Raw genomic sequence first — 116640 nt, 5'->3', positions numbered from 1 at the left:
TCAGACTATCTTATTTTCACGTAAAAATTGTGACCGGTGAAAAATCACTAGTTTATTTATAGATAGACCAAGACTCTTATTCACAATTTTAACATTGTTTCCTTCCATCAAGGAAGACAACGGTTGGACATAACTTGAATTCAGTTGTGGGCCTACGAGAATCGTCTCCTATTTGAATTGGTATTCCTTCTTTAAGTAGGAGAAGAATTCCTTTTAATCACCAAATTGTTCTTGTTATGGGCCTAATTAGGAGCCACATGGGTTGTGCTTTTAGTATTAGGACGTGTTGTATGTAATGGATAAGTAGTTTATCTAAAAGTTCTAGTAGTGGGACATGTTGCATGTCACTAGTAAGTAGTTATCTTTCAGTTATCATTTATTCTCTTTTTCTCTAGCAAGTAACATGTGAGTAGTTACGTGGTAAGGGGTCAATTAGTTACTTGATAGAGTGGGTTATTAACTTATTGAGTAGTTAATTGAGTCAGCAGTTATGTTAGTAATAGGTTATCAGTTATTTGCTTTGTGTCTCATGTATTTAAGTCCAAGTATTTCCATGAATAGATATCGAAGTATTTGAATCCAAACTCGTGAAATTATAGACGTGTGCTAGAGGAAGACTTGGCCACTTGAAGTGCCAAATTGTTACTTTTATTGTCTTTTATCATTATGTCAATAGAAATCCCTTTATCAAATATACAGGCTCATAACAAGTGGTATCAGAATATCGAACTTGCGACAATGGTGAAAGGTACACAAGTTTCCCAAATAAACGAAGCAATGGGAATTATAACTCTCTTTAGGCTTAGACAGACATCAACTTTGGAAGAATATCGATCACAGTTTGAGCCACTATCCAACACGATCCTCAAGAGTTTCGCTTAAGAGTTTTGGGTGAATATGTTTGTCATTGGTCTTAAGGAAGAGATAAGAACTCTGGTTAAAATGCTAAAACCAACCCCACTATTAGCAACATTTGGGCTGGCCCAATTGCAAGAGGAGTACCTAAGAAGAAACCGGGTCTAAACAAATTGTGAGGAAAGCCAAGTAATTGTCCAAGTGCTTGAAGAACAAGAACAAGTTCAGCAACAAAAGGCAGTAGTTTAAGAGTCAAATTCAATTTTTGCAACCGGCGAACCTTATAAGGTCTATAACAAAGAAGTTGTCGATGAACTAGAGGACCTATTAGAGCAAAAACAACAATTTGTTCATGAGCACCTGAAACTTCGACCTTGCCTCCTTGCCGAGACGTCTACACAGCCGAAGGTGAGCAACCCCAGGATGGCACTTATGGTGGCGCAAGCCCACCCAGTCAATTTTGGAAACATCAACCAGGCAAGAATGACAAGGTCTTCAAACCCTTATGGGTTTAGCAACGTAGCAGTATGTTTGGGAAGTGCTGAATCAATCTCTCATTCAACACATTACTTGAAGTCACTGTAGATTTTTGGGCTCTTAAGGCACAAATGGCATTCTAAAACCATTTCCCTTGGAGCTTATGAGGAGGGGGAAGTGTGCCAAATCTGCTAGGAACCGGGCAACAGAGAAAAGTTCTTGCAGGCTGAAGGAGCAACTTCGGGGAAGACAAGGGAGACAATTACAAATTGGAGAGTCCAAGCTACGTAATATGGTAAGAGAAATGGGGTTGCCCACCCAATCACAATCTCCATCAGGAACATTAGAGCCATCGGTGACGACCTCTACTACTACAAAACTACCATCAAATCTTCCATTAACACTTTCACATCCACCTCTAACCCATGTTGCATAACCCTTCCTCCTGGCAAGTGCTTGACTATCATAATCTTCATGACAACCAGTGTCATTTTAGAGGTCTAAGAAGGCGCCCCATTCCTAGGCAGCACGAGAATGGAAGACTACCGAAGGGAGGCATGGGGATGGGATGTGGCGAATGGCGATGACGGAAAACGAGAGCAACATGGGAATCATTAGCAATGGAGTTGTGGATAACCCAAAGTTGGAGGTTATGGGTCATTGACCAAAAAATGGTGGTGAAGATACTGTGGGTTGGCACCAGAGCAGGCGAAGTTGCTATTGTGCGTTGGAGTTATGATTTGAAGTCCACTGAACTTTGGGTTGAAGCAAGTAATGTGATGGTCTTTAGTGTTAATGACTTGGTCTCCAGAATTGTGTTGAGCTTGGGCAAAGGCATCACAACTCCTCAACACTGTCAAAGTTGCTGGAATAGTTATGCGCTGGAATGATAAGCTGCAGTCCACTGAGTCACGAGTGATGGTCCTCAGTGTTGAGGAGTTGGTCTCTAGAATTGTGATTAGCTTAGGTAGAGGCATCACAAGTAGACGAGGCAAACTAAGGACAGCTTGCACCATCAAGGTAGCTGGAACTTTAATGGGCACTAAAGAGGATAACCACTCCCATTTTTCTATTCCTAAGAAAGAGATTGCACTCCTTATTTTGATTTTGATCATATTCTTTTCACCAAATTTCAAGATTTTTACGTTGATCATATATACTCCACTGAAAGTGGATGAACTGATAGGATCAATTCGTGCGTCTCTTGGAATGCTGAGGTTTGCCAATCTTGCACTACAAAAGGATTTAATTGAAAGTCTCAGTTTACAAACTTTGTGGGCAAGGCCTTCTAAAGAAAATGAGTATGTTATGGGCCTAACTAGGAGCCACATGGGTTGTGTTTCTGGTATTGGGATGTGTTGTATATAGTGGATAAGTAGTTATCTTATAGTTCTAGTTGTGGGACATGTTGTATGTAGTGAGTAAGTAGTTATCTTATAGTTATCCTTTATTCTCTCTTTCTCTAGCAAGTAACGTAGGAATAGTTATGTGTTAAAGGGTCAGTTAGTTAATTGATAGAGTGGGTCAATAACTTAGTGGGTAGTTAATTGAGTCAGCAGTTATGTTAGTAGTAGGCTGTCAGTTATTTGCTTTGTGTCTCATGTATTTAAGTCCAAGTATTTTTATGAATATATATCGAAGTATTTGAATCCAAACCTATGAGGTTATAGCCGTGTGCTAGAGGAGGACTTAGCCTCTTGAAGTGCCAAATTTTACTTTTATCATTATGTCAATAGAAATCCTTTCATCAAATATTCAGACTCATAACAATTTTCTCAATTGGGAACCAACTTTCATGCTTATGAAAGGATGTTTCACTTTTTCTTTTTTTCTTTTTTCTTTTTTTTTTAAGAATTGTGGTTTTGTCAATCGCTTGAAAGAGTAGAAGAAAAGAAGCTCTGCATGTTTTCTTCTTGGTTTTGAGAAATCAAAACAAGAGAGAAATTTGAGGGAGCCGTGTGTGCAATAGTGAGAGAGAAAAAGAGAGAAACGAAGCTGCCGCTTGTACCCAACAAAAGATAAGTTTGTATTCTTATCTTTTTCTTTTCTTTTCTTTTTTCCTTTGGGTAATAATCTCATTTATATGATAGTGAGATTTGGTTGTATTGGAGTTTTGAATTCTAAATGGTTTTCTATTCAGTAATTTGTATTCCATCCTTAATAATGAATTTCATCACTCATCTGCATATGGACGTACATCACATTGAGGGAACTACGTAAATCTTGGTATTATTGTGTGTGATTATCTTGTCTTATTTACCGTAATTGTAGTCTTTTGCATAATAACAACATTTCATCTTTAGTAGTTATCTGTATTTTAATTACTCAAAGTCTTAGTTTAATAAAAACTATTTTAATATAATATAATATATGATATATTTGACATGTGGGCCACCTCAAGTCTCCTTCTGGGAGATGTGTTCTAATACTATCTCACTTGGCTCACATTGTAACACCCTCCACAAACACATGGCAAATCTCTTTTACAAATCACTGGTTTCAAACATATGTGTGTGCGTGTGTGTGTATCTATATATCTTACTTTATACACAAATGTAGAAGATAGTGTTATGTTTTATAAAACACTTTTAAGGTATTAAAATGCTTGATTTAAGGGTATAGAAAATTTTAGGGTTTTCAAAACACTTCAGTTTTAGGTTTTACAGGCAATGTTCGAACATTCCATGCATCGTCCCCCAACGATGCCACGTCAAAACGTTTGAACGATACTTATTAGTAAGTACCGAAATTTTAAGAAGGGTTAAATACCTTTAAGGTCCCTGAGTTTTGACAACTTTATTTTTTAGTCCCTGAGTTTCAATTCGCATCACAGATGATACATCAATTTTGAGAAATGACTAAATTAATACCCCGGTTAACTTCTCCGTCCAAAAATTAACGGTCCGCCACGTGTCAACCTCAGAAGTTGACACGTGGCACTATATAAAAAAATAAAAAATAAAAAATCTTTAAAAATTAATTAAAAAATTTAAAAAAAAATTGAAAAAACTAAAAAAAAAAGGGGGTGGCTCACCATGGGGGTGGCCGAACCACCCCCATGTGGTGGTTCGGCCACCCCCTGGACAGAAAAAAAAAAAAAAAAAAAAAAAAAAAAAAAAAAAGATTGGGTTTAGGGTTTTGCCCTTGGGGGTGGCCGAACCACCCCCGTGGCCCTTGGGGGTGGTTCGGCCACCCCAAGGGCAAAACGGGAAAAATAAACCCTAAAAACAAATTTCCTGTTTTGCCCTTGGGGTGGCCGAACCACCCCCATGGGGCACGGGGGTGGTTCGGCCACCCCCAAGGGCAAAACCCTAAACCCAATTTTTTTTTTTTTTTTTTTCTGTCCAGGGGGTGGCCGAACCACCACATGGGGGTAGTTCGGCCACCCCAGACTGGCCGGCCACCTCCCTGGCCAAAATGGGGGTGGCCGACCACCCCCATGGTGGCCAAGGGGGTGGCTGAGCCACCCCCTTTTTTTTTAGCTTTTTCAATTTTTTTTTTTTAAATTTTTTAATTAATTTTTAAAGATTTTTTATTTTTTATTTTTTTATATAGTGCCACGTGTCAACTTCTGAGGTTGACACGTGGCGGACCGTTAATTTTTGGACGGAGAAGTTAACCGAGGTACTAATTTGGTCATTTCCCAAAATTGATGTATCATCTGTGATGCGAATTGAAACTCAGGGATTAAAAAATAAAGTTGTCAAAACTCAGGGACCTTAAAGGTATTTAACCCTTTTAAGAAAGTCATTCCAAGGTTGAAGAAAAACATTCTAATGGTCACATTGTTCATGTGGCTATAATACATCCAAACTTAGAGAAAACACGAGAGAGACCTTATAAAATGTTAAAGAAACCCTAGGATATTCATTTTGGCCCGCCCACAGCAACCCTAGAGAGAGAAAAGGAGGGAGAGAGAGAAAGAGAATGGTTTTTCCTTGAGATTTTGTGTCCTTAAGTCAAAAAGCTCTCGCCTTTGATGTATTAAAGCTTGATCTAGTATTGATTTATGTGTTATGTTCCATGTTAAAGCCTTGATTTTTGTAGTATTTTAAATACTTAATGTCTTTCCTTAATAAAATTAGAAAGTTAGGTCCTTTAAGTAGATATACTTGGCATTTTGCATGAAAGGTTAGGACTTTGGAGAATAGCTTTCATTTTGACTCTAGGTTAGTACTTAAACACTTACCTTTCAACACATCTAGAACATTTCTACGTTGATTAACATGAGGGGGGAGGGGGGTGAGGTGTGAGAAATGAGAAGAAAGTTGTGTTCTTAAGGGTTTTGAGGGGTAAGTTGTAACCTTGGTTGTTTTCAACGTTGGTTCATATGTTAGGATCACCTTAGGGGGTTATGGAACCTCTTGGAGTCAATAGAAAATGGTAGATTAGGTTTTGGTTGTGTAAAATTAGGGAAAAACACATTTTGGGACAAAAACGTTCGAACGGTGTCGAGCACAATTCCAATGGTACAGACCGTTCCAACGACTCTTAAGGAACTTTCAAACGTTTTTAGGACAAAATGTGTAAATCGAGTTTCTAAGCATATATTAGGGTTTTTGCTTAGGACCTTGGCTAATATTATAATATAAACAGAGTAAAGAGCTACTAACTTCGGAAAAAGCTAGTGTGTGGGATTTTAGCACTTAAGGAAAGTAATCGTGTAATACCCTTATGTTTGTACTTAGGAAATTTTGACAGAGGTTTTGAGCCTAAACTTAGGAACCAAGTCATTAGGCCTAGCAAGCTTAATAAAGATTCGATCAGCCCTCTAAAGAAGATCATGGAAAATACTTGATTTCATAAATTAAATTAAGGATTAATTTATAACATATGCCATATAGAACAATATGAAATAAAACCTTGTGATTTTAATGTAACATGACATCTCTTAATTATATGCATTAACTACATCTAATCATGTTTACTTATAGATGACCCTTATTAATTAAGTTGTCTTAGAATCACAAACCACCCCATGCATAAGACCACCTAGGTAAAAAGAAAAGTACGCTTTACATGGGATGGACCAGTTAATAGGAGCAATTTTTTTTCATTTAGAAGAGCAGGACTTCTTTTTGACTTCCCCAAAGTAGGGAAGCTTGTTCCTTGCCTTCAAATCCTTATATCACACGTCTATGCCTCTCCTTTTTCATCTCATCTCCTCTTGCATTTTCCTTACACTCTCAACTGCTTCAAGAGCTCATCCCACTCCCTCCTCATTAGAGAAGCCTTTAAGTTCTAGTGTAATTTTGCCTTAACTTTGTAAGTAACCCATCTTCTCATCTTTCAAGCTATCATTTATGTTATGCTTTAACTTGTATGTTATATTTTACTAGCTCATAACTCGCGCTATAACGCCCCCAAACCGCTAAGGGTTAGGTTCCTCCATTTTCGTACACCAAACTCCAAAGATTCGTAAGGTCTGCCAAATAACCTAGCTAATATGCTGAATTAAATAAATTAAATAAAGAAAATAATAACAATTTTAAAACTCAGAGTTTTAATAAATGCGGAAACGTTTATTTCGAAAAGAGTAATACTGTTTGATACCGTAAATGAAAATGCAAAGGAAAACTGGATTTATTGTGCGAGTGCACTTATTAAGGTAACAGAAAAATAATATCCTACTGCTAGCCTAGATCCCATCTTGGCCGCCTAGGTCTCTCTGTTCATAACCTAAAAACAAAACAAAAATAAGGGGTGAGCGAGAAATGTTCAGTAAGACAAATCTCAACCACAAAACGGTTGAGTTAACTTCATTTTCTTTAAAACAATTATTAAAATACACTTGAAATCTAAATTTCTAGAACACAATTCAAAATTCGACATTTTACTTAACACATAAAATACCCGTTAACAATTAAGACTTCTCATATATAAGGCCCATGTACACTATTACGCCCTATGTACTAGGGTTGCGCGGTCTACTGCGACCTCAGGCAGGTAAACTGTGGCCACAGGCCTGCCCCGTCAGCTAATTAATTAAAGTGTACTTAGCATGACATAGGGATGGATTACCGCAATCTCTAAGTCCTTCAGCTGTTGCATTTCCATCCAAGCAACGGTACCGAGCTTAAACTCTGCAAATCTCTGTGAATATATCTGGGGCCAAAATAATAGTCTCCTCCACACACGTGCCTCGTTTATAAAAATCTCATTCTCATAAATTATTCTTATTCTTTTGATAACTCTTGAGGCAACGTGTGGGAGGGTTTTTACTCTCATTTTCTCATTAATTTCAAAAAGCTGTAACTTCCCGTCTCAGGAACCAACTAAACAATTTACTAATAATTAGAAAATCCTTTATAACCAAAGCCTCTTTTAAAACAGTGATTTCAATATTAACATTTATACCGACAATTTTCATCTCAAAACTATTTTTTAAAACAGTCCTTCATGCATCAACATAATTTGAAATACAGAACAAGAACAATTAATTGCAAATATGCTTAAAAAAAAAAAAGAATATAGTAATATGACATAAAACAATTTGAGAAGGGGTAGAGGATCCCTTACATCTCTGATTGCAATAAGTCGCTGGACTATCTCAACCGCTAACTAGTCACCTGGTACCAGTTTAAATAAATTAACAAATTAATACCTTGTGCTAGTCGCTAGACTACACACTGACACCACTAGACTTCGTCTTGCTAACCTACTGAGAATGGATTTCCTAGGTACATTTAACAACATTACTCGAATCATATTTAAATCATTAAATGAGTACTAATTCATTTTCTTTTACTGATATATATAAAAAAAAAAAAAAATGCAGTTCAATAAAGGCAATTGTCATAAGAAATATTCTCTATTATAGCCATATAATTTGATAAATTCATGTATCACCAAACTTTGCATCTATTCAAAATAATTTATTAAAAAGGCCCCATAACTTTTAAAGCAATTAACAAGGACTTTTAAAACACTTGAATTAAACAAAAAATCGTATTTATTTTTCTGTGGAGCAGAATTAGAATAACTAGAATCAAATACAGTTGTGCCAAGGAGGGTTTATTATAGGGTCATTAGGGTGGAGGAGTAGAGGGAGAAAAATAATAGGAGTAATTTAGGATCTGTACCGACAATAAAAGGATAGAAAAGAAAGCCACCAATCAATAGTATATATATATATATATATATATATATATATTTCCTGGAATAGTGTTTTGTGTTTGATTACTCGACTTGACGACCAGTTGGGCAAAGAGACTAGATAGGTTAGGAACGTTTTAAACAGGGGGCTGTATTCTCAATGAATTGAAGTAGAAAAAAAAAATAAAGATTAAGATGTTAGGTGTTTAAAATAATATTTCTTGTGAATGAAAAGAGGTAAGAGACAAGGACAAAGGTGCTATGGTCCCACCATGTCCCCTAGCAAAGAAAAAGAAGAGAGGAGATAAAACAAATAGTTATAAAGAAAAGGGCTGTACGTTTTCATAATCAAGAAGAAGGTCAAAGTTCTACTTCATTGTTCTTTTGACATGAAATATAATAAAACACAAAAAAAAAAAAAAATGTAAAGCAATTAGATGAAGGACAATAGGACAAAATAACCTAAATCACTTAGCATGACAGTAAAGCCTACGATTCTACAGAAAGAGGAAGAACTAAAGCAGAAGAAAAATGTAAGAGACAGACGGTACCTTGTCTAAGGGTTGAAGGCTGTGCAAGTGTAAAGGGATGCGGCTAGAAGACAGTGAGGAAGAGAAATAAGGCGTCTGCTAAATTATTTATATGAATAGGGTTTCACTCTTTGGCGGCTAGGATTTTATGTATTAAAACTGATATTTTTAATGATAATAAAATTGAATAAAAATATAAAATCTGGTCCTCATATTTTAATATAAATATATAATATAAAAGTGGGACTTAAATTGATATAAATTTATTAAATTTAAAAGCAGGTGTTTTAATAAAATATAGAAACAATTATTTAATAACAAGGAGTAAAAATTTCATATGTAAAAAAAATCAGGTGTTTATTATTCCCGTCTAGTTATCCATTCTCATAGGTCGTAAAGACCATTCTACCCTCGAAAGGGGGTCAGGGTTATTACACGTGCTATGCTCGGGATTCTTCTTTATAATTTAATTTCAGAATTTAAACATATCATCATACTTTCTATTATAGGTTAAAAAATGCTTGTAAAAAAAAAATTATCACACATCTTTCAATAAAAATACAATAACGGTTAAGATCCTTAATTTTATTTTAACTCAAAAAAAAGTAAGACTTCTTAAAATATTTGTTCACATAGGTGTAGTTTATAACGAAAAGAAGTATTTAAAAAAAAATTAAAAAAAAGAAGCAAAAAGAAAATATAAATTCCAAATATTACAGCATAGGTGCTGTAATTTTTTTAATGGTCAAGATGGTGTTATAATTTTTTTTACAATACCTAAGCCAAATCCTACAAAATAAAACAAAATTTTTCACTCAACATTTATTGCAATCAAATAAATTCTCTTACATCACGTTCAATGCTTAATCAAATAATTTTTTTGCCTTATTTTGCTTTCAAAAGCAGAAAAACACTTAAAAAAAAAAAAACATTAAACATTCAAATACATTAACAAAATAAGACCCTTAATTTTATTTTAATCCATATAAATTAAAACATGTTTAAAATCTTTGTTATCATGTCAATAGTTTAAAATGAAAAGAAGTATAAAGAGAAAAAAAAAAAAAAAAAAAAAAAAGAAAAAAAAAAAGAAAAAGAAAAGGAAAGGCAAGAAGAAAACCTATAGATTATAATTATCAAAACATTAATAAAAAAAAAAAATAGCAGGAGTCTCTTATATTATTGGTGTGATACATATTACATTTTGATACAAATAAAAACCCATATAAGTTTAAACATTCTAAAAAAAATACATAGCAAATTAAACAAAATGGCTGAAAATCGAGTAAATTATACAAACAAAAACAAAAATATTCCGTAAAACATTCAAATGAACTGAAAAATAAGACACTTAGTTTTAGTTTAATTCATATAAATTAAAACATGTTAAAATCTTTGTACCCATATGAATAGTTTATAACGAAAAAGAAGTATAAAAAAAAAAAAAAAAAAATAGCAAGAAAACATGGTTTAATCTAATTACCAAAGCATTAATAAAAAATTAGAAAGAGTCTATGATATTGTTAGTGTGATACCTATTATATTTAATACAAATAAAATTCAAGTAATTATAAACATTTTAAAAAAATACTAAACAAACTAAACAAAATGTCTTTTTATGAATACAAAATAAAACAAAATATTTCATTACAATGCTTAATATCTCTTCGGTGTTTCAAAAGTATTTATATTCCTTTTATACACGACAATCAAATAAATTTTTGTCTTGTTTTGCTGTCACAAGCATAAAAACACTTTTAAAAAATGGCAAAAAATTGAGTAAATCATATAAACGAAAATAATAAAATTCCAGAAAACACAAGTCTTTATCTTAGTTTAATCCATGTACATTAAAACATGTTTAAATCTTTGTTCTCATAGGTATACATGGTTTAAAATGAATAGTATAAAGAAAAAAATATTAAGAAGAATACATAGTTTAATCTAAATATCAAAACATTAATACAAAATTAGTAGGAATCTTTGTGTGATACCTATTATATTTCAATACAAATAAAACACAAATAATTCTGAACATTAGGAAAAAAAAAAAATACAGAGAAAAATAAACATTTTTTATGAAAATTTATTCTCATAGGTAGACATGGTTGAAAACGAAAAATATATAAAAAATAAAAAAATAAAAAAAAAATAGCAGGAAAATATCTAGATTATAATTATAAAAATGCATAAAACACAAAGTCCTTCAAAAAAACAAAACAAAATAAAATTATGTACTTTAACACTTTGTTTTTTTCTTAAATATCGCAGCTAGATTCTCTTGATTTCACAATTCAAGATGTTTTAAACCCAAAATAGAGAGATATATAAATAACCAATCTAATAGAGTAATGTGACTTTTTAGCTTAGTTGCATGATTTTTTTTAAAATTAATGCATGCAATACATATATGGTCAATTATGGGTAATTAATTCAGTACGTTCTTAGTTTTAAATTTTGTCTTTCTATAATATTGTACATTAAAATTTTGAACTTAATAAAATCTCATATAAGGAAAATTTTTGAAATAAAATTTTAGGAAAAAAAAAATCTGACCACTTAGAATTAATGCATGTTTTTAAAATTTTAATTTTAATTTATTAAAAAAATCTCACAACTTAATGCGGCTATAATGACACTTAATGATATAATGCGGAAAAATCCTTATTTTGGTCTCATGAAGATTAACATCCATGATCTTTTTCATTAAAGTACAATAAATTTATTAAAATCATGGCAAAAACAGTTCAACCTTTAAAATTTACCGGTTTTTTAAGTTTAAAAAACCGGTTCAATATTTAAAAATTATGGGTTTACGCCACGTGTCATAATTCTCCATTGCACAAAAAACTTTTTATGAATATATAAATCACATAAAATTTTCCTATCAAAAGAACCATAATTTTAGTTTTAATTCATATAAATTAAAACATTTAAAATGTTCTCATATGTGTAGTTTAAAATGAAAAGAAATGTAAAGAAAAAAAAAATAGCAAGAGAAAAACTTGGATTTTAATTATCAAAGCTTTAATAGTAGGATAAATAGTAAAAATCTATGATATTATTAGCGTGATACGAACCTGTATATTATGTTTCAATAAAAATAAATTCCATATAACTTAGAACATTAAAAAAAAAAAAAAAAAAAAAAAAAAAAAGGCATTTCAAAATTAATGCTTAATTAACTCTTTAGTGTAAAGCATTTCTATTCTTTTTGTGCACAATAATCAAATAAAATTTTACATTTTTTGGCTTTCAAAAGGAGAATAACACTTTCAAAAAATAAGTGAAAATCGTATAAATCATATAAAAAAAAAAAAAAAATATCCCATAAAACATTCAAATGAATTAAAACATAAGACCCTGTTTTTATTTTAATTCATATAAATTAAAACATGTTAAAATCTTTGTTCCCATACGTATAGTTTATAATGAAAATAAGTATGAAGAAGAAAATTAGCAAGAAGAAAACCATGATTTTGATTATCAAAGCATAAAATAGAAAATTAGCAGGAATTTTTTTTATTGTCGATGTGCTACCTATTATTTTTCCATCCTATATAATTCTGAACATTCAACAAAGCAAATGAACGAAAAAAAAAAAAAAATAATCTCATAAACATTCAAATGAATAATTACTCAACCAAAAATTTGACAAAATAAATGGAAACATATTTAGATTTCAACTAAAATATAAAATACTAAAGAAACACATATCTCCACAAAAGAGTCTTACTTGTGTCATTAATTTAGAGAAGCATATAAAATATAGATAAAAAATGGAAACTGAAAAATACTAATATAATATAATAGGGACAATAATTTCTTATAAACTGGTTTGTAGGAAATTTTCTACAATTCACATTTAAAAAAGACACGTATCCTTTAAACATGTGAGAAGCACAAGTTTTTTTTACTAATGTTATTTCGTACATGCTATTTAAATAACATGTGTTTCTCACATGCCAAAAGACACATGTTAATTTTATATGTGAGTTGTAAGAAATTTCCTTCAAACCGATTTGTAGGAAACTTATGTCCATATAATAGTGTTATCTTTTTTGTATTACACAAAGTAATAAAAAACTACTCAATAAACATAATACGCTAAAAAATCATCATACCCCGAACAAAAAAAAAAAAACCATAGAAAACTCTCTCTCACCATCATTTTTTTGAATTTAGTGTAAAATTTACAAAAAATAAAATAAGCAATTTGAATGAAAAATAATATATTAATTACATAAAAAAAAAAAAAAAAAAAAAAAAAAAAAAAAGAGGAAACGAAATAAGAGAACCATAGAAAATATAGACAAAAAATGAAAAATAAAAAATTCTAATAGAATAAAATAGAGTTTTCTTTTCCATATACTTTTCCGGTTCATATGAAACCTTGAAAATCAGTATTGTCTATCAATTAAGCACGTTAACAATGTGTATTATACAGGGAAAAAAAAAATTCAGTGAACAATGTAAATTAAAAAATTGGCATACCTCGTACTCAAAACAACAATTAATGTAAACTTTCTCTCTCCATGGTTTCCTTGAATATTTCAATGTAAAATTTAGAAAAGGAAAAAGAAAAGAAAAAAAAGAATAAGCAATTTGAACAAAAAATAATATAAATTAGGAAATAGGGACAAAAAAAATGTAAAGAAATAACAAAATCAAAGAAAATGAAGTAAAAAAAAAAAATGTAAAATGATAACCACTAATATAATAGAAAATAGTGGTAATTACTTTTTTCCCCCATCAACTACCAGCCATTGTCAACATGGCCCCATGAACTGACACATCGACCAAAAGAGAGCATCCAACTATCAACTTTACATACTTTGCCCCCTTCCATCAGTTTAATTCGTAAAAAGACTTAAATACCCTAACTCAAATTCAAAAATGACATAAATGTCCTCAACTTTTTTAAACATATTAATTTTAATATTTTTTTTATTAATTACTGTTGTTCGACCAAAAGAGAGCATCCAACTATCAACTTTACATACTTTGCCCCCTTCCATCAGTTTAATTCGTAAAAAGACTTAAATACCCTAACTCAAATTCAAAAATGACATAAATGTCCTCAACTTTTTTAAACATATTAATTTTAATATTTTTTTTATTAATTACTGTTGAAGGGCATTTTGGCCTTTAAACCAAAATTAACACCCAAAAATGGAATATTCCGTCCAAGTTAACAGGATTTCCTGACGGAGGGGGGCAAAGTATGTAAAGTTGGTAGATGGATGCTCTCTGTTGGTCGAGGTGTCAGTTCATGGGGGCATGTTGACAATGACTGGTAGTTGATAGGAGGAAAATGTAATTACCCCTAGAAAATAACTATTTTTTTATATACTTTTTCCAGTTCCAAATAAATTTATAGGTATAGGAAGAAACTACAGTCATATAGATATTTTTTAATTCAACCATCATTCTTATATACAGCGTAAAAAAAACTACTTTTTCAACAAAAATAAAAAAATAATATAAATTATCAATGCAAAAATAAGGATAGAAAATCAAATCAGAAAAATAGAAGCACATAAAATAAATACAAACATATTATTTACAATTCTATTGAACATAGCTCCGACAAACTTGAAAGGCAAACTAAAAAAAGAAAAAGGCTATAGCAGTATTACAAACAAAAATGTTCCAACAATAGCAAAAACTTTGCTCTCTTTGCTTTAAGCATCACTCTCGAGTAATGTAAACAACATTGCAGTTTTGCAAAGCCACAAACCATTACTTCTCCATATATTTATTTGAGAAAGCGAAAGATATTGGAGTGACTTTTGACATTTCCCAAAGAAAAAAAACTAACGTTTGACTCTTTGAGGTTTAGTTTGTAACGGACATTTAGTGGGAGGGGAAGCGGTCTTGGAGTAAAAGATTTTACTTAAAGGAAGAGAGAGGGATAGAAATTAGTGAGAATTTAATGACAACAAAATTAAATGTTTCTATTCATTTTCTATTCAATGGAAGAGATTTGATTAGGAATATTTTATTTCATTTGAAATACATGGAGCAGTTCAATTATTTTACTTTTTTTTTTCTTTTTTTTTCTTTTTCCCAGTTTTACTTAAAGGAAGAGAAAGAGGTAGAAATTAGTGAGAATTTAATGACAAAAAAAACTTAGCGTTTCTATTCATTTTTTATTCAATATAAGAGAGTTAATTAGTCATATTAAATGCACCGTTTATTTTACTTGAAATACACAAACCGGTTTAGTTTTACTTAAATAACCAGTTTTTTAATCAAATGACCGGTTCAATGTTTAAAAAGTATGGATTCATGTCACGTGTCCTAATTCTAGGCCAACTCTAAGTTGGAACTCGGCTTTTATATATATATATATATATGTGATATGTTTCAATAAAAATAAAATCCATATAATTTTGAATATTAAAAAAAAAAAAAAAAAAGCATTTCAAATTTAATGCTTAATTAACTCTTTAGTGTTTTAAAAGCATTTATATTCTTTTTGTGCACAATAGTCAAATAAAATTTTGCCTTTTTTGACTTTCAAAAGCAGAATAATACTTACAAAAAATAAGTGAAAATCGTAAAAATCACATAAAAGAAAAACAAATATCACATAAAACATTTAAATGAATTAATAAATAAGACCCTTATTTTTAGTTTAATTCATATAAATTAAAACATGTTAAAATCTTTGTTCCCATAGGTGTAGTTTAGAATGAAAATAAGTATGAAGAAGAAAAATAGCAAGAAGAAAACCACGATTTTGATTATCAAAATATAAAATAGAAAATTAGCAAGAATTTTTTTTAATGTCGATGTGATACCTATTATATTTCAATCATATATAATACTGAACATTCGAAAAAGCAAATGAACAAAAAAAAAAAATCTCATAAACATTTAAATGAAGAATTGTTCAACCACAAATTTCACAAACAAAATGAAAACATATTTAGATTTCAACCAAAAATATAAAAATACCAAAGAGTCATACTTATATCATTAATTGAGAGAGAGAGGCTACTTATATCATTAATAGAGAGAGAGAGAGAGAGAGAGATTAAATAGATCGGTTCAATTTTATTTAAAAGACCGGTTCAATACTTAAAAAACCGGTTTAGTCACTAAAAAGTATGGGTTCATGCCACGTATTACTATTCTATGCCATTCTAAGGAAGAACTCGGCTTTTATATATATATATATATATATATATATATATGAATTGGGTATTTAAAACCATGTAATATCATGCTTCAACCTAGATGAGATATTTTGCCTATGTTATATAAATATTTGTTTAAACCATGAAAATGTGACTATACTATTTTATTTGGTAACTTAACCCGTATATTGTCAAAATTTCTTTTACACCATAAAAACACATGTTAAGAAGACCTTATAAAAGCATGTATTGTACCCAAACCTATGTACCTTATGTTTCATTTTCTTATACCACATTTACCTTATCTTAGATGACTAACAGTTTTGTAAATGACCAAACGGAGCCAGGAAATTCTTGGAGAGGGGGCCGAACTATATATATATATATAGTCTCTCTTTATGTGCGTTTGCTTGTAAAATAAATTAAAACAAGTTTTAAACTTAACTTATAACAGTTTTCTTAGCATTAACAAGCGAAAAAACAACGAATAATTAACCAAATCAAACCCATCAAATTAGAAGAAAAAAAATTCCAATAATCAAAGTAAGTTAGTATCTATTAAAAATTTTAATCTAGCCAAAATAGCAAACATATAAAAATATAAACTACTTGACAAATAAATTATGCACAATTAATAGGGCCAAAGAAAAATGAGTACCTTTCAATGAATCAACGTTATTTTGAACTTGAGGGATTTCTTAAAAACAAACTAAAGACAATAATGTGCAAGCTAAATGCTGCAAACTAATAAAAACAAATAATAAATTAGAAGAAGAAATGATGGAACAGAATTAAAAAAAAAAAAAAAAAAAAAAAAATCTTTCAAATTGTCTTCTAAATTGATTACTTATTTTAAAGACAAATATTAATTTAATAGAATAATTAAAAAAAAAAAATGTCCAATCTAATTTGGATGAGTTTTTTCCATTTAAAATCAAAGTGTTGCATTTTAATTAGTACTTTTGCTGAAAAAGACATACTAATTTTTTATTTTTTTTTAGTTTATTTATTTTGTAAGCTTCTTGAAAATTTTATCCAGACTGAATACTGAAAAGAAAAATTAAATAATAAAGACAAATATAAAAAAATTATATCAATCAAAACAAATATAACAATACATATTTGATTAGTTAGACAAATCAAAGACAAATATAAAAAATCCTATCAATAAAAACAAATATATCAAAACAAATATAAAAAATTCTCAACTCCATCTTCACTTCAGATCTTCTCGAAGGATCTCAATTTCAAAATCTCAAGATTTTCAACTCTCAAGGAAGACATCTAGACCCACCACTCCCACACTTGACAACCCTTAGCCTTTCATTTTTTTTTTTTTAAAAAAAAAAAAAAAGCTTTTCAGTCCTTATCTGCTTGAGATTGCAAGCACTCATAGCTTTCTTATTCAAGATTCTAGAGTTCTTTTCCTTTTTCTTCTCACTCGCAAACAGGAAATGATCGATATCCATTCTCTAGTCACTCAATCAGACTTTTCCTATTCTAATTTCTCTCTTCAACCGGTCTTCACGCCTCCCCTCCCTCTACGCAGTAACGCAGGTCTTAGTTCTCTCTTCAATCTTCATTGTCTTCACTCTTCAACCTCATGCATTCTCAAAGAAATCACAGAATCAAACACATACTACACCTTTTAGAAAAATTCCAAATTTCAAAACAAAATCATATTAGAGATTCAATGCCTACAGAGAATTAAGAGCAGATAACTGACGGTGATGAGTGTTGACTGCTGTTCGTGGTGGCCCCCAGTGGGTGGATCAGTGGATGGATAGCCGACAGTGGATGCACACTTGCACAGCCAGATCTCTCGTCTCTCGGTATTTATTGTATTTTTTTTTTCTTGGGGTTGAATGAGTAGATGAGATTAAGCCTTGGGGGCTGGGGCTTTGAGGGAAATTTTCACCAGTCTCGATCATAACATTACAAAATCTGGACCAAGAAATAAATCATCTCCATTTTATTTGAAATGAAGAGGATTTTGTTTCTTGGTTCAGGAAGTAATGCACCCTCGAGGTTTTATGTTTTAACTTGAAATTTCCTTTTATTTTTATTTATTTCTCTAGCTAAGCAATTTGAAGGCTTACTAAAAAGTCTAGCCCTTGCAACCTCTTTGCTATATATATAACAACAAAAAAGTGTCTCCAAATAGTAATATAGAGCTATAAGCATTAATTATAGTTAACGGACATGGTAAGAGATTGAGATTATGGAGCTTTCATGGAGAAGTTCATGCTCCAACCAAGCTCTTTAGCATATAATCTTCCGTTGAATGCCATCACATATGCCTTTAAAGACATGTGAGTCCTAACTTTAGTTCCATTTATTAGTCTTTCCTTGCACCATCACTCTTTTTTTTAATACCACATGGCCAGTGCATGAATTTTCAAGGAATTGTTCTTGGTTTTATCTGATTTTGTACTGAAACATAAGTTTAATTATATATTTTATTTATTCCCTTTTCAAGTATGTGCGCATGTGGAAGGTGTGTGTTTGTGTGTGCAAAATCATATTTGATGGCTTGATTTTAAATGTTTATCTTACATTGAAATAAAGCTTGGAAAAACTCAACTCTGTACCTGAAAAGTATGGTCGAATGAGGATTATATATTGGTGAGATTGGCACACTAGTTTAGACAATATTGCGAAAAATTGTTTCTAACTTTCAACCATTCAAACTGATCAAATTACTCAACCTTTTAGGGGTAAATGAATTATTTGTTTGAATTTGTTATATGTAGTTTTTGTATGTGGATGAATCCATACACCATATAAATATACAAAAACTCCATTGAATGTAATTAGATCAATATGTTTCTCATGAGTGAGATTTCACTTCATGTTTTCACTAATAAAGTTGGTCATCTTGAATGAAAATGAGCATTCATTCTCCCAAAATTACATGTCCATTTAATGAAAAGTATGTTCCAGATTATAATACAACCACAATGCCCATTTCATGTTTCTAAAAAATAGGACCATTAAAGAAATGACCGTTTGAAAAAAGCAACAGTTGAAAAATTATTTGCGTTAGAAAAATGGCCGTTTGAAAAAAAAAAATGGTTAAAAAATATGACCATTAGAAAAAATAAATCTCAAAATATTACAATCCTTAGAAAAGAAAGAATATTTAAATGATATAGAGATAGAATCTACAATCGGATATATGATACCTTTTAAAACCCATTAGCTAAAATAGATAAAATAGGTTTTGGTTAGCCATTTTGCATAGAAAAATGGCTAAATCATTGGGAGTGTTCTATTTTTCTATGTAAAATGGCTAACCAAAACTTACTTTTGCTATCTTAGTTAACCAATTTTCAAAACTCATCCAACGACTTATGTAAACTTATTCTCTATTTTATTAAAATAATAATAATTTTATTATTTTTTATTTATTTTAATTAAAAACCCATCTTCACCAAAAACACCAAGTAAAAATTCTACATGCCAACAGCAAAACACCAAATAAATCGTCCAAAACCAAATCAACCTACACCACTAAAATAGCAAGAATCCCCCAAATTGTTTTTTCTATGCACAAGAATCCCACAATTAAACAACCCAAATATATCACTCACAAATGTACCACATCCAACTTTCTTGAGAAAGTGACAAAAAATATGAATCCAAAAAGGAAAAATAAAAAAACCCAAAACTCCAAAACCATGAGATCATCGTATTGCAATCTAGCAACTACATCCATTCCAATCCCTAATCTTCGTATATCACTCACAAATATGGTCTCATCCAAGCTCACAAAGCAATGAACAAGGAGAAGAAAAAGACCCAATTGCTCTCAATAGCTTATGTGACGAGCCCCCCCCCCCCCCCTTTTTTTTTTGAAAACATACAAATGAGTCATCATGGTGGCATAAATACATGTTACTAAGCCAACTTATAGTACACATTCCTTAACATGTACCTGATATATCAAAGTTACATAATATATGCAACGGAATACAAAATCTAACTGCGGAGTCAACATCATAATCATAAACTGTCCCTTACATAAAAGAGCCAATTAATGTTTATTTGTTTAAGGCTTAAGCATAAGTTATGCATACAAAATAATTGCTACATTTACGTGTTACAAGTCACACTAGCCATATACAAACTATACAAAAATGGACCATCTAAGTTCGATACCCCTACAACTCAAACGACGTACTTAGTCGTAGTACCCCACATAATGTGTAACGGAGTCATTCTCTGCATCACCAGTACTTGTATCCAAAGAAGCTCTATCTATACGGTTGTGGTGATAGCCACATCCGTATAAGTGAAAGTGTGAGTTCACCGCCTCAATAAGAAGTGCCGAGGCCCAATAGTATAAAACTCCCTAAGTATACAATATACACAAACATAAATGCATGTAAGGTTCAACAGCGTTATTCAAAAATCATTAAGTTCACACAACAACACATTATCAGGTACAAGTCATGTTGTTCATCACACACTTATATATTATCACGGTTTCTACTAACAATATTCCACGCATACCATAAGCGATACTTCGAATTTTTACCAACTCTGTAGCTAGGGGCTACAACCCTAGGCTTACCACAACACCGCCCGTAAAGTTACTACCCGCAGGGCACACAACACATAAGTGCTAGAGCTACAACTCTAGGCTTACCTTTATCAACACCGCCCGTAAAGCTTCTACCCACAGGGCACACAACTCATAAGTGCTAGAGCTACAACTCTAGGTTTACCGTCATTTCTGCCCGGAAAACTACAACCCACAGGGCACACATCTCAGCCAAGAACTACAACCCTATGGCCTACCACTATGCCAGATACTACAACACTGGCTTATCATTTATCAACTAAAACACAATACCATGCACCAATTTAGTTTCATTTTTATTAATTGCACTAAATAGTACTTTGAATCGCTCAAAGGCTATGTCATAAATTACCCATAAAATTCTAGGGTTTCAAAACACATACGCATAATTTAAAATGTTAATATAATTGCAATGATATTAACCCATGTGTATTTACTTAGGGTTAATCACATAAAACACTACCTAAGTAATTATACCCAAAAGTTATGGTTAGAGAAATCTTACCCAAAGTTCACAAAACCAAAATCCGAGGTTTAGGTAATCTCAAGCAACCTCCTAGTAGCCAAATACCTAAAGAACAATATGATTAAACTCACATTTATGAAATTTTACCCAAAAATTCAAAAATATGAATTTAGCAATTTACCTTAAAATGACCGGTCAAAACGTAGATCCACATGCATAGATTACGTTTTCGAAATCGGATTTGAGTTTAGACTGATAGATTTTCGTGGATTGACGTTTTAGGGGTGAAAAACCGAGAGAGAGAGGGGGGAGGATTTCGAAGGAACCGAGAAGAAATTGGCATTCTGTCCATTTCTAAGAGCACTCACATTGGGTGATCTAAAACTCACTCTAAATCTATAATACATAACCTACTCACAAAAAACACTCTCCATCCGGTTATGCACACTGATGCTATTCTACATATGAGCTGCATTTGTGTACAGTGCAACGCTACCTGTAGCGTTGCACTGTTCACACATCCATCCTTTTGTTTATTGTATCTTTCGGCGCGAAACTGGAGGATGGGTGGCTTTTTTTTCTTTTTCATTTTCTGTTTCCCTCTACCTTTTCCTTTTCCTCTCCTCTCCTGCTGCTTCCTCTCGTCTGCGTCTCTGTCTCTCAAGGTCTGTTGCTTGTTTTTCTTTTTCATTTTCCTCTCCTCTCCCCTTTTCCCTCTACTTTTTCCTTTTCCTCTCCTCTCCCGCTGCTTTCTCTCATCTGCGTCTCTCTCTCAAGGTCTGCTCTTTCCCTCATCTTCTCTCTATCTCTCAAGCTCTTCTCTCTCTCTCTCTCTCTCTCTCTCTCTCTTTCACTCGATTTACGGTCTCTCTTCTCTATTTTCATCCAGGACTCGTGACGAAATCATTGAACAGAACTTAGTTCTTAGCCGCACAACCCATCCCCTTCCCGGCCCCTGCTTCCCATCGCACCAGAGAGAGAGAGAGGGAGAGAGAGGGAGAGAGAGAGAGCCAAGAGTCTGGGAAGAAGAAGAAGAAGAAGAAGAAGGTGAAAGAAATGGGTGTCTTCAAAAAAGCACATGGCTTAGAGAAACGACAAAGCTAGCTAGGTAAGATTCTTCCTTTTTCTTCCCTTGTGAGATTTTTGTTATGATGGATCCATCTTAATGTTAATTGATTTTAAATTTTAGTGGAATTTGGGTGTTGATTTCGTTGGATGCATATGCTGGTGGCCAAAATTTTAGAGGGGTTTTTTATTTGCTCTTTGATATTTGGATTGAGTTTGCTTGTTTTGATGGGTAAATGATTTGTTGGGTTTCTGTGATTTGTTCAAATAATAGAGATATGTGTGTTTGTGGAAGTGTTTGTTTAATTTTTTGGTTCTTAAAATTTCGGCTTTGTTCCAGAATTTTCCTCTGTTCATGCTTATTTAATCATTTCCTTCCATTTCCAAATTTCCACAGATGTATTTAACATGTTTGCAGTAGGTTGCTAATATTCTCCTTTGCCGTATGAGGTTAAGAGATTAAAACACCATTTTGATTATCATTTATAACTTTGAAGGGTAATAGATATAATGCAGGAAATACTAGGACAGCCAAGAGCTGCATTTTAAGCAATCCTTCTATACTTTAATGATATGCGGTCGCATGCAACCTGGTCATATAGGTGTCACTGCAGTATCAGCATTTGGGATAGACTAAAGATAATTTGTTGTTATATGCATTGCTCCATCCTACTTGTAATTGTCTCAATGGGATTGAAATCCCAGAAACTTGTAATTCATGGTGCATTCTGTGCCAGTACAATTTGTAATTAGTGTATCATGGATGTTCATTTAGACATTAATTATTAATTTATTGATTCTTCCCCATAGAACATCTGTTTAGTTGTGTAATTTTGTGGAATCATCTCTTTTTTCTTTTTTTCTTTTTCTTAACAGAATTACAATGACCATTTCATTATATTTTCGATTGGTTCTTTTTTATTTTTATCAGAGTAATCTAGACAGGGCTGTAGACTATCGTATTTCAAATTAAATGTGAAGTATCTATCTCTATATTTTGAAAGCCCTCTGCTGCATTGTGCTTTAATTCTTTAGTCTATCCTCTATATAAGTCATTGTATTCACTGTTTGATATGCTTGTGTGTATATATGTGTGTGTGTTTGCTCTTGTGTGGCATGCTTGTTAAGTTATAGATATTGAGTATCATCACAAGTACACTCCCTGACCATAAGTTCTACAATGGGTGCTTCAAAGTACAAGTTAGATACAGTACTTGTCTGTGTTGTCTCTGTTGGAGATGTATATTCATGTCCACTTGGGTTCCCCACATGCACTGCTAATCATAGCCATTTGTGCAGAACCTTAATGCAGATGATGATGTTAACCAACAAATGAGTTTCAAAATTAAGAAGAGGAGGTATTAATTTAGTTTGAATCATTTGTTTTGCCTTTGAGAGCCAGACCAATATCACAGTGCTGGGATGTGGAAATATAGTTGTTGACATTTTTGATTCTTTATATATTCAGTGATTTAAAATTTGAATGAGAAAGTTTGGCCAAAAAAGCACAAAAGAACTGGCTAAGTGTCAGTTGTAAGGTTTTCATGTTACTGGTTATATATATGCATTCTTTTTAACTTACTGGTTATATATATGTCATTTCATTACGTCACTTGTAATGATTGATTGCCCTTTTATTGCCTTGTATTGTATTTTTGAAGGATGGATTTGAATGATGATATATTCTTCGCCCCTCTCATACATGAAGAAGATTATTGTTAGGGATAAAATTAACCCTAGAGACACGTGGATTCAGAAACATCTCGGAGCTATGCCTCGGACATTTATTTCGGCCAGCAAAGAAAAGATTGCCTAGGTATAAATATATCTCGGAGGTATAACGACGTCTCGGTGCAAATACATCTCGGAGGCATAACGACATCTCGGTCTTAACACTCCAGGTTACGGTATATGGAACATCCCGAGATCTCCTAGTCTGAATGGAGCGAGCATATCTCAGATATTTGTGTCTCGGAGTAATAACGCCTCGGTATGATATCGAGTCGGTGTGATATCTATTGGATGTGTCAACATCTCGGAGTATAAACATCTCGGACTTACACAACCCAGTTATGGTACGGATATATCCCGAGATCTCCAGGTCGGAGCGAACACATCTCGGATATCATCACCTCGGAGGTTGGCTGAAATGTGCTACAGTCTTCTAAAAGGTGCCATGCGCCACACTCGTCTTAGAGTGCGATAAGGATAGAATCCCAGAAGATCAGGGATAAACTACAGATCCATGATTTATGGGATAAAATGGTTATTGACACGGAATCAAGTTTAAAGAAGTACAAACGCGATCAACTACGGACTTCACACTCCTACTCGAATTCCCTGAAGATATGGTTAAAGTTCAACCAGGCTAGGACTCAAACTCCTAATCCAACTAGGTGTCAAGAAGGTCCGGCCGATAAATAAAGACCGTCACACCAGGTATGAAATCACGAATTCTCTAAGCTCTTAAGATTAAGATTTAGAATACTCTGCAGAAAATTGATTTAGACTGACTTAGGCATCGGAGTGGGCGTGGTCGGCACCCCCGACGAGTTGTTTGTTCTTTTTGCAGGGTTGAGGTATTCGGTAGAAATCAGCAGCGAATCTTTAGGCGACACGTCACCATACCGGAAACTGTACCAACAGTTTGGCGCCGTCTGTGGGAACGATCAATTGTTCTTACGAAAAACAAATCCGCGATGGTGACGACAAGACGTTCCAAGTCGATCCAAAACGAAGTACCGCCTACCAGCCGAGACGATGCTCGTGGAGAAGCAGAATCTGCAGGACCAGAGGCCCGGATAACCCAACTGAGTCAACAGTTGGCCCAGGCGCAGAAGAATGTGGAGGATTTGCTGGCTCAGAATGCTGTGCTCCTAGCCGCACGAACTCCGCCGCCGTTCAATCGTGATGCAGTCGATGGGACAAACCTTGAGGGAAACCCCGAAGGGTCAGGAGAGAGGAACGGGCGGAACGAGAATCATGGAGAGAGGAACGGGCGGAACGAGAATCACGGAGAGCCCATCAATCCGGTTCCACCCACGGAGGCAGAAAGGAGGTTACAGAAGATGGTCCAGGATCTGGGCGCAAAATATGACATACTGTCAAAGACGATTGACCAGAAGCGTGATGGGAAGGAGTCCCTTGTTGACAACCTCTTCCAGCACAAGGAGTCCATATTCACCGAAGAAGTCTCCAACTGCGACTTACCTGGAAGATTCCAGGTACCTGACATTCCTGTCTTCTCAGGCAGTGAAGATCCAGTGGAGCACTTGGACAATTTCCGGTCCCATGTCTCCCTGTACAAGACACCAGATGCTGTGGCATGCCGAGCCTTTCCTCTCACCTTGTCAGGAAAGGCCCGAGACTGGCTCAGGAATCTCGCACCAAGGTCGATTGATTGCTTCGAGACCCTTGGAAGAAAATTCCTAGCCCAGTTTGTATCTTGGAGAGCTAGAAGAAAACCCCGAGGATACTTACTCTCTGTACAGCAGGGACCGAATGAGTCTCTAAAAGACTATCTGTGGAGGTTCAACCAGGAGAAGCTGGACACAGAGAGTGCACCAGACGACTTCATTTACGGTGCGATTTTTCAAGGTTTGAAAAAAGATGGACCTCTGATGGCAGAATTGGCGTTGAAACCGCCAAAAGATCTTCAAACCTTTATGATGAAGATGGACAGGTACATCAACCAGGAAGAAACGCTCCGAGCCCTCCTCAATAATTCCCAGCAACAACAATAGCCGTCCACCGAGAAGCCTAAGAAAAAGAAGAATCCTGAGCCCATACAGGATGCTGGACCAGCAGAGTATAAGAAGGCGAAGAAAAATTTCGGAGATTACAAGTGGACACCGTTGAACACCTCCATCACCGAGGTGCTCATGGAACTCAAGAAAGATCCGAATTACCAGAGACCAAGACCCATTCAAGGAAATCCCCCTCCGCACTTGGCTCACAAGTACTGTGCCTTCCACGATTCATGCGGTCATCTGACCGAGCAGTGTGTCTCGTTGAGGCAGTTGATCAAGAAATTCATTGAGAATGGGAAGCTAGTCCGATTCCTCGTCAATGAGAGGAATCAACAGGAGCGAGATCACTATCCGAGGCTTAGGAGGGAAGAGGATCGGGATAATAGAAGAAACTATCAACTGAGACAAGATGAAAGAAGAGAAAGAAGCCGAGAGCCAGCACCTCGGCTTCGGAGGGATGAAAGAAGAGAGAGAAGTAGAAGCAGGCCTCGGGGGGCGCAGCAAGGCAATCTCCCTATCATTCACACCATCTCAGGAGGATTCGGAGGAGGAGGTGAGTCCAACTCGGCTCGGAAAGCGTATGCCAGGTAGCTAGATGATTTCGAAGTTTACTCGGTCCAGAAGCCCCCAAAGTCTCGGAATATAACCCTCTGGTTATAGGTTTTTCTGATGATGATTATGCTGGAGTTTCGCTTCCGCACACAGACGCCCTTGTGGTCACCTTGACCATAGCAAATTATCAGACCCGGCGGATCCTCATTGACACTGGGAGCTCGGCTGATATTCTTTTTAAATCAGCTTTCGATCACATGGGTGTTCCATCAGAAAAGCTGGTTCCAGTCTCGTGCCAGCTACAGGGTTTTGCTGGAGAGAAGGTGTTGCCTCTCAGTTCTATCGATTTACCTGTGACAGCCGGGACTTATCCAAGGCAGAAAGTCATTATGGTGAAATTCCTAATAGTCGATAAGGTCTCGGCCTACAATGCCATTATAGGACGTACGGCTCTCAACGACTTCAAAGCGGTGACTTCAACACCACATCTCAGCATGAAGTTTCCAACAGAAGAAGGAGTTGGAGAGGTAAAAGGAGACCAGAAGGAAGCTAGGAGATGCTACAATCTGTCCTTGAAAGATACCCTGAGGCAGCACGGTCGGGGAGAGAAAACTAAGGAGGATGGAAAATAGCAATCACCGTTGGGGGAGCCTGTAGAAGCCTTGGAGGAGTTCGAGATAGGCGACTCGGGAAAGAAAGTTCATATAGGCTCACAACTCCCTCAACCCATGAAGGAAGATCTGGTGGCGTTCTTGAGGCGCAACAAAGATGTATTTGCCTGGAGCCATGAAGATATGCCGGGGATTGATCCCTCGGTTATTATCCATAAGCTGAATGTGGATCCAAATTATCGCCTTGTGAAGCAAAGAAGAAGAGCTTTTGCTGCCGAACGAAACATGGCTGTTGCTGAAGAAGTAGAGAAGTTGCTGAAAGCTGGATTCATCCGAGAGGTGGATTATCCCGAGTGGCTGGCCAATGTAGTGCTGGTGAAGAAGTCTAACGGGAAGTGGAGGATGTGCGTAGATTTCACCGACCTGAATAAAGCATGTCCGAAGGATAGCTTTCCCCTGCCTCAGATAGATTTATTGGTGGATTCGACGGCCGGACATGAGCTCTTAAGCTTCATGGATGCCTTCTCGGGGTACAATCAGATCTGCATGGAAGAAACAGACCAGGAGAAAACTGCTTTCATCACAGACCGAGGACTTTACTGCTATAAGATGATGCCCTTCGGGCTGAAGAATGCTGGAGCCACATATCAACGACTTGTGAACCGGATGTTTCAAAGTCAAATTGGCCGAAACGTTGAGGCATACGTAGATGACCTGCTGGTTAAAAGTGTTCGGGCAAACAGACACGTAGAAGACCTCCGAGAAACTTTTCGGACTATAAGAAAATACAACATGAAGCTCAACCCCGTGAAGTGTGCCTTCGGAGTTTCTTCAGGCAAGTTTCTGGGGTTTATGGTGTCACAAAGAGGCATTGAAGCTAATCCAGAGAAGGTCAGAGCTGTCCTCGAGATGGAGGCCCCGAGAACAACAAAACAACTCCAACGACTGACAGGAAGGATTGCGGCCTTCAACCGTTTCATATCACGGTCGACAGATAAGTGCCTTCCCTTCTTTAAAATTTTACGAAAAGCATTTATATGGAGTGAGGAGTGTGAGGAAGCTTTCAAAAAGTTGAAGGAATATCTAGCCAATCCACCACTGTTGAGCCGCCCAACCGAAGGGGAGATTCTTTATCTCTATCTGGCAGTCTCTCCCTCAGCAGTAAGCTCGGTGCTAGTCCGAGAAGATTCAGGGGTTCAGAGACCGGTTTACTTTACAAGTAAAGCACTGCATGGCGCGGAGGGGAGGTATCCTCGGATCGAGAAGTTGGCATTCGCTTTGATCATTTCAGCCAGAAGATTGAGGCTATACTTTCAGGCTCACGCTATCAGAGTTTTAACCGAGTATCCGATGAAGAAGGTGTTGCAAAAACCTGACCTCTCGGGAAGATTAGTCAACTGGGCGGTGGAACTCGGACAATTTGATATCGAGTTTCATCCTCGGACAGCTATCAAAGGACAGGTTCTAGCAGATTTCCTGGCAGAATTTAGCAACATTCCTGAAGCAGAAGAACTTCCTAAGGAGTCAACCTGGGTTGTGTTTGTAGATGGCTCTTCTACACAGAGCAGAAGCGGAGTAGGAGTTCTCCTCAGGAATCCCGAAGGGCAAGAGTTCGGTTTTGCTGTAAAACTGGACTTCGTTACGACGAACAATGAAGCTGAGTACGAAGCGGTGATAGTAGGTTTAGCATTATCCCGAGAGATGGGGGCAACTAATGTCGAAATCCGGAGTGACTCTCAGGTGGTCGTAGGCCAAATCCAAGGGCAATTCGAAGCACAAGAAGATAGAATGGCTAGGTATTTGGAAGAGGTACGGCGATTCCAATCCTATTTCGAAAGGTTCGCCATCACAAAAATACCTCGGGACGAAAACATCCGAGCCGATGAATTCTCAAAGATCGCGTCGGGAACAGAGGAAGAGATTGAAGCATCAAGAAGGCAAATTATTGTTCTGACCGAACCTTCGATAGCCCCGAGGACCAAGGTTATGGAAGTAGACTCAGCACCAGAGGAGCCAGAGTGGGCAAGGGACATTATCCAGTTCCTCAGACATGGGTTGCTGCCCGAAGATAAAGTTTCGGCTCGAAGGGTGAAGATACAAGCAGCACGGTTTTGCCTTCTCGGGGAGATACTGTACAAAAGAGGATATTCCGAACCCCTTCTCAAAAGCCTCTCCAAGGCCAAGTCGAATTATGTTCTCAGGGAAATTCATGAAGGTGTGTGCGGAGACCACTCAGGAGGAAGGATGCTAGCATAAAAAACCATCCGAGCGGGCTACTATTGGCCTACGATCAAGAAAGATTCAGCTCTTCTTGTCAAAACCTGTGACAAGTGCCAGAGATTCGCAAGAATCATGAAAGCAAGTCCCGAGAAGCTCACCCCCCTCACTTCTCCGTGGCCATTTGCGAAATGGGGAGTGGATATAGTTGGTCCAATGTCGATAGGAAAAGGTGGACGGAAGTTCTTGATTGTAGCTGTAGACTACTTTACTAAATGGGCGGAAGCAGAAGCATTAGCAGCTATAACTATGGCGAACGCCATAACTTTCCTCTGGAAGTCAGTGGTGTGCCGGTTTGGGATTCCTCATGCTTTCGTCACAGATAATGGGAAGCAGTTTGACTGTGAACCATTTCGGAAGTGGTGTTCAGAGCTCCGTATCCGAAACCATTATGCTTCGGTACAATACCCAAAGGCGAACGGTCAAGTAGAGGCGACGAACAAGACCCTGGTAAAGATCCTGAAGAAAAAGCTTGATAAGAAGAAAGGAGCATGGGTTGAATACATTCCAGAGGTGTTGTGGTCGTACCGAACCACCAGAAGAACTCCAACGGGCGAGACACCATTCTCACTTACGTATGGAACCAAGGCGGTAATACCTGTGGAAGTGGGATCTCCAAGCTTTCGTGTGGCTCACTACAATCCAAGACTCAACGACGAGAGTGCTAAAGTACACCTGGATCTGTTGCAGGAGAAAAGAGACGACGCTCATGTCACATGGGCGGCGTATCAGAATCGAACGGCTCGGTATTTTAACAAGCAGGTGGTGCCCAGAAAGTTCCAGCTCGGTGATTGGGTACTCAAGAAGGTGAGCTTAATGACGAAAGATCCAATGGAAGGCAAAATGGGACCCGTATGGGAAGGTCCCTACAAGGTAATAGGATGCCATCAGAAGGGAGCTTATCGCTTGATGACCGAAACAGGGAAGATACTTCCGAGATCATGGAATGCCGAGCACCTGAAAAAATATTTTATGTAATTTATTGTTTTCTTTTTCAGCTTTTTACAAACAATTTCATATTCAATAAAGAATGTCTACTTCCAGTATTTATTGACAATCGCAGAAATCCAAGAATCAATCCGATTCATACTTAGGAAAAGTCTCTCGGTTTGTCAACACCTAGAGCAGGAAAAGTCTCTTGGTTTGTCAACACCGAGAGCAGGAAAAGTCTCTCGGTCATTCAACACCGAGAGCAGGAAAAGTCTCTCGGTCATTCAACACCGAGAGCAAGAAAAGTCTCTCGGTCATTCAACACCGAGAGCAGGAAAAGTCTCTCGGTCATTCAACACCGAGAGCAGGAAAAGTCTCTCGGTCATTCAACACCGAGAGCAGGAAAAGTCTCTCGGTTTGTCAACACTGAGAGCAGGAAAAGTCTCTCGGTCATTCAACACTGAGAGCAGGAAAAGTCTCTCGGTCGTTCAACACCGAGAGCAGGAAAGTCTCTCGGTTTGTCAACACCGAGAGCAGGAAAAGTCTCTCGGTTTGTCAACACCGAGAGCAGGAAAAGTCTCTCGGTTTGTCAACACCGAGAGCAGGAAAAGTCTCTCGGTCATTCAACACCGAGAGCAGGAAAAGTCTCTCGGTCGTTCAACACCGAGAGCAGGAAAAGTCTCTCGGTTTGTCAACACCGAGAGCAGGAAAAGTCTCTCGGTCATTTAACACCGAGAGCAGGAAAAGTCTCTCGGTTTGTCAACACCGAGAGCAGGAAAAGTCTCTCGGTCAGTCAACACCGAGAGCAGGAAAAGTCTCTCGGTCATTCAACACCGAGAGCAGGAAAAGTCTCTCGGTTTGTCAACACCGAGAGCAGGAAAAGTCTCTCGGTCATTCAACACCGAGAGCAGGAAAAGTCTCTCGGTCGTTCAACACCGAGAGCAGGAAAAGTCTCTCGGTTTGTCAACACCGAGAGCAGGAAAAGTCTCTCGGTCGTTCAACACCGAGAGCAGGAAAAGTCTCTCGGTTTGTCAACACCGAGAGCAGGAAAAGTCTCTCGGTCATTCAACACCGAGAGCAAGAAAAGTCTCTCGGTCGTTCAACACCGAGAGCAGGAAAAGTCTTTCGGTTTGTCCAACACCGAGAGCAGGAAAAGTCTCTCGGCTAGTCCAACACCGAGAACAGAAAAAGATATTCTATTCCTCAGAGGATACGAAAAGACTACATAAAAGAAAAATGCCTAAGTAAAAGGCTTCTTCGAATGCCACGATCAGAAAAGAAAGAATTAAAAGGTAAAAGTTTCATTCAAAAGATTTCATATTCGAAGTTTTGTACAGGTTAAAAAAAAAAAAGAAAAAAGAAAAAAAGGAAAAGTTCAGGACAAGGCACAGCTTCTAGCTGGCAGGATCGTCAAGAGGATCTTCTCGGGGATCTGGCGCGTCAAGACCCCAATTCGGAACATCAGGCATGAAGTCCTTACCGAACTCCTCCATCTCCTGGATGGCTTCTTCAGGAAAACCCACAAGCATCGGTCCAACCGTCTTGGGGTCAAATTTATATTGGGGATTTGTCACCAAGGTTTGAAAATTTTCGAAACCCCAATGGCAACCCCGAGCCCAACTCTGATCCCGAAGATGTGGTGCATAGCTCAACTGCTTCAAATAACGCTTGAGCTTTGCCCGATCTACGTCATATCTAGCCCTGAGCCGAATTAAGAGACTCTTCGAGTGATCCTGGGCCTTGACAGCTTTATCTCTCTCGGCCGCAAGTCTTTCAACTTCATCTTTGAGCTTGTCCTTTTCGGCTTCGGCACTTAAAGCATTTTTGCACGCCTCGGAGCATTCGTTCTGCACGGCCGACAAACGGATAGACAATTGATCTGCGCGATCCAGCTCAGAAGAAAGACTTGCAACAGAACGCGTGTACCGATCATTGGCCTCCAGTACTTCGTTCCTCAAACGAGCATTGGCAGAACGTATCTCGGATATGATCGAGTCCCGAGAGGCGAGTTCCTCGTCCTTGGACTGAAGAAGAGACTTCAACGTCGCGACTTCGTTCTCTAAACCCGAGATACGAGCTTGCACTTCGGGGGCAGGAGTAGGCGGGGGCGCAGGACGATTCTCGTACTTCTGCCAGAGGGCGGTCATCTTCACAAGGAGCTACGTAGAGAAAAGTAAGCAAAGTCAGAAGCAAGATGCAAACAGAATGAAAAGGCCTAGCTCCAGAAACTTACTTGATAATGGGAGATAAGAATGCCTTGAGCAATCTTCTCGGGAGAAGACGCCCCTGCATTTCCCAGATACCCTTCGGGGATTAGGTTCTTTATAGCCTCCATCGGATGACCCAGAAGACCCCTGCCTAAAACTTCGAAACCGGCCGAGACCCTAGAGGAAGAGCTAGGACCCACATTAGGTACAGTCCCTACACTTGGAGCCGCTTCGGACCCATCAGATCTTAATCTAGACTCGCTCCTAGTGGAAGTCTCGGGAAGCACACCAGCTTCAGGAAGGACACTCTCGGAGTCGATCCGAGACTCCTCAGGCACTCCGAGATGGGGGGTCACTTCGGGTTGACCCGCATCTTGAGCTTCAGAAGCAGAGCACGGTGCCTCCTGATCAACCACTTCCCGAGAGGGGCTAGGCTCTTCGACATTGTCAGCCTCAGGTACTCCGGTATGAGTTCCAAGTTGCACAGACACTTGGGGGGTGGCAGGCCCTGTTTCAAGGTTTTCCTCGGGAAGTGGTGGTGTTTCTGGACATTCCGAAGAAGGAGTTCGGGGAATACCTTCAACTTCAAACTCCTCAACAAGAGGCTCAGCTCGGGAGGTGCCCACTTCTTCACCCATCTCTTCTAGAGATTCACCACTTGAAGCAATAGGCTCTTGGCGCACTTCCTCGGCATCAGAAGGTCTTATAACCGCCTTGCCCCACATCCGCTCGGCCTCCAAAAGCTTTTCAGCGATTCGGTCCTGGGCTGTGAACTTCCGCTTCCTGGCTGGATGCTTCACCCTGCGCGCGACGGGAATGTCTCGGGCCTCAGGTACATTCCCATCTCCTTCTCCAGACCTCTCGGGTTCCGGGGCGTCCGTTGTCGACTCGGGTTCCGGGGCATCCGTTGTCGAAGTCCCGAGAGGAGGTTCAGCAAAAGAAGTTTCCGCACATTGTTCACCCTGGAACGAGGCCTCAGAGCCAGACTCATCCCGTAGAACAAAGGACGGAGCAGGACTAACCTCGGGTGTAAGAGAAACCTCGGGAATGAAACCCCGAAAGCTTGCAGATCCCTCTTCAACGTTCGCTCCAGACGACGGAGCCGAAGGAGGAGTTCTCCTTGCACCCAAGGCAGCCAAAGGAATTTTCTGTTTCTTTTGCACAGGGACATCCCCGAGAACTTCTTCGGAATTTTTGAGCGACCTCTTCTTAGTAGCAGGCCTCGGAGATGGAGGGGCGTCATTCCTCTTCTTAATAGCTCCCCTCTTGGTAATGAGCTGTTTGTCTCTCGGGATGTCGTATCCGAGAAATTGCCTTAAATTCTCCTCAGTAACAAGACTGTCAAAATCGACTTCTTCAAACCTTTCGGCCTTGACCCTAGCAGCTGACCACCCACTTATCTCCTTGACATCCTCCAGTTCGGATACACTGAGTGAAGGGGGGTCGCTTCGGTCAGGTCGTAGCAATTGCCAAGTCCGAGGCATCATACGGTCTTCAGGAAGAAGAGTACCTTCGGGGCATTCCCACTCCCCGGAAACTCTGAAAAATTGCATCTCCCAGAATTTGTTGTTCGTTAGCCCACTCTTGAGCTTGATGAAGACAGACGGGTGACGAACACAGAGTTCAATCATCCCCTCTGAAGTCTGCCTCGGTCTGTAGATATTGAAAAATTGCTGGATTTTCATCTCCTTCTTCAACACAAGCCTCCAAAGGATGTAAGAGGTAAACAGATACCGCCAAGCATTGGGCATTATTTGACTGGGTGCGATCATTAGAAAAAGGACGAAGTCACGAGCAATCTCCGGAAACGGTAATCGGAGCCCGGCAAGAAACATTCTCTCATACAGGGTAACGTCGCCACCGTTGATGATCCGAGCTCCAGGCTTCTGATAGAACAACTTCACTGTTGGAGAAATTTCATAGTTTGAACGAAGGACACCCTCATGCTTCGCAAAGATGATGGTGTCGACCCTGCTCTCCAAAGGAGAAAGATCCACAGAGCCGTCGGACCTCTTTGTCCGAGCCCGAGATGAGGCGGCAGCAGTTGAGACAGTTTTCTTGGGAGCCATGGAAGAAAGAAGAAGGGTAGAAACAGAAAATACAGAGAAAGGAAAGTTTAACAATGGGGATCGAGAGAGAGAGTAGGTAAGTGACGAGGAATGAACAGTAAAATGTTCAAAACCTTAAATACCCCCTCCCCTACGTGTCTGAAATACCAAAAGGCGCTGTCGATTCAAAATCTTCGAAGGTGAAAAGGCGCGCCTTCCGTATTCCAGGATTAAATGCACTGCCTCGACAATACCGTTTCATGATGACAAAAGGGCGGCGGTACAGAGCTGACGTTGTCATTGGAAAAAGAAGCGGTAAGATTTAAATGTTTGAAATGTTGAAAAGACGCGCCCTTCACAGTAGCAAGTACAGAGTGGCAGACGAAGAATAATTCCCTTATTTCCCTTATCTCTGAAATCAGAGAATTAGGGGGGTAACTGTTAGGGATAAAATTAACCCTAGAGACACGTGGATTCAGAAACATCTCGGAGCTATGCCTCGGACATTTATTTCGGCCAGCAAAGAAAAGATTGCCTAGGTATAAATATATCTCGGAGGTATAACGACGTCTCGGTGCAAATACATCTCGGAGGCATAACGACATCTCGGTCTTAACACTCCAGGTTACGGTATATGGAACATCCCGAGATCTCCTAGTCTGAATGGAGCGAGCATATCTCGGATATTTGTGTCTCGGAGTAATAACGCCTCGGTATGATATCGAGTCGGTGTGATATCTCCTCGGGGTGATATCTATTGGATGTGTCAACATCTCGGAGTATAAACATCTCGGACTTACACAACCCCGTTATGGTACGGATATATCCCGAGATCTCCAGGTCGGAGCGAACACATCTCGGATATCATCACCTCGGAGGTTGGCTGAAATGTGCTACAGTCTTCTAAAAGGTGCCATGCGCCACACTCGTCTTAGAGTGCGATAAGGATAGAATCCCAGAAGATCAGGGATAAACTACAGATCCATGATTTATGGGATAAAATGGTTATTGACACGGAATCAAGTTTAAAGAAGTACAAACGCGATCAACTACGGACTTCACACTCCTACTCGAATTCCCTGAAGATATGGTTAAAGTTCAACCAGGCTAGGACTCAAACTCCTAATCCAACTAGGTGTCAAGAAGGTCCGGCCTATAAATAAAGACCGTCACACCAGGTATGAAATCACGAATTCTCTAAGCTCTTGAGATTAAGATTCAGAATACTCTGCAGAAAACTGATTTAGACTGACTTAGGCATCGGAGTAGGCGTGGTCGGCACCCCCGACGAGTTGTTTGTTCTTTTTGCAGGGTTGAGGTATTCGGTAGAAATCAGCAGCGAATCTTTAGGCGACACGACACCATACCGGAAACTGTACCAACAATTATGGTTACAATTCATATACGCCGACTTCTTTTCACGAGAACATTGATTCCCAAAACACTCAACTCCAACCTCAAACTGAATTCACTACTAAAAAAAGTTCACGGAAAGGAAACTTTGGTGTAGAAGAAGACAACATACTAGTATCAGCTTGGCTCACTACTAGTATGGATGCAATTCATGGTATTGATCAAAAAGCCTCAAGGTTTTGGATGAGGGTTCATGCAGAGTATGATGAACATAAGAAGTCTACATTTTTTGAACGTTCTGTGAACTCTTTAACGAATCGGTGGTCAACAATCCAAGTTGCTACCAACAAGTTTTGTGGATGCATAGCTCAAATTGAAGCAAGGCATCCAAGTGGAGTTACCGAACTAGACAAGGTATGAATGGATTTTTATACCTTAAAATCAATGAGCCAATTATTAATTAGTATGAATATTTTAATAATTGAATCTTTGTTAATTTCTTAGATTGAGGAAGCAAAGGTAATATATCACAGCATTCACGGTGGCTCATTTAATTTTGAACACTGTTGGAATATATTGAGATTTCATCCAAAATGGAAAAGAACTATGTCCGAAGGAGTTAAAAAAAAAGAAAAGAAAATCACTTGTACAAGAACCTTCTTATACTTCTGATTCAGTACATCTAGGGGACGACAATGGGTCTCCGTTAGTGGTTGTAAACTTGGAGAGGCCAATTGGTAACAAGGCCCAAAAAGAGAGAGAGAAGAGACGAAAGAGGCAAGACCATATGTCTGCGAATCTTGCGGAGGTAGTTAATGATATCAAGGAAGAGAAGAAAAAATCTCGTGATCAAAGAATTGAAGAACGACAAGAGTATATTCGTCTTACAAAAGAAAGGCTTGTGTTTGAGAAATCAAGAGAGGAAATGGAAAAAGAGACTAATCTTCTTAGTAAAAAAAGGCTTGAGATGGAGCAATCGAGAGAGGAAATAGAAAAAGAGGCTAATCTTATTAGTAAAAAAAGGCTTGATATGGAGCAATCGACAGAGGTAAGGGAACAAGAGGCTAATCTATTTCTTAAAAAAAAGCTTGAGATGGAGCAATCGAGAGAGGACCGGGAAATTATGAGTATGGATACAAGCAATATGTCTCCAATGAAAAAGGCATATTTTCGTTCACGTCAAATTGAAATCATTGAAAAATGTATGGTCATTCCCATTTGAGATTGATTAAATGTTTTTACATGTGTTTTATGTATTTTGTGGGTTGTGTTTTGTTGAAAGTCTATTTTGTGGACTAAATAGTTTGTGAACATGGTCCAATAGTTTGTTTGGTTAGTTAGTGAAAGATGTATTTTGTGGGGTGTATTTTGTTGAAAGTATATTTTGTGAACCAAGTAGTTAGTATATTATGTGGACTAAATATTTTGTTGAAAGATGTATTTTGTGGGGCTTTCTTTTTTCCCCATTTGAAGCTTGACAGGATGCTTTTATCCCCATGTGATTAAATTTTCATTTCTATGGGTCCCTTGTTTGGCTTCTTCTTTGTAGGTTTTTTGGTGGGATGCAGGTAAAGGCTGTGCAGGAGGTTATGAATTGATTGTCCAGCACAAGGATTGGCTGAACAGAATTTTGAATTGATTGTAGATGGTCCAGCATAAGAAAAGAGAAGGGACTTGGCATTTTACTCTTTAATCCATGACTTGGAAGAGCTATCTAATCTTTGTAATAACAAGATACTGTTATGACTTATAAAGCAACCACATGAAGAACTCGTATATCTTGTTTAGTTGAAAAGTGTTCAATTTATCTTTTCCATAGTTCTTGAAAGTGCCATAACTAATAAAAATTGAAATCCATCGGTCCCTCATTAGTTGAAAGACAGTAGTTAAAGAACCAGCATTCACATTCTGTAATTTGAGGTAAAACTAACTATTGTTCTTGTATTTCCATGACTTGGACCACCTTTATTATATGTTCTTTTGGTACATGGGGACATGTCAGACACTAGTTGGTGAGCCATTAAATTCTAGAAGCTTGTAGATGGTCCAGCACAAGGATTGGCTGAACAGAATTTTGAATTGATTGTAGATGGTCCAGCACAAGAATAGAGAAGGGACTTGGCATTTTACTCTTTGAATTGATTTTTTTCCAGACTAAAATAATTGAGTTGCTGAAATGAGTTATTTAGTGAGTATTGACTTGATCAATTGGTTTTGTTGGCAACTTATCATCTTCAACAAACTGCAGATTGTGTGCGTATTTCCTGACTACAATATGTACCTTTGTACCTAATCCAATTAAACAAGCAACCAAGACCTTTATTCCATCTTCAATAAAGAAAATTGCAGTTTCTAGTATGAAGAGAGGTAAGCCCCATCCAATCACTGAAGCTACTACATAGGCAATAAACAAAAAAATAAAACTTGAGAAACAAAGGAGATGGGGATCAATCCCCTTGCAAATGAAGAGTAACATAACATAATGCAATAATATGAAATTTAAAATTACGATTGGCTATGTATTTGCCATAAATGCTCGACGAGGTCTGATTGCAGCTGAGAGTGAGTCACTCTATCTCTAATGCGATGATGACGTTCAATGAAGTTCGTAAGTTGTTGATTCGCAGTGTGCGGCACTCGTTCGTAGAAACTCTCATCGAGTTGATCATAAACAAAATCATCTGTTCCAAGCTATAGATGTCGCTCATCTTCAACAATCATGTTATGCAATATTATGCACGCTATCATGATGTTTTTAAGCATTTCATGATCGAAAGAACGCGTAGGTCCTTGCACAATTGCAAATCGTGCTTGAAGCACCCCAAATGCACGTTCTACATCTTTTCGTACTGACTCTTGAGTTTTTGCAAAATGTTTTCTCTTATTTCCTTGTGGAGCATGAATTGTTTTTACAAATGTTGACCATGAAGGATATATACCATCAGCAAGATAATATCCCATTGTATAGTCATTATTGTTGATTGAGTAGTTCACCGAAGGAGCACGCCCTCCAGCAAGCTCGGTAAATAAAGAAGAATGTTCTAGCACATTGATATCGTTATGAGATCCTGGCAACCCAAAAAATGCATGCCATATCCAAAGATCATATGATGCTACAGCTTCCAAAATTATTGTTGGTTCATGAATATGACTAGAAAACATACCTGCCCATGCTTTTGGACAATTCTTCCATTTCCAATGCATGCAATCGATACTCCCCAACATCTCTGGAAATCCACGTCTTGTGTTCACCTCTAGCAATCTAGTAATGTCTTTGCTGTTTGGTGACCTCAAGTACTTGTCAGAATAAATTGAAATAATTGATTTAACAAATTTTCGCAAACACTTTGTTGCAGTGTTTTCTGCAATTCTCAAATATTCATCCATAAAATCACCTGATACTCCATAAGTGTTGATACAGTTTCCGGTATGGTGACGTGTCGCTTGATGATTCGCTACTGGATCCTGATCAACTACTCCAATCCTGCAAAAATAACAAACAACTCGTCGGGGGTGTCGACTACGCCCACTCCGATGCCTAAGTCAGTTCAAATCAATTTTCTGATGAATATCTCAATCTCAAGAACTCAGAGAATGCGTGCCCTCATACCTGGTGTAGTGGTCTTTATTTATAGGCTGGGCTCGTGGTCTCAAGCGTTATTTGAAGCAGTTGAGCTATGCACCACATCTTCGGGATCAGAGTTGGGCTCGGGGTTGCCATTGGGGTTTCGAAAATTTTCGAACCTTGGTGACAAATCCCCAATACAAATTTGACCCCAAGACGGTTGGACCGATGCTTGTGGGTTTTCCTGAAGAAGCCATCCAGGAGATGGAGGAGTTCGGTAAGGACTTCATGCATGATGTTCCGAATTGGGGTCTTGACGCGCCGGATCCCCGAGAAGATCCTCTTGACGATCCTGCCAGCTAGAAGCTGTGCCTTGTCCTGAACTTTTCCCTCTTTTTTTTTTTAACCTGTACAAAACTTCGAATATGAAATCTTTTGAATGAAACTTTTACCTTTTAATTCTTTCTTTTCTGATCGTGGCATTCGAAGAAGCCTTTTACTTAGGCATTTTTCTTTTCTGTAGTCTTTTCGTATCCTCTGAGGAATACACTATCTTTTTCTGTTCTCGGTGTTGGACTAACCGGGAGACTTTTCCTGCTCTCGGTGTTTGGACAAACCGGGAGACTTTTCCTGCTCTCGGTGTTTGGACAAACCGAGAGACTTTTCCTACTCTCGGTGTTGACTGACCGAGAGACTTTTCCTGCTCTCGGTGTTGGACAAACCGAGAGACTTTTCCTGCTCTCGGTGTTGGACAAACCGAGAGACTTTTCCTGCTCTCGGTGTTGACTGACCGAGAGACTTTTCCTGCTCTCGGTGTTGGATAAACCGAGAGACTTTTCCTGCTCTCGGTGTTGGACAAACCGAGAGACTTTTCCTGCTCTCGGTGTTGACTGACCGAGAGACTTTTCCTGCTCTCGGTGTTGGACAAACCGAGAGACTTTTCCTGCTCTCGGTGTTGGACAAACCGAGAGACTTTTCCTGCTCTCGGTGTTGGACAAACCGAGAGACTTTTCCTGCTCTCGGTGTTGACTGACCGAGAGACTTTTCCTGCTCTCGGTGTTGGACAAACCGAGAGACTTTTCCTGCTCTCGGTGTTGACAAACCGAGAGACTTTTCTTGCTCTCGGTGTTGACAAACCGAGAGACTTTTCCTGCTCTCGGTGTTGACTGACCGAGAGACTTTTCCTGCTCTCGGTGTTGGACAAACCGAGAGACTTTTCCTAAGTATAAATCAGATTGATTCTTGGATTTCTGCCATTGTCAATAAATACTGGAAATAGACATTCTTTATTAAATATGGAATTGTTTGGAAAAAGCTGAAAAAAGCAATAAATTACATAAAATATTTTTTCAGGTGCTCGGCATTCCATGATCTCGGAATTATCTTCCCTGTCTCGGTCATCAAGCGATAAGCTCCCTTCTGATGGCATCCTATTACCTTGTAGGGAGCTTCCCATCCGGGTCCCATTTTGCCTTCCGTTGGATCTTTTGTCATTAAGCTCACCTTCCTGAGTACCCAATCTCCGAGCTGGAACTTTCTGGGCACCACCCGTTTGTTAAAGTACCGAGCCGTTCGATTTTGATACGCCGCCCATGTGACATGAGCGTCGTCTCTTTTCTCCTGCAAAAGATCCAGGTGTACCTTAGCATTTTCGTCGTTGAGTCCTGGATTGTAGTGAGCCACACGGAAGCTTGAAGATCCTACTTCCACAGGTATCACCGCCTCGGTTCCGTACGTAAGTGAGAAGGGTGTCTCTCCCGTTGGAGTTCTTCTGGTAGTTCGGTATGACCACAGCACCTCTGGAACATATTCAACCCATGCTCCTTTCTTCTTATCAAGCTTTTTCTTCAGAATCTTTACCAGGGTCTTATTCGTCGCCTCTACCTGACCGTTCGCCTTTGGGTATTGTACCGAAGCATAATGGTTTCGGATACGGAGCTCTGAACACCACTTCTGAAATGGTTCACAGTCAAACTGTTTCCCATTATCTATGACGAAAGCATGAGGAATCCCAAATCGGCACACCACCGACTTCCAGAGGAAAGTTATGACATTCGCTGTTGTTATAGCTGCTAATGCTTCTGCTTCCGCCCATTTAGTGAAGTAGTCTACAGCTACAATCAAGAACTTCCGTCCACCTTTTCCTACCGGCATTGGACCAACTATATCCACCCCCCATTTCGCAAATGGCCACGGAGAAGTGAGGGGGGTGAGCTTCTCGGGACTTGCTTTCATGATTCTTGCGAATCTCTGGCACTTGTCACAGGTTTTGACAAGAAGAGCTGAATCTTTCTTGATCGTAGGCCAATAGTAGCCCGCTCGGATGGTTTTTTATGCTAGCATCCTTCCTCCTGAGTGGTCTCCGCACACACCTTCATGAATTTCCCTCAGAACATAATTCGACTCGGCCTTGGAGAGGCATTTGAGCAGGGGTTCGGAATATCCTCTTTTGTACAGTATCTCCCCAAGAAGGCAGAACCGTGCTGCTTGTATATTCACCCTCCGAGCCGCAACCTTATTTTCGGGCAGCAACCCATGTCTGAGAAACTGGATAATGTCCCTTGCCCATTCTGGCTCCTCTGGTGCTGAGTCTACTTCCATAACCTTGGTCCTCGGGGCTATCGAAGGCTCGGTCAGAACAATAATCTGCCTTCTTGATGCTTCAATCTCTTCCTCTGTTCCCAAGGCGATCTTTGAGAATTCATCGGCTCGGATGTTTTCCTCCCGAGGTATTTTTGTGATGACGAACCTTTCGAAATAGGATTGGAATCGCCGTACCTCTTCCAAATACCTAGCCATCCTATCTTCTTGTGCTTCGAATTGCCCTTGGACTTGGCCTACGACCACCTGAGAGTCACTCCGGATTTCGACATTAGTTGCCCCCATCTCTCGGGATAATGCCAAACCTGCTATCACCGCTTCGTACTCAGCTTCATTGTTCGTCCTAACGAAGTCCAGTTTTACAGCAAAACCGAACTCTTGCCCTTCGGGATTCCTGAGGAGGACTCCTACTCCGCTTCTGCTCTGTGTAGAAGAGCCATCTACAAACACCACCCAGGTTGACTCCTTAGGAAGTTCTTCTGCTTCAGGAATGTTGCAGAATTCTGCCAGGAAATCTGCTAGAACCTGCCCTTTGATAGCCGTCCGAGGATGAAACTCGATATCAAATTGTCCGAGTTCCACCGCCCAGTTGACTAATCTTCCCGAGAGGTCAGGTTTTTGCAACACCTTCTTCATCGGATACTCGGTTAAAACTCTGATAGTGTGAGCCTGAAAGTATGGCCTCAATCTTCTGGCTGAAATGATCAAAGTGAACGCCAACTTCTCGATCCGAGGATACCTCCCTTCCGCGCCATGCAGTGCTTTACTTGTAAAGTAAACCGGTTTCTGAACTCCTGAATCTTCTCGGACTAGCACCGAGCTTACTACTGAGGGAGAGACTGCCAGATAGAGATAAAGAATCTCCCCTTCGGTTGGGTGGCTCAACAGTGGTGGGTTGGCTAGATATTCCTTCAACTTCCTGAAAGCTTCCTCACACTCCTCACTCCATATAAATGCTTTTCGTAAAATTTTAAAGAAGGGAAGGCACTTATCTGTCGACCGTGATATGAAACGGTTCAAGGCCGCAATCCGTCTTGTCAGTCGTTGGAGTTGTTTTGTTGTTTTCGGGGCCTCCATCTCGAGGACAGCTCTGACCTTCTTTGGATTAGCTTCAATGCCCCTCTGAGACACCATAAACCCCAGAAACTTGCCTGAAGAAACTCCAAAGGCACACTTCGCGGGGTTGAGTTTCATGTTGTATTTTCTTAGAGTCCGAAAAGTTTCTCGGAGGTCTTCTATGTGTCTGTTTGCCCGAACACTTTTAACTAGCAGGTCATCTACGTACACCTCAACATTTCGGCCGATTTGACTTTGAAACATCCGGTTCACGAGTCGTTGATATGTGGCTCCAGCATTCTTCAGTCCGAAGGGCATCATCTTATAACAGTAAAGTCCTCGGTCTGTGATGAAAGCAGTTTTCTCCTGGTCTGTTTCCTCCATGTAGATCTGATTGTACCCCGAGAAGGCATCCATGAAGCTTAAGAGCTCATGTCCAGCCGTCGAATCCACCAATAAATCTATCCGGGGCAGGGGAAAGCTATCCTTCGGGCACGCTTTATTCAGGTCGGTGAAATCTACGCACATCCTCCACTTCCCGTTAGACTTCTTCACCAGCACTACATTGGCCAGCCACTCGGGATAATCCACCTCTCGGATGAATCCAGCTTTCAGCAACTTCTCTACTTCTTGAGCAACAGCCATGTTTCGTTCGGCAGCAAAAGCTCTTCTTCTCTGCTTCACTGGGCGATAATTTGGATCCACATTCAGTTTATGGACAATAACCGAGGGATCAATCCCCGGCATATCTTCATGGCTCCAGGCAAATACATCTTTGTTGCGCCTCAAGAACGCCACCAGATCTTCCTTCATGGGTTGAGGGAGTTGTGAGCCTATATGAACTTTCTTTCCCGAGTCGCCTATCTCGAACTCCTCCAAGGCTTCCACAGGCTCCCCCAACGGTGACTGCTATTTTCCATCCTCCTTAGTTTTCTCCCCCCGACTGTGCTGCCTCGGGGTATCTTTCAAGGACAGATTGTAGCACCTCCTAGCTTCTCTCTGGTCTCCTTTTACCTCTCCAACTCCTTCTTCTGTTGGAAACTTCATGCTGAGATGTGGTGTTGAAGTCACTGCTTTGAAGTCATTGAGAGCCGTACGTCCTATAATGGCATTGTAAGCCGAGACCTTATCAACTATCAGGAACTTCACCATAATGACTTTCTGCCTCGGATAAGTCCCGGCTGTCACAGGTAAATCGATAGAACCGAGAGGCAACAGTTTCTCCCCAGCAAAACCCTGTAGCTGGCATGAGACTGGAACCAGCTTTTCTGACGGAACACCCATGTGATCGAAAGCTGATTTAAAAAGAATATCAGCTGAGCTCCCAGTGTCAATGAGGATCCGCCGAGTCTGATAATTTGCTATGGTCAAGGTGACCACTAGGGCGTCTGTGTGCGGAAGCAAGACTCCAGCATAATCATCATCAGAAAATCCTATAACCAGAGGTTATATTTCCGAGACTTTGGGGGCTTCTGGACCGAGTAAACCTCGAAATCATCTAGTTGCCTGGCATACGCCTTCCGAGCCGAGTTGGACTCACCTCCTCCTCCGAATCCCCCCGAGATGGTGTGAATGATAGGGAGATTGCCTTGCTGCGCCCCCCGAGGCCTGCTTCTGCTTCTCTCCCTTCTTTCGTCCCTCTGAGGCCGAGGTGCTGGCTCTCGGCTTCTTCCTCTTCTCTCATCTTGTCTCGGTTGATAGTTTCTTCTATTATCCCGATCCTCTTCCCTCCTAGGCCTCGGGTAATGGTCTCGCTCCTGTTGATTCCTCTCATTGACGAGGAATCGGACTAGCTTCCCATTCTCAATGAATTTCTCGATCAACTGCCTCAACGATACACACTGCTCGGTCAGATGACCGCGTGAATCATGAAAGGCGCAGTACTTGTGAGCCAAGTGCGGAGGGGGATTTCCTGGAATGGGTCTCGGTCTCTGGTAATTCGGATCTTTCTTGAGTTCCATGAGCACCTCGGTGATGGAGGTGTTCAATGGTGTCCACTTGTAATCTCCGAAATTCTTCTTCGCCTTCTTATACTCTGCGGGACCAGCATCCTGTATGGGCTCAGGATTCTTCTTTTTCTTAGGCTTCTTGGTGGACGGCTGTTGTTGTTGCTGGGAATTATTGAGGAGGGCTCGGAGCGTTTCTTCTTGGTTGATGTACCTGTCCATCTTTACCATAAAGGTATGAAGATCTTTCGGCGGTTTCAATGCCAATTCTGCCATCAGAGGCCCATCTTTTTTCAAGCCTTGAAAAATTGCACCGTAGATGAAGTCGTCTGGTGCACTCTCTATGTCCAGCTTCTCCTGGTTGAACCTCCACAGATAGTCTTTTAGAGACTCATTCGGTCCCTGCTGTACAGAGAGTAAGTATCCTCGGGGTTTTCTTCTAGCTCTCCCGGATACGAACTGGGCCAGGAATTTCCTTCCAAGGGTGTCGAAGCAATCAATCGACCTTGGTGTGAGATTCCTGAGCCAGTCTCGGGCCTTTCCTGACAAGGTGAGAGGAAAAGCTCGGCATGCCACAGCGTCTGGTGTCTTGTGCAATGATACATGGGATCGGAAATTGTCCAAGTGCTCCACCGGATCTTCACTGCCTGAAAAAACAGGGATATCAGGTACCTTGAATCTTACAGGCAGATCGAAGTTGGATACTTCTTCGGTGAATATCGACTCCTTGTGCTGAAAGAGGTTGTCTACGAGAGACTCCTTCCCACCACGCTTCTGATCAATCGTCTTTGATAGCATGTCATATTTTGCGCCCAGATCCTGGACCATCTTCTGCAACCTCCTTTCCGCCTCCGTGGGTGGAACCGGATTGATGGGCTCTCCATGATCCTCGTTCCGCTCGACTCTCTCTCCTGACCCTTCGGGGTTTCCCTCAGGGTTTGTCCCATCGACTGCATCATGATTGAACGGCGGCGGAGTTCGTGCGACTAGGAGCACAGCATTCTGAGCCAGCAAATCCTCCACATTCTTCTGTGCCTGGGCCAACTGTTGACTCAGTTGGGTTATCCGGGCCTCTGGTCCAGCAGATTCTGCTTCTCCACGAGCATCGTCTCGGCTGGTAGGTGGTGCTTCGTTTTGGATCGACTTGGAACGTCTTGTAGTCACCATCGCGGATTTGTTTTTCGTAAGAACGATTAACGTTCCCACAGACGGCGCCAAACTGTTGATACAGTTTCCGGTATGGTGACGTGTCGCCTGATGATTCTCTACTAGATCCTGATCAACTACTCCAATCCTGCAAAAATAACAAACAACTCGTCGGGGGTGCCGACTATGCCCACTCCGATGCCTAAGTCAGTTCAAATCAATTTTCTGATGAATATCTCAATCTCAAGAACTCAGAGAATGCGTGCCCTCATACCTGGTGTAGTGGTCTTTATTTATAGGCTGGGCTCGTGGTCTCACCAGACTTGCTACCTTACTAGAATTCTTGACGCCTAGTTGGATTAGGAGTTTGAATCCTAGCTTAGTTGAATCTTATCTTCAGAGAATTTGAATGATATTGTAGAATCCGCAATTTGATTGCGCTTGTATCTCTGCGCTTGTATTTGATTTCAGATAAATAACTACCTTATCCCATTAATCATGGAATTGCGGTTTTTCCCCTGATCTTATGGAATTCTATCCTTATCGTATTCTGAGACATCCGCGGCAAACTTTCAACCAGACTCCGAGACGATGATATCTGAGATATGTTCGCTCCGCCTTGGATATCTCGGGATATCGCCGCACCATAACAGGGTTGTGAAAGGCCGAGACGTTATTATACCGACCTGATGTCACCTCCGAGGCGATGTTACTCCGAGACCCAAATACCCGAGATATGTTCGCTCCATTCAGACTAGGAGATCTCGGGATGTTCTACATACCGTAACCTGGAGTGTTAAGACCGAGACGTCGTTATGCCTCCGAGATGTATTTGCACCGAGACGTCGTTATTCCTCCGAGATATATTTATACCTAGGCAATCTTTTCTTTGCTGGCCGAAATAAATGTCCGAGGCATAGCTCCGAGATGTTTCTGAATCCACGTGTCTCTAGGGTTAATTTTATCTCTAACAATAAGCGAGCATCCTAAGTGCGGCAGTTATTTTTTGAAGGGAAGAATGTCCGAGCTTTTTAGCAACATCTCTTCTTTGGACAAAATATGGTTCATGAGTTTCTATCGCAATTTGAATACGATTAAACAGAGAACGTTGCATTCGAAACCTCCTTCGAAATTTATTAGGAGGATAGACTGGTGATTCTGCAAAATAGTCCAAGAAAAGGCGTTGGTGCCCTTCCAAAGAATTCCGCTGAATGAACCTACGACGTTGAACAGAACCAAGGCGCGATGTTGAGCCTCTTTCATTACGTAACCGTTCTTCTTCAACAGAAAAAGCTAAAATGATATCCAACTCGTCATCAGAGGATGAAGAGTCAAAAATTGTAAAAGAATGATCCATAAAGAGTGTAGAAAAAAAAAAGAATAAAAAAAAAAAAAGAAGCTTCAAGTGTTTTTTTTTTTTTTTTTTGTGAATATTGTAGTCAATCAGAGAGAATGAGAAGAAGTGAACTTTGAAACCAACACATGCAGGAACTTGCATGAAAAAGAGGTTGCAAAATACAATAAATATTGTTGTTGAAATACAATAAATGTAGAAGAGTCGTTGAAATGTTGTTGGAAATAAGTAAATAGCAATTGTACATGTGTTGTTGGCTTCATTAACGCTTGTTATTTATGAAATAAAAGTTAAAAAAATATAATAAATGTAGTTGAAGGTTGCAGAATACAATAAATATTATTGTTGAAATACAATAAATGTAATAGAGCCGTTGAAGACTTGTTGGAAATAAGTAAATAGCAAAGGTGCATCTGTTGTTGGCTTCATTAATGCATGCTATTTATGAAATAAAAATTCAAAAATATAATAAATGTAGTTGAAGGTTGCAGAATACAATAAATATTATTGTTGAAATACAATAAATGTAATATAGCCGTTGAAAACTTGTTGAAAATAACTAAATAGCAAAGGTGCATCAGTTGTTGTTGGCTTCATTAATGCATGCTATTTATGAAATAAAAGTTCAAAAATATAATAAATGTAGTTGAAATATAATAACCGCATAGAGAGACATTCAAATGCTTGGAAAACATAAATAACATGCAATAAATATACAAGACTGTGTAGAAGATGTTGGACTTTTTTTTGGGACTCTTAATACAAAACTAAATAGCATGCAATAAATAATCTTTGTAGGATGCAATAAATAGCATGCAAGCAACAAATGACAAAAAGTAGAGTTAATTGAATAATGTAACCAATGGTCATTCAATAATTTTATGAACATAAAAATAAAGGTATGAAAGGTTGGTTAGGAGTTGGTTGGTAGAATAAAATGATAAAAAGTAGGAAAGAGAAAAAAAATAATAAAATAAGAAAATAGAGTTAAGAATAGATAATAGGATGAAATGTGCCTTTTAAAATTCATTAGCTAAACTAGATAAAGTGAGTTTTGATTAGCTATTATAGATTGAAAAATACACGATCCAAAGTGAGTGCTCTAAGCAGGCCCGGTTTGGATGGACCTCATGTGCCGTCCGGACGCGCGTCCCTTTAATGGATGTGCGCCCAAAGGCATGCCGTTCGGATGCATCAATTTGGCGTCTGGATGTGTGACGATTTAAGGTCATCTAGACGTTACAAAATTCACGTCCTGACGCGCCACAATTCAATATTTATCTATTTATTTTTTATTCTATTTTCTTTAATTCTAGGACTTTAAAAATATTCTCTGCGCATCCTATTGCATTTCTAGTCATCTAATTAATCACAGTCGTTTATCAACAAAATTTTATTCTAAAACGAAATTGAAAAATTCGGGACATTACAGCTTATGCATTCACCATCGAGCGATACGATTTTTGGAAGAGGAATTATGGTTGCTTCTAGAGAATGAACAAATCGCAAATCAGTTGAGGGAAAGAAAGGTTACCGCTTGCTAACATCATCGTGACAATTGTATAGCCCTTGATTGATGCGTCTCGCCTGCATTATTCTCCAGTGTGAGAGCTCCATTTGATTGCGTTGGAGCTCCATCGAAAAATACTCATTTCTCTTAACTTTTGCAACTGGGTTGGAGCAAGTTAGGTCTTTTCGGCTTAGAGTTCTCGGAGTTTGGCTTTTGAAATAATAAATCATACTCCAAACAACACCTAGAAGGGGTGTTGAATAGGTCAGGTGTATACCAATAACATCGTTATTTTAAAAATTAACCAACCAAATTGAATAATCACAAAAAATAAGGAAAACTGTAAAGCAATTAACACAAGCAACTTTGGTGACGAAGTGGAAGCCTTTTGAAGAACTCTTCAAAAGTAAAACCATCCCGTGGCAGCCAAACCTAATAAATCAATCCAATAATGAAGAATACGTGAATTACAAGATGTTAATACTCACAAAACATTTACAGTCATCACACTCTTGAATTATAACCTTAAATAGGATTTAGAAAACCTAGTTCTAGTAAAGCACAAATTACTAGGTTGTGGCGTCTAGATAGGTCACTAAGGCGCCCAGATGCAGATAGATGCGAGATACTGATTGCACCATGTGTAGGACAAGCAGTCGTAATGTTCGAACATCTTAACAAGAAGGAACTTTCTGTAAGACTTGTCCGGACACAATTACCAACCATTTGGACACAAAGAGACTAAGGAACTTTCTGGAGAACCTGTCAAAACATGGTCACCAGCCGTCCGGAAACAAAGAGATTTGGAGTTCTTTATGGAAGTTCTATCCGGACACGATCATAAGTCGTCCGGACAGGAAGCACCTTTGAATGTCTCTTGAAGATATGTCCGGACACGGCTTCTGACTATCCGAACATCAACGTCTGCTGGAGTCTTTTATCAGCACAATTTCATACTAAATGAAGAATAACACATTCTCAAAGGTAAAAACCAATAAGTTTTTGATACATAATTTAGCCACTAAATAAAAAATAAAACTAATAAGGTTGCGATGTGGATTGAGGGGAAGTGGTCATGCCATTGAAGGGAGAAATTGGCAACAGTAGAAGATTGAAGACTTTGAGAGAGAGAGAGAGAGAGAGAGAGAGAGAGAGAGCCAGACGAGAGAAATTAAAAAAAAAAATCCATTTGGAAGAGAAATCCATTTTGCATTTTATGTACATAATCGGTTGGAGTGGGGTTTTTAAGATTTTGGTTATCCATTCTAGCTAAAAGGGGGAGTTGCATAATCTATTGGGGGTGATCTTATAGGTTAAGATGTTTTTAATGAGTTTTTATGCAATGCTTACACAAAGTATATTAAAATTGGGAGATTATCAAGTCATTACTTTGAGTTTTCATTTGACATTACATAGTTCTTCACTTAAGTTTTTTAATAAGTTCCATCTAAATTTTGACCAAATCCCAAATAAGTTTTCATCTTTTTTGTCTCACCAAATTAGTCTTCGAGAAAACTTCACTTACTACTCCTGATCTTTCATCAATTTTGCAACCATATCCTTAAACTTTAAAAATTGTCAATTTAGTGTATCAATTTTTTAATTTTTTTTTTCAATTTCATCCATCCGTTAAGATTTCCATTAAATCATGCCAAAATTTTCAAAATACAATTTTTTTTTTTTTAAAAGCAAAAATATAATCTCTTTTTTCAAAAATTTAGGCACGGGTATTTTTGCAAATTTCATTAAATCTTTATCAACGCCTAAATTCTTGCAATTTTTTTTTCTTAAAAAAAATGGTATTTTAGAAATTTTGACACTCATCTATTAGGATTTAACGAAAAATTCTAACGAAGTGGTAAAATTGAAAAAGAAAAAGAAAAATAAAAATAAAATGAATACACTAAATTGATACATTTTAAAGTTTATGAGTATGATTGCAAAAATGATAATAGATGGAGTGTGGTAGTAAAGTTTTTCCTATGTCTTCATTTGATATTACATAGTTCTTCCCATTTCTAAGTTTTTCAATAAGCTCCATTTATATTTGATCAAATCTCAAATAAATCATTTTGGCCATTTTTCGAACTATATATATTTCATGTGAAGCTTTAATACCATCCTTAACAAAGATTTTTTTTTTTTTTCTTAAAAAAAGAAAAAGAAAAGAAAAGAAAAGAAGAATAATGAGACCTCCAGGCTTCCACCTCCCCTTCCTAACCCTTTGAAAGGGAGTTGAGTGGGTGGAGGCCAAGTTCATCCGTGGATGGAAGTGCCCTCCTCTACTCACGCAGGAGGGTAGAGGAACCTTATGTAACTAATAAGCTTTTTTTTTTTTTTTTTTTTTTATAAGAACTAATAAGTTTAATTCTAAGCAATATTAATTACCACATTTACAATAATAGTTAAAAGATCGTTGAGAATATATATATTCAATTTTTTACTCTTGGGAGAAATTTCCACACGGAAGATTGAATTGATTTTCTTGTTAAATTAACTTGAAATTGAGAGAGTTCATGACAAAAGAATATTATTGCTATTGGCTGGGGGTCCAATTTTCCCTTTTTTTTATTTTATTTTATTTTATTTTTTATTTTTTTATTTTTTATTATTTTTTTATTATTTTTTTGGGTTTTTATTGCTATTATTTTCTAAGAGTTGTAGAAATATCAAAATGAGAAAAAGGAAACCAGACGGCAACTACCTATCTTTGGCTTACACGAAAACAGCCCCGCAATACGAAGTTTCGAAGCCCACAGTTGATGCGACATGCAGTTTCAAAATTTCTCAAAATTAAATAAAATCAACAGTTTTTTTTTTTTTTTTTTAACTTCTTCCATACATGGAAAATTTAATGGCATTTTCTTTAATAAATTGACATGTGTCCATTATAGTAATAAAAAAGAGTAATGATTCACTACCACCTAAATATACAACTTTTCACCACCTTATCTATGTGGCAAGGTGGTCCCCCACTTTAATTTATTTTTAAAAAATAAAAAAACTTAAAAAGTAGTGGGAGACCACCTTGCCACATAGGCAAGGTGGTAAAAAGTTGTATATTTAGGTGGCATTGAATCATTATTCAAAAAAAAATTATAAACAAATAAAATTTAATAACTATTTTTTTTTTTTAAAAAAAATTATAATAAATATGTGTCGATTTTCTATTGGGCATAGCGTTTGCTAAAGGATTCTGTTAATTTAGCAGACGAAAAACGTGTTCAAGAAGTAATTCGTAATTATAATTTACCATAAGTACTATCCATGAACTTTTTGTACCACAAAAAATGATTTGTAATTTAGGCTAACCTCAGAGACTAATAGTGCAATTATCCCTAGTTATAATAGTAACAAATCATTCTTATTCTTATTTTCTCTTCCTTATCTTTCTTGGATTTTAGATTTGATTTTACCATTTTTTTTTTTTTTTTAGTTTCTTCTCGATTTAACTCAAGTACGAATCAAACGTCTCAAAATCATTTTTCCTCCAATTTAATAGTTTATTCACAACACAAGAAAGATAAGTGGAATTATTCACAAGATAAACAAGAAAAATCTTGGTACAATTTTAAAAAACTAGAGAAAATTAAGATATAAACTTGATAAAATTGTTTAGGATATGTTTGGGTGAGAAAAAAATTTTAAATACTGTTTTTCAAATATCGAATTTTATTAAAATTTTATTTAATTTTACCTAATTTTGTATTAAAGAAAAAAAAAAAGAGAGATAATTGCACCGTTAGTCTTTAGTTATAACTTTATTTATTTTTTTATTTTCTCTTGTATTTACTTTAATTGTTTAGTAATAATAGAATTTTATATAGTTTATTATAAATTTACAAGTATAGATAATCCCAACGAAGAACAGCACAGTTGACAGTTCCCAGTGTCCCACGGCTCCTCCTTCGCAGAAAGAGCGACTGTCGAGTCTCAATCATTAGGCACGTTTTTCTTGTTCTATAGACTATAGTACTTTCTTACATATATATATATATATATTTTCGACAAATATACTTTACTATATTAAAAAATAAAAAGGATATGTGGCGTCAACAATATACAAATCAATTTAGGGTAGCATATATCAATTGAATTCTTGACATTATTAGTTTAGAGCGTTTTGCTAGCTCCACATTCTATCTTGACTGATTGAATAGAATGGTGAGATTGAATTAATAAATAAATAATAAATAATAACTAAAAATAAGTATCTTGTAAAAATTACAAGAATGATATAAAAAAGAAAAAAGAAAATAAAGGCACGTACGTGTCTTGTATTGGTAGACGATACTTAGCAAGAGACGTGCCTTGCTAGAGGGTGTTAGCCGAATGCTATGCCAAACCTGGGTCCTATCCTACCATCGTGTGACACCTTGGCAATGCTATGCAAGAAGAAGAAATACTCCCCGTATGTAAGGGGAAATAGTCATTCCATTTTCGGGTATTCATTCATTCTCAAAATTTCACCATTCTAGCAATCGTTTCTTTTCTCTATCTCAAAATTGCTTAGTCATTTAAGCATTAGAGACATTTTCGCCGACGCTGCAGTAAGTTTTTGAACTTTCTTTCAACTTCTCTGGCTGGTATTCTTGGTCCGAGAATTAGATGTAATAGACTGTATTATCATGTTTTAAGAGCATACAACAGTGTAATAGACTGAACTGATAAAAATTTGTAACTCAGTTCGAAAAAAAAAATCTTTATCCTTATTAATTTGTTATGTATATATATACATGAACCATAGAAAATGATAGTTGAGGGTTGAATTAATAGTTAAATCTTGGAAGTTTTGGAGAAAGAAAATAATCCCTCTAATAAAGATAAACTGTCATTTTAGTGCGCTGAAAAGGCACGTATTCTTTCCTCCTCTTTCGTGGCCGAAATGGCAACTGCAACATTACCTGTACAGGATTGTATTGCAGTAGCAAGAGTCCAATCCTGTGCAGCCAAATGGCAATTCCCCCCCTAATATATTATCCTTTTAGTATTTTTTTTTTTTTTTTTTGAAGTCTTTCTATATGCTGATTTAGGGCACTTTGTATTTTTTAATAAAAATAAAATAAAAAAGAAAATTAAATTATAATTTTCCGTTATTAAAAGCTGGTGTGCCAGCATTTTTCTATTGTCTGCTGTGTGTTTTTTCACTCGCTCCACCTCCCACTTATTTATTTATTTAAATACAAATCGATTTTTTATTCTTTTAAAAAAAAAAATTATGAATAAATAGAAGTCGAATTTTACTGTGTGACCACCACTTCTTCGGTTCTTCAACCTTCTTCACAAACCTCGAAATTGAAAATCCAGTGGCATCGTTGACTCTCTCCGGCTCCGGCATCTGCACCGGCACCCTTTTTATCCAGACTGTACTGGACAAGTATGTCCGGCGGCACCACAGGCGAGCCCAATGCGGAGGAAGAGTCCGTCACCGTTTCCTTGCTCTCGGCGCAGCGATCCGTCCCGAACTCCACCTCCCAAGTCGCCGTCGTCGGCGCCAACGTCTGTCCCATCGAGAGCCTCGACTACGAGTAGGTTCCAACCACCTTTCTTCTTCTTCGACTAGCAAAATCGTAATTGCGTGAAAAATGTGATTTTTTGTTTTGGAAAATGGTGGTGCAGGATATTCGAGAACGAGTTGTTCAAGCAGGACTGGAGGACCCGAGGGAAGGCGCAGATATTGCAGTACATATGCATGAAGTGGCTCTTGTGCTTCCTCGTCGGCTTGATCGTTAGCATCATCGGCTTCTGCAACAATCTCGCCGTCGAGAATATCGCCGGCGTCAAGTTCGTCGTCACCTCCAACATGATGTTGGAGAAGAGGTATTTTTTCATTTCACTCTGATTTTTTCGCTTCTGTTTTGTTTGGTCTCATGGACTGGTCAATTTTCCCCAGTAAGAAAAGGGATAATTGTCGAAAAATGGAAACTCACTCTTGTTTTTGGCTCTGTTTTGCTATAATGAGTTTTTTGGGGGAGCATATTGATGGGTTTGGGAAATCTGGTGGCAGGTTCGGTATGGCCTTTCTTGTATTTTCGGTGTCTAATTTGGTTCTGACTCTGTTTGCGTCTATAATTACGGCGTTTATAGCACCGGCGGCTGCCGGGTCGGGTATTCCAGAAGTGAAAGCATACTTGAATGGCGTGGATGCGCCTGGAATATTTTCCTTACGGACTTTGGTTGTTAAGGTAGCAATTTTTTTGTGATCATTTTTGGATTCTATGGCTTGCTTTGCATTCCGTTTTCAACAAGATTGGTTTCAAAGGGCCTGCTAAATAGTGTGAAAAATCATTTTGTTATGTTTAATAAATGCAAGATGAGGTGAGGTGAGGTGATTTTGCCAACTATCTTGAATCAACTACTCTGTGAGGTGAAGCATATCAGGTTTTCCAACCAAAATCTGCCAAAGAAATAAGAAATATTTCTCCTATGCTCAGCTTTTGTTATCTGCTCATGTTAAATGCGTGTTTTCTATGATGAAATCTCATTGATATTTAGAGAGTTTAGATCTTTAAAATGGCGTAAAGAAGGCATTCCATCTGCAGAAAATGTTATTTTTGTTGAATTTAGTCTCCTAAATACAATCTATGCATGCCTCTTGTTGGATTAGCTTTGAAATTCAAGGTTCCTGTTTTCAGCTTAGGTTATTGAATAACCATTATAAGTTCAAATGTTGCTAACTATCAGACATCTGAGTTGTCACGACCCAAATAAAGTGTTAGCCACATCTGCGCTATCATTTCAAAAAGACTAGTCAAGTAATAATTGGACTTTTTTAGAATCACTTATAAAGCTCAGTGTCATTTAGTAAAGAACCAATGTGAGACTTAATACCCTTGAGTCCCTTTATAATCCACCCACTTAATGTGGGCAATTCATCTTTCCAATGTTGGGGTGTCACAATCTCTCTCACTCAAATTTTTGATGACCTCGTTAGGGTTCGTGGCATGTAGTACCTCAGCGCCGCATGGTGTTACTAGGTTCTGATACCATTTGTCATGACCAAGGAAAAGTGCTAGCCATATCATTACTATTACTCCAAAAAGATTAGTCAAGTTATAATTGGAGTTCTCTAGAATAACTTATAAAGCATAGTCTCACCTAGTAAGGAATTAATGTGGGACTTAGCATGCATGAGCATTTTCATAATCCACTCACTCAATGTGGGCAATCCATCTTCCCAATGTTGGGGTGTCACAATGAGCACTTGAGTTCTTCAAAAACCTTAGACATTGTTTTTCCGTTCTCAATATTTATATTTATCTTGAGGTTTACCCAACAAGAATGAGTACACGAATTGGCCTTGCTTTGAGGGGTTCCTCGTCTTAAAAAAAAAAGAAAAAAAAAGATTATATTTATCTTATGGAAACACCTTTATCATTGTTTTTGAGAATGGCAAGAGTCTCTTATTTTTTTTCGGCTCAATGAACAGATAATTGGCAGCATTTCCGCGGTGTCATCATCACTACTTGTGGGAAAGGCAGGGCCCATGGTCCATACTGGTGCGTGCATTGCGTCATTGCTGAGTCAGGGTGGGTCGAAGAAATACCGTTTAACATGCAAATGGCTACGTTTTTTCAAGAATGACAGAGACCGACGAGATCTTGTAACATGTGGATCGGCAGCTGGAATTGCTGCTGCTTTTCGTGCCCCTGTTGGTGGCGTGCTGTTTGCTCTTGAAGAGATGGCGTCTTGGTTTGTTAACCTATTTTCCGTCATATTTTCATGTGATTATTAGATCTGGCCGAAAACTTAGAATTTGACATTTATACGGTAGCTCAGAATTTTTTTTTTTTTGATAAGTAAAAAAAAAAGAATTTAATTGCTTGTTATTTGATTATATAATTGGCATTTTGACAGCAATTAAAAAATTTCTAGAGGACCACACTTATTCTAACATTCAAGACCCCCCTCTTTGTTTAGGATGGTTAGATTTCTAGTGTTTTCGGATTGGGAAGAGCATTTCCCATACTTGATTTAGCACCGATGTGAACCTTATTGGATCATTTTCCCATATTGCCTTATAGCGGATGTTTGTCTAGACGACCGCGCTTATTTAAATATGAGAACATATGGTTGAAGTAGAAGGTTTTGTAGACATGATGAAACAGTGATGGGATTTATATCGGTTCTTTGGTACTCCCTATTTTGTTTTTGCTAATAAACTAAAATGGCTGAAACTTGACTTACAATGCTAGAACAAGGAGGTCTTTGGAAATGTTGAAGAGAGCCATAATGCTACATTTATTGCTCTCATTCCCAAGAAGTTTGGAGTTGGAAGTAAAAGATTTCAAACCTTTCATCTTGGTGGAGATTGTTCATAAAATCTTGGCGAAAGTCCTTGCTATCAGAATGAATTAGGTGTTGGGAGTGCTAATATCAAATAGTTAGAATGCCATCATTGGCGGCGGGGGAGAAATTCTAGACTCAGTTCTTAAAGCTAATGAGTTTTTTTGAGTTTGGACAATAGGTTGAAATCGGGAATGCCTGGAGTTGTTTGCTAGCTGGACTTGGAAAAAGCCTACGACCATGTCAACTGGGAGTTTCTCTTCTATTTCTTGGGGCGTCTTGGTTTTGGTTCTAAATGGAGGAATTAGATGTTTGGTTGTATCTCCACGACCCGCTTTTCTATCTTGATTAATGGTAGTCAGAATCGTATCATTGGTAGTTCTTGGGGCCTTCGCCAAGGGGATCCGCTCTTGCCTTCTCCTCTTCGTGATTATCATGGAGGCTCTCTGTAGGTTGCTCTCTAGAGCTATGATTAGGGGTTATTTATCAGGATTCTGGGTAGACATCCAAAACACAACCCTTCTAGAAAGATCCCATCTTTTTTCAAACAATACACTTATTATGTGCGATGCCGATCGAGATTGAATCAATAATTTGGGTCACATTCTCTTGTGCTTTGAGGTCGTTTCGAGCTTGAAGGTCAATCTTCAAAAATCATAATTAGTCGTTGTAGGGGAGGTTCCGCATTAGGAAGAATTGGCCAATATTCTTAGTTGTAGTATCTCTTTTCTACTCATGAAATATTTGGGACTTCCCCTATTTTAAGTCAAAAGCGATTTAGTAGGGGGTAGTTGAGAAAATGGAAAAAAAGATTGGCTAGCTAGAAGAAGATATACTTGTCTTGGGGTGGTTGCTTAACTCTAATCAAGAGTACGCTATCCAGTTTACTTACATACCTTTTGTCCCTTTTTCCTTTACTAACTAGTATAGCTAGAAAATTGGAGCATCTTCAAAGAGACTTTCTTTGGGATGGACCAGATGGTGAGCCTATGTTTCATCTGGTAAACTGGAAGACTATATGTTCCTTAGCTCCTAGAGGAGGATTGGGAGTTAAAAATCTCATGTTGTTCAATAAAGCTTTACCAAGAAATGGCTTTGGAGATTCGTGCAAGGGGAGAATTCTCTATGGAGATGGGTGATTGTTAAGAAGTGTGGGGTTTAGAGAGGGGGTTGGTGTTTAGAAGAAGCTGGAGGGCCTTACGGGGCGTGTCTTTGAAAGAATATTATGAATGACTAGGGGAATTTCTCCAGCCTTGTTTCCTTTAAGGTTGGGGTTGGATCCTGTATTCGTTTTTGCATGATGTGTGGCTAGGGCTGTATTCGAGCCGAGCTGAGCCGAGTTTGGGGTTGCTAGATTCAGCTCGAATACATAGAATAGGGGCTTGAGCTCGAGCTGAGTTTTGAAGGATGGTTTGAATTTGGCTTGTTGAGAGCCTAGCCAAATTCGAGCTTGGCTCGAACTCAGCTAGTTTAATAAGCTGAGCCTCCAATCGAGCTCGAGCGGCTTAAGCTCGATTAGAAGCTGGGCCCATCTAACACCCCTATGTGTGGTGCAGAGCAGTTGCCCTCAAGTCTTTGTTCCTAGAACTTTATTTGATATATCGTGACAAGGAGGCCTTGGTGTCGGATTACTTGGATTCCTTCAGAACCTATAGCCATTGGAACTTGAGTTTCACTAGAGTAGTTTAGGATTTGGAGCTAGAACCTCTTGACTTTTTCCTTAATATGTTATACTCCTCAAAAACCCACTGGGGGGAGGCATAGAGAGTGTTGTGGACCCCAGCTATAATTACGGCTTCAAAGTGAAGAGGAGACTGTAAATCACCTCCTCATTGGGTTAATTACACTTAACTCCCCTCAACTACCACTCATATACACCTTGCTCCCATGAATTGCCAACTGTCACACTCAACACACTTAAACTACCAATCGTTGGCAAAAAAACCCCCTTTGTTAGCCGAGCAGATTGAATCAGATGGGAAAATTCACATGTGACATGCACATGCTAATTTTTAATGTGAAATCACTTAAATGAGGAAATAACCTTAGTTTAGAAACTAAATTTACTTTATTAAGAGTTAAAAAATTCAGAAAAGAAAAAGAAATCTTAAAATAAAAAATAAATAAAAAGGGTTGTTAGCCACCCCTAGGGGTGGCCGGACCACTCCCAAGTCATTTGAGGTGGCTGAATTGCATCTAAAATGCGCTTGGGGGTAGCTTGGTTACCCCTCATGTTAGGTTTGTACATGCGGATGCGGGTATTGACTATGCAACCGCATTATGCGGTTATCACTTTTAGTTAACCGCATTTAGGCGAGTGGTTACTAATTGCTATCCGTGTGGTTATTGAAGGCAAGACCGCACCACTAACTGCTTATATCAAGTAATGGGCATTTTAGGCCTATTTTAGTATTTTGAGCCTTCTTTGAGTCTTTTTAGGGCCTATTTTAAAAGATTTTGAAACTTTTTCATGTTTTAGGTTTTTTTAAGCTTTAGTGTTTTAGATGAAATCCATATCTTGACTCCACATTCTAGCTTAAAAATAATAAAGAAAATACAAACATCCCATGATGGGTTCATTCACCTAAAAAAAAAAAAAAAAAAAAAAAAACACCTGAAATTCACTTCCAACTGAAACAAACATTCAAAGGGCTATTGTTCACATATAAATCCAACAACATTACAAATCCAGCCAACATTTAAAAAAAGAAAAAAGAAAAAAAAGAAAAAGAAAACAACAACAACAACATTACAAATCCAGCAAACATACTTATCAAAAAAAAAAAAAAAAAATCAGCAAACATTAAAAACATAAGTTACAAATCCAGCAAGCATAAAGAAAACAACATTACAATTCCAAAACATAAATTAAGTCTAAATGTAACACATTCAAAAGGATAGACGAAAACACGAAACTGAGAGATTATTGATGCTAATGAATTTGTTCATCTATACAATGTTCATATTCTCGTTAGATAACATTTTAACACACATGTTATAGCCATTTGACAGAAGATGATAGATATTAAAGCTTGAAAAATTTGACGATGAGACGAATCTTCCTGATGTAGAGAAACAACCCAAGGCAAAACTATAATCATCCGGCCAAGACAAACATCAAGACAAATGCCCAGAAAGACCCCATACACCAACATTCGAATGGCCTCCAAAACACCTGGAAAAATGCCCAACAAACCAAAAGAAATGTTAACTAAAATAGAGTGATCTACCTAAACTCTAAATCAAAAGGAAAAAAAAGAAAAAGAGAAAAGTTAACTCTTTTGGTTGGCTGGTGGTCTAGTGGGTCGTTGGTGGTGCCGATGACTTTGGACTTGGCATCACATGTTGCTTGTGGGTGGTGGTGTTGCATGTAGCTTGTCGACGTCACACGGTGGCTTGTGGATGGCAGTGTCACACAGTGCTTGTGGGCTGCATTGAGAGGTTGAGAGAGAGAGGCACAGAGAGAGAGAGAGAGTGAGTTGCGGTGTGAGTGTGAGTGTGAGAGGAAAGAAATAAAAAACCCTAAACTAAAGATGAAACCCTATACCAAAACAATGTAGTTTTGGTATTAAACATCCAAACGACGTTGTTTTGGTGAATTTGTTTACATATGAGGGTATGTAGATGCGGTTATTAACGACTCCTCCTACCCTAAAATTGCTAACCGCGTTTGCATATGCGGTTAGTGATTTTTGCCAACTGCATACCAAAGCGGTTACGTGGATAGCGGTTAGTTGATGTTAGTAACCACCTGCTTGTATAGTCCTTCCTCATGTGTTTCAGATGTGGTCGATTCACTCCCATGCGATTTGGGGGGTGCTCAAGCTACCCCCAACTCCAAGTACCTAGGGGTGGTTTGACGACCGCCCCGCTTTGTTCTGTTTAAAAAAATTATTTTATTTATTTATTTTTTAAGTTTTTTTTTTTTTTTGGTTAATTTTGTTTTAAGGGAAAGAGAGTCAGATCAGGTCTAAAAAATGCATGTCCATGGTACATGATTGAGATTCTGTCCATTTTAATGATCTAGGCTAACATAGGGGTTTTTGGCCAACAATTGGTAGTTTAAGCTTGTTGAGTGTGACATGTAGCAGTTTGTGGGGGCAATGTGTTAGTTGATGGGGGTTAAGTGTAATTATTGTGAGTATGCTAGTGATCTTTGGCTCTTAGTTCTCAACTTATTTGGAGTTTCGTGGACTATGTTGAGCAACATCTTAGAGCTGCTTCATTGTTGGAAGACTAAGGGTGGGGACATCCCAAAGGGGCTACTTGTAACGTTATTCTTGCATTCTTAATGTGAAGCATTTGGAGAGAAATGAATCAACATCTCTTTGAGGACTAATTTTCTTTGTTTAAAAATCTTCTTTGTTGAGATCCCTCTTGGATTGGGCTATAATCTATCTTCCTAATTTCTCTCTTCAAAACTTTTAGATCTTGTTAACTTTTTAGATTTTAGACGCTTTTAGGGTGTCTCTTTTGTATACTTGTCGTGTACGAAAGCTTTTACTTTTTTCTTTCAATAAATTATTATTCATCAAAATAGATATGATCGAGTGGGGACACTCATTGTTTGATTACTCATGCCGGCCATGGCCTCATCACAAATATAGTAAATGATGTGAAAATGCCCCATCTGTTGTTTAACTCATAGTTGATGGAGCATTCTAAATTTAGAAGCTCCCTTCTACCTCTGGGCTTAGGGCGAACACCATTCACCTTCCGAGGGTGGTCCTCTTTAGTGTCCTCAATCCCCTCACACTAATCCTCCACCAAATCCCAATCCAGGAAAGTTGCGGAGGGAAAGGCAAGGCTTACACTGTCTAGTGTTGGGTGCTTAGTGCGGGTTTGGGTTTGAGGGCTTTTGGTGTTTTGAGGGTTTAGGTTTGAGGGCTTCTCAGGTTTTGTGGGTTTTTCTTTTGATTGTTTTAGTTAAGAGCTTCCTGTGTATACTATCTATGTACTTAGGAGCGCCTTGCGCTTTTTGAATAAATTGTCCATTACTTATAAAAAAAAAAAAAAAAAAACTTATATGTATTGGTGCAGCTGAAAGTATGAAAAATGCCAAAATTAAAAGCATCTTTATTCCTTGTTATATGAAGTACTGAGTTTTGTTTCTACAGGTGGAGAAGTGCACTTCTTTGGAGAGCTTTCTTTACAACAGCTGTTGTTGCACTTGTACTCCGTGCTTTCATTGATCTTTGTTTAAGTGGCAAGTGTGGGCTATTTGGTACGGGGGGGCTGATAATGTTCGATGTGTATTCAGCAAATATTTCATATCATCTTGTGGATGTGCCTCCTGTGCTTGCCCTTGGAGTTATAGGGGGCATATTGGGTAGTTTCTATAATTTCCTTTTGGATAAGGTTCTCCGAGTGTACACTCTCATCAATGAGTAAGCTCCCACTTTTGCTTTGTGATGTTTGCACTATTTTAGTGTTATACAAACATTGTGGAGTCATATTTTGCTGAAATCACGCTTATGTTTTGATTTTTCCAGGAAAGGCATTTTTTACAAAATTTTTCTTGCTTGCTTGATCTCCATTTTCACATCCTGTCTTCTTTTCGGCTTACCATGGATTGCATCTTGCCGACCTTGTCCAGCTGATGCATCTGAAGCCTGTCCTACAATAGGCCGCTCTGGTAACTACAAGAAGTTCCAATGTTCTTATGGTTACTACAATGATCTTGCCAGTCTCATTTTTAACACAAATGACGATGCTATCAGAAATCTTTTTAGTAAAAACACCGATTCTGAGTTCCAAGACTCCTCAGTTCTCATATTCTTTATCACCTGCTTTTTCTTAAGCATCTTTAGCTATGGGGTTGTTGCTCCTGCTGGTCTCTTTGTACCTGCTATTGTTACTGGTGCATCTTATGGACGTTTGGTTGGAATGTTAGTTGGTTCATACTCTAATCTTAACCATGGCCTTTATGCTGTGCTTGGTGCTGCTTCCTTTCTTGGTGGGTCTATGAGGATGACAGTTTCTCTCTGTGTAATTATCCTAGAATTGACCAATAATCTACTGTTGCTGCCATTGATAATGCTGGTGCTTCTTGTTTCCAAGACTGTAGCCGATGCTTTCAATGGCAATATCTATGACCTTATTATGAAAGCCAAGGGGTTTCCTTATCTTGAGACTCATGCTGAGCCGTATATGAGGCAGCTGACAGTAGGTGACATTGTCACAGGCCCGCTGCAGCTCTTTAATGGCATTGAGAAGGTGAGTAATATAGTACATGTTCTTCAAACTACAAGGCACAATGGCTTCCCCGTAATTGATGAGCCTCCGCTTTCCGAATCCCCAGTTCTGTTTGGTATAATCCTACGAGCTCACCTTATTACATTGTTAAAGAAGAAAGCTTTCTTATCCACCCCAGACCAAACAGGCATTGATGCCTTTAAGCAGTTTTCAACGGGGGATTTTGCAAAGAGGGGTTCAGGCAATGGTGACAAGCTAGAAGATATTGGATTCACTGAGGAAGAGATGGAAATGTTCCTAGATTTACATCCTTTTACTAATGCTTCACCTTATACTGTTGTGGAGACAATGTCCCTAGCAAAGGCTCTCATGCTTTTTCGAGAAGTCGGTTTAAGGCACCTGCTGGTGATACCCAAGATCTCTGGTGTAAGTATTTATCTCATCTTATTTTCCTAATTTAACACCTTTTATAGGAGATAAGGTGATCTTAGACACCTGTAGGTTATAAATTATAACAGAATTGATACACGAATACATAGGACTGTAGCTTAATTTGATGATTTTCTGCATTTGTTTGCATTGGTCTTGTATCTTTACATTATCTTCTTTTGTATTTTTAGTCCCGATGTAGGCTGTTTTTCCTTTAAGCATGTGCAACTTAAATTATGCATATATTTCAATAATTTGCCAATTCTTTTCTCTTATACTGGAAATTGCAGATTGTTCCTGTCTTCCTAGAATGATACCTTCCATGAATTTTTCAGGATTTTTTTTTTCCCCACTTCTCACAGTAGTTTTTGCCTATTTATCAATCTTGTTTCATTCATTTCTGGTGCTAATGATAAACTGGCCTACGTATTGTAATGACTAGATCATCTGAGCTGCTATTGCTTATATGGTCCTGAGAAACCCCATTTCTTCATTATCCATACTATTAAACATTCTTTCCAATTGCAGAGAGCCCCTGTGGTGGGTATATTGACAAGGCACGACTTCATGCCAGAACACATACTAGGTTTGCACCCGCTGCTGGCAAGGAGCAGGTGGAAAAGATTAAGAATCCGGCTCCCATCTTTGAGGAAAATCTTTTAGGGCATCTCGGCAAACATAAGATCGAGCAGAGTCATGAGAATAAGTTTGTACATTAAATCTTTTTATTGGAGCTGCTCAGGTTACCGAATCATTACAACGGCCACCCCTCGAAGCTGGCGGGTCTTCCTACTTTACAAAAGTAAATAAAAAGGCAAGGTCGCATAGCATCAGTCAAGCTCTCACGGCAGGAACGGTGCCGATTCTCATTCTCATTGCAACTGAGTTTGAGTCCGTTCACTCCTCACTTTGCTAACGCAGGGTAAGTGGTTATTGATATCTGACTGCCGGTGGGGAGACTAGACTGAAATGAAACCGGAACTCTTTCTTGTGTGTAATGAGTAGCTACTAGTTAGAAAGAGTATGCTCTTATCTATCTAGATTCATTAGATTTTTTTGAATTGAATTGAATGAAAAAAAAAAAAAAAAAAAAAAAGGGAAGGAAAGAAAGAAAGAAAGAAAGAAAAAGAAAAAAAAAGAATTCGGATTTATTTATAAAAATATATTTAAATGTTATAATGCTAATGCGTTGCCCGGGACTCCAACCCGAAACTATTCAGATGGATGGAGTTAATAATTTACTTGTTAAAAAGTAAGTGAAAATGTCCCTTGGGATTGATTTTCACCTCATATGGCTCCCTTAAGGCCATAAATAAATCTGAGGATCCATTTGGTATTAATTAATTATTTATTCTACTCTACTTTTTTAAAATATTAGTGTTCAATGCCTTTTTAATTGTTTTTTTAATCCTACTATTGTCTCTCTCTCTCTCTCTCTCTCTCTCTCTCTCTCTAGACCCATTTGAGACCCAATAGAAACCAATTTTAGAGGACAAACTCCACCCATTTGGGAGACGGAGCTTCCATTGGCGCGGATGCGGTCCATGGCGTGCTTGGACGTGGAGCCGGTGCCGAGCTTCCCCCTGGAACCAGAATGCCCGTCTCCATGGGAGATTTCTCATTCCTTTGAATATGTTTACCCAAAGAAAAACAAAATGGAAAGGGATAGAGTCGTGGAGGCATCTCACATCTGATGGCAAACTTGTGAGTGTTGATAGATAGATTATCTTCGAAGTGATTTTGTGGACCACAAGATATTTGATTCGTAATCTAATATACGTGGCTCGGTTTTCATACATACAAGAAGCCAATATACATTGAACCCTAAAGTCTTGAACACTTCCCACTTTCATACTAAAGATAAGCGGATAAACCCCACTTCTTGTCTTTTACTCACAAATTGGTCTATTGCTTCCGGGAAAAGAAACTTCTCTTTTATGGCTGATTTCTAAGCCTATCTTTTCTAATCTCTGTCCCTTTATGTCTTTTCTAATTCTTTAAATTTCAAAAATATTTTGGCCTAGTGTAGGGAATACAATAAAATATATGCAGGACTCTGATGTTTCAAATGAAATTAATCAACACACTTAACAAATTAATCTTAGGAGGTGGTCCCAAGATGTTTTTTTTTTTTTTTTTTTTTTTTTTTTTTTTTTTTTTTTTTTTTTTAACAACCAAGGGATTCTAAATAATAATTTTAAAGAGTTTTAAGGAAATATGTTGATATTTGTGGCGATGATTTTTGGTTGATGGATTTTAGTTTAAAAGCTTTGATTTTTTTATTAAGGAAAATAGGTTATAATTTTATCAACGAGGATTTAAAGTGTGAGGAGATATTACTCGGACTACGGGACTATGGAAGATTTTCGCTGGTTTATCTTAGATTTAAAATAATTTAGGGATAAAATATAATCATAATAAATAATATAAAAGAAATTAAAGGAACGAGAGAGAGTTGTTTAAACGGGATTAATTATGCGTGAGCGAACTCAAAACCGAGCGAGTCACTCAGTTCCTGCTCGACAGGCCGCTTGAGTGGGCTTGTGTAAAGACAAAAAAAAATAATAAAAAAAAAGAGCCACATGTGTGGCTATGGCCGGATAGGGAGAAGATATTCTGTCGAACAAAAAGGGAATATGATCATCTCCATTTCAAATGAAGTTGATACTATCTATTTTATAATTATGATTTAAAGTTGATGCATCTAATGATGTACATGATTTCACATTATTTAAAATTTTAAAAGACGTGACAATATTGACTTAATGTACACTGTTAGATGCATTAACTTTAAATCTAGATTAGTTGGCGAAAACTTCTCAAGAAGGAAGTGAGCAGCGGCCGCTAAGGCATCAAATGGTTTTGGGGGGTGGTACGGGGTGGCTTCGGCCACCCCTAAAGGCCTTGGGGGTGACTCGACCAACTCCATATCTGCCATAGAGGGTGGTCGAAAACCACCTCCAGGCCCTCGGGCCACCCCCAAAACTCAATTTTTTTTTTTTTAAAAAAATTATTATTATTATTATTTTGTCTTTTGAGGGTGGCTGGACCACCCCCAAGCCAAAAATAGGGTGGCTGGCCATCCCCTTGGCCTTTTTTCGTTTTTTTTTTTTTTTGTTGTTTTTATTTTATAGTTATTAATATATATATTATTATTTTTAAGTTTTAATAATTTTTTTATTATTTGGTTTTTAAAACAATATTTTTTAAGTGAAAAAGGGTATCGTTTTCCACTATGAACATGCATGCATATAATATAAGTCTAGACTCTAGGGGTTGGGTGCTGCGATGGCAGTGTCAAAGTCCACGTGGCTTACTCTAAAGTTTATTCCAGGCTCAAACTCTTCTCTCTCTTTTCTCTTCTAGAGCCCCTTCACTGTGAGCATGCTTTTTACTGGGAGGGGGTGGTTTTTTCACGCCTCCCCCTCCTGGTGCTAATTTTCCTCTGGCCCCTCGTGAGTCAGGGTGTTTTTTGTTCCCCCTGAGTTGGTCCAGTAGGGTTAGTTTTTCTCCCAACCTCTAGGGATGTGGAGTTTTTGTTTCCTCCCGACTAGATCCGGTGGAGGCTGACCATCCCCTAGCATTTTTGGGCTATGATGGCTTTGTTTATCGGTTTTTCTTTCGTTTTGGCAGGATTGTTCATCTCAAGATGTCTTATTTGGGGAAGTAGCCGAGCTAAAGTGTCGTCGATGGGATTTTTTGGCCGGTTTTTTTCACTGTCTTTCTTTTGATTTTGGAAGCCAGATCTACACGTCTCTACCGATTTTTGATCGACACGCGTCCTCCAGCCGCGTTCCTTGGCTTTTTCCGCCCCTGCCGCCGCAAGCACTGGTCGTATCGGTCATCGGTGATCGGCGCGTGGTGTACACGCGCCTAGGAGCTCTCTGCTCCTTGGTGCGTGTGTGGTCACGCTCCACCTTTTTTTCGGGCGGTGCTCGGTGGCATCGGGTTCTCCGGCGTCGGATCTTCGTTTGGGTGGGTCCGATGACGGCGTGTGTAGTACACGTACCGTCGTCCGGCGGTTTTCAGCCCCTCTCTTACTGTCGGCAGCTTGTTTTGGGTTTTCTACTTTTTGTGTTTGTGCTTTTTATCTTGTTTGTCTCTGGTCTCAGCCTGCTTGTGTTGGGATCAAATTTTATGGGAATATTTGTTGGCAAGTTGCTAGATCAGCCATCTTTCTTTAGAGAATGAGCGTTATTGTAAGAGAGATTCAAATGTCCTTCTTGTAAAATTTGTATTTCTGTTTAGACAGCTGTTTTATTAAGCCAGATCCTTCTGGCTTAGAGAGTTAGGGGGTCATATCCCTTACTTTCAAGTTGTATGCCTATGGATTATTTGTAGTATTAATAATAGCACATGTTATTTTGTTAAAAAAAAAAAAGGAAAAAAGTTTAGTCCATTTAAAAATGAAGTAAATAATCAAAAAATTATATGAGGTGGGATCCACATGGAAACCACTTCATCTTCACCCATTATTCTCTGGCACCTCTGTCCATTTTATTCAAAATTTTGAATTATGCAACTCACATGTTCCTTTGAAAAATTGGTCATCAACAGTTTTATATAAGAAATAATATTAAAGTCATGATTAGTGGGATAATTAATTATATATCATGAAGAATGAAGATGATAATTAATTCATGAACCATTTGGCATTTGACATGTTTTTGCTGATGCCTTTTGTAGTCAAATTATAAGACAACTTTGGTCACTAATTAATTGAGAATTGAAATTCCCATAATCAAAGTTAATTATTCTTGATCAGTAAATCAAGGTAAAATCGGGATGTTTTGGTTAGGTTGGAAATCTTTAATAAAAAGTGAAGAGGCCAAAGTCAAATGAGTGGGGGCACTAGTATGCACAGAAATCACCAAATAATTAAAGCTGAGTATATTATCAGAATAATTCCCCACAGTTTCCCTCTAATAATTAAAGCTAAAAAAACACGTGTCAGCCTGGCAAACAACCCACACTCCTGGTTGTATAGAAAAGAGACATGACATCATGGTATCAAGATTTGGGATCTACACCGATTATTTGCTTGTATCGATAGCAATTTGAATAGATAATACGAAATAATTTTTATGAAATTTATCTGTTTAAATAAATTTTTAGTTGCCCTTCCCTTCATCTACTTATACAAATATGTTCTATAAAGTGATTCTATGGAGCAGTACTTTATCAAGAATTTAATGAAAAACTTTTTTTTTTGGATGAATTCTGGATAAAGTGCTGCTCCTTAGCAGTAGACATGTCCTATATAAACGCTCTTACATTATTTATTTAAATTGCTAGCAATTCAAACAAATAATTACTGTGGATCCTTATCATAGTGTCACACTAATGCTTCAATGATGTGATTTTCTCATTTATATTTTTAATTTTTAAAAAGAGGTGATTCTCCCTAACCTTCACTAAAATGAAACTAAAGGAATATGGGGTTTGTCTTGATCTTAGATTTGATTTTTTTTAAAAAAGGGAGGAAACAAACTGAAAATGCAGACAAGTTTGTAGTTAATTTTTGCAAATCAATCTAATAAAATAATATGTATTTTTAAAACATGTGCTTCTTTATTATTGTCATTAAAAATAATATGTGCTTCTTACATGTTAAAAAACACATGACATTTTATTATATTGATTTGTAAAAATTAGCTACAAATATTTTTTAACTAATTTATTTATTTATTTATAGTAAAATAACAGAAAGAACTTTTGTTTACTATTATTTGATCCTCATTCGATGTATTCCTCACCCAATTGGGAGAAAAAAAAAAAAAAAAAACAAAACCACTCCTTTCTCTTTCTCACCTCCACTAAAAGCAAACATCACCTCAACTTCCACCCATCCCTCTCGCGGCTTCTTAAAAAATAATAATAATAAAAATGAAAATAAAGCGTTGAGACTTGACTACCTTTAATTGAGTTTTATGTGACCCTAATTGTTATTTTTTTTATTCTTATAATTATTTTTTTAAAAAAAAAATAATATTCTTGGGGTTTACAAAGAAAAATAAAATATGTGAGATATTTCAAGCTCATCTTGCACACCATATTTTGGAAAAAAAAAAAAAAAAAAAAAAAAAAACTCAAATAATTCCTTGAAGATTGTTATGAATAAGGTATAAAAAAATCTCATATTCCCAAATTAAAATCTGATTATATTTTGATCAAACAGAACACCCACATTAGTATATCTTTAGGCATTTACATTTTCATGTATCACGTACCAAGGACATCTTCAAACCAAACACCACCTTAATTAATTAGATTAGGATGTCTTTTTGTGAGTTCTCAGTACTTTCTAATCTTTTATATGACTGTCAAAATAACGAGTGAGAGTGAAGTTTTGGGGCATGTACTTCTATGCTTGGATAGTTTGATTAGCCCCAATCAAATGGTTTTTATTCAGGGTCAAAGCATTGTTGATAATGTTCTTTTAGCACAAGAAGTTTTGAAAAATCATCATAAGTATTAAGGATGATGGGAGGACCAAGTGTACTATGAAAGTAAATATGATGAAGGCGTGTGATTCAGTTAATTGAGATTTTGCTCTTCATTGTCTAGGCTGATATGGGATGCCTAGCTATGAACTTTGTCTTTTGGATCCGAGAGTGTTATTTCTCCATAGTTTTTTGTGGCTATCAATGGTACTCTGGTTAGGTATTTTGAAGGCATAAGAGGTTTTCGGCAAGGTGATCCTCTATCGCCTTATTTGTTTGTTTTAACCATGGATATCTTATCTAACTTGCTGACTGAGAGCTAGATCAGGGAATGAGAAGTTTGCTTCTCATCATCGCTGTTCTTGAGTTGGCTTGACCCATTTATGTTTTGCTGCTGATCTTTTAAATTTTATTTTATTTATTTATTTTTTCAGAGGATAGCATGAGGTCAATTGTAGTTGTTTATCAAGTTCTTTTTGAATTTGAAAGTCTTTTTGGTTTGAAAGTTAATCCAAAAAAACGAATGTTTTCTTTTTTTTTTTTTGTGTGTGTGCACGCGCGCGCGCTTGTGTGCCTACCGTTGTAAAGTCGTAAATTGTTGATTATTTAGGAATGAAGGAAGGTAAGCTTCTAGTTCGATACTTAGGTGTGCCTTTAATTTCTTCTCGTCTTTGTGTTGCTGACTGTGATGTCTTATTAGTGAAGATTAGTAGGAAGGTTAACTCTTGGCTTTCTTGCCACCTTTCCTTTGCTGGGAGGATGCAATTTGTTTCTTCTGTTATCTACGGTGTATAAGTCTATTAGAGCAGTATTTTCATTTTATCAAAGAAAATTATTTGAGCTATTGAACAAAAATTTAATAGATTCCTTTGTAATGGTAAAGATGAAGGGATATCTAGAGCCAATTGCGTGGAATATGCTTTGTTTACCTAAAAAAGAAGGTGGGTTGAGTATAACGTAGCATATTTGGAGTGAAATCTTGCGCCTATAATGCGACATATTTGGAGTTTTTTTTTGTAAAAGTTGGCTCTCTTTGGGTAGCTTGGGTGGAGGTTATTTTATATATTGAAGGGGAGAGCTTTTGGCAGGTGAGCATCCCCAAGTCTGCACATGGAGTTGAGGTAAGCTTTTGAAATTGAGAGATGAAGTTCAGCATTTCATCAAGTTCTCTATGGGAGATGGCTCTAAGATTCACCTGTATTTTGATGATTGGCATCCCAATGGGGTTCTTTAAGCTAAATATGGGCCTCGTGTGATTTATGATGGTCAAAGCAAGCTTGATGCTCGGCTTTCTACAATCATCAAGGATGGACAATGGATGTGGAGGTCTGTTAGGTCTAATATGCTCGTTGAGATTTATAGTAAACTGTGTTTGGTTTCAGTTGGTGGTCAAGATACACCTCAATGGACTATTTCAAAATTTGGTAAGTTTTCTTGCTCGAATACTCAAAATCCAATCCGTATTAAACACAATCAAGCAGAGTTGTGGGATTTTGTTTGGTTTTCTCTCTCCATCCCAAAACAAACTTTTGTGACTTGGTTGGTGATGATGGATACTTTGCCCACTGACAGAAAGCTTTTAAGCTGGAGACATAAGGGCCAGATGAAATGAGTGTTTTGTCAGTATGGTATTGAAGACAGGGATCGTTTTTTTTTTTTTTGTTTTTGTAAGTTCAGTAGTCGAATTTGGAAGCATGGCATGGAATTTTGTAATGTCTTGAACACCCCCCCCCCCCCCCCCCCCCCCCCCCCCCCACACACACACACACACACACTTTGGGATAATATTGTTGATTTTGGGATGCAGACTTGGAATGGTGCTAAGTTGAAAGCTTATCTTTGCCAGTTAGTATTTTATTCGTTTGTTTACAACTTTTATAGAAACTGTAATGCTATCCGTTATGCTAATCATCCCAAAACTAAAGAGCAATTGCTCAAATAGATTGTATGGGAGGTTAGAATTAGGATTCTCTCTAAATGTAAGTTTAAGGCCACTAAATGAAATGATCCTTTGCAAGATTTGGGGTTTAGATGAGATTTTAGTTTGAATACTGGTGTTTTTTTTTTTTTTTTTTTTTTTTTTTTTTTAATTATTATTATTATTTTGGGGTAATTACCTTTGCCCCCCATGAACTACCGGCCTGTGTCATTTTGCCCCCACGAACTACCACTTCGACCAAAAGAGAGTATTAAACTACAATTTTTACACACTTTGCCCCATTCTGTCAGTCTAATTCATGCAAAGACTTAAATGCCCTAACTCAATTTAAAAAATGACCTAAATACCCTCATCTTAAAAAAAAAAAAAAAAAACAAAAATCTGAAGGAAAAGGGGTGGCGGCAGGTGGCCCGGTGGCTTGCGAGCCACCCCAGAGGCTGTGGGTGGCCCGCGAGCCACCTCTAAAGGTGGCTCTGGCCACCTCTGGGTGGCTCGTGGCCACCCCAGGCGCGGCCACCCTAGAAATGACCTAGGGTGGCCGCGTGGCCACCCCAAGTTCTGGGGAGGCCGTGCGGCCACCCGGCCACCTACCGCCACCCCTTTTCCTTCATGTTTTTTTTTTTTTTTTTTTTTTTTTTTTTTTTTAAATTTTAAATTTTATTTATTTAATATATTTATTTTAATATTTTTTTATTAATTACTGTAGAGGGTATTTTTGTCTTTAAATCAAAATTAACGGTAAAAAATGACATATTCTATCCAAGTTAACAGAATTCCTGACGGAAGGGGCCAAAGTGTGTAAAAATGGTAGTTTGATGCTCTCTTTTGGTCAAAGTGGTAGTTCGTGGGGGTAAAATGACATAGACCGGTAGTTTATGGGGGGAAAAGGGAATTACCCCTATTATTTTCCTTTATACATAATACTCTCCTTATTGGATTCTTTGGTTGGGTTGTTCTTTAGCTGTCTTTTGCTTTAACTCTATTAAGGTTTATTTGTAATTAGATATGTTGTTGATCATGAAAAGTTACTCATTCATAAATAAAAAAATACATGTACTTCTAAGTGTTTACTTCCTGTTGTATCAATGAAAATCACTATTGAATGAAATAACAAATGAAAATCTGTCTGAAATTCAATTGTAATTTTTACTACTATGTTAGAGCACTTGAAAGTACATATAGCATTTTTCATCATATTATTTTGCCTAAAACCCTCTAGCACGTAGTAATACTTCATCGAAATATTGTATATCTTTAAAGAGTAATATTAAACTTCATACCAAAAAGGCATCACAATTATACTATGTTGATGTGGTATGGGCTAATAACTCTTGGATTATGATTATGATTATTATTATTAACAATAGCCTCAATAGGTGATCCAAAGGCTATTAGCTCATACCATATCTGCATTATATGTTTTATAGTGTGATTGTGGTGTAAAAAATATCATTTCTTTTAACCTCAACGGGTAGCTTAATCAGTTGGAAACACACTTCATGAAGTAGAGGTCAATAGTACAAATTTTCTTTCTTCTTCTCTCTCGCCTTTTGGTCATATATATATAAAGCATTTATCTTCTTTAAAGTGTAAAGTATTTCATTTTAAAGAGAATATCCATGGTTCAAGGCAATCTATCTTCACTAGCACTGATATACCGTTAGAGTACCCACCAAAAGCCGATGTGGCATGTAGGGGTGTACAATTGGTTATTGATTTTTCATAACCGCAACTGCTCCGCTTTAGGCCGTTAGCGGTTTTAAAATAATGGACGGTTAGCGGTTATTGAAACTTACAATCGCACCCCATAACCCTTTTTTAAAAATTTGCCTACTTTTGAAGTTTTTGGCCTTCTTTGAACCTCTTTTTAGGGCATATTTTAGATGATTTTAGGTCTTTTTTAAATAAGTAAAAGGCTTCAAAATATTACAAAGCTCAATAATATTATATATTTTTATTTTTATGAACAAAGATAAATTTCATTAAACACAAAACGAAAACCCTATATCATATATATATATATATATATATATATATATATATAATGGTATGCGGTTAACGGTTATTAACTGCCTCTACCTATCCCTAAAACTGTCAAGTGCCTCGCCTTATGTGGTTAACGATTTTTTCTAAACGCTTAGCGGCATGCTTCTTCAACTAAATAATTCTTCTTCAACTAAATAATTCATTTTCATTTATCAAATGTTATGAAAATTACCCCCACAACATTTTTTTAATGGATGAAAAATGAATACTTTGACCGTATACATCATTTTTTTTTTTTTTTTAAAATAAAAATAATTGCTCCTCCGGCACTTGAGTCAAAAAACTTCCGTGGAAAAGTAATATACAGCCGACGAGGATTCCGGAATATTCGTGGTTTAAAACCAAAATAAACCTTTTTATTTATTTATTTTTGTTTAGCGCTTAAACACAGTCTCTTCACATGAATATGTGTCTCGTTGGGGGATTAGACACTGTCCTCAACGTATTGGGTATCGGCAAGACACTAAAAATCATAAAAGAAAATCTCACGGCTAAGGATTTGTTTGCCTGTCTCTGTGTCTGTAAATATCTCTCTCTGTTTTCCTATTAAGTTGGCCGAGAAAGCAGAGCAGAGGAAATCGAAGAGAGGTCGAGAATGGCTGGAAACGATTGGATTAACAGCTACCTTGAAGCGATACTGGACGCGGATCCAGGCCTAAACGACACCAAGTCGTCTCTGCTGCTAAGAGAGCGCGGCCACTTCAGCCCCACCCGCTACTTCGTCGAGGAGGTCATCACCGGCTTCGATGAGACCGATCTCCACCGCTCCTGGGTTAAGGTGCCTTTCACATATCTCATCATTTTTCGTATTTGCTTGTCATTATGTTTATGTGTGTCTCTTTCATAAAACCGTTAATTTTCTGTTTCGTCTACAATTGATGATGTAGGCCGCGGCGACGAGGAGTCCGCAGGAGAGGAATACGAGGCTGGAGAATATGTGCTGGAGGATTTGGAACTTGGCTCGCCAGAAAAAGCAGGTAATCTAATTTATTTGTTTTTTCATTTATCTGTTTTAGTTGCTTGCTTCCTGTGATTGAATTATCCAGATTTGGAGTGATCTTCTGTTTGATATTTGTGAAATGGAGGTGACGGTGCTTGATGGGGTTTTGTGCATTTATATATAAATTTTTTTTTTTTAATTTTTTTGGTGGTTTGCGGAGTTAGCGGGTGATAAGAGTGTTTGATGCAGAAGTTTGTGAACTGCTGTTGGTTCTGATTGATTGCTTGGTTACTGTTATCGATTGGAGTTTAATCTTCGCTGTGATTTGATTATATTATTTTAGTCTTTTTAGTCAATTTTGTTCTTTTGGGAATTTCAAAATGCCGACCTCCAGCCCAACAGTTCTTCATACTCATCTTGAAGAAGTTGTTAGTTTCTTTAATCTTATCGGAGAATATGAAATCTAGAAATTTCTGTTTTGAACTTGGGAATTGGCTCTGTTGCGGAACAAAAAGTATTGGTAATTGATTACATTGGTTTCTGTTGGTATTAATTTTACTGTTTCAAAGGAGTATTTAGTTGTAATGCTATTTGTTTTGGTCGCAAGTTATTACTTTGACTGTCCTTCACAACTAAATATATTTTGATTAGCATTTAGAAGGTCTTATGTTGAAGACGGCAAGTGTCGATTTGGTTCATAGGTGGGCAAATAAGAGAAATAAAGTATATTATTTTAGCCGCAAGAAAACTCATTCTTAACTATGCTTGTGCAACTATTTATTGGAAAATCTGGATTCCCTGTATATATTAAAAGAAAACATCATATTCTGGTCTTAGCTATATTTCTTATTTTATTATTATTTTTTGTAGCTTGAGGGAGAAGAAGCCCAAAGATTGGCTAAACGTCGTCTTGAACGGGAACGAGGCCGCAGAGAAGCAGTTGCTGATATGTCTGAAGACTTATCAGAGGGAGAGAAGGGAGATGTAGTCAGTGACATATCAGCTCATGGTGAGAGCAACAGAGGCAGATTGCCAAGAATCAGTTCCATTGATGCAATGGAGACATGGGCTAGTCAACAGAAAGGAAAAAAGCTATACATAGTACTTATAAGGCACGGAATGAACTTTAATGCTCTAATATTTCAAATTTGGCATTCCACAGTATTGTTAATGGAATAGGTGGTATTTCTGTATGGCATTGTACTCCATCAAATTGCTTACAGCTTCTGTTTTATGTACCTAATGAAAGAATATAACCATTCTTCAACCTCAATTGCCTTACCACTGAAGGGAAATAAAAGATGCTAAGCATGCTGTAATGATAATTGACGTAAATGTATTGCTCAATGTTGAGGTATAGAAACTTTGATCACTCTATTGCATGCGTAATGGTCTTTAATCATTTTTAACAACTAGTATCTGTGCAGCCTTCATGGTCTTATACGAGGTGAAAATATGGAGCTCGGTCGCGATTCTGATACTGGTGGTCAGGTAATAATATTTTTCTGTAGAAATATTTGTTGTCAATGTGCTCCTAATCGTATGATCATTGTTCTTTTGGGGTTACATTGTATACCTTATATAGTTGCTGATGTAGATACCTAAATGATTTTGGTTTTTGTCCTTTTAGGTTAAGTATGTTGTGGAGCTTGCTAGGGCCTTGGGCTCAATGCCTGGGGTGTATCGGGTTGATTTGTTAACTAGACAAGTATCTTCACCAGATGTAGATTGGAGTTATGGTGAACCCACAGAGATGCTAACTCCAAGAGACTCGGAAGGTTTAATGGATGACATGGGGGAGAGCAGTGGTGCCTATATTATTCGTATACCATTTGGTCCAAAAGATAAATACATTCCCAAAGAACTGCTGTGGCCATACATCCCTGAATTTGTTGATGGTGCACTTAACCATATAATACAGATCTCCAGAGCTTTGGGTGAGCAAATAGGTGGTGGGCGCCCAATCTGGCCTGTTGCCATCCATGGGCATTATGCAGATGCTGGCGATTCTGCTGCTCTTCTATCTGGTTCCCTAAATGTACCAATGCTTTTTACTGGTCACTCACTTGGCCGAGACAAGTTGGAACAACTTTTAAAGCAAGGTCGTCTGTCCAAGGATGAAATAAACATGACATACAAAATTATGCGCCGGATAGAGGCAGAGGAAACAACCCTTGATGCCTCTGAAATAGTCATAACTAGCACTGGACAAGAGATAGAGGAGCAATGGCGTTTGTATGATGGTTTTGATCCAGTACTGGAGCGTAAACTACGGGCAAGGATCAGGCGTAATGTGAGCTGTTATGGCAGGTTCATGCCACGCATGGCCGTAAGTAATAGGATGTTTCTTATATTCTTGTGGAAGTGGTAGTTGCTTTTTTTGATTACAAAGTTAGAAATATCAAAATTTCCTGTTCTCAAGGTTCTGATCATGGATGCTGACCTATCTTTACAGTTGACTTGAAAGAAACAAATCCTGAGTGAATTGCCTCTTATATAAATTAAAAAATGCATGTATACTTTTTGTTACTTTGCCTGAAGAAAAAAAGAAAAGAAAAAGCTTTAATTCGTGCACCACATGTGAACCTAGCATGGATAAATCTGACTGGTCTGGTTGGTTTCATTTTCTGGTCAATTACAAATGCCCGTAGGGAGGACTGAAATTCGTGCCTAAATTGAATTGGGCAGACATGCAACGTTTTGTTTGTTGACCACCCTGATACAAAGTAATATTTAACTCCTTTTACATAAATGGTTTCCTGTTCCTGTCGTGTTATGATAAGTTTCTTTGGTAAATTTCTTGCTCATACTTAAATATATGTTATCATTTGGTACATCTCTGCAGGTAATTCCTCCTGGAATGGAGTTCCATCATATTGTTCCACAAGATGGTGATATTGAGGGTGAGACAGAAGGAAATGAGGAACATCCTGCTTCTCCTGACCCACATATCTGGTCCGAGGTTCAAATTATTCCTTTTGTGTTTACTTTGATGTGTCCTAGACAGTTTTGAAGATATTCTGCTTTGCATAATGTGCCTAAGGCCAGGTTTTATGTTTTCGTAGTTTTTTTGATTGCCGAATTCATGCTAATCTTAAACTTGCTATTTTACAGATAGCGCGCTTCTTTACCAATCCTCGCAAGCCTATGATACTTGCCCTTGCTAGACCAGATCCCAAAAAGAACATCACAACTTTGGTCAAAGCGTTTGGAGAATGCCGTTCACTAAGAGAACTTGCTAACCTTGTATGTTGAATCACCTCAAGAGACTTGTTTGGTGAAGAAATCTTCTTGATTGTGCTGATTAGCGAAATTGGATTTGTTCCTGATGTGATTTCTCCTGTACCTTTTTCTTTCTCTCTGTACTATGCAGACACTAATTATGGGCAATCGTGAAGGAATTGATGAAATGTCTGGCACAAATTCTTCTGTTCTTCTCTCAGTGCTTAAGCTTATTGACAAATTTGATCTCTATGGGCAAGTGGCATACCCCAAACACCACAAACAGTCTGATGTTCCTGACATTTATCGTCTAGCAGCAAAGACAAAGGTACTCTTTTTAGGTTATATATCGGACTGAGAAGAGAGAGGATATACCCTAAAGCTTTAATTAGGATAAATGGCATGTTGTTGGAGATAGCCCACTTTCTACTAAACTGTACAAGGTGCAATCCGCTAACTAGGGATGTAAACGAGTTGAGTTAGGGCGAGTAGTGCATGTCCAAACTCGGCCCATTTAAATTTATCACGAGCTCGAGCCGAATTTGAGCTCATTTATCACAAGCTCAAGCCGAGCTCGAGCTCATTATCACGAGCTTGAGCTCATTTATCACTAGCTCGAGCCGAGCTCGAGCTTATAGCGAGTTTTAAAAATTAAGCTCGGTTGGCTCGCAAAAAAGAAATACTGATATTTTGTAGTAAAGTGATCCAGTTACCACTAGTTCCTAATCTTTATAGTTTACATTACTATGAATGGTATACTTATAAGTTAGAATTTAGGAATTATGTGATATTATATGACTATAATTTATAGTTATAGCATTATATTTATATATCACATATAAATCTTTATATCATTTTACATAATTTACATGATTAGATCGTACTTAGTCACTAGTCATACAAAATAAGTGGTGTTGGCTTGTTGATATGACTGATGAATCATATGTTTATTACATAATTTACATTATATAATAAAGATATATTATGTTATATTAGTATATCACCTAAATTCTAAGATTTAGAATCATATAAACAAGCGAGTCGAGTTTTATACAGGTTTGTATCGTTTAATAATCGAGTATAGTTTCGTGTCCACGAAGGGCTAATTTAATAACCGAGTCGCGCACGAGCCAAGCTTTATTGAGCCGAGCCCGAGCGAGCTCACGGGTAGCTTTGCTTTGTGTACACCTCTACCGCTAACTATATTTATTTACTTATTTGGTTTGTTTTTACCGAACTCATGGAGTCCTATGGTGACTGCAGTCTACTCTTCCCCCCTTTTTCTGTATATATTTTTGTCTCCCCCAACTGTGTATTATTTTGATATCTAGTATTATAAAGAATTTGATATCACCACTGTGCTCCAGTGTTCAACAATTTAGTTAATTAGCGGTCTCATAGTAACATTTGTTTTTAATGTTAATTCATCATTCGTGATTGCTTTTGGTATTAAGTTATGCATGCTAAGATGGTCAATGGGTGTTCTATCTCTATCTTGTATGCGCACTGATCGAGATGTATGTTTATATGTTTTTTTTTTTGTCAGATCTTTCATTCTGATTCAATTTTAATGCAGGGTGTTTTCATTAATCCAGCTTTCATTGAACCATTTGGACTTACTCTAATTGAGGTGCTCATTTTCCACTTATGAAGAGTTCGTCTTTCTCAGGTTAATTGTAATTCAAAACCAATATAACTTCTACTGTTTCTTTTGTAACAGGCGGCAGCTTATGGTTTGCCTATGGTTGCCACCAAAAATGGAGGTCCTGTCGATATACATCGGGTAAGCCTACTCATTGGTTGTATTGGTCAGAAGCTTGTAAGGTTATAATGCTAGACAAAATGGAATAGCTTCAACCTCAGTGTTCCGAAGCTGATAGGAGGTTTTGTGCAGGTACTTGACAATGGTCTTCTTATTGATCCCCATGATCAGCAGTCCATTGCAGATGCTCTTCTAAAGCTTGTTGCAGATAAGCAGCTTTGGGCAAGATGTCGGCTGAATGGTTTAAAGAATGTTCAGCTCTTTTCATGGCCAGAGCATTGCAAGACTTACCTATCTCGAATAGGTAGCTGCAAACCAAGGTATCCACATTGGCAAAGAAGTGATGATGGGGATGAAACTTCAGAATCAGGGTCACCCGGAGATTCCTTGAGAGATATACAGGATATATCATTGAACTTAAAATTTTCATTGGATGGAGAAAAGAGTATGCCTGGTGGAAATGATAATTCTTTGGAATCTGAAGGAAATGCTGCTGATAGAAGCAGTAAGTTAGAGAATGCTGTTCTGACATGGTCAAAGGGCATTTCAAAGGATGCGCGAAAGGCTGGATCCACAGAGAAAGCAGACCACAATAACAGTGCTGGCAAATTTCCGGCACTGAGGAGGAGGAAACATCTCCTTGTCATTGCTGTGGATTGCGATAGTGATACAGGTCTTCTTGAAACCATCAGAAAGATTTTTGAAGCTGCAGAAAAGGGAAGGAGTGAGGGCTCTTTAGGGTTCATATTGTCAACATCCTTGACCATATCTGAGATACACTCATTTCTGGTCTCAGGGGGGTTGAGCCCTAATGACTTTGACGCTTTTATTTGTAACAGTGGCAGTGATCTCTACTATTCATCTCTTAATCTGGAGGATAGTCCATTTGTGGTTGACTTTTATTACCACTCACACGTTGAATACCGTTGGGGTGGAGAAGGGCTGAGGAAGACTTTGGTTCGTTGGGCAGCTTCTTTCAATGATAAAATGGCTGGGAATGCGGAACAGGTGGTGACTGCAGCTGAACAACTTTCAACCAACTACTGTTATGCCTTTAAAGTGCACAAGCCAGAAAGGGTAAATTTTGTTTGTACTCACTGGGAATGCTGAATGAAATGGGGATCAATCTATTTTTATTTTTTTTTATTTTTTTTTTATATTTATTGTTTGTAAAATTTCTCCAATGGGTTTTTCAGATATATAGGGTGCAATGCAGTGGGGTCTACATTTTGAGAAATTATCTCTAATTTCTTTTGAAATTATCTTTTAGGTACCTCCTGTTAAGGAGCTTAGGAAGGTGCTGAGAATTCAAGGTCTGCGTTGCCAGGCTATTTATTGTCAAAATGGGACCAGGCTTAATGTGATTCCTGTATTGGCGTCACGTTCCCAAGCCCTCAGGTATAGTTTTTTGTTTTGATAATCAGTGGTAGTAAAGCGATTTTTATCTGAATTATTGATTTAATATTTTGTAACTCTGACCCTCTCTCTCATTCTTTTTTTTGATAAGTAAATTTAGATTTATAGAAAGCATAAGGAGCCCTTAGTACACTGGATTTTCATGCCAATAAATCAATTGCTAAATGGTTGCACGAGTAATTCACCACAAACATGACTTATTAAAAGCAACATATTTTGGTGTAAAGGTCTGTGCAATGTGAGTGGCTTGTCTTCAGTTCTTGTGGCAAATTACATTATGTTTCCACTGTCAAATAATAGACTCGTTTTCTCGAAATTCTGGAACTGCATCCATTTACGACACAAAAAAAGAAGTGAGCAAACTGGGTGGTTCGATTGAACAATTAATTTGGCAACCTTGAGATGTTCCTTCTTGTTTGAATCAACAATGTTTAGGGGCTTGTACTTTGCATGTTTCGTTTCTTGTTTTGGCTTAGGGTGCTGTAAAAAAAACTACAATGCATCTCTTGTAGTTTTTTCAATGGTCCAGATCTAATTCCACTCCATCTCTTTCTCATGAAAAACTTGGAATTAAATCTGGACCCGTAAAAAAACTACAAGAGATGTGCTGTAGTTTTTTTTTTTTTTTTAACGGTACCTAAGCCAAATCCACTTAATAATTTATGGCAGAGGTCTGAACTTGTCCTGATGTTTTTTTTTTTTTTTTTTTTATTCCATATATCCATGTCTGAAACTTGCTTGCTTAATATCCTTAACCACAAAATGTGAATTATCTTTTTCTTGGTATTTAATGACTCGACACGTCTTCTTCAGGTATCTATGTGTTCGATGGGGTGTGGATTTGTCAAAGATGGTGGTTTTTGTTGGAGAATGTGGGGACACGGATTCTGAAGGATTGCTTGGTGGGCTGCACAAAAGTGTAATATTAAAAGGAACCTGCGGCAGTGCCATTAATCAACTTCATGCCAACAGAAGCGACCCACTTTCGGATGTCATGCCATCTGACAGCCCCAATATTGTTCAGACAACTGAAGAATGTGGCAGTGATGATATCCGGGCTTCCTTGGAAAAATTAGGTCTTTAATCAATAGATAGAGATCTCTAGCAATTTTGTTGTGTGGATTGTTGGCAATTCAGACAGCAAATGTGAGAAAGTTCTCGTGAAATGCACCTGTTGGAGCAGGTTTCGACAGTCTGCCTACCTGTTTCCATAAACAATGCCCTCACTACTTGTAGATGCAATTGAGTCTTCCTTTGTATCTTGCTGTTATTACAACTTCCGCATAAGCATTCCCTTATTCTTTTTAATCTTGCCCTGCATGCTCGTCTTTAGATATCCTCGAATAACATCAAGAGCTATATCCAATTTTTGTTTGTTCCAGGCAAAAGCAAAACCCTTATTCTTTTTAATCTTGCCCTGCATGCTCGTCTTTAGATTTCCTCGAATAACATCAAGAGCTATATCCAATTTTTGTTTGTTCCAGGCAAAAGCAAAACCCTTATTCTTTTTAATCTTGCCCTGCATGCTCGTCTTTAGATTTCCTCGAATAACATCAAGAGCTATATCCAATTTTTGTTTGTTCCAGGCAAAAGCAAAACCCTTTGTTGCTTTCAGTGCCATGTGAGTTGTGAATGAGAAGCCTACTTTTCTCCTGTCTGTATAAAACTGTTGTAATTACTGAGAAAGTCTAAATGTTATTCTTTGCTCATTCTATACAACTTTTTTAAAAGTCAGCTATTCGAGCTGTACACACTGATTTTTGAAAAAGTTGTATGGGAGGAGGACAAATAGTAGTTCTATTCTTATTAAGCCTACTTGTGTGCTTTCTGGTAGCTGGTTTCTGTTTGTTTTGCATGTGTACGTGTTTGTACAATGCCGAAGATAAATAATTTTATTTACAATTTATTCGTCTCAATGACTTTGCAAATCAAACGAACAAACAACATTACAAATTCAAAATCAATCTAAAACTAGTTTTCTCTATTAGGAATTAAAAAACATTATAAATTCAAAACGTAAAAAAAAAAAAAAAAAATTTAGAAAAGAAGAGAAGAAGAAAATAAGAAGAAAAGAGGAGAAAGCAAGGAGACTAGGGACTCGGCGACGACGTGGGAAAAGAAGAAGAGAAGAATAAAAGAAGAGAAATCAGGGAGTCCAGAAAAGAAGAAGAAAAGAATAGAAATCAGGGAGTCTAGGGACTAGGGAGTAGCCGAGTAGTGGGCCAGTGAACACGCAGCGTGAGAAAAGAATTAGGTTTTTAATTTTTAATTATTTACATTTTTTTTAATATATATATATAAACCGGATACCGGTTACCCAATTTTGAACCGTTTTCTAAAACCATATAACCAGTAATCACAACTGGGGTACTTGGTTATCTGGATATTGGGTTGCAGTTATTTTCGATTTTTTGATTATCCGGTTAGCAGTTATTGGCGGTTATTAACCGCCCCGCCTGTACACCCCAACCGCCAGTGGCTCGACCGGGGGATCCACACCACTAGTGATGTCACAGGTTGTGGCCACCATCTGTACATGACTGCGCTGGTCGCTTTGGCCAAGTACCATCTCTATGCCATATGGTCAAGTTTATATAAAAATGTGTACGTACCCTAGATTCTGCGCAACTTTTATCCATGGTGCTACGACCCACAACAATTTATAAAGAATCAATTGAGAACTCAAATTTAGCTCATGATGAACGATAAAGGACAATGCAGCAATAAATCATTATTTATAAAATGTTAGGCTTTTTACAACATAATTTTATAAAATACATGAGTATAAAAAATGCATAGTTTATATATAAAATAATCATGTTTGATGGCAAAACATTTTAGCTATCCCATGGGTGATTACTTACCTTGAATGCTCATTTCCAACCTTGGGCATACCAAAATGGTCAAACTTCTCTTCTTTACAAGTCATACTCTAATATTAGTCAAAATGTTAAGTAAAACCCTAATTTCGCACTTAAAACCCTAATAATGCATGCCCATAACGATATCATTCCTTGGGGACCATTCGATTGTTACAAAACGTTTCATCGTTCCATGAGACCGTTTGATCGTTATGCCACAAAATGTGTTTTTTTCCCATTAAAACGTACCATAACTTAATCTATCTTTTATGTAAGACTAGTAGAGATTACAACACTCCTAAAGTATTCATCATGCATAAACGATCAAAACAACCATAATCACAATCACCACTTTAAAACTCCAAAGGTCATAACTATCAAGAAACCGTCCTGACGATATGAGAACTGTCTTGACGGTTAGACAATCTTAACAGTTTGAAAATCGTCCTAAAAGTGAAACCGTTCCGACAATGGAAAATCGTCCAAATGGTGAGACCTTCCCAACGGTTTGACTTGAAGAATATTTTAAAAGTCTACGTTTTAGGTTTTTAGTTCGGATTTTGGTTTAGAAATGTGACTAATGGTATAATACCTTGCATATGAGGGAGACAACGAGTGCCCTAACAACTATATTGAGGAACTCTACGAGCTTCCTGAGTAAATTCTCATGTGAAATCTCGAACTAAGATTTTCGAGCACAAATATTTTGTTATGAGCTGTACATCTTTGTAATGCCATGAATATTTGTGATTCAATGACATGAGCTTATTTTACAAGCATGATGATATGGATTTTTATCATGGGATGATTGGGTTATTGTTACTGCTTTATTTACATGCATATGATAATATGGACCTATAATTGTATGTCATGGTCACTATTGTAAAATGTTGTGCGACTTTGTGAAAATGAACATGTGTCATGACATGCTAGTTATATAGACTTGACTTTGTGGTCAAAGAGATGTCTGTGAGTTCTGTCCTAGATTTCGAGGGCTATCGTGACTAGTGCAACACGTAAAGTGGAATCACTCGTACTCGCATCACTAGTTAGGTGGACAACCCAGGGTGAGATCGGTCGGCCAACTAGGGAATGACTTACTATGTGCAATCCAAGGCACCAAAATTGTACCTTAAGTCCCACGGGACGAGCAAACCCTACCGCGAAAAGGGTTCAATGCACCAATAGGCCATAACGAATAGAGTTATGACTCCTTAAAATATCTATAATTATCTAAGGCATCATCATGATTTTCTATCTTGTTTCAAAGATGATAAACTATTGCATGTGATGTTTTACTTTTACTTGCAGCACTAAAAAAAGGTTTATATCATTACCATGTTTACAAGGGTTTGTTACTCACTAACTCGTGGACTTACCGTTCGTGCGTTTCTACCTATAAAATATCTATGCTTTATAGTTGACTGGTTCAGATTATGGTGCACTAGGGCCTGTCGGAGGGACAAAACATGCCTGACTATGTCCGTTACCTATTTGGTGTGGTTGAGGGAGTTGCCTACCTACATGAACATAACGAGGAGCTTGAATTGGCCTGACTGAGATTTTTGTATTGGTGGTATAGATACTTCATTGTGGGATGCTGAGGGTTTTGTGTATAATGCATGATATTTATGATGTTTTGATGTATCCCTGGCTTCTAGACTTAATGTATATCATTTGATGACTTAGACATGATATTCGATCTATGACCGTGACGTTGGATTTTGAGATATTATTAAGCTATGATTATGATTTTATAATTTATATCATGGTTTAGTGGCTGCTTTGCTGGTTATTAATTGTGACCTAGTTTTGTGACTATTGTGGTTGTAAAAAAAGAAAAAGGATATACATTGCCACTACATAGTTATATGATGTTTGAGGAGTTGTGGTAGTAACCCTTAGGATCTTTTACTTGTTAAATGAGTTCGGGGACTCTGCTAGTGACACTTCAAGGCTATTTACTAGTTAAATACCTTGGGGGCGTCAAATATTCAATGTTCTATTCCACTATTACAACCAAACTAGGAAATATGAATAGTTATCCATTTCCAGTAATAATTATTCATTTTTCCAATGAAATAGTCATTTTGGGCATCAAACGTGCACTAAGTCTTTGTTATCTAGTTTGAAGAGGAGGTATGAGAGTGGATTTGTTATTGGGGGACGTGTAAGCGAGAGTAGATATTACATGTGATTAGTGTACTACGTGTCCAAGTTAGTTAATGTTAGAGTCTAGGGATAATGATCCACAAGCTAATGTGAGAGAGCTTCTATGAGACGCAAATACCCAAATATATTTTGGTTTGTCTAGCCACCTACTCGTGCAGGTAAGTCTTATATGAGCTCTTTCAATTAGTTGCCCAAATTGAATAGCTAATTACTAACAATTTGGGCAGCTAATTGCTGTGGATCCCAATCCAGAATCTAGTCAGTTTCCTTTTCTTGCATTTAAGTGTCTTTGGTTAACAAAAGAGCTAAGAGATTCTATATTCTATTTTTACTAGAGGACTCGACTCTCTCAAAGTAGCTAGCCAATCTTCTCTTTCTTCTTCTTTTCAAAATAATTGTTCAAAGAGATTCTTCGTGGTAATTGACACTATAACCCTAGTTAGACTCTAAAAGTAAAGGATAAATTTTTCCTAAAAGAATAAAAACCTACTATGGGGGTTTGGAGGATTGTGCAAGGTGAGTTTTAACCCAAATAGAGGAAAGGGTGTTGGTGAGGTGAGTTATTGGTTCTGATTCTAGTTGATGTGAACGATGGAGGAGAAAAGTTTGGCGTGAGGAATGGAAGATTTTATTTTTTATTTTTTGTCAAGTAAGGGCAGCGGGAAGATTAGTGGAATGTATTCGAGGAAAAATTTAGAGAATGTATAATTTTTTCAGGACTTTTTTATTTATTTATTTTCCTTAAAGAGAATTTTATTTTTATTTGATATATTAAACTCGTAAAACATGCTTTCGGTTTTGTCACATAATGAAAAGTGGACAAGGATCCTCTCCATTTCAAATGAAAAATGGATAGCATTCATTTTATGGTCAATATTTAAATTTAGTACATCTAACGGTGTACATGATTCTATATTATTTATTTTTTTAAAAAGACGTGCTAATTAGAGGTGTACATGTGGATGCGGTTATTTGCAATATCCACGAATGCATCTGCAAGATACGGATATTTCTTTTAGATATCTGCATCTGCATCATATTTTTACTAACCATATCTGTATAGTTATTATTCGCTATTCGCATATTAGGTAATATCATTTTTGACCTATTTTAATTTTTTGGGCCTTCTTTGGGTCTCTATTAGGGATTATGTTAAACAATTTTAAAAATAAATTAAGCCGATTTTTAGTATTTTGGGCTTGTTATACTTTTTTAATTTAATTTAATTTTAATCCTTGGTCTTTTGAAAATACATTGAATTCACATTACTTTTGTCTTTTTGCCTGAGTGTTCCACGAGAAAGTAACACATCCAACTAAACCAATGTAAACGTAACTTATACCTAATCCAAAACGACGTCATTTTTGTATTAAACACTAAAACGATGTTGTTTGGTGAATTTATAAAATATAATATATATTATATGTAAAGGGTATGTAGATGTGTTCAATAACCGCATCTATATACCCTAAAACCACTATCCCATCCGCCTATGCAGATAATCATTTTTGCTAACCGCACCTGCATTTGTGGATAGCAAATAGTTGCAGATAGCGATCTGGTCGCATGTACACCCCTAGTGCTAACATCGATATTGTGCACACTGTTAGATGCACCAACTTTAAATCCTGATCATAAAATGAAAACTAATCCTATTTCATAAAAATCATATAATATATGACGGGAGTCTATTCATAATGAGTGATAACAGAAGGAATGTCAATGACAAAATTAAAAATTTAGAGAGTACAATGTTGACATAGTTGGAACAGCCATGTCAACATTGTAGGATACTTGCGGAAAAAAAATGTTTCTTGCATTACTCATTTGAAATAGATGTCCATAGCAGAGTGGTAGTTGGAAATTGGTTGTGCCTATTATAGTAACAAAAATTAGCCATTAGATCAACACTCGTAAAAAGAAAACACCAATTGCTGATTTTTATTGTTACGACATCCGATTATATAACGGTTATAAAAGAGTATATTACATAGAATTATTATAATTATTATATACTCGCAACTACATATGGGGGATGAGGCAATCACACGTGAATCCAAAAGCAGCATGACAATAACACCTCCATGTGCGAGGAATTTGAGCTTAATGTTTATGTCTGACGTGTCTTCAATGCAGCCGCACAGTGATTTAATCCATAAATAATCAACGGTCCATATATATAGATATATATAATGTAGATTGTAGGCTACTGATTTACACAAGCACATAGGATTGCCAAATGGTCTCGCCTACCCGACCAATCAATGACACGTTTACCAAAAAAGAAAAAATCAGATGAGAAGCAGCTGAACCTCCCCAACCAGAGAGTGACCTAACATTCACCCTTAATTCTTTTCTCATTCTTTAATCTTTATGTATGGGAATAAATAAAGAATATGCTGTTCCAATATAAGCTAGTCCTTGTAAGGGATTATGTTTCAAATTTGACAAGCATGCTTTTATAATTATTTTTTTAAATTTGAGAAAATTTAAATAGTTAATTGTGAAAGACTATTTATGGGACTCACCTGACTATATAAGTAGTTGGACAACCTAATTTTTATTTGGTCAAGTGGGCCCCATATGTGGTTTCTCGTAAGGGTAGTGATTCACTACCACTTAAATATACAACTTTTCACCACCTTGTCTATGTGGCAAGGTGGTCCCCCACTTTAATTTATTTTTAAAAAATAAAAAAACTCAAAAAGTAGTGGGGGACCACCTTGCCACATAGACAAGGTGGTGAAAAGTTGTATATTTAGGTGGCATTGAATCATTATTCTTCTCGTAATCACCTACCCGAATTCTCTCAAATTCGAGCAAATAATTGTAGAGGATATTAATCCTTCAAATTTAAAGCTGAAATTCATATATGGTTATACTAAACTCATTTCAAGCTTCATTAATCTTTCTACAAAATACAATCCAATTACGATTAAATATTTGAAAAAGTACATGTACTCTCTCAAACTAAAGGTGTATTTGGCATTGTGATTTCGTAGATAAAAAAATGCAACTTTAAATTATATCGCAGAATATGAATCGTTTGGTATTGTGTTTTCAAATCGTGGGCAAGCAGATGATTTTTGAAAACGCACAATTTTAAAAAGCTAAACTTTGATTTTAAATGTTAAAATGCAATTTTGCCAAATACTTAACTACGTTTTTAAAAATTATGTTTTCAAATCGCACATTTTGAAATCGCAAACCCAAACAAATTATAACACTAAATTTGTAATGTTTTCCGAATAAAAAATTCCATCAATATTTCCCTTAACTATTAAAAATTTGTAATTATACCCCTTTTGTCCTATAAAAAGTCAAAAATGTCCTTCAAATTTTTTCAACAAAACAAAAATACTCCTAAAAATTTGGAAAAAAAAAAAAAAGTGTCTTGCGAAGACCTTATAAGGTGGCGGTGGGGTGTGGGTCTATCACCGCTATTTTTAAGAAAAAAAAAATTATTAAGGGTATTTTTATCATTCGGGGAACATTGATGAAACTTGTCCGGAAAAATAATGTTTATTGAAGTGACAATTATTATTTTTTTTTGGCGTAAATTCTTCTTGAAGTGAGAAAGTTGAGTACTACAATTTGTTTTCGTTTCTTTTACTAAAGTTTTCTTCTTTGGTAACCACCAGAAATTAATCCAAGTCTTGGTTACTTTAAATTTAAACCAAAGTTTGTAACTTAAATTCTTAAAATAGAGCCAATATAGAGAATTATTAAAAGAAAAAGAAAAAGAAAAAGAAAAACAGAAAAGAGAATATGCACAAAATCAAACAATAATAGCAACAAATTTAACCATCGAATTTATCAGATGATCCTGCACGTACATTTAATTATACTTGAAGCTGCAGGAGCTAATTAAGCTGAGAATAAATGGTTTGGCATGCACAGTTGGAAAAGTTCTTAATTAATTAATCACTCAATTGACCATTCCATTTAGCGTATCTAAGTGCACAACACATTACCTAAATTACAAGATATCTAATGAAAAGTAACCAAAAATTATATATGGGGACTGTTTTTGTCATGGTTTGTTCGTTGCTTAGTTGATAACTTTAAAAGCAATCCCATTAATTCAATACTCCACGCATCGTGTATATATATACTGTGCGTTTGGCATTGTGATTTCAAACTAAATTGTAGAAACTGTATCGTTTAGAAATGCATTTTAAAAAAATTGTAATTTAAAAATGAAAAAAACCATGCATTTCAAATCGCAGGCAGGGGGTGTGCACGATTTTAAAGGCCAAACTGCAATTTTACAGAATGCTTATGGTGGGTTTGAGATTGTAATTTCGTAGATAAGAAGTCCGATTTTAAACCAAATTGTAAAAAATTAATCGTTTGAGAATTGCTTTTTAAAAAAATTGCAATTTAAGAATGCATAAAACTGCATTTTCAACTCACAGTCAAGGGGGTATTTTTTGAAAACGCAGAATTTTAAAGGCTAACCTGCCATTTTAAAGGTTAAACTGAGATTTTGTCAAACGCTTAATTGGGTTTTAAATTTTTTTTTCAAATTACACATTTTATAATCGTTATTTTAAAATCGTACTATTTAAAATCACAAATTCAAACAGACTCATTATGTAATACTATACATCACTCTTTTATCCGTCAATCACCTCAAAACTTGTGTGGCGTGGTCCCATCAAGAGCGGACCCACGTTTATGGTGGGAGGGACGAGTGTCCCCCCAAGGATTTTTAAAACTCCTTAAAAAAATTACTGATAAGTCCTTCATAGTTCACTTTTTGTCTCCCCACCCCCAAATAATTTTTTTTGCCCCTTAAAGGACGGTAGCTTTTAACAATGCACAAAAAAAAAAAAAATAAAAAAAAAAATATATATATATATATATATATATATTGAAAAGTCAAATATATAACAATAAAATTACATTTCTTTTCACGCTTGCACAAAACGTGCAGCTTTTCACACCGCACAAGCTGCACAAGACGTGCAGCTGTGCGGTGTGTAAAGAAAGGTAATAGCATGCCTTCCTTTTTTTTCTTTTTCTTTTTGATCGTAGTATTAAAATAGCTTATGAATATAATAAAATGGTTAATTAAGAGAGAAACACTTATCTTTCACATTGCAAAAAGTTTTATTGTAAAAAAAATTCTCTTTCATTTCTTTCTTACCCTGTATGAAACAAGTTTCTTTTAAGGACGGACCTAACACAAGGCTTGGGGCTCGAGTCCTCCAAAAATTTAAAACATCAATAAAAAAATCTTTTTTTTTTTTTTTTTTTTTTTTTTTTTTTTTTTAATTTATTTAATGAAATACTCTCAAAAATTAATTTTGATAACCTAAATTTGTTTTTCTTTTTAGTTTGGTCCCCCCTCACTCAAAGTTCTAGTTCCGCCCCTGGTCCCTATAGCATTTGGTTCATGAATATTGGTAGCTATAGGTTGTTGGGGGATAATGAAGTGATGTATAGCATTACTTAAATGCTTAACTGTATTTTCAAATCGTAGTCGGGAGTGTGCACGATTTTAAAAGTTAAACTATGCATAATTTTAAAGATTAAACAACAATATATTTTTAAAAAATTATTAAAACCGTAAACCCGAACGGACATCTAACCAGCTTGGTGGTTGTGGGTTAGATTATGGGTCTCTAATTAATCTTGCTTTCTATGTTTGACCAGACAAAGGCTGCAACTAATTTGAAGCTGCTAACCAACCATTTATGCTAGCTACACCTGCACGGTGGCCAACCCTAAATAAACAGAGAGTCTTTATATGTGGCAGTTGGTAGTTGTGTAACAACAACACTAAGCAATAACTCAGAGAGAGAGAGAGAGAGAGAGGGAGAGGTCACTACAATTTCATTTCATATTAAGGCTTTGAAACAACCTTATTGTTGTTTGTGGTGACTGTAAAGACGATGAGTTTCGTTTGCAAGAGGAAAGCGAAAGAGGCAATGGATCAAACACACCCAGCTGATGGCACCAAGAAGAACAAGAACAAGAAGAAGGATCATGATCATCATGGCCATGGGGACCGTGGAAGAGCGAAACGGCGCGCTCTGGTATCGTTCTGGGAGTTACCGGAGTACATGAAGGACAACGAGTTCATACTAAATTACTACAGAGCCAACTGGCCTCTCAAGGAAGCTCTCTTCAGTATATTTCGTTGGCATAACGAAACGCTCAACGTTTGGACGTACGTTAAATTAAATTAAGTTGAATTTAATATTTATGGGTTAATTTGCTTGTTAATTACTTGTTGTTTTTGTATTTACAGGCATTTGATTGGGTTTATTTTGTTTTTGGGATTGACTGTGGCGAATTTGATGGAAGTGCCTCAGGTTGTGGATCTTCTTGGCTTCTTCACCAGGTTTGTTTATTTGTTGAAATCCCTCTTCTTCTTCTTCTTCTTCGTTTAATCATAATTTGGAATAAACAAATGTTTCAATTGAATCTTTGCTGGGAATATCCCCCCCACATATACAGACAAATTAATGATTATTTTATTAAATTTGGATTAAAAAAAGTTATCATCTATTTTCTGCTCACTAGAGAAGTTGGGCAATTATCAAATTAAGGCGCAGATACTTGAACTCTTCAGATGCTATAGGGAAATGTAAATCAAGCGGCTATTAGTCTTTGGTAGATCTCTAATAAGTGAAACACAAAAAACTTAGCCTAGTGCACTTTGTTTCAATTTGAAGCATATTTACTTAAGTCAATACATTGTTTGACAAAATAACTGAATGAAAAATGTTTAGATAGAAAAAGCATATATGAGCGTCTTCCTTATTTTTTGAGAGAACGACCATTTTTAACATGAGAAGCTCTTGAATATGGCCTCTGGATGCTTTTCATATGGTATAGATTAAAGTTGTCTGATCAATGGTGCAGTTCTTTTTCACGTAGTAGGCTTGTACATTTATTTTTCATGTAGTAGTACTGGACTGTTTGGATGGGATGAGATGATGTATTTTCCAAGACTTGGGTATTAATTAATGATATGCTCCCTCAATGGTTAAAAATTTGCCTATATCAAGTTGAAATCTCATTATACTCCCATGACTCTGTTCTTGCAGGTCTATGGCTTTTAGTGCAGAAACAAATGTTTCCCATAATTACAAAGATTTCGTCGTTGTAAGTTCCCTTATAACCAAATCGATCAAATCACTTGATGTTTATCTTTTTGGCTGATTTGAAACGACAGTATTGATATATAATTCAAATCTTCAATGCAGGATACCACAAGACTCGTCGATCTGAAGCACGTAACACCGCCGGAAATGGATATCACCCTGATCGGGATGGCCGCATCACGGTGGCCATTCTTCGTGTTCTTGAGCGGGTCTATGTTTTGCCTCCTCTCGAGCAGCATATGCCACCTCTTTTCATGCCACTCGCACCCATTAAATCTCTTCTTATTGCGAATAGACTACGTCGGAATCACCGTCATGATCATCACCTCCTTTTTCCCTCCAATCTACTACATATTCCACTGCGACCATCGCTGGCAATTCGTCTACCTTGGCGGCATAACGGTAATGGGCATGTTCACCATTGTTACAATGCTTTCGCCATCAATGTCGAGCGGGAAATATCGTGGTTTTCGAGCGTTGATATTCTCGGCATTGGGGTTGTTTGGAATCATCCCTGCAATCCACGCCGTTGTTGTCAACTGGGGCAATCCCCAGCGAAATGCTACACTAGCGTACGAGTTAGCCATGGCCGTATCTTATTTGACCGGAGCAGGTTTTTATGTTAGCCGGATTCCGGAGAGGTGGAAGCCGGGATGGTTTGATTTGGCAGGGCATAGTCATCAGATATTTCATGTTTTGGTGGTGATGGGTGCATTGGCTCACTACGGTGCCACGCTCCTAATCCTGGATTCGCAACACACTATGAATTGTTGAAGGGTTATGTAGTATTAATTCCAATTATAAAAGTGTGAATTTTTTTTTTATTAATTAGTAAATTTATTGGGGTTCATTTTTTTTTTTTTGGTGTAATTGTATCATCAAAATGTGACTGAATTTCTTCACTTGACTTATAATGAAGTTATATATATATATATACTGTTATAAATATCTATTTTTTTTTAATTATTTATTTATTTAATTATGAAAAGTGTGATATGTACAACTTTTAGGGATGTAAACGAAGCAAAGCTACTCGTGAGCTCGCTCGGGCTCGGCTCGATAAAGCTCGGCTCGTACGCGACTCGGTTATTAAATGAGCTACTCGTGGACACGAAACTATACTCGATTATTAAACGATACATACCCGTATAAAACCCGGCTCGCTCGTTTAAAGCTCGCGAACATACTCGTATAAGGGCTTGGCTCGCTTATTAGCCCGACTCGTATATATTTATTAATATACATATTTATTAATAAATATATGCATATATATTGATAAAAATAACTTGTTTAGTATATTACTTATTATTGTTATACAATATATAATTATTAGTTATATCTATAAATATCTATATAATATATAATTTAATTATAAAAGATAATTAATATGATTATATCTTATATGATCTAAGAGACTAAGACTTTAAGTCTAATAATTAAATATCTAATGATTGTTGAATTAACAATAAATTGTTAGTCATATGATTTAATAAAAATCTTAATACTTAATCGTATTATTCAAATAATTATATCATATACAATGACAATTAGGGATGTAATCGAGGCGAGCCGAGCCGAGTCGAGTTTGAAGATTTCAAGACTGGCTCATTTATGAGTCGAGCTTAAATAGTCGAGCTTGAATTCGAGCCGAGCTATAAATTGCATGTTCAAGCTCGGCTCGTTTAAAACTCGGGCAAGTTCGAGCTCAAGCTCGAGTTCGTTGAAAATGACATTCGAGCCGAGCCGGGTTACTGGACAAGCTCGGCTCAATTAGAGCTCGATGTAGACTATTAAATTTTTCAATGAGTAATCAAAGCAAAATTCAAGCCCAAGTTTATGAACAACCTCTATGCATTTATTAATAACAAAAATATATAATATGTAACTATGTAAGGCATATTATAAAATATAGTACATAACTATAGTTTATAAGTAACAAATTAACAATATGTTATTATATATAAGTAGAGAGTATAAACTATGGTATATGTATAACGTGAACAAATAGTAAGTCTAATATATTCTATATAACTAAGTAACTAAAGTATAAGTATTATATATAACTATTGTTAACCATGTGTGATGTGATATATGTGTTTATATAAATATATATGCTAACTATTTAATATTGTTATATACTAACTATTAATAACTTAATATGTTAATTTAACATACTAAATATTGTTATCAAAGTATTATAATTAATATGTAATACTATATATATTATACTATATTTACTATTCACTAATATATATGTAAGATATGAACGAGCTAACGAGTTGAACTAACGAGCCGGGCGAGCGATCTCGTCGAGCTTTAAACGAGCTGAGCTCGCGAGCCCTTATCGAGTTTTGTCGAGCGAGTCGGGTATGTATCACTTACTAATCGAGCGGGTTTCTACAGTAACGATCGAGTTTTTACAGTATCGAGCTCGAGTTCGGATCGGGCTAAACCGAGCGGGTATCGAGCAGGCTGTCGAATGGACTGGTTTATTTACATCCCTAATGACAATGTAATTGATATAATCTCAAATCAATTGATTAGCATTAAAATCAACAATGTGTTTCTTATAATCACAAATTAAGTATAATTATTAGAATTCATATCATTAGATTATATATATAGGTAGAGAAATCATAGCTCTTTTTATAAAATCATTCAGAAAAGGTTTACTCCGCAAGTACATATGATCATATGTATTATCACTAGAATTTATATGAAATGCTTATGATTTAACAATTTATATGATATTAAATCTTATGTGATATAGCACACTATATCTTTATTATATAATATAATAATGATATCAATAATTCTTATTTTCTATCATCGTATAATTAAGTGTGATACAAGTTCTAACAATGTACTATGATCTAACAACAATAGCTAGGTGATATGATCTAACAATTCATTTGATTAAATTTAAGTATGATCTAACAATTTATATGATATTAAATCTCATGTCATATGACACAATCGCACAATGTATAATGTAATAATGATATCAACAATACTTATTTTGTGTTATTGTATAATTAAGTGTAATCCAAAAACAATGTACTATAATCTAACAATTCATTTTATTAAATTTAAGTATGATCTAACAATTTATATGATATTAAATCTCATATCATATGACACAATGTATAATGTAATAATCATATGATCACGACATTCTTACAAATATTATTTCATATTTAACAAATGAATCACAAAGTCAAAATTATTTACTATACAACAACACTACCAATAGTAAAAACATCAAATTGAGGACATTTTCCTTTCAAGCCTTCAAAACTTTAACTATTATATATGCACCTTCTTTTATCATTTTTTTTTAATATATTCCACGATATTGATAGTATATTAATTAGCATTATATTCTGTTTAAGGGAGCCATTAGAAAGACGTTTCAGAAATTAAGAATTTTAATTCTAGATGCATGAAACTAATTTGAGTACCAATTAATTATATATAGAAGAAATGATGATGTGCATAAATGATAAATGTTAGATTTAAATCCAAATTTTTAAATCTGTGATTATGTGAATCATCCGAATTATATATATAAAAGATATCGACATTTCAGAAAATATGTGTCTGGAATCATTTCAGTAATAGATTGGTTTTACTTTTAAATAACTTGTACTGAGTTGTGCATTTCTTTAGGGCTTGTTCGTGTGTTCGATTTTTTTTTTTTGTATTATATTATATATATATATATATATATATATATTTTGTATTATATTTTATATTCTACTATGTGAATACCGAGAAAAAACTAATTTGTAAAAAGATGTTTGAAATATATGTTTGTGAGTTAGTTCTTTTTAAATTATGTTTGAAATATATAGATCTTTTTAAAAATTAGTTATTTTTTTCCTTTTTTTAATTTCCGTTTTTATTTTTTATTTTTAGTTTTTTCTTTATTTCTTCTTTAAATTTTCGTTTTTAAATTTTTTAATTTTTTAGTTTCTATTTTTAATCTTTGAGTTTTAGTTTTAGTTTTAGTGTGGTTTTTGCCACTTCTCACGCATGGCAGATAACTAGATAAGTGCAATTACCTCTTTGACGCATCGGGTGAAGCAAAGAAAAAAAATATGGTGTAGGCATGCTTTGATAAGCTCAGTCAATGGTATTAATTTTTTCTATAAGAAACCGTTGGATCAGAGAGGTTTTCATCCAATGGTTTTCTTTTGCCACTCTCACCTTAACATTTTGTAAGCATAACACACATAGCCAAGGCCTAGGAAAACGAGAAAAGCACTGCATGTTCGGTGAATTGTGCTTGTGGGAAAGTATTGGGTGTGGCAAACTTGTATCTGTACACTTCGATCTAACGGTCCAGATGGGAAAATGACGCATAAACGGTTCTTAGTACAAAATGTTTACAAAACTAGTGTAAATATTTCACACAGAGGAAATGTAACTGCTCTGACACATTGAAATTCACCTTTCTCGAGCCTTCCACCAATGCCCCATCATTTCTCATTTTCTCAAACTTCTAAAAGTTTCCATTAATTTAATCTTTTATTTGCTCTCATCTTCTTCCTTTCAAGTTTCAACGTCATTCATCTTCTTCATTAGTCATTTTATTTTCTTTCATCTCCTTCCTTCTAAGTTTTTTTGTTTTTCATCTTCTTCGTTAGTCTTTTATTTTCTTTTATCTTCTTTCATCTTCTACGTTTTCTATTTTCTTCTTCCACTTTTCTATTTTCACATTTTCTTTGAACTTCTTCCTTTCAAGCTTCAATACCCCTCTCTCCCTCCCTCTCTCCCTCTCTCTCTCTCTCTCTCTCTCTCTCTCTCTCTCTCTCTCTCTCTCTCTCTTACGTACTCTTGGACGAAGGTCAGATTCAGCGAACGGAAGGGCATACGGAGGAGGCCGTCGTATACTCACAAGCCGGGCGAGCCGAGTGCCCGATAAGACACTCGGCTCGTTCAAAAAGCGAGCTCGAGCTCGAGCCTGGACATGATTTTGCACTTGCCGAGCCGAGCCGAGCTCCATTATCAAAACCCGTCACGAGCTCGAGCCGAGCTCGAGCTTGTGAAAATTCTGAACGAGCCGAGCTTGGGCAACCACTACTCACCCGAGCTCGGCTCGTATACATGCCTAACAACTTCAGATATATATGTCCAATTAGTTGAGTATTGACTATGCTTCCAAGAAGTGTCACAATCTAGAAAACAGACTAAGTCAGCTTTTGGATGGATTGAGAGGCACATTTAGTACATGATGTACACAATGGGAGGCTCATATAGTATTTTATTTTATTTTGTTTTTTTGTTTTCATAAGAACCCATTTAGTATATGACGTGCAAGGATTAGCATTTATTTTCGAGATGGGACTCAATCCAGTGTAGCATCAATGAATCTAATAATGAAAGATAATTTAACCAAAAAAATAAAAAATAAAATCTAGCAACACTAAAACCGCTATATTATTATTTTTAAGAAAAAAATATAATTTAGCCCTCTAAACTATCATCATTTTTTCGGATGGTCTCTCAAACTACCAATTACTTGTTTTTTGGCCCCCTCCGTCAGTTTATGTCGTCTAAGTGAATGAAAACTGAGTCATGTGATTCTTTTAGCCCAAAAGCTTGAAAATTCCCCCCTTACACTGCGAAATTCCCATCATTTATTTGATTTTATCTGTGAAATTTTGGATCTTTCTCTCCTACTCCATCATAGGTAACACGCTCGGAGCTCCATACAGCCCGGCGACTCCATCCACCGAACAGCCGCTGCAGGTCGGTGCTCCACACAGTGAGACCTGACCTTCTGGCAGCCCACTGGCATTTCCAGCTATTTGGCTTCCATCGACAAAGCCTAAGTGTGAGTGTGAAGTTCTCCGTCGACCAAGCCTAAGGATTTCAATCCAAATCCCACCACTGAAAACCCGAAACAAAGGTACTAAATGTCTCATATGTTTAGTATTTGTTATATTTCTTTCTTGTTGATGCTGGTTCATATCAATTTACTCTTAGAGAGGTTTTAGGGTTTAGTGTTCTGTTGAAACTTTACATTGTTGCTGTGGAACCAGTACATGGACAAGGACCAACGCGATGCATATTATTTTAATTGGCCCATTTACTTCCCTTAGGCTTTTTTTTTTTTTCATAGGCATGCTTCTATTCAATTGTAATAAGCTTGAGAACAATGAGACTCGTGTAACCTGGATTGCCCATCCTTCTCTTCCCCTGGATTTGATGACTTGAACTATTGATTGTATATACATTATTTCGTTGATGATTCTTTACAGGTGTTTTTCTTAAATTTTGGGGTTATGACTTGTCCTCCCTAAAATTATTGTGAACTTCTACAGAATCCCAATGTTTTAATCAGTAATAATCTTTACAGAAGTCTTCCAACTGCAAGGAAAAGTTATAGTGTTGATCTGCAATGTGCAAATTCGAAAACTTGTGAAAGTTTGGTTTTTTGGATCTGTGGAGGTTTCCAAGTATTCATTTGTATGTTGTGCATTGGTGCCTAAAGAATTGTGAATGACTATTTCAATGTTTATGTTATATATGGCCAGTTTACTTGGCAAAGGACAAAGAAGAAAAGGAAAAAAAGGAAAGCTTGATTTTGTGCATGTTATCATTATTTAAGTACTAGAGACACATGTGAAAAGTTGGAAATGTGTTAGGGTGTGGCTTTTTATTTGTGCATGGGTCGGTCAAGGTATTGAGGTGTGGCCTTGACATAGGGCATTTTGATCCAGGCAGTGGCTTTTTATTTTATTTTATTTAGTGACTTTTAGGGTGTTAATACTTTTGTTCACTGATAAGGCATTGCTTGTGCTTAATCAAGTCTGTTATACATTGTAAGTGAACTACTCTACTTCTTATAAACTGACATGTAAGCCAAAATATGCATAAGCCATCATAACTTTTTATAATCGAAAGCTAAAAAGCACTAAGCACTATAGGATAAAACCTGATTTGCTAAAAAAAACAATATATGATGATTAATAATCACTATAAATTTGTTAAAAATTGAAACAATTTATTCATTTATACTTAACATCCCTGTCTGTAGATGTAAGGCACATGATGAGTAGGTCAAATCTTGAGACTTTGGTTAATTTATCTATATAGTTGAGTAGGTCAATTCTCATGTCATGTGCTTCCCAATGTAGGCATGAGTAAATGTCTACAACTAGTGATTTGTCAAGTAGTCCCTTGTTATGTCACTGTGGAGTTCCTGCACGTTTAAGGAACTCTTGGACCACGTCCAATCCTGGTAAAAAGTGGTATGGATGTATTAACTACAAGGTAATTTCTGAACTTAACTTTGTTTTATATTTCGTCGTTAGTAGTTTATGACACTTTTGCCTATTTTTTTCATGTAGAAATCCAGTGACTGTGATTTTTTTGAGTGGGCTGATAAGGAGATGTTTGCTTACGAGAAGAGATTAATGGAACATCGAAAAGAAATGGGGGACAGAAGGCATGTTGATAATGACAGAGTTGAGGAATTGATTGAATGAAAATGCAAGGAACATTGTGATAATCTATGGCAGGAGTTAGGGTTGGGTCAAAATAATGGGAAGGTGTTTCAGGCTACGACATTAATAATCATTTTGTTGTTAGCCTTTTATTTTAGTGGTTATAGTGGATCTAGGGGTACTAACTTGATGTTAGAATGAAACTATTGAAATAGTTTATTTGTACTATTTTTTTGATTTCGATCTCGTATGATTTGAATGTTATGTATGAACCTTTACCAAATGGAGCATCTATTTGGGAGTTGTCAAATTCTGTCATTCAACACGAACATGTTTACTATTTTGAATGATTACCTTCCTGTAAAGCAAACTGAGGAATAACATATCCATCAATTAAGCATCAAATAACATGTCCATCACTTAAGCATCAAATTACGGGAAATGCTAAACGTGAGACTCTTGTCCGTCTCACGTCCGTCTCTTTCCAGCATGGCAAGACATTTCCCCCCAAATTTGAGAGCCACTCGGGTCAGCCAATATTCACAGCGCCAAAAGACATTTTCCCCCCACATTTTCTCCCTCCACATTTTCTCCTTCCCTGAAATCTCCTTCCCCATTTCCGGCGATCCCCCAGTAGCGGTATCTCCTCCATTTTCCCCCCAGATTTTCCGGCCGATTTCCAGCAGCGGTGCCAGCTTCCGATGCCAGCTTTTCCATTTTCCATTTTCCGGCGGCGACCAAGCTCCCCTATTTCGGACAGAACCTTGCCCCCATTTTTCGGGCAATCTCCTCCCTTTGCCGGCGGCGACCGAGCTCCTCGTCTCCACCACTGACCGAGCTTTCCAGTTCCAGCGCCGACTGATCTCAGCCCGTCTCCACTTCCTTGTGAAAGATAGAGATTAGCCATGATGGTGTCTGAGATCTACTTGTAGAACTAAAGGCATTTTTTTGGCTGAGAAAGGAAAAGCGAGAGCACTGCAGCCTGCAGGAGAAGAAGGTAAAACCATTTTCCGAAAACCCTAACTGTACGGACAATCTGTTTGATTTTTGATTGAGCCTTTGTCTACCTATCTATATCGTCATCATCCTCTGTATCCGTGCAAGCTGATCTTTTGGTACTCTTTTTCTTCTTGCCTCAGATCCATGGAGGCGATTTCTGATCTTTTTGATTCTGGGGTTTTGAGCTTTGGATTTTTTTCTCTGTTTTGGAAAGATTGGTCTCTGTTTTTGAGTGTATTTTGGGTTGTTTGTTGTTTTAGTGTTGCTGTGAGAAGATCTGAGATAGGTTTTTGAGCTGGGTCTTTGCATTATGCTGATGTTTATGGTTTGAATTTTGATGGGCTGCTATCAGATTCTTGTTTGGTGGCTATAATTACTGTTAAGCTGATTTTGTGTTGCTTAATACTCTTGGTAAGGTTGCTATAATTATTCTTCACGTTATTTTTGTTGTTATTTAAAACCAAGTGAGTATCTTTAAGGTATGTACATCAGGGAAATTATACATGCCCCCCAGTTTTCAGTAAAATCACCTGAAAATATATACACTTGATCTCGGTTGGATAAATCTGAGTAATCTCGACAATGTACAAGAATCTGTAATAGAAAGATTTAGTGAATAAATGCATGTCCCATTATCTTAGATTCAGTACCAAGAAAAGCTACCGATATACATAAACAATCAAGTAATTAAGCCCCAGCTGAAAGTACTAACTAAATCAAGTATTTGAACTAGTTTAAATAAATACATCCAAACAAAGTAAATCCCAATGTAATTAACAATTAACTCCAAAAACAACATCTGAGACTTGGGTTTGCACTGTTTTGTATTGTGGATTGTGATTTTTTTGGTAAGATTGATAGAAGAGAAATGATATATATATATATATATAGCTATGATATATATATGTTTGATTTACTTGTTGGAACACAAGATTTATACAAGAAAAATAATTTTAACAATTTGGAATAGTAATTAAATGATGTGATTACAGATAATGTAATTAACCTTTTTATACAGATAATGCAAGATTAGGGAGATTATTCCTTTGTCTTTCACTTTACTTTACTTTACTTAGTACTCTGGTTCCTCCAAAGATCACTAGTAGATGAACTAGACACAAGTGAAGATCCGTTCACTTTTGTAACTGATGTTCCGCATGACCAAGTAATTGGAACTCATAGTATTGTTGTTACACAGGTATGGAAAGAGAAAATTATATATATGTTTGTAGATATGTTGATTCGTATATGTTGACGAATAATTTTATTTCATATATATTAATCGTACGAAGTTTTTGTTTCAGACTTTTGGGAATACACAGCCATCATGTCCTGTTGAAGGAGATTTTATATACTTGTCGTAGGTATTTGTAGACATTTGGACCTTAGCTGGAAAAATATATTTACTGCTGATTATCGGACTGTGCATCACTATTTCATGTATTCTCATTTGAATAGAAACTGTTGATTATTTCAATGATTATTCCTTATTTCTTTTGTTTTTTTTCCCCTCCAGTTGTGATGCATACAGATGGTTTTGACTAGAAGACAAACACCCGTTGACGAGAGCTTCTTCACTGCCTCTAGATGACGTGAAAACGAATTCATGCTTTTACTTTGTTTGAAGAAAACTTTGGTTTACATTTTGCTGATGTTGGTGTATACCTTTTGACTGAGAAAATGTTGAGAATCTGCTTCTCTTTGTATTTCTTAGTTCTTTTTTTCCTAATGAAATTTTCATCTATGTAATCTCTTGATAGTTGATATACCTGGAAATTTAAGTTAAGCTCTTCGTGTAAAGGCATTTTTGAATTGGTGAAGGGCTTACCTATATATTTTGGGGTTAAATTATTTGTGTTTTGCATGAAGTCCATGATCTGATTAACAGCAGAAAGAAAAAGACCACAAAACAATTAAATGTGTGTGAAAGTTAACGAACTTCTGGTTGTATGGTTCACTTAGCATCTGTTGTGCAAAAACATGTCTAACCTTGAACAAGTAATGTTCTTATTCTTGATATCTGAAACTTGTGCCAATCATCCCTGTTCTGTGTTGCTCGTATATTTTGTTCATTGATGGGAAATTGATAAAATGATATATCCAGATTACAATGGTGTTTACTTATTAATGAAATCCACCATCCAACCAAAAGTTTAATGAAATAAGCTGTCATATTACATTCAACCAATCACCAATCACAAAATAACATTCCTCTTCTAAAATAAAAACCAAGTGACCACATTACAATCCAACATACCACAGTACATCCCAGGAAAAAAAAAAAGTATCACACAATCAAAGCTAAGAAGCAAGAGAAGCAAGAGAGCCCAGGAATTGATTCTCCATAAGCAGGAAAAGAGCATCAAATCCAACTGTTTTACTGAGAAACATTTCGCTAAAGAGGCGAAAAGCAGTGAACTAAATTTCAGAGAAAGCAAGCACATGCCATAAAATTAAATGTGAGGAACAACTGTGTATTTGTTAACCAAGGGAGTCTTTCCCTCAACAGGAAATTTAATACCCAACCAAACTAAGGATAAAAAGAAAAAAATTTCTCACCAACCAAACAAAGGATAAAAAGATAAAATTTTCTCAGAAAATGAAAGGGGAAAGGGTATACAACAGATTTGTCGACGGTCTGCTGGGTCGGAGATCCGTTGTGCTCAGAGGCGGCGCTCGGTCTGCTGGGTCAGAGAGAGGGGCTCGGTCGTGGGCGCCGTTCGTTTGGGGTCGTGGGTCCGTTCGTTTGGGGTCCTGGTCCGTTCGTTTGGGGTCGACTGTCGGCTGGGTCGGAGATCCGCAGTGCTCAGAGGCGGCGCTCGGTCTGCTGGGTCAGAGAGAGGAACTCGGTCGTGGACGCCGTTCATTTGGGGTTGTGGGCACCGTTCGTTTGGGGTCGACAGTCGGCTAGGTCGGAGATCCGCGGTGCTCAGAGGCGGCGCTCGGTCTGCTGGGTTAGAGAGATGAGCTCGGTCGTGGGTGCCATTCGTTTGGGGTCGACGGTCTGCTGGGTCGGATTTCCGGTCGGCGGGCCGGTCTGCTGGTTTCGAGGGAGGGACTCCAAGAGGGAGCGAGCGGCGTCAGCGTCGGCAAGTGGGTCGGATTTCCGGTCGGTGGGGGAGGGCACGGTGGGAAATGGGGGAAATTTTGAAAATGAAACGTGAGAATGGCGACATCCGCATTTTGAATCTTTGATTGCTTTTTTTTTTTTTGTTTAAAAAAAAAAGCGAAAAAAAATTGACACGTGGAAAAGAGACGGATGAGAGACTGATGAAAGCCACATGCGTAGAAGCTCTCTCAAATTACATATCCATCACTTAAGCATTGTCCAACAACATGTCAATTACTTAAGCATCAAATAATGTATCATATCCATCACTTAAGCATTGTCCAACACTTTGATTGTCCTCAAATTACATAGTAATAACACAGTAATCCAACAAATATTTTTGCCATAGCAATAACACAGCAATACATCAGTAATTAAGGCCCTAATATTTTTGCCATTCCAGCTTCTTCCTTTGGTTAGCCTCAAGTACTTCTATTGCCTTCTCCAATATTGGAAAAAATATTCTGAGCTTTAGTTACAGGCCTTGATGAAGACCCTCATGTCTATGAAGGTCCTACTGGCTGAGAAGACCTTCCTGCCTGAGAAGGCCCTGTTGGTTGAGTATACCCTACTGCCTGAGAAGACCCTGTTGGCTGAGTAGACCTTGATGGTTGAGGAGGTCCATACAAATTCACTGTATTAACAGTAGATTGAAACTATAAATTCAAATTAAAGCAATGTTGTGAGTCAAAAATTTAAATAAAATTTTACACAGAAATAATGAGTGCTTTGATTGCTCACAATAGCATTAGTCTGTGGGTGAGGCTGTGACTGAGACTGACTTCTTGTACGAGTAGGTCCATACAGTCTTACTGTGTTAACATTACCTTGGGTCTATAAAATATTATTAATTAGGGTAGGCCAAAATTTACATAAACCAATAGATATAAAAGAATGGTGGATTGAGTGCTTACAAAAGCATTTGTTTGAGGTTGAAGCTGTGACTGAGACTAACCTATTGTCGAGGGTCCATACAATCTCTCTGTGTTGATAGTACCTTGAGACTGTAAAGACATATTAATTAGTGTAGGACATAATGAAATATAATAGAGGAAATATAAATGAGTGCTCACAATAACATTGGCTTGGGTCCCAGGCTGTGATTGTGAATGACCTACTACCTGTGGTCCATACCACCTTACTGTGTTGACGGTACCTCGAGACTGTCAAGACACATCAATTGGTTTACACTAGAATTTACATAAACCAGGTGAGCCAAAAAGATAAATAAACAACACATAAAATATGGGTGTTTTGAGTACTCACCCAAGCATTGGTCCGATGCTGAGGCTGACCTCTACCTCTAGCTGAAACTCTTGAAGTTGTAAGCCCATGTGGGGTTGGTTGACCCATACCCCTGCCCTTGCCCCTACCCCTACCCCTACCCTTACCTCTACTCCTACCTCTAGACAATGCAATAGTGGTTTGTGGGGTATGATGGGGAATTGAGGGCTGCAAAATCTTGTTGAGAGTTTAAGAGTTAGTGTCAAATTCAATGTAAATGATGGAAAAGTTATGAGAGTTTTGAAAGTTACCGGTTCAGAATCAACTGTAGATTGGGGATTCGGTTCAGTATCAACTATAGATTGTACCTAGAACATTAAAAAAAATTGTCAAATATAAAATTAAGTAACACACTGAATACAATAAAAAAAAAAAAAAAAGTCAAAAGGAATTTACCTCACTCCTACTTTGTCCTCTATAATTCACTGCTTCTATTCTTATGCGGGGCCATATTCTTACATTGTGTCTAGTCCCCCTGCATCTGGAACATCTCATAGTAACTCCACCCTTCCTCATTCTGTCAACCAACTACATATTCATCATAACAAAATTGATTGGTATTATAATAAACATTGATTAAATGAAGAAATATGTAATTGGTACTTTACCTTCTGATGATCAGAATTAAATGTCCATCCCTCTGCAAGAGGAGTGCCAAGGTCCGATAGCAAAGCCTCTAAAAATCATGTCCAACTCTCTTTGATTTCAGCTTTCATAACTGCAAATGCCACTGGATACATTTGGTTGTTTGCATCCCTCGAAATCGCAGCCAATAGCTGGCCTTTTAAGAAGCAACCATCCAAGCCAATGATTGGCCTACAACCAACAAGGAAACCGCTTTTCATGGCGGCTAAGAAGAAGTATAACCTCTGAAATTTTGCTGGAATATCAGGTAACGGCCTCTCTACCTTCATCATTACACAATTGACAACATTCGTTCTTCTTATTGTCTCACAATAGTCCTAGAGCTTGCTGTACTATTCATTCATTTTGCCACGGATCTTTTCTTTTGCAAGTCTTCTAGCCCTATACAACCTATGCTCTTTCACATCAACACCCCACCTATCTTTCTCCTCCTCTAAAATTGCCTTTATAGGCATGTTGGGTTGTGCTCTGAACTTGTCAATTAACTTGTCTGCAATCCACTTTGATTTCAAAATAGAATTTTTATGTTTCCTCCTGAAACTGTGTATGGGCTAAAATAATCGAACTTCAAAGGATTTCTCATCCTTGCACTTGCGTCCATAAATCCTATATTTACAACGTGTATCCCTGCATACAACTATACACTTAGTGAGGTAATTTCTCTTAAACTTTACATCCTTCCCTATATTTACATTAGACTCCTTAACTGCATCTTTGAACACCTAGATCGACGGGAATTTTTGACCCACCACAAACTCTGAGTTACCCATGTCAGTCATCTGGAACTCAGACCACTTTCTCACATGTTTCCTCCGACTCTGGGAGGCTACCTTGTACTCCTCATCACTTTTGGGAAGAGATGTAAGAATGTCACTGCGTGCTATGTCTGAGTTGGCATCATCATCATAATTAGATCCACTGTTGGAATGGTTGACTGTTGACCTACCACCGTCTTCACCACCTTCCTCTTCACTCTCTTCACCCTCCCCATGAACGTCTTCACCCTCTCTCAATCCCCCCCCCCCCCCACCAATGTCTCCAACCTCTCTAATGTCCCCCCCATAGATGGCCCAGGAACATCATTATTCTCAACGAACAGATCTGGTTCATTCACTTCATCCCAATATGGATCATCTCACTCGATCCTAGAATACCCCCCCTCATCATCACCATTATCATCATCATCATCATCATCATCATCATCATCATCATCATCATCATCATCGTTCTCCTCATCAATGTCAGGTATGGACTCACTAAACAAATTGATATACAACTCAACAATTGGTAAACCTGAGTGGGCTTGAACTATTTCACGTACATCAAAGTTCAATTGAATTAATTTCAAGCCATTTCGAAGAGTACAACCCGGCAGTAAGTAGTAAATTAAGTCCCCTGATTTGTACCCATAACTTTTTGCAATACCCTCAACAACTGAAAATGACAACCTATCATGTTCAATGGCCTCCTTGTACACATCAATATCTCCCCCCACATATGTATTCATGAACCTCCTATCCATGTGACCTCCATAATGCACCTCAAACATGAACTCTCATCTAGCCATCTTCACAACAAAATAGAATAAATAAAGGAATACGTATATTGTATATGTAGGTCGAAGTGACTCAACTAGGAAAATAAAAACCCTAAACTAAACATCTGAAATGCGCATGGTGTCCATAATGTGCATTATTAGTGTTAGACATTAAGTGACTTAACTATAAATAGATGGAATATACTAAATAGTAGAATATATGCATGGTGTGCATGGTGTCCATTATTAGTGTAAAAAATCTCATTTCTATTATTATTATTATTATTAGTGCATGGTGTGCATTGTGGGTCATTTCTATACCAGTGCCACAACCACTTTTGACTAGGAAAAAGATACAACATATAATGTACATCCCGCCAAGGCAATATGTTGAGAATGAGAAACCTCCCACTGTCCACATCACAATGTACAACTAAAGGCAACAAGCAACCATTATTAAAATATACAACCATTATTACAATATAACAATTGGGGTCATTGTGACCCACGATGACCATAGCCTAGGGGCCCACTAAAACATCAACCATACAACATAAACACTGAAATGTCAGCATTAGTAAATTATAATCATATGGGTGACCAATTACAAAACCCCACCCCAATAATGTCGGCATTATCTTTAATCAATTGGGGGACCAACGAAACAAGCAAACCAATTGGAAAAGTGGGCTTTCAATGAACTAACAGAAAATGGTCCTACTCCCAATTAAAAAAGTGGGGTTTTAATAAACAAACAACATTTCAAAAATACAGGCATTATAAAAGCAACTGTCGGGTTTGAGGGTTTGGACAATCTAAAAAACTCACAAGACTCATAGGTTTGGTAAGGCAGAGCAACTCGATGAAAGAGGAGCTATGCAGACCCACCGATTTCTTTCGATCAACGAAGAAATTGGAGAATTGGTTTGAAATCAACTTGGCAGCAGTATGGGTCTTCAAGTCGGCACCCTCTGAATGGGTCTTCAACTCTTTACCGAGAATGGGTCATCAACTCGGCAACAAAATGCAGGCTGGCACCGAGAATGGGTCTTCAACTCAGCAGCACTCGACAGTCAGCACCCTATGAACCTTCGACACCCTCCTTCAGCCCCTCTGAACCCTTCGATTGTGAACCCTATAAAACAAAATGCCCAAATCACTTAGTTTATTATTGAATGGCATAATTGTAATAACTATCTTTATTTTGTCTATTTTGTAAGTTAATTTGCTGTCTTGCTTCGTAGGGCGAAATGGGGAATTCAAAGTGTAAGGAGAGGAGTATTTTTGGGCTTTTGAGCTAAAAGAATCACGTGCCATGCACGTGACTTAATTTCCATCAACTTAGATGGCATAAATTGACAGAGGGGGCAAAAAAAAACCAATTAGTAGTTTGGGGGGCCGGAATGCAAGCATTGATAGTTTGGGGGGCTATCCGGAGAAAGGGTGGAAGTTTAGGAGGCTAAATTGTATTTTTATCTATTTTTAATTATATATAGGGATAAATATATTTTAGCCCCCCAAACTACCACCCTTTCTCCGGATGGCTCCTCAAACTACCAATGCTTAGATTCTGGCCCCCTAAACTACCACTTTTTGATTTTTTGGCCCCATCCGTCCATTTATGCCGTCAATTCTAAACAGAATTCCGAAAATACCCCTCCTACACTTTGAAATTTCCACGGTTAAGGGAGGGGTATTTTCAGATTTTTGGCCAATTTCTGTTAGAATTGACGGTATAAATAGACTGATGGGGCCAAAAAATCAGAAAGTGGTAGTTTGGGGGGTCAGAATCTAAGCATTGGTAGTTTGGGGGGCCATTCGGAGAAAGGGTGGTAGTTTGGGGGGCTAAAATATATTTAACCCTTATATATATATAAGGCAATAAACAATAATGTGATGTAATAATAGTTTTGTCTGTAGATATTGTTTATTTTCTTTCACACCACTCGTTTAGAGCTGACATTAGGTTAACTGATATTTTTGGAGCTGACACTCTCATCATATAAAGCTTATTTGTTTGCTCCTAGAAGCCTATGTACAGTTCTAGCTAACTGAAAGCTTATCGTCCCAGCGTTGTTATTATTAAATCTTTCACAGTAACCTAGGGTTCTATTGGCAGCCATCTCACCCCATGCTACTCACCAATTTTGTTCTTAACATATTCATTATTCACAAAAGTAAATACAATATGCATTATCTCATTCACACATATATATTTAAACAACTATGCAATCATTATATTATTGAAATTAGTATCAAATCTTAGTAAGTAATTTATACTTACTACACAATTTTTAGAGAGTATCCACACAAGTGATTACTGCAACACACTTTTGTACATGTGATAGTGAATTAGTATAAAATTGCTAAGAGCTTATTTCAACACTTTCGTCACTTTTGGCTTTTAAACCACTTACCATAGCCTTCTAATGTCACTTGAAAATTATGACGGCATATAAAAATAGGTAGGCAGTATTACCAAATATTTTCATACGGGTATTACTATGACATTGACATAGTTAAAGCCAAAACACCTTTAAAAGTAAATTGACATTATTACGACATTGCTATGCTAAAAGCTTAATTCATTTTATATAAAGTAGATATAGTAATCATATTAGTACAGATAATGGCTACCATATTTAAAAAGTATGTACGGCATGAAGACATAGATATGGATAATTCCTATTATACCATTTGGAAAATTCGGCAGCGTAACGACACTAGTGTAACTAATGATTAAAAACGTTTGGGGTAATTACCTTTTCCCCCCAGGTACTACCAAAAAATGCGCTATGCCCCCATGAACTACCAACTTGACCGAAAATAAGCATTCAACTTCCACTGTTACGCACATTACCCCCTTTCGTCAGTCTTCCTGGTTAAAATAGACGGTCAAAGACGGTCAACGGTCCCAGCCCTTTTTATCCCCCGTTTTGCCCTCAGCTGCAGTGGAATGAAGAAAAAAATAAAAAGAACAAGAAAAAAGAAAAATAATTCATAAAAAAGGAATCAAAAGACAAGCTTCTTTCATTTTTGAAGCTTGTCTTCCATTTCTCTTCCAAACTTCAAACAGCCCCAGAGAGAAGGAGGAGCCGACTTCTAGAAAGAAGAAGGAATATGTCTTGTTCAATGAATAGCGAAGCAACCTCTGTGGAGACCATGTGTCGTTGTGGACTTCTGGCACCTTTGAAGACCTCCTTCACTGAGGATAATTTCGGCCGGTTGTTCTACGGTTGTGTTAACTTTGAGGTGAGAATTATTTTTAATAGATCTGTAAATTTCCTTCGTGATTTGAGGATGTGATGGGTTCTTCACTTCTATTTGTAGACAATGGGTAATTTTTTAAGGGTTTGAAAGTTTAAATCTTAGGTCTGGATTCTTGTTGCTGGATTATTATTAATTTTTTTTTTTTTTTTGTTTTTTGTTTTTTTTTGTTTTTGGACAATGGATAATTGATGTTGAGCTATTTTTTAAGCTTCTGAAGTTGAGCTTTTTTTTAGAGTAATATAGTTATATATTTCGATTATCCAAATTGGATTCGTTATATTTTATGTCTTGCTGTCGATGTAACAACAATGTTTATGGAAAGAGATGGATGATTCACGACATTGTACTAAACTAGAAAACCCTAGATGTTTTTTTTAACATCTATGAACTTTTCAAGATATTGTACCAAACCAGAAAACCCTAGATGTTTTTTTTAACATCTATGTCCCTCTAATTTGATAGTATGATGAGATTGGATCTAATATCAAAGCTCAACTCAGTTCTCTTCTGTTCCTATTTTTTTTTTCCCTCATGGATGGTCCAATGTTGTGCACTAACAGTTGAAAATAGCATGTAATATTGGTGCAATGTTGATGGATTTCTTGACTTTGTTGAATATTTTTCAAAACTAATAAACTAATAAACTAATCCTCGTTTATTTTTTATGGCCTGTAATTTGAATAGGCCGGTCGCTCTTGTGGATTCTTCCAATGGAAAGATAGTGACATGTGTGACCATGCTAAACGAGTGATGGGTCGTTTGCAACATAGGGACGCGATGCTGAACAAAGAGGTTATAGAGTTGAAGGCCAAGCTAGAGATTGAAGCAATTCGATATGACATGCAAGTGAAAGTTTCAAAGACAACTAGTCATCTTTTGGCATTTTCTTGGATTTTTTGTGTTGTCTTTGTAGCTGTATTTTGGGGCTAGTATCATGGTGCAGGACATTTGTACTACAAACGGCTACCATGAAACAAAATGGCTTTTGTATTTGTAATTTTGGAACTTTGTAATGACTAGTTCATTGGGGCCAGTATCTAGTGATGACTAATGTATTTGTAATCTTTGTAATGACTAATGGCCTTTTTGCTCTATGAAATGGGATGTTCATTTTGGAACTTTGTAATGACTTAAGTATTTGTAAACTTTGTAATGAGTAATGGCCTTTTTGCTCTATGAAATGGGATGTTCATTTTGTTGCATGTGATTATATTATTAGTAGCTATCTGAATTTAATTCGGTTGGTAGCTATCTGAATTTATTTTGGTCAGGATTGTCAATTCATGGTGGTATTGTCACAATCCAAGGTAGTTCATGGTGGCATTGTGACCATTACATGTAGTTCATGGGGGAATATGCAAATATTTGGTCAAAGTATATAGCATGCAAATTTTGTATTAGCATCAACACACGACCCATCAATGTGCCTACATAAATCAACATAACCTGTAATTCTCAATTTTCAACCTGTAAGTATCATATGAACAACTACAGCCACTCAAAATACAACATAATCAAATTTGGGAAGCTACAACTACAAATTGTTCCTACATAAATGTGCCTACATAAATCAACATAACCTGTAATTCTTAATTTTCAACCTGTAAGTATCATATGAACAACTACAGCCAACATAATCAACACAACCAACATTAATCAACATAACCAACATAAATCAACATAACCTGCATATTACCAATAACTTGTACAAAAAACCAACATAATCAAGTTTTGTCCAAGTACAAAAAACCGACATAATTAGTTCCTGCATATTACCAATAACTTGTACATAAATCAACATAATCAGTTCCTGCATATTACCAATAGCTTGTACAAAAAACCAACATAATTAAGTGTTGTCCAAGTACAAAAAACCAACATAATCAAGTGTTGTTGTTGTGCAAATATCTACCTAAATAAATAGATAAATATTTGTACGTTTTACTCGCAAGTGCACAAGATCAAAACGATAGTATAGTAGGCAAATACGAGATCATTCTCACGAGGATTGGTAAATTATGCTTAAAAAGAATTCCTTAATAATTGAGACGAGTGAAAAGCAATAAAAATATTAATCAGATCAAATAAGAGAAGAGTTAAAAATATTGAAGAAATATAATATGAAATAAGGTAGGGCTTCGATATCCACCGCTAATCATACTCAATTAAGATTCACAATGCCAATGCTACCATCATAACTTGATACTTAATGCTTACCAGCTACAAGTGAATGGTATCTTCTCCTAAAGCTATTGATTTCCCTGAGCAACGAGTTAGGCATGGTATCTACTCTAACTCTTTTCTTCATTGAAGGATTTAGCATGGTATCTACTAATTTGTTCTTCAAGAAAGCATAAATTTATGGAAATCGGTAAACACATCAGATTGGAACATGGTGTCTATTCCAGTTGTCTTTATGTTGATTAATCCAAGAACCTGTGATGGGGTTCTTTTGTTACTTTATTATGCCCAGAACTCGGTCATCCAAATTGACATAAATAACAAATCCATACCACATGCATATGATGATCAAGCATAAACATGAGAGGAATTCAAGAAAATAGGAAATAATCAAGTTAAGCATCAATATATGAATTGTAGCAAAGGGGCCAATTGAAAACCTTAACGAGACATAATTAGGGCTTCAATCGAGCCCTAACTAAAGTATTAGTTACAAATAATATAAACTAAAATTATATACATACAGAAAATAAATAAATAAAGAAAATAAAAACTAGGAAGAACCTCCTTCTTGATGTAGCCTTTGATTCTTCCTCAAAGCTTGTGCGTCTTTTCTTCAAAGGCTAGAGGCCTATTTATAGGGATTAGAGAAGCTCTAGAAGCTCTAGAATTCCTATTACAATTCTAAGTAGGTCTTATAGTCCAAATAGAATAATTACAAGTCTTTTCCTTTTCTGAAATTTCTATCCAAGTAGGAAAAGGATTCCAAAATTCATACAGATTTGCGGTTTCTTATTGCGGGGTGATTTTGTCATGGTAAATGTCCGAATTAGGAAAAACCTATTTTTTACATATTTGTTTAGTTTTCTCTTAGCTTTCCAATGCCACAAATTTTGTTGAAATATGATATTTGAGCCGAAAGTTATGATTAAATTACTGAGACGTGCTCATTCTGGATTCTTTCCAAAAATAACGAATTTTTGCCGACTTCTCTTTCCTTAAATTCAAAATTGATTTGGAGTTGAATCTATCCAAAAGTGAGTTTGCCGACTTCGTTATAATCTTGGAATTTGATGGATTTACTTTCAAAACCTATAGAATACAAGAAAACACAAAAATAACACAAAACATCAAACTAAAACAAAACTAAGAGCTTAACATATGTAAATTAAGGGGCTTAAATGTGTAACATTCAGCACTTATCAGTTGTCCAAGTACAAAAAACCAACATAATCAAGTTTTGTCCAGTACAAAAAACCAACATAATCAAGTTTTGTCCAGTACAAAAAACCAACATAATCAAGTTTTGTCCAAGTATGACTACAAATTGTTCCTGCATATTACCAACAACTTGTACAAAAAACCAGAAATAGTCCTTTTCCTTCCATACTTCCAACAACCAACAATAATACAAACTGATACATCAAGCAAAGACAGTCTCCAAAAACCCATCAAGGCTGCCATATTGGTCTTTTTCCCTTGTCTGTTGCTTCCACTCGTTGCATACCCTTCTCCATTGTTGGTACCACCACTCTTGTTGCATTTCTTGCTGGTTCCCGAATGAAAACTCCGCCTGCCCTGGCCGGTTGTCGATTGAACACTGCTGGTGCGGTTACTGGCTGACCAGCATCACTTGTGAGGTCAATAGTTGGTATCTCTTTGTTTGGATCGGACTCCTTAAATGTTGCTAACAATCTACCAGACCTCCTGCGAGGTCCAACGTGGGCAGTTGTGGGCTTCCGAACCTGTGCAACACATGATGAGTTAGAAACTAAAAATCTGTTTAACTATAACGGTGTAAATCTGTATTGACTTACAACTGTTTGGTTTCCTTTAGGTGATGCCCGAGTATGCACTGAGGGAGCTGGAGCAGGCTGCATCGAGGGAGCTGGAGTTGTCTTACTCCTTTTGGTAGAAGCAGGCTGCACTGAGGGAGCTGGAGTTGTCTTACTCCTTTTTGTAGAAGCAGGCTGCATATGCAACATACAACAATTAGAAATAACTTATATTTGTAATAACTGCACTCAACTTAATGATACCTACACCAACAGTAGTTTATGCATGTCTCCTTTTGGGCCTTGAAATAGGTAGTGCAGAAGCGAACGACTGTGTAGGCTGTGAAGCATCAGGAACTGGCTGAAAAGGCATCTGAACACAAAAGAACTAGAGTTAGTAAAATCATTAACTCGATTGGCAATGACATTTGATT

The 116640-nt window shown here is 37.1% G+C and overlaps 5 protein-coding genes and 1 long non-coding RNA gene across 6 annotated transcripts; 5 read left to right on the top strand and 1 right to left on the bottom strand.

Moving 5' to 3' along the window:
* The first annotated feature begins 35982 nt into the window (after positions 1-35982).
* Positions 35983-37786, top strand: LOC133856971 (uncharacterized). Its single transcript, XM_062292044.1, has 2 exons — positions 35983-36359; positions 37495-37786. Exons 1-2 carry the CDS (start codon positions 36144-36146, stop codon positions 37582-37584), a joined length of 306 nt encoding a protein of 101 aa, XP_062148028.1. The 5' UTR covers positions 35983-36143; the 3' UTR covers positions 37585-37786.
* An 850-nt stretch (positions 37787-38636) lies between these two features.
* On the bottom strand, positions 38637-42111 carry LOC133856695 (uncharacterized). Its single transcript, XM_062291751.1, has 3 exons — positions 41966-42111; positions 39110-39429; positions 38637-39013 (listed from the first exon to the last, which is right to left on the bottom strand). Exons 1-3 carry the CDS (start codon positions 42109-42111, stop codon positions 38637-38639), a joined length of 843 nt encoding a protein of 280 aa, XP_062147735.1.
* A 12255-nt stretch (positions 42112-54366) lies between these two features.
* LOC133857028 (putative chloride channel-like protein CLC-g) lies at positions 54367-65094 on the top strand. Its single transcript, XM_062292125.1, has 7 exons — positions 54367-54651; positions 54743-54943; positions 55131-55308; positions 56553-56815; positions 62527-62796; positions 62902-64030; positions 64562-65094. The coding sequence occupies exons 1-7, from the start codon at positions 54503-54505 to the stop codon at positions 64694-64696; spliced, it is 2325 nt and encodes a 774-aa protein (XP_062148109.1). The 5' UTR covers positions 54367-54502; the 3' UTR covers positions 64697-65094.
* A 9751-nt stretch (positions 65095-74845) lies between these two features.
* LOC133856639 (probable sucrose-phosphate synthase 1) lies at positions 74846-83060 on the top strand. The gene is made up of 13 exons (XM_062291699.1): positions 74846-75239; positions 75349-75438; positions 76272-76513; positions 76829-76892; positions 77032-77730; positions 78247-78363; positions 78516-78647; positions 78775-78951; positions 80200-80253; positions 80344-80406; positions 80518-81462; positions 81656-81783; positions 82615-83060. The coding sequence occupies exons 1-13, from the start codon at positions 75057-75059 to the stop codon at positions 82883-82885; spliced, it is 3165 nt and encodes a 1054-aa protein (XP_062147683.1). The 5' UTR covers positions 74846-75056; the 3' UTR covers positions 82886-83060.
* A 9488-nt stretch (positions 83061-92548) lies between these two features.
* On the top strand, positions 92549-94810 carry LOC133857281 (heptahelical transmembrane protein 1). The gene is made up of 4 exons (XM_062292487.1): positions 92549-93012; positions 93094-93186; positions 93896-93953; positions 94055-94810. Exons 1-4 carry the CDS (start codon positions 92735-92737, stop codon positions 94724-94726), a joined length of 1101 nt encoding a protein of 366 aa, XP_062148471.1. The 5' UTR covers positions 92549-92734; the 3' UTR covers positions 94727-94810.
* Positions 94811-103499: 8689 nt separating this feature from the next.
* LOC133857046 (uncharacterized) lies at positions 103500-104124 on the top strand. Its single transcript, XR_009898292.1, has 3 exons — positions 103500-103603; positions 103710-103769; positions 103922-104124. It is a non-coding gene; the product is annotated as an uncharacterized LOC133857046 (long non-coding RNA).
* The last annotated feature ends 12516 nt before the right edge of the window (positions 104125-116640 follow it).

The sequence above is a fragment of the Alnus glutinosa genome, chromosome 14 (assembly GCF_958979055.1).
Source record: "Alnus glutinosa chromosome 14, dhAlnGlut1.1, whole genome shotgun sequence".
In the NCBI taxonomy this organism is placed as follows: domain Eukaryota; kingdom Viridiplantae; phylum Streptophyta; class Magnoliopsida; order Fagales; family Betulaceae; genus Alnus; species Alnus glutinosa.
The sequence above is the reverse complement of the archived record's forward strand: the minus strand, read 5'-3'. Positions and strand labels throughout refer to the sequence as shown.

What these genes read in the sequence shown, in the direction of transcription:
- LOC133857281 (XM_062292487.1), top strand. Translation starts at nt 92,735, where the DNA reads ATGAGTTTCGTTTGCAAGAGGAAAGCGAAAGAGGCAATGGATCAAACA. An exon ending in GAAACGCTCAACGTTTGGAC is followed by an intron (nt 93,013 to 93,093) that starts GTACGTTAAATT and finishes TTGTATTTACAG; the next exon opens with GCATTTGATTGGGTTTATTT. An exon ending in CTTCTTGGCTTCTTCACCAG is followed by an intron (nt 93,187 to 93,895) that starts GTTTGTTTATTT and finishes CTGTTCTTGCAG; the next exon opens with GTCTATGGCTTTTAGTGCAG.
- LOC133856639 (XM_062291699.1), top strand. Translation starts at nt 75,057, where the DNA reads ATGGCTGGAAACGATTGGATTAACAGCTACCTTGAAGCGATACTGGAC. An exon ending in ATTCTGATACTGGTGGTCAG is followed by an intron (nt 76,893 to 77,031) that starts GTAATAATATTT and finishes TTGTCCTTTTAG; the next exon opens with GTTAAGTATGTTGTGGAGCT. An exon ending in TAAGAGAACTTGCTAACCTT is followed by an intron (nt 78,648 to 78,774) that starts GTATGTTGAATC and finishes TGTACTATGCAG; the next exon opens with ACACTAATTATGGGCAATCG.
- LOC133857028 (XM_062292125.1), top strand. Translation starts at nt 54,503, where the DNA reads ATGTCCGGCGGCACCACAGGCGAGCCCAATGCGGAGGAAGAGTCCGTC. An exon ending in ATCGAGAGCCTCGACTACGA is followed by an intron (nt 54,652 to 54,742) that starts GTAGGTTCCAAC and finishes ATGGTGGTGCAG; the next exon opens with GATATTCGAGAACGAGTTGT. An exon ending in TACGGACTTTGGTTGTTAAG is followed by an intron (nt 55,309 to 56,552) that starts GTAGCAATTTTT and finishes CTCAATGAACAG; the next exon opens with ATAATTGGCAGCATTTCCGC.
- LOC133856695 (XM_062291751.1), bottom strand. Translation starts at nt 42,111, where the DNA reads ATGGAAGTAGACTCAGCACCAGAGGAGCCAGAATGGGCAAGGGACATT. An exon ending in TGCCTTCTTGGGGAGATACT is followed by an intron (nt 39,430 to 41,965) that starts GTACAAAAGAGG and finishes TTATTTTTGCAG; the next exon opens with GATTGGAGTAGTTGATCAGG. An exon ending in TTGTCCAAAAGCATGGGCAG is followed by an intron (nt 39,014 to 39,109) that starts GTATGTTTTCTA and finishes TTGGGTTGCCAG; the next exon opens with GATCTCATAACGATATCAAT.
- LOC133856971 (XM_062292044.1), top strand. Translation starts at nt 36,144, where the DNA reads ATGGATGCAATTCATGGTATTGATCAAAAAGCCTCAAGGTTTTGGATG. An exon ending in GAGTTACCGAACTAGACAAG is followed by an intron (nt 36,360 to 37,494) that starts GTATGAATGGAT and finishes TCTTCTTTGTAG; the next exon opens with GTTTTTTGGTGGGATGCAGG.